Source organism: Prionailurus viverrinus, chromosome D3 (genome assembly GCF_022837055.1).
Source record: "Prionailurus viverrinus isolate Anna chromosome D3, UM_Priviv_1.0, whole genome shotgun sequence".
Classification (NCBI taxonomy): Eukaryota; Metazoa; Chordata; class Mammalia; order Carnivora; family Felidae; genus Prionailurus; species Prionailurus viverrinus.
In genome coordinates, this window is record NC_062572.1 from 17,925,204 (window position 1) to 18,059,646 (window position 134,443).

Consider the following 134,443-nt stretch of genomic DNA (forward strand, 5'->3'; position numbering starts at 1 on the left):
GTGGTGGCGGCCGAAGCTTCTCACCACAACTACTACCCCCCGGGGGGGTGCCCAGGGGGCTGTCCTGGGAGGGCCTGCCGGCAGCGAAGCGGCCGGAACCCTGGCTCCACCTGGTCGCGCGCTGTGGTCCGATCCCTCCGGGCCTCACTTTCCCCGTCTGTACAGTGGGCAGGCGGCGGGGAGGTGACCACAGGCCCTAAGGACTGGGGGAGATAACGTGGAGAAGGCAGCTGGCACAGAGCACCCGGGAAAGGGCGGGCTCCAGAGCAGCCACGTTTCGACCCCAGCAGAGCCCAGGACTAGCGGCGGCATCCTCCAAGCAGGCAAATGATTAAAAATGATTTCCTTACCTGATGTGTAAACTGGCTCACTGCCCCCCCCCCCGCCTCCCCCGCCGAGGAAATGATCAACTTTTTTACCCTGTTGAGTGAAATCTCAGCTCTGGCCACCCAGGAATCCAGGGCGCATGCGCGTGCAGACACGCATGCACGCGCGCGCGCGCGCGCGCGCGCACACACACACACACACACACACACACACACACACACACACACACACACAGCACCCAGCTGGATAGAGGGAAGGGCTCCCCTCCCCCGCAGAAACTTGGGGTCAGGGACAGAGGATAAGGAAAGAGGCCACACAGGCTATCACTGGCCGTTAAAGGCCGAGACCCCGACTCTCGGGTCCCCTTCACCCCACAGCCTGGCTCCCCCGGAAAGGTGCAGGCGGTGTGGGAAGCCGGTCGGGCCTCAATGCAAGGTGTGACCCTATCCGACGAGCCCCTGCCCTCTCTGGGCCTCAGTTTCCCCTCTGTAGAGTGGGAACCGTGGCCTGGACAGCTCTGAACTGATCACTGCCCGCCGGCCGTCCCCACCTCCTTTCTGGGAGAAGGTGAGCCTAGCTTCCTGAGGCCTCATTTTTTTCCGGGGCTCGGAAACTCAGCTCCCGGCCACTGGGAGCTGGCGTCAGGCCAACCCCTGTCATTTTACCCAAGAGGAAATTCGCCCCCGAGGCTGGGAATGGCCTGCCCAGGATCACACAACCAGTTGAGGCAGAGCCCTGAAGGGAAGCGGGTCCGAACACCCCAGAGGAGGCCGCTCACTGCCCAGCTATGTGTCCCGGAGTCGGGCATGTCACCTTGGTGAGCCTCGGTGTCCCCATCTGTATGATGGGGATAAGGGCCACCTCTCGGGTCTATTGTCCACGGCAGTGCCAGATGAGGAGTAGGTTATCAGTTAATTAGTGGGGGCCGCATGGTGGTGCAGGACCCCCAGCAGGACCCCCAGCTTGGAGCAGGGCCTCCTCCAGGGCCAATCTCACTGGGGCTCGGCCTTAATTGTGCCTGGGGCATACACGGGTGCTGCAAATCCCCCCCTAGGGCCTGGGTACCTGAGGCTGGGAGGCGAGTCACTGCCCCACCCCCACCCAGAGACTCGTGGCCAGAGGGGGAGGGGCAGCCCACAAAAACCTGGCTTCAATTAGTGGCTGTTGGGGGAGGGGTCTGGCGGAATCGCTAGCCGCCCCCGCCCCAGGCCCCGGGGCAGCCGAGGACAGGGGCTTGGGTCCCTTGGAAGGGAGGCCAGGACAGGGAAAGGGAGTCCTGAGGCTCAAAAGACACACGCACACGGAGCAGCAGGAGCAGCGCGGACACACAACATACGGACGCACAACGCAGACACACACACACACTACAACGCACAAGCACAGCAGCGGGGACACACATACGCCCAGACACCCCAGAAAGTTTGCACGCCCCCCCCCCCCCCGCCACCCCGGCGCGGATGCACACAGGGCGCACGACAGCCCCACGCCGGGCCGCCCGTCCGGCCCCGAGAGCGCATACCCAGCCCCCGGGCACGCGCTGGCTCCCCCACAGACGGGACAGGCCGGTCCGCACGAGCCCGCCGCTGACCCTGGGCCGCCCGCCCCCGCGCCCACTGGTGGGGAACACATCCCCCGCGGGGAGGCCACAACCGCACACACGCAGCCCCGCCGGCCCGGCAGCGCCCGCAGGACACCGCGACGGCGCACCCGCGTTCCGCCACGCCAGCCCGTCGCGCAGGTCCCGCGGGCGCGCGGCCTCCAACGCACCCTCCGAATGCACGCGGACTTAGAGACGCGCCCCGAAGTGCTCGCGCCGGCACTCCCGTCCCCGAACCCCCGGCCACCGCCAGGCTCCTGGACCGAGGGGACGCGGGGACTCACCCGTCCCTCCGCGCACGCAGGCCTGGGTGCTCCAGCCAGGTGGAGCGTCGGGGAGTGCCAGCTGCCGCCGCTGCTCCGGGCCCGGCGCCGCCCGCCCCCTGCCCCCGCCTCCTTCCTCCCGCCCCGCGGCCGCGGGGCCAGCTTGATTCCATTAGGCGGCTTTGGGGTGGGGACAGGGGAGGGGCGGGGCTGCGCTGGCCCCACACGGTCCCCCCTCGCTCACAGCTTGCACTCCCCCAGGCGCCCCTCCAGCTCTGGGGAGCCCCAGATGGGGCATTTCCTCCTTGACTCGGGGGTGTGGCGGGGGGGGGGGGGTTAGGTCCCCAGGACCAGCCCCCCGGGGCGGACAGACGGACACACAGGGCTGGCCTGCAGCGCTCCCCCAGAACAGCGAGCTGGGGGCCTGCCTCCCTTCCAAAGGGGACGAGGTCAGGGAGGTTCAGGGGCCCCTGGAAGCGAGGAGGAAAATTCCCCGTCCTGGTCCTCGATTCCAGCTGTGACTCAGGTTTTCCGAGGCTCGGGGTGCAGGGTGGGAGCAGAGTGTGTTTAAGGGAGAGCCCGAGCGGAGGCCTGATGGAGGGTCCAGGTCTGCAGCAGGGAGCCGAGTTGTGGCACCCAATGTCTGGCCCTGGTTGGGCTCTTCCCTTCTCCAGGCCTCAGTTTCCTTATTTGCCAGAGTGGGCGGGAAGCTTCCTGGGCTCCCTCTGGCTCCCACGTTCGAAGATCTGTGGCCTTCCAGTACCCCCAATTGAGGGGCGCCTGTGTGGCTCAGTCGGTTAAGCGTCTGACTTCGGCTCAGGTCACCATCTCACGGTCCGTGAGTTCGAGCCCCGCGTCGGGCTCTGTGCTGACAGCTGGGAACCTGGAGCCTGCTTCAGATTCTGCGTCTCCCTCGCTCTCTGCCCCTCCCTGCCTCATGCTCTGTCTCGCTTTCTCTCAAAAATAAACATTAAACACACACACAATACCCCAAATGGACTAGCTGGAGTGGGAATCGGGACCCCATTTCACAGGTGGGAAAAGTGAGGCAGGGTGTATTCAAGCGGCTCAACCAGGAAACTGAGGCAAGTCAATAGTCGACCCTGCAACTGGGATCTCTGGCTGACCTGAGGACCCCGGTGGGTCAGTGGCCCTTGATTCCATTCATTCACGTACCCATTCATTCATTCATTCATTCATTCACAAGTGCTTGCTGAACATGTGCCAGGCACATTGCCCATCAGGTCTCAGAGGGAAATCCCACACAACTCAGCCCTCTGTGAGAAAGAGGCGGGAAGTCATCCAGGAGGACAGCAGCCAGTCTGAACAAGAGACCCTGGAGAGGCATCCTGGCAGGAGGACCAGCATGGATAAAGGCACAGTGACTGGAAAGCCGCACCGTAATTAGATCAGGCTGGAGCGTGAGGCAGAGAAAAGGGAGGTGCAGGTAACGAGGGTCGAAGTCAGCAAGAGCCAGTTTAAAGCGTCACTCATCCAGGAGGCAGTAGGGAGCCACAGAAGGTATGGGACAGGGGGAGTGCATGAGTTAACAATTCCTGTCCACCCTTTAGGAACCAGGACTCTAGATTACTATCACCTCTTCTGATGGTCCCCGCAATCCCTACTCACCTCCAAAACGGGGGAGAGCAGTTGTTTGTTTGGAAAAAACCCCAGAGAAGATCCCATTCTCTCTTGGGGTCACCCCCAAACCTTGCGTCCCAAGGAAACGGATGACTGCCCGCCAGTGGACGCTCGTAGATGCACGTGCCCCCAGGCGCAAGTGGCCGCCCATAGACGTGATGCAGCAGGGGCACCCACCTTCAAGACGACCAGGGGGCATCCCAGGGCCCGCTACCTCGGGGAGGAACCCCTGCCGACAAAGCCTGAGGGCTGCAGGGAACCTGACCCCGAGACATCAAGAGGCAGGGGTGCAACCAGCCCAAACAGGACCTGACTCCAGTTCGGATGGCCCGGATGCCCCCACCTAAGTCAGGGTCCTGTTCTGTGCTCCTGCTCTGGTACCAGAATGGCAGAGCCCAGACCCACAGGCAGATGGACCTGGGTTCAAATTCTACCTCCGCCTCTGTTTCGTCATCTGGAAACTGAGGACAGAGAATGTCTGCTGCTCACAAGGCTTCTGGGAAAAGTCAGAGGAGCTGGAGGGCAGGAACAAGCATTGCTTAGATGCCAAGTGTATGAGTTTCCTACAGCCGCCATAGCAAATGACCACAAACTTTAGTGGCTTAAACAGCACACATCTGTTATTCACGGTACTGGCAGCCAGAAGTCAGAAATGGGTCTCACCGGGTGAAAAGCACGGTGTCGGCGGGGCTCCGTTCATCCCGGAGGATTCGGGGGAGGGATCTAGAAGCCGCCTGAGTCCCCCTGCTTATGGGCTCTTTCTCCGTCTTCACGGCCAGCTGCCATGGGCTAGGTTCTCACACTACATCCCCCTGGCTCTCTTCCAAACCTCTCTCCCAATTTCAAGGACGCTTGGGATGACATTGGGCTCACCCAGATAGCCCAGGATGACCTCCCCACCTCCTGTCCTTAACCTAATCCCATCCGCAAAGCCCTTTGCCATGCCGGGTGACACATTCCCATCTGTAGGTTCCAGGGCTCAGGATGTGGACATCTCTGGGGGAGGGGCTTCATTCTGCCTCCCACACTGAGAGCGAATGTTATTACTTGCTTCCTGCAAAGTTGAGTCAGCCACCCTCCAAGTACCGGGCGTCCCTCCCCTCCATGGAGCCCACCGCTGTGCTTCAAGCCCAGCAGGCTCCGTAAGTGCCTGGGGGAGAGGTGGATGGATAAGCACATCCCATTTGACAGATGTGGAAACTGAGGTTCACAGCAGCATGACTTAGCTCCAACAGCGTGTGGAGATCAGAGCCCTTGTTTCTTCACCAGCCCCTGTGTCTCACCAACTCTGGGGGGCTGGGCAAATCGCTGCCCCTCTCTGGGCTGCAGCTAAATGGGCTTGGGCCAGATCTCTGCCATGAGCCTGCCAACACTGAGGTCCCGACGCTCTCACACTCCGCCCTTCGTTCGTTCTACAAATATCTCTTGACGTTTACTTTACACCCAGCCGGTGTCAGGCTCTGGCAGACAGTGATGAGCAAACACGGGCACAGAGCTCACAGCGTAGAAGGGAGACCTGAAATAAACACGTAAACAAACAAATGAGTATCTAACTGCAAACCGGGCTAAGAGCTGGGCTGGGGCAGTTCTGGCATTGTAGGGGGCTAGTCTGGTCCCAGAGCTCCTGAGGCCCTCCATGAGGAGCTAATAGCAGAGTTGCTCATGGAGATGAGGAGGAGGTATTTAGGAAGGCAAGGAGGCAGGAGGATCCCCAGCAGCAAGAACAGCACGTGCAAAGGCCCCGAGGTAGTTGGAAACCAGCACCTTCAGAGCAGTTCCGGAAGGTTATTATCCTTTAAGAATAGATGAGCCACGGGGCACCTGGGTGGCTTAGTCCATTAAAGCGTCTGACTTTAGCTCAGCTCATGATCTCACAGCTTATGAGTTCAAGCCCCGCATCGGGCTCTCTGCTGTCAGCACAGAGCCCGCTTCAGATCCTCGGTCCGTTCTCTCTCTGGCCCTCCCCCACTGGTTCCTTCTGTCTCTCTCTCTCTCCCTCTCTTTCAAAATAAATAATTAAACTTCAACCAAACAGAGTAGATGAGCCAGGTCCGTTTTGTGCACTTCCATAACGCCAGCATCTAGGACAGCGCCTGGCACACAGTAGGCGCTCCGTAAATGCTTGTCGCTGTGCGAATGAGCATTCTGACCGCCACTCCTGCACTCCCAGGTTTTGACAACCTCGTGCTCCGAGACTTTGCCCCAGCCAGTCTTCGTCTACCGCAAGGTCTCACATTCTTCACTCTCCAGCCCCAGGGCCTGTTGCGGGCCCGGCCCAGTTGACCCCCAGGGCCCGCACCGCCATGGCTCCGAGGTGAGCGGGCAGGCCTGGGGCACGGAGCAGGCCAGGCCACTCGCTTGCAACCTATAATCCCGGCCTTGAAGCAATTCCGAGACCCCGCCCGGTGCCCCTCGTACAATTATCAGCTGTGCGCCCGCCCCGCTGAACAGCCGTGGCCGAGGAGGCGGAGAAGGGGAGGGGACCCCCCCCCACACCCCGCGGCTCGGCCAAGGTCCTCCCCGGTTGAGCCTGGGGCAGCCCGGCCCACTGCAGTCCCCAGCTCTGGCCTCTGGTGGGTTCGGTGCCGCCTCTAATTACACGGCCCTCGGGCCACTGGGACCTGCCCTCCTGGCAAAAATATCCCAAGCCTTTTATGTGGCTGGAGAGGCCTGGGCTGCGGCCCCATCACAGCGTAGTCCTGGCCTTCAGAGGGACACCCATGGAGTGGCCTCCTGGTCGGGGGCGGGGGGGTGCTCCAAGGAGGCAGAATGGGCAGGCCAGAGCTCTAGGTGTGCTGTGAAACCCCCCTGGGCCTCAGTTTCCCCACCTATAAACTCGAGAGTTTCACTTGCTCCCCAGCTGTGTACCGAGCACCTACCTGTCAACAGGATCTGTGCTGTCGATGAGCCAGAAATGGCCAGCTTTCCGCCACCGTCCCTGCTCCCCTGCACATCATCGCTCAGTCATCGCCACCTCCAGGAAGCCCTCCCTGACCCCATCTGGAGAGGGATGTCAGCAGCCTCCTCCGTGCTCCCAGTGGGCTCCCCGTTCAGAGGGCTCGAGCACGCCGGGCTCTCGTGGTCTCTCGACATATGACTCTAGACTGTCAGCTTCTCGGGTCCAGAATCAGAGCCTGTCTGTTAAGGCATCCCCACTCTACCAGCTCCTGGACACGGCAGGGGCTCCCTAAATGCCGTCCACCGGCTGAATGACTTTAGCCCCATTTGTGCATGTCACAGATGTGGAAACGGAGGCCCAGGGAGGGGCTGTACAATGATGTTATTTTGCTATGCAGCAGCTCCTGTCCGGGAACAAGGCAGACCAGGGCCCGGCCTCAGGGAGCTCCTAGTAGGGGACACGGATGAGAAACAAGTCAAGTGGCAAATCGGGAAGATAATCCAACACTGCAAAATGCTGTCAAGGAGATAAAAAGGATAAAAGATAGCTTAGAAGTAAGCGGGGGCGGGGGGCAGGTGCCTGGGCAGTTATTTTAGCAACCGTGATCAGGGACAGCCTGTCTGAAGATGTTTCTGAACTGAGGACTGCAGGATAAGAGACACTAGGCACTCGAGGAGCAGGAGGAAGAGCTCCCGGACCAAGGGAACAGCAGGTGCAAAGGCCCTGAGGTAGGAAAGGGCTCGGCATGAGGCCTCTTCCAGGAAAACAAGACAGTGCGTTGATCCGCTAAGACCCTGGGGTAGTTAAAAGCTTGGACATTAGGGGACCTGCGTTAGCTCCTGGCTCTGCTCCTCACACACTGCGTGGCCCCGAGCCTCGGTTTCCCTTCCTGCATCAGGAGGGGTCAGCGGAGGCTCCTCCAAGCTCTGTCGCTCAGTGATCCTAAGTAAATTTTCCACGCGTTTGCACTCACTTGTCATCGCCACGCTCACCCACGATGGACGGGAGAGCAAAACAGCACAGCCACTTTGGAAAACGGTCTGGCAGCATCCACAAAGTTAGCCGTCCACTTCCCGGATGGTCCAGCAACCTCCTTCGTAGGTATCTACCCAAGAGGAATAAAAACACACATCCACACAGAGACAAAAATATCCATGACCGCGTTAATCTACAAGGGCAGAAAACACTGGAAGCAACCCCAATGTCCACCAACAGAAAAACGGGTGAACAGACTGGTACCTCGATGCAGGAGAGCGCTTCTCAGCAGCGAAAGGAAGAGGCGGGGGGCATACGGCGTGGCTAAGTCCCATCAACACGCCCAGCGAAAGAACTGAACCCGGGAGAACACACACTGGGTGATGCCATTTACACGAAGTTCTAGAACAAATGCAAAACTAAGTAAGCTACGGGAACAGAAGTCAGAGGAGCAGTTACCTTGGCAGGGGGTGGTGGTGGTGTTGGCCGGAAAGAGGCACAAAGGAACCTTCCAGGGCCGGAAGCGTATGCTATCTAGACCCGGGTGGCGGTTACACGGGCGCGTGCGTAGGGAAGAATCAAGATGCACCCTTGAGATTCGTGTGTTTTACGTAGGTTATGAATCGATGAAAAGTTTTCTGGAAAAAAAAAGGAACTCTGCATCGCCCTCTTTTTTTGGAGGGGGGCACAGGAGCCTGTAGGATCTCTGGCTTCCCGTGGCTCTGGTGGCCTGGCCAGCTGCGCGCTGCCTTGTAAACATTTACATTCCCCGCGGCCTGGCCGGTGCAAGGAGCCCTTCGCTAGCCCCGCACGGAAGCCATCTGGGAGGGCAGGAATGTAAACACCGCAGACCTGGCCTCACCCTCCCCATCTGGCCCTGCCCACTGGGTGCCCTCGGGCACGTCGTGCCCCCGCGGTCTCCACTGCCCCCGCCCCACCCGCTACCCCATCGTGGGACGGAATCAGATGGTGCTTCTGAATTCCTTTGCAGCCCTATTGGGAAGGGGGTGGGGTGCCTGACTTTGAGCAGAGGGCTGCTGGCCGAGAGCGAGAAGTGGGGAGCTTATATTCTAGTGGAACAAGGAAGATGGTTAAAGTGACAACTTAGTGATATATAAGTCAGGAAAAGGTCAGGGAAAAAGGGACATTCCAGCGAAGCCCTGAAGGCTGTGAGAGAGTGAGTGAGAGAGATGATCAGAGGAAGAGCATTCCAGGCAGCGAGAAGAGCAGGTGCAAAGGTCCTGCGGTAGGCGGAGCCTGGCATTTTCAAGGAGAGGAAAAGAAGTATCTGGCGTGGTTGGAACAGAGTGAGTGAGGGGACAGTGGGAGGTTAGAGGGCACCGGGGCCAGACGGTGCAGGGCCTCTGTGGGCGTTGGCAGGGATCTGGGCTTTTACTGTAGGTGAAGAAGGCCAATCATGGGTCCCTGTGTGGGCAAACCCTCCACCACATCTCTCCTTGTGTCAAGGCTTTCTCCTCTTTTCCCACCCCCAACACACACACACACACACACACTCTTTCTCTCCAGGACTCTGACCAATAGATGGCTCTGGGTCCCATCTCTGGGGAGAAGGGGCTCTGTATGAGGCCCTCACAAAAGCCACACAGATTCCCAGCCTCCCCGTGGTTCCTTCCACCCTGACCACCAGCTCCTGACTCAGCTGGGACAGAAACTTGGCTGGTGGGGGTTCCAGCTGCCTGCTGGGCCCAGGGGCATCCTCGCAGAGAGGTCCTTCCATGACATCCAGACCCACCCACCACATGGAAAAGGGCCACATGGGGGGTGACAACAGAGAAGTCAAACCCACCCAGGAGGAGCCAAGACTACCTGCCCTTCGGGGACCTCTGGGTTCTGTTCCTTTGGAGCTGGGGGCCCCTGGGCTAGGTTACTCCACCGCCCTGGGCCTCGATTTCCTCATCTGTAAAATGGGAGTGATAATAACCCCCACACCCCTGGGTTATTGTGAGAAATCAATGAACCTTGGCACCTGGCATTAAATAAATATGCTAATAATAATAATAATAATAATATCAGCAACCAAACGACACCTGGGACTGAGGATGCTTGTCTCACCATCTGGACAGCAGCGAACACAGAAGCCTGGCATACAGCAGGCACTCCATAATGCTACCGGATGGAAAGGGGCAGAGCAATTAGGCCCGGTGGCCGTCACCCGCCAGCAGGTCAGTCGGCAGGGGGCGCCCCCATCCTTGAAGGGGGTGTGCCTGCGGGCCTGGGGCTCCCCTCCACACCCCTGCATCCGCCACGCAGCCAGGGCTCCTGAGTGTGGCCAGCGGGCCGCTCTCCCCCGGGGTTAATTCAGACCTCCTGGAGCAGGGACACACGCGGGCGCGGGCCGGGGGGGGGGGGGGGGGGGGAGGGGGGGGGATGGGCCCCGACAGCTGGAAACATCTGGTTTGAATTGTCGGTTGGAAGCACCGGCCAGGCAGCCAAGGAATTTGTGAGCTAATTTTAGGCCAAAAGACAGAGAGCTCAGCAGGGCGGGGGTTTGCTCCCCAAACCGCAGGGGCGGAGCTTTGAGGTTCGGGCCAGGGAGGCCTCCGCGGTGCCGCTCAGGTGGTCCGTGTCTGCCCGGAAGCCAGAGACCATCTCTCCCCAGATGGGCAGTAACCAGGCGCCTCCGGTGTGCCAGCCACGTGCACGGTCGTGGCCTCTCCCGTGGCCTTAGGATCAGCAAGGACTCCTCTCCCCATTTCGCAGGCGTGGAAGCTGAGGCTCCCAGAGGTTAGCGGGTTGTGCACCATCCTGCAACTGGTAAGCAGGGGAGCCGGGATTCGAACCAGGTCTGCCGGACTCCAAGCCTTACACCTAAGGTTCCCTTGGTCTCCGCCCGCCCCGTGTGACGGCTTTTGTTAATTCCGTCACTGCTCTGCCTCCCTCCCACGCCCGTGCACAGCTTCCCTTGCTCGTTAGTTCATTCAGTAAATGTTCCCTGAACCTCTACTGTGCGCCAGGCACAGTGAGGAGGGGAGAGGGAACATGAGGAACAGGGGCCCCGCCCTTGCACAACAAAATGCATTATCTCCACCTCGCTCGAGATGGTAATCAGTGCTGGACCCGAAAAGGGGGTTGTGGGAAAGGAGACCCAAGGGCAGGGCTGCAGAGAAGACCTCTCAGAAGAGGGGACAGCAAGCTGAAGCCAAAAGGGTGAGACAAGGCCAGCGGGGCAGACATCTGGGAAGACAACATCAGATACAGGAAACAGCAAGTGCAAAGGGCCTGAGGCAGGAGCACATAAAGAAGAAAGAGCAAGAAGGCTCATGGGGCCAGAAGAAGGCAGTAAGAGGGAGAATATTGCCCTGCGTGTTCATTTGCACCCAGTGATTTGCTGAGGCACCGCTGAAACTCTGTAGGAAATCACTTGAAGCCTGTCCCTCCTGGGGGCCCAGAGCCTGGACAGTAGGGTCTCTGGAAAGAATGAACCCAAGGGAGTGGGGAGCAGCTTGGAACCAACGCCGAGACTGGAGGGGAGTGTGGTTCCCTGTGCCCATGACTCCCCTGGCAGGGTTCGTGTGCCTCGGAAGGGGGACTGTGTCAGTGCCACTTTGGCGCTCTGGTCTGTCATGAGGCCCAGAGAGGGCATTCTCGTTTTGCCGACCTCGGGCATGGGCATGCGGCTCTCCAGCCTCCCGCGGCAGCTGTGGCTACAACCTTCCGGCCACCAGCCTCCCCCGGCACGCAGAAGCCCATCTGGGTCCCTGAGAACCTCTGGGAAGGGGAGCTCTGTGGGTCTCTCACTGCCGAGTGAGGATAGCAGGGCTTCTTCACCTCGGCACCCTTGATCTCTTGGACCAGACACTTCCCCCCCATTGGGGGGGGGGGGAGGCTGCCTTGTGCACTGCAGGGTGGTTAGCAGCCACCCCGACTACCTACTGGATGCCAGGGGTACAACCAAAAATATTCGCAGAAGTGGCAATGTCCCCTGGAGGGCAATGTCACCCCCAGGTGAAGACCACAGGCTCACAGCCTTCCTGTGAGCACAGCAGGAAGTCTAGGACGACGGTTTACTCACCAGCCAGGGAGGTTGGGGACCCCCGATGCCCTGGCACTTATGGTTTTATTCTGTTTGTTGAGAAACACGAGGAAGACAGAAGTCGAAAGAAGCAAATGAAGCTTACTTAACGCCCGCTGGGCGGTGAACCGCTCAACAGCATGGTGTACTGCCTTCCAGTCTCCTTCCCACATCCAATGATCCCAGCAGCTGTGATTTATCGGGCACGCGCTTACGCTCTTCCGGCCTCGTCTCCTTCACCCCTCCCCCAACACCCCCGCGGGGCGACACTGTGATCATCCCATTTCACAGGGGAGGAAACTGAGGCTCAGAGTCCACATAACATTCCAGGACAGGCATTGTTCCGTGTTGTCCTTCCAAAACGCTTTCATGCCTACTCCCAGCTGTTGGAATATTCCACGGACACCGCCCAGTCACCTGCTTGGTGCCGGGACCGTTCTAGAGGCAGAGTCGCAGTCCCTGCCCCCCAAGCCTGCGGCATCCCGTGGCCTGGGACCGCGTGTGCAGGGAGCACAGGAGCAGAGGCTGAGGCTGAAGCCCCGCCGTTAGGGCCACCCAGAGGGGCACGCAGCACACCTGTCCTCGAGGCCAACCACCTTAGGACCCTGAATGCACACACCGCCTCGCATGCTGCGGTTTCAACTTTTGTGAAGTGTCTCTGGGCACAGCGGGGCTCCCTATGGGGGCGGGGATCCTATGAGGGCGGGGCTACCTATGGGGGAGGGGCTACCTATGGGGAGGGGCTCCTATGAGGGCGGGGCTGCCTATGGGGCGGGGCTACCTATGGGGGCGGGGCTACCTATGGGGAAATGCAAGAGCCACAGGCTGTTTGTCATGACGTTTTCTGCCCCGGGGGATGGAAACGTGCCCCCTCTGTGGGGACCGAGAACACCGGCCGTTACTAAGAGGAGCCCTGTTGGGCGAGGACCACACTCTCTTATTCCCCCCCATGGCTTCAGGTCCCACCTCCAGGAGGACCTTCTCGCAGCCCTGCCTCCAGGCTTTCGCTGGCTCCCAAGCCGCCATCCCACGCTGCCTGGTGGGTGCCCTCGCTGCCCACCATATCCTCCCTGTCGGCTCCTCCCAGTTCTGCTGCCTGCCCCGTGGTGGTGTTGTCCCTCCAGCAGGAGCTAGTGTAGATACTCCCATCCTACAGAAGGGAAAATTGGGACCCGAGAGGGTGCTGGCAGGCCCAAGGTCTTACAGAGTTGAGTCTGGGGTGGTTGAATTAGGGAATACCTCTGCCCTACAGTACTCTCTGGCATCACCCCCGGCACTACGTGGGCACCAAGCATGGGCAGAGCCCAACAGCCGCCTCCCAGCACCTCCCGCCCTCCACGGTGGGCTGGCGTGGGCACAGAACAGCCTCCGGGGAGGACTCTGCTCTGTGTGGCGGAGGGACAGTCAGGCCGAGGGTGTGGCTTTGAGCCCTGGGGATTTGGGGGAATATCCAGCCCTTCCTCAAGAAGCCAGCCTTTGGTGGCTGGTGTCCCCCTGCCCCCCAGCAAGTCCCAGATCTGTGTGGCCTCAGGCAAGTCATTCAACCTCTCTGAACCTCAGTGTGTCCACCTGTAAAATGGAGTTACAAAGAGGACCCGTCTCACAAGGCGAGGATGAAATGAGAAAACACAGGCGACCAATTTAGCACAGAGTAAACTCCTGACTGGCACACAGGGGTGAGCTTTTAGTGCCATTGTTAAGGTTAACAGATGCACAAAACCCTGCCTCGAGCGGCTCACCCGAGTGGAAGGAACAGGTGAGTGAACAGTGGAATGGCATGACGGTGGCATGAGCGACACACGGACACCCATTTACAGATGGAAAGGTCGAGGCCCAGAGTGGAGGAGAACACACTGGAGTTATCTGTTGGTCAGCCAGGCTCGGGGCAAAGAACCAGAAAGAGGAGGAACGAGCCAACAGGGAGACCAGAGGCATGGCTGGAGCTGCTCGGAGCTCAGAAAGGGCTCGGGGCCTGGGGGAGCTGACCTCAGAGAGAGGTAGTGGAAGGGAAGAGGTAGGTCAATGCCCAGCAAGTGACAAGACTGGACACGTTTTTTGTACTTGGGTAGTAGGGAGTCATGGATGGTGTCTGGGCACAGGAGCAGCCACTGAAGGAAAGAAGGGTTGCATCTACGCAGGACATGGGTGGGACAGCCCCAGGAGCTGTGGCCTCCTCCCGCCTCCCGGGGCCAGATTTCCAAGCCCTCGACCCTCACGCACGCTCCTTCACCCGAGCGGACCCGCAGGCGTGCCCAGCCGGACTCACGAACGCACCTGCCCGCTCGTTCGTTGGCTTGCACTCGAGACGCACTTTCCACACTGTGAAATGCACCAGTCAGGCGAGAGCAGCTGGGGGGAGGGGGGGGGCTTCGGGAAGTGACAATCTCGTGTGACCACCACGCAGTCCAAGATCTGGCATGTTCCCATCATCCCGGAAGGCTCCTTCCAGCCCCTCCTTCCAGCTCCTTCCAGCCTCCTCCTCCCCGGGCAAGGGTAACCACTGATCTGATTGCCACCGCCATAGCTCAGTTTGGCCTGTTCTCGCCCTGCCTGTTGTTGAAGCCGCGAGATAGACAAACAGCCCTTTGTGTCTGGCCCCTTTAGCCCCGCGTGTGTTTGAGATTCATCCACGTTGTGCGTCGATCAACCGTCTGCGCCCTTTTAGTCTGAGTGGTGTCCTATCATCCACATATCCATTCACCAGAAGGTGGATCTTTGGATTGTTTCCAGCCTTGGGGCTATTAATAATAAAGCTGCGAATAGTGTTATCTACAGGTCTTTGTAGGCACATGTGGCTTCATTCTCTTGCAGAAATACCTAGGAAAGGGCTTGCAAAGTTGCCTGGAAGCGCCACCTGGTGCAAATATGCCAAATGGTGAATATGTGTCCAACGTTGTAAGAAACCGCCACACTGCTGTGCAAAGCGGCTGTGCCCTGGTGCATCTGCGGGAGCGACGCGGGAGCGTTCTGGCTTCTCTGCGTCCTCGCCAGCACTTGGTATTGTCGGTCTTCAGTTTTAGTCCTTCCGGTGGCACAAAGTGACATCTCGGGCGGCTTTCATTTGCATTTCCCTGATGGTCAGTGACGTTGAGCCTGTTTTCCAGGAGCCTTCTGGACACCTCCGCCTGGAGGTTGACCAGACCCTGCAGACGCGATGTGGCGGAAGCCCAACCCACCGCCCGACCTGCTTCTTCCGTGGATGATACCCAAGTAGCAAACGAGATTTCACTTCCTTCCCTCTCCTCCTCCTCCTGCCAATCCATCACCGACTCCTCCCCTTCCTCCTTCCCAGTTATCCCTCGATTCCTCACCTTCTCCGGCCCAGGCCCCCCCCCCCCCCATCCTCGCACAGCCTCGCCCTCCTCCCTGAAGCCATTCTGCCTCCTTCCCACCACCCCGGCCTCGTCCATTCTCCCAATGTCCCCACCCTGTTCTCTATGCTGTCCTCAGTGGCTGGACACATTCTCCTCCCTGCACCCACCCTCCACAACTCTGCACCTTTCCAGCCTCATACCATTTCCTGACTCCTTTCCACCCCACCCCCAAAGTCTGGCTACATCGCACATGCCCAGCAACCCCACGCCCACCCCCATCCCCACCTTTGGGCTCCAGGCCCAGCCACAATCTTATCGTTTTCTGGGCGACCATTTGACAGATCTCTTACTCCCTCCAGGCCATGAGCCCCAGTGGGCATCCCATGTCTTAACCACATGGCATCCCCGGGGACATAGCACAGAGTGGACATACCCTGACATTCGAGTTATGTGGCTCAGCAGAGCGGCACATGGGGAGGGATATGGAGGGCAAGCTTGACGAGCCTCTGCCCAGATCAGCTTCCAGAAGAACCACCGCAAGGCTGACCCCCCGCCCCCATTTCCTGACTTCCTGTCTACCCTCCTTCCTTCCCCACCGCCAGAGCTGAAGTCAGTACAGTCTGATTTCTTAGCAGAGCAACCTGCCGGAGCAAGTGATCCAGCTTTCTGAGCCTTAGTTTCCCCAGCAATAAAATGGGATAATAATTGTACCCACATCATGGGGTGGTTGTGAGGTCTGGTAGGTCATGCAGGTGACGTGTTTGCACGGGGTTGCACGTGCACTGACTGCCCAGTCGATGTCCCCGGCCACCTCTCTTTGTCTTAGACCCCAGCATGGCTGTGTCCTGCTGTCTGCGAGGTGGGAGCTGGCTTCGGGCTTGTCACCCTCCCAAGTACCAGCGCCTTCCCTCGGCAGCCAGGAGCCACAAGGGTGACTGATGGGGACTTCCAGGCACCAGGACAGGTCAGCAGGGGTGAGAGCTCGGGGCATGGCATTCCCCCAGAACCCCACCGCGACCTCAAGAATAACATGGCACTGTGGTAGGAACGTGGCTTTCGGATTCAGGCTTGAGTTCCGGTCCCAGATCCTATGGGTGACCTGAGACAGGTGACTTCGCCTGTCTGAGCCTCAGTTTCCTCTTCTGTAAATGAGAATACGAGTTCCTCCTTCCCAGGCTGTTTGAGGGGACTCATGGAAACACTGCAGATGTTCTGTGCTCAGAATATATTTGCCGAATAGATGGTTGGGGTGATTCAGGTGGTGATGTTCAAGGCCAAGGGGAGGTCCGGGCAGGAGGAGGACACAGTGGGACGTAGGAGCCAGCCTATAGCAGTCTCCGAGGGCCAACTGTTAGAGTTTCAGAATTTTGTAAGCCAGTTGTTTAATAAGTTAAATTATAAAAAACCAAGGTCCGGGGCGCCTGGGTGGCTCAGTCGGCTAAGTGTCCGACTCTTGATTTTGGCTCCGCTCACGGTCTCACAGTGTGTGAGTTCTAGCCGCGCATCGGGCTCTGTGCTGACGGCACGAGCCTGCTTGGGCTTCTCCGTCTCCCTCTCTCTCTGCCCCTTCCCGTTCTCCCTCAAAAATAAATAAACACAAAACACAACAAAAACCCAAGGTCCTCCAGTACTCAAACCTCACCACTTCCTAAGTATTTTACTACATTCTACTCTTCTATGTTCTTGAGATTATTTGCATTTATTGTACCATTTACTATATACATAGTTGGTTGCTCCAAATCAGCCAAGGGGGTATTTACACCAAGGAATTGGCAAGCATCGCAAATCATGGCTGGGATACAAATCCACCCAAGGGGCTGGAGGTGAAACACTCACCAGCACCCTCCCGGGTTCGCAGCGCTCCTGGCCCAGCAATCCCTGCTTCTCCTTTGTCCTCTGGGAAGCTCCTGGCTTTCAAGAGCTCCAAGAGCCAGTGGCGGGTGCCGCCTGGTGGCTGCTTCAAGCACCTGTCATCCCCAGACTTCAATTCCGCGCCTTGGAGAGAGCCAGACAGCCGCCAAGGGGAGCCCTCTGGGGTCACAGTGTCCTCCAGTGGGGGCGGGGGGACGTGGAGACCTGCTCCCTACCCAGGAGGACAGGGTGACAAGACCCCAGAGGGACGCTTGCCCCCCAAGTCCTTCAGCCTCTGTGTCCCCAGCTCCACGATATCAAGTCCCCCACATGATTTTTCTCATCGCTCCCAAAGGGCAAGTAAACCCACGCTTCCCCTAACGCACAATTCTGCCTTTTCCAGGGTGAGCTGCCCCAGCCCAGGGTGGGCACCCTTCCCCCACCAAAGTGCCCGGAACACCTTGGGTGTCACACTTGTTCTAGAGCGTCAGGGGGCGGGGCAGACAGCCCTCTACTTCTCACTAACTCTGCCCCCACTGCCCCTGGCCCACCACCTTCCCACCTGTCTGTCCCTGGTCTCTCCCACCCCCTTTCCAGCTTCAGCCAATACCCCCCAGACTCCACCCTGTCTTTGAACTCTCTCTCACCCTGAAGGGTCCGGCACTCCCAAAGAAGCCGCCGGAGGTATTTTTCTAGAAGAGAAAAAGTCCAAAACGAGTTGTAGTCCTCCCCCAGAAGGTAGAACAGGAGCTCAAAGCAGGAGTCCCTTCTGATCTAAAAGCATCAAGAGACAGAAGAACCCAGGTCTGAATCCTGGCTCAGCCACTGGTTTGGGGGGTTTTTTGTTTGTTTTTGTTTTGTTTTTGAGAGAGAGAGAGCGCACAAGCAGAGGAGGGGCAGAGAGAGAGGGGGACACAGAATCGGAAGCAGGCTCCGGGCTCCGAGCTGTCAGCACAGAGCCCGACGCGGGGCTCGAACTCACGAACTGTGAGATCACGACCAGATCCGAAGTCCGACGTTTAACCGACTGAGCTCCCCCAGGCGCCCCCGGGCTCAGCTACTGTTGAAGCCACTGTGGAAGCCTTGGCTTTCTGATCCGACCCTCGGGGTCAGCGGGGGTCCGAATGTGGTAACGCACGCACACGGTGAGTGTTGCTTAAATCGGGCAGCCAACTTCTTGATTTGCTGGGGCTGAGCAGTTTCCCCCAACATAAGGCTCCCGGTGCTACATTCACCAAAGTCCCACGCAAACCGGGCCAGCTGCTCACCCGATGCTCAGATCAGGGGTCAGCACACACAGAGCCAAATCCAGCCTGCCACTTTGTTTGTAAATAAAATTTTATTAGAACGCAGCCAACCCTATTCATTTGTGACACATCGTCAACGACCACACACAATCTACGAGGACCAAGGACGGAACTGACGAGTTGCAACGGGGACCGCGCGGTCTGCAAAACGTCACATATTTTTGGTCTGGCCATTTAGGAAAAAAGTTTGCTGGCCCCAAATTTTGTTCGAAAACCTTGGAGGCCGCAGCTGTGCTCAGCCCTGTGAGGAGCCGGTGTTAAATGGGAGACAGGCCACCCCCCCCCTCCCCGGGAGACGTCAGGGTGAGTTTCTGGGGAGGATGGCACTGACGTTGAGAGGACGCGTTTGTCTGAGAGTTGGGGCGGGAACCAAATTCTGTATGCCAGAACTGGGTCATGGGGGGGAGTTGAATAAAGTGGATTCGGGGACCAGTTTCCCCATCCCCCCAACGGCCTAAAACCTTCCCGGCTGCCCAAGGATGTACCAAGATGCCCCCAGTGTCCAAGAGACAATACTGAAAACTTAAGGCACAGACCGGGGGGTTGGGGGGGTTTCTGGAGCGGGCCGGGGCCGGGGTGAACAGCAAGGGACCAAAGCCCCAGCAGGAGACACCTTGACGCCCTGAAACAGCCACTGTTAGTTCATCGAATATTTATTGAGCACCTGCGCTGTCCCGGGCCGCGGGCTGGGGAGTGGGATATTTCAGTGAACAATGACCCACACAGCCCCAAAGAAAGGTATGGCCCTGGGCTCTCCAAGCCCGCCCCAGCCCTCCCGGGCCAGGATCTCACCCTGGACTCCCTGGGGAGATGCCCAGGAAAACCCAAGCTGCCCCAAGTCGGAGAGGGGCAGGGAATGGCCTTCAGAATCCAGCACTCCTGCCCCCAAAATGCCCCCTTTCCTATGTGGTGACCATGGCAACCAGAAGAAAATGGGCGTGAGGGCGGGGGCTTCACCGGGTGCTTGGGGATGAGGCTCCAGCCGTGGAAGGCCTCAGAGGGAGCCCAGACAGGTGGGAGACAGGGAGGTGGAGGGATCTCCCCGGCCCCCCCCCCCCCCCCCCGGGAGGCAGGAGGGAGGATGCGGTGGCTTGCCCACAGTCCTGCTTTGGCTGCAAGAGTTCAGCTGCTCTCCTTCCTGTGGGGCACCTGGGGGCTCTGTCCTAGAGATCCCCATCCCTAAGGGCCCCAAGGAAGCCCGGACCCGTGGAACAGAGCCGGGGTGCTCAGTGGTGGCCCAGCGGGCCTTGGAGGGAGCAGGGAGGCGAGGGTCCTGTTCAGATGGATGAGCGGGTGAGGGGTGGGGGTTAAGGGAGGAAACTCTGCAAGGTGAGATCATCCCCATCTCGGCCCTCCCTCGGCCCCGCCTTTAGGCCCTGGCTCTTGGCATTGGGCAGGTCCCCGTTGGCCGTGGCCGAGGGTGCTTCGCCCCCCTCAGGCAGCAGGGACGAGATGCAGACCATCTCAGTGGGGGAATAATTGCGCACAGGGTACATGTGATTCTTGCGAGAGAGGCGGACAGCCAGCACCACTGTGCACACGAGGAAGATAGTGGCCACCAGGGCCAGGACGAGGATGGCCAGCAGGCACTGCTTCACAGGGATGCGGTCCAGAGCCTCTGTGGGGCTGGGGGCCACGGAGCTCTGGGGGGCAAGATTCTGATTATTTTTCCATTGTTTGATAAAGCCATCAGATGAATTGCCTACTGCCACGGTGGTGCTGTTGTAAGGATCAGAGGGCACAAGCAGGGCCATGGTTAGGCTCCTTGTGGTCGCAGGACCTGTGGATGGGACCTTTGTGGTGGCAGGATCTGTGGACAGGGCCTCTGTGGCAGTGGGCTCCGTGGATGTGGACAGGGCATCCGTGGCTTCTGGTCCCGTGGACGGGGCCTCTGTGGCCACAGTTTGTGTGGTCTGTGCCTCTGTGGCTGCCGGCCCCGTGGACGGGGCCTCTGTGGCCACAGGTTGTGTGGTCAGTGCCTCTGTGGCTGCCGGCCCCGTGGACAGGGCCTCTGTGGCCGCAGGTTGTGTGGTCAGGGCCTCTGTGGCTGCCGGCCCTGTGGACGGGGCCTCTGTGGCCACAGGTTGTGTGGTCAGGGCCTCTGTGGCTGCCGGCCCCGTGGACGGGGCCTCTGTGGCCGCAGGTTGTGTGGTCTGTGCCTCTGTGGCTGCCGGCTCCGTGGACAGGGCCTCAATGGTGGCGAGCTCTGTGGATGGAGCCCCCTCTGTGGATGAAGCCTCTGTGATGGGAAGTAACACAGTGACCTGTTCTTTGCTCAGAGGGCCCAGCGTGACGGGAACCCCCTGCGTGGCCACTTCCATGCTCAGATCCCCCATGGCCATCCCTCTTGCGTCCAGGCCAACGGAGTCCCCTCTGGCTGTCATCAGAGTGGCTTGTTCAGGAGTTCCGGAATCCTTCTGCCCCAATGTTGCCGTCTTAGCCAGAAATGTCCAGGTCAGGGACACAGGCCCAGGGCTATTTGTAAAAAGCGTCTCTGGAGGGTCCGTGCCAATGTAGTCATACATGTCCTGTTCTGGGTCCTCCTCCACTTGTTTCTGGCCCTGCACAAGCAGGGGGTCCGGGGCCTCAATGGTTCCATTCTCCCGTGTCTCCCGCAGCTGCAGGCTGCTGTCAGAGCCCAGCAAAATCAGAAGCAGGAGGACTTGCAGAGGCATGGCACCTGGAGGCAGACACAGACAGAGAGACATCAGGACAGGCTCACCCCTGGGCCTGCCGAGCACCCTCTACTGCAACCCCGGACAGCCTCAGCTAGGAGGGTGTCTGACCTGGGGCAGGCACCTAGCGTCCTCGTAACCCGGCATTTACCTGGTACGCGGTAGCCCCCCGGCAAACAGCGGCCATCGTTATTTATCAACATTAACTCCTTTTTTTAGGTTTACTAATTTTGAGAGGGAGAGAGGAAGCGCGAGAGGGGGAGGGGCAGAGAGAGAGAGGAGGGAGCGAGAATCCCAGGCAGGCTCCTCCGCAAGGTCAGCATGGAGCCCGACGTGGGGCTCGAACTCACAAACCATGAGATCACGCCCTGAGGCAAAGTCCAACACGTAACTGACTTAACTCCCTGCCTTTCTGATTAAAACTTTAAAATTGTGGGCAAGACCGCCCACCGGGGTGTTGAAAGGAAATATTAGAGCTTCCAGTTATATAGTTATGTCATCCACTTTGTAATTTCTATTTCTGTGCATAATTCATAGATCAATGCATCCGTATTGTCCACTGATGGGGTTTGTGAGCAGAAGAGTTTGGAGACCACAGGTGTGCAGGATAAAGCTGCTTGTTTGGACCCTTGAGGCCTTTTTTTTTTTTTTTTTTTTTTTTTTTTTGAGGAGACGGTTCCTGATACGTCTCTCTGTGTCCCTCTGTTCCATTCTCCTTTGTCTTGGCTCCCACCCTACATAGCCCAGTCCTGTTCTTCAGATTCTCAGCTTTTTCCCCCTCCTTTCTCAGTGTCTCAGCTTGGTCTGGTTCCCTTCTGTCCTCACGTCCACATTTTGGGAGGACAGTACCTACCTCATGGCTTATAGTGAGGACGAAACAGGCCCTACAAAGCCCTTAGCACTCGGTTCCCATGACAAGCTCCCGAAAAGAGCGGCTACTTTGCCTCCATCAGTAAGCCGATCCTGTAAGTCCTCAAGGGCCCAGAGCCATCAACTGTACTATCTGGGGCCAGGAGAAAACACATCTTTTCGGAACAGTCCTGCCCTCAGGCAGCTGATAGTCATTTCACTTACCTGGGGGTCCATTCTGCTGTGACCCTTCAGCCCCCTGACCAGTGGCCAAAAAGGGCAGTGCCTCTGCTTTTGACCGTCTCATTGGTCTTTCTTCCCAGCATTGTGAACACCCATATATATAAAGTTTAAGCTTGTTTATTTCTGAGCGAGAGAGAGAGAGAGAGACAGAATATCCCAAGCAGGCTCCATGCTGTCAGCACAGAGCCTAACCCAGGGCTCGATCTCAGGAACCGTGAGATCATGACCTGAGCTGAAATCAAGAGTCGGATGCTCAACCAACTGAGCCACCCAGGGGCCCCTGAACTTGCTTTCTTGATTGCTCTCTCTCCCCTTATGCTTCCCCTGGCATGGGCTGTTGTTTATGGGATTCGGAGTCATGCACTTGGGAATCCTGTGGCTAGTGACAGCTGTGTCCTGGGCCAGGATTCAGGTATTCCTGGTTTCCTTGGATACAATACCTTCAGCAGTGTGCAATCCCAAGCACTGTGTCTGGGGCAGAGCCTGGGTCAGTTCCAGTACTTTTCCTTGTCCTTCACATAATTTAGAGCAAAGACCAGTTGCTCATCATTCCTTGAGTGACTATAACGTACTCCTAGGCCCCTCAGCTCCCAGGCTCCACTTGACCTCCTCCACTTGTTAGTTAGAATCATGTTGGTTTCCAAAATGGCAGCCTGGGGGCACCTGGGCGGCTCAATCGGTTAAGCCGATTGAGCTTGGGAGTCTCTCTCTCCCTCTCTGCCTCTCTTCTACTCACGCTCTCTCTCTGTCTCTCAAAATAAATAAACTTAAAGAAAAAAAAAAGTCCTTAAGGTGCCTGGGTGGCTCAGATGATTAAAAAGTCTGACCCCTGACTTCGGCTCAGGTCATGATCTCATGGTTTGTGGGATGGAGCTTCACATCGGGCTCTGTGCTGACGGCACAGAGCCTGCTTAGGATTCTCTCTCTCTCTCTCTCTCTGCCCCTTCCCAGAGCACGCATGGGCTCTCTCTCTGTCTCTCAAAATAAATAAACGTTAAAAAAAAAAGTACTGACATTTAAAAAAATAAATTAAAAAAATCGTGTCTTAAAATAATTTCTTAAACCAGGGCGCCTGGGTGGCTCGGTCGGTTAAGCGTCTGACTTCAGCTCAGGTCATGATCTCACAGTTCGTGGGTTCGAGCCCCATGTGGGGCTCTGTGCTGTCAGCGTAGAGCCCACTCTAGGTCCTCTGTCTCCTTCTCTCTTTCTCTGCCCGTCCCCCGCTCTCGCTCTATCCCAAAACTAAATGCTAAAAAAAGTTCAAAAATAAAATAATTTCTCAAACCAAACTTCATGATATTTGCACCAGACACATCAGGCCCTCAAGCTGAGGGCAAAGTACAAGCTAGGGCACGCGCACGCACGCACACACGCGCGTGTGCACCTGTACACACACGACACACACCCCAGCCCCAGGTGGGATATTCCTCAGGTACTGCTTCCTGCCCAAGGTCAAAGGAAAGGACAGAAGACAAACGGCTAGCTGATACAGGTCACAGTCATGCAGGACATGAGTCTCCGTCAGTTGACAAATATCTGAGTAAATTACAAGAAAAAGGTAATCTTAGGGGCCCCTGGGCGGCTCAGTCGCTTGAACATCCACCTTCAGGTCAGGTCACGATCTCACAGCTTGTGAGTTCGAGCCCCGCATCGGGCTCTGTGCTGACAGCTCGAAGCCTGGAGCCTGCTTCGGACTCTGTGTTTCCCTCTCTCTCTGCCCCTCCGCTGCTCACACTCTGTCTCTCTCTCAAAAATAAAGGAAGAGTAAATAAATTTTAAAAAGAGAGAAACTTCATCTTGACTTTACCTCCCCCCACTCCATAGCATAAACCAGTAACCCTTCACAACCCCGGTGCAGCTCTTCCTGCCCACGGGTCCCGTCCCCATGCTTTAAGAAAATCACTTTTTTTTTTGCACCAAAGACGTCTTCAAGAATTCTTTCTTGGCCGTCAGCTCCGAACCCCACCATCACTCCAAAACCTCATCACTCACAATTATCTTCATTTTACCGTGGAGAGATGAAGCTCTACCTCAGAGAGGTAAAGCAACTTGCCCAAAGGCACACAGCTGCCAGAGATCAGACTGGAACCCAGTGAAGATCCGGGAAGGCTTTGTGGAGAAAGCTGACCTAGCTGAGGGGGCAGAAGGACCAAAGGCTTGGAAGAGACCTTAGCTTGTTGTATCTATGGCCGGGGTTGGGGACCCAGCTGAGGGAAGGAGGGCAGACTAAGAATAAGGAGACCTTGAAGGCCATCTCACCCAGAAAGGTCAGCCCCATATGTCCCGAGGGCTATGCAGGGCACAGCATCGAGAGAACAGGCTATGGCGGGGGGGGGGGGGGGGGGGGGGGGGAGGAGAGAAAAAGATGTTCCGGTCTCAGTTCTGTCCCATAGAAGCTGTAGGACCTTGAATTGCTGAGCCTCAGTTTTCTCATCTGCAAAATGGGGATAAGAAACCACATCTATCTCATCGAGCTGTTAAAGGAATACAACAAGAGAATGGATGAGGGGCCATAAGGCAAGATGAGGGCCACGCACAAGCTAGCACACACCCCCCTCCCTAGGCGGGATGTGTGCGATAGTCCTCAGGCACCCCTGGCTGCCCAAGAACAAAGGAAAGGACAGATAACAAATGGTTAGCTGATAGAGATCACAGTCTTGCAGGACCTGAGTCTCTCTCTCTCCGTTTACAAATGTCTTGGTAAATCACAAGAAAAAGGCAATCTATCAATAGCCTAATCTCCAGAAACCTCTAGACTCAGTTTCCTGGAGCCCCAACATCACCCTCCCCTCCACAACGATGTGGGGAACAAAGGTAAGAAAGAAATGGCGGGTAAGATTAAGTGTATTTATAACCTGCAGCCCACTGACGAATACTCGAGGCAAAACAGAACAGAACCGTTTCTCCAGGAACCCCCTGCCGTCCTATTGTTAATGCCTCACTAGAGGGAAAACCACCTTAGCTTGACAACCGCAAGGCCTCAGGTATCTTAGGAGCCCTCTTTAGCACATCAAAGTCCTTCTGGAGGCTTCCCTTTGGTCTTCACCTCCCCCAACTCCAGAGCTTACAGCCCCAGGGCAGCTCTTTCTGCCCCCGGGTCCTAGCCCCGAGCCTTAACAAAATCACCTTTTTGCACCAAAGATGTCTTCAAGAAACCCTTCTTGGCTGTCAGTTCCAGATTCCCATCATTCCAAAACCCCATCAAGTAGGTGCTTACTAAACGGATCCCCCCCCCCCTACACACACACACACACACACACACACACACATTCTTTGTCTCCCTCTTCAGGAGGCAGTTTCTTTGCACAAGGGTGGAGCTCCTGCTTGGGGGTACAGGACAGGGCCTGATCTTGGCCCTGCTTTCCTGGGGCGGGGCGGGGGAGGGGGACTTTAGGAAGAAGCCACCAGCTTGGATAGTGTTTCAAAATTACGAAGACTTGTACCCTTCACCCCCCACTCGGGCAGCTCTCGGTTCCTGGAAGGCAGAGCTCTCAGCCACTTCCTGGAAGCAGAGAGGCTAGGAACAAAAAAAAAAAAAAAAAAAAAAAAAGGCCCCACCCGCTGTTCCTGAGTGGAGGGTGGAGGAGGGCGTGGAGGGGGCTCTCGCCCTCCCCTGCCCTCTCCCTGCGCCCATCCCCACCTCCCCTGCATGCAGAGGCAACTTGGGGTGGAGGAGAGACCGCTCAGCAGCCGTGTCACCTGAGCCTCGTTCCACCCTCTCTGAGCCTCAGTGTCCTAATCTGTAAAACGGGCGACCTTGCTTCAAAGAATGGTCCTGAGAATCTAATAGCATGCTGCAGGGAAGGTCCCTGAAGCTGGCATCCAGCAGGGAGTGTTTTACTGGGAGAGCCTCTTGGGGGCTGTGCACAGAGGGGCAGAGGAAACAGAAATCTCAGAGTCAGGGAAGGTACGGATACGGCGGCCTCCCCACCTCCGCCATGGGCAGTGAGGGAGGCTTCGGGTCCAGCGTGAGAGCAGAGGCCTCCCTGTGTGTTGAGATGAGACAGAGCACACCGGGAAAGCTCCCATCTCCCAGCCCAGGTCTAATTAGGGCCAACATCCTCGTCCAGGATTCCTGATGTTAGTGCTGAAGATCATCCCCTTATCCCTCATCCTGTGGCCTCAGTCCCAGGCAAGCGGGGGTGGCCGGTCACCCCAGCCTGCCGCCTGCTATCCCACAGACCTCAAGGGACAGGGACCATGGACATCACAGCCGTGAGCCAGGCTGTGGCTGGGCAGGCGTCAGCCCATTCGACAGCGAAAAAAAAATCCCGGTTCCTGGGGGTCTTGTGACTCCGAGGGGGCCGTGCAGGTAGCGAGGAGAGGAGCGCTGTGTCTGGCTCCCAAGCCAGTGCTCCCAAGAAAGTGCTTTACTTCAAGTTAAATGCATGGTGATATAAGGACAATGGTTTTCCAGAAGGCCCCACTGCGGCTGGACCACTTCATCACCCTACTCACCTCCACCCTGGCACTGGCCTTTGCGAATCCCATTACACAGATTAGGACAGCAAGGCTCAGGAGAGTGAAGTCCGTTCCTCAGAGCGGTGAAGCCCCCACCTTCCACCTTTCTCCCCCCGGAGGCAGGAAAACGGTCACTCGCCACAGGAGGGGGGCTCTGAGAGAGGGGCAGACTTGTCACACCCTTGTCACACTCTTCCTGCTTGCCTAACAGAGTAGGTCAGATACGGCCCGTTTCCTGTCTTTCACCCTAAAACCAGGGTGCTCTGCCCGAGCCCCACCCAGGCTGTGGAGGGGCAGGCTGCTGGCGGGGGGCCCACACCCTGCTCCAGGCGTGGGGAAGACGCCAGGGAGCCGTGAGAAGCTTGGGACTTTGCATTCAGAATCTTGGATCCCGGGAATCCCAGCACTCAAGAGTTTGGGACCTCAAGATGTGAAAGACTGAGCATCTCAGGGTGTGGGTGAAACAGCCACCAAGAGAAGGGAAGGCTCCAGATCAACAAGTAGGTCAAACCGAGGCCCAGGTGCCCTCCCCCTCAGACCTCAGGGCATTTCTCAGGGCTGGCGGACAGGATAGGCCCCGGCCCAGCTCAGGATCAGATCCGATCAGGATCTGATCCAGTCAAACCAGATCCAGTCCCGGCTCTGGCACTTACAAGCTGCGTGACCTTGGGCAACCGGACTCACCTCTCTGAGCCACAGGCTCCTCATCTGGAATACGAAGACAAGGACAGCACGGAGTGGGGTGGTTGTGGGTTGAAGTGAGCTGGCTCAGGCTGAGGGTTTAGCACACATTAAGTGCTCAACAATGGCCAGCTGTTGTCCTTGTCATTCTGCATTTAGGGCCACCTCCCGGAAATATCCCCAAAGGCATAGTTTTGACATACCTACCTCTGATCTTGGCGGAGAGGGCTGGGACGGGGAGCCCTAGAAAACTGTCTCCACAGCAAGCCCTGGCCCATGCCTGGTTTGCAAAGCACATGTGTCAAGTGTAGACAAGGTTCCAGGCACTGGTTTGAGAGCTATTCGTGAATTACTAGCTCACTCAGGCCCTACAACCTCCTCTATTCATCCCATGTGAGGGATTAATAATCCCATCTATTCTCCAGAGTCGAGCAAATGGCACCTTCTCCAAGAAGCCATCCTGGATTGCTCAGGCATAGTCATTCCCATTGTTTAAACCATTTAAAATGTTTGCTTACTTGAGGCTCCTGGGTGGCTCAGTCGGTTAAGCATCTGACTCTTGATTTCAGCTCATGATCTCATGGTCGCGAGATCAAGAGCCCCACGTCGGGCTCCACACTGGGCTTGGAGCCTGTTTAACATTCTTTCACTCTCTCCCTCTGCCCCTCCCCTACTCATCGTGCTCTCTCTCTCTTTCTCTCTCTCTCTCTAAAAAATAAATAGGGGCACCTGGGTGGCTCAGTCAATTAAGTCTCCGACTTCGGCTCAGGTCATGATCTCGCTGTTTGTGGGTTCGAGCCCCGCGTCGGGCTCTGTGCTGGCAGCTCGGAGCCTGGAGCCTGCTTCGGATTCTGTGTCTCCCAAGCTCTCTGCTCCTCCCCCGCTCATGCTCTCTCTCTCTCTCTCTCAAAAATAAATAAACATTAAGAAAAATTAAAAATAAAACAGTAAAAAATAAATAAAATGTTTACTGTCTAAAACTCCATTCCCACTGGCCCATAAACTCCAAGGGGACAGGAGAGATGTCGCCGTTCACACCACATGCGCAGGGCTCAGCAGGCACTGTGACACCTGCCCATAGGCACGGGCACCCACCGTGACTGCCCCACTGCCTCCGCCAGATCACAAGCTCTTGCAGGGCAGTCTCCGCTGGGTCCCCAGCACCGACAGGCCTGGCCTCCTGGGGGTCATTAAACGCCCGCTGCAGGGGTGGTGCGTGAATGGGACAGAGGCCACCAGCAGGCAGGTGCACAGGACATGTGCCCTCGGGCTTCCCGCATGGTGCCTGCACTTCCCCACCTTTTCTCAGCATCTCCCCGGCCCCCAGCAAGGAGCCCTTTCAGACTTTCTTCCCCTTAAGTTTTTTTTTCCTTAAGTGCATCCGAACTCGCAACCCTGAGATCAAGACCTGAGCTGAGATCAGGAGTCAGATGCCCAACCGACTGGGCCCCCCAGGCGCCCCCCCCCCCCTGCATTTTAATACCACAGATACACCTGTTTACTGTTCCGTAGCCTTTGCAGGAACACGAGCCACAGTGACGGTGAAGACTTTGGGGTTTTGCCCACCTACCAAAAAACCTAACTTTCCCCTCTCGGACCCTGAATTGGCTAGCCTGGTCCAGAGGAGGTAAGCTGTTTTGCACACGTGAATTCAAAGAGACCTACCCCTGGTTTTAGTTTAACAACCGATGGCTGGCTGAAGACCTGTGTTGACAGCCAGGTGGACAAGCAAGCACACAGACACGCTCCAGCCATGCTGTCTCCTTCTCGCCTGAGTCTCGTGCCCCGCCCCACCCCCACCATCTTCTTGCTCAAGGTCAGCAAAGGAGACTGAGAAGCCAGGGCCGGGGTCGCCGGGGGCTCCGCGAGGGTCCTGCAGCCAGACGGGGCCGCGGTACGTCCAAGCCCGGCCACCTCCCAGCCAGGCCACCGTGGGCAGCCGCTTGTCCCCTCTGAGGATTTCCCATCTGCACAAAGGGGGCGCAGCATGCTTGGACGATTCCCCAGGCCCTCCGAAGCCCCTGCTCCAGCCTGGCCGAGCTTCCCCAGAGGCGCTCAGCCCAACAGCCCGGTCCCTTCCGCTATCCGGGTTTCAATCTCCCTTGGCTGCTGGCCTAGCCTGGTGAGGAAGGCATAGACCATTTTGGGTGTGGCCAGGCAAGCCCCAAAGGAAGTCACCAACGCGTCTGGGCCTAGGGGGGTCACCTCCTGAGCCCCTTGCCCAGTGAGAGGCCTGCTCTCGGGGGACTCGAAGTCAGAGATGGGAGAGGAGGAAAACGAGAGGGTCCAGGAGGGAAGGAAGAGAACTCCCGGCGCCTGGAGCCCTAGATCATTGTCTATGGTGTGTGTGTGTGTGTGTGTGTGTGTGTGTGTGTGTCGGGGGCCATAGCTTTAGGTACTACCCCCCCACCACTCTCCTTTATGCCCCTAAAGCACCCCAAATACAAATACCTAAGAGTATTCAAATTCTGATGATTACTTTCTCTTTTGCTAGCAATATTAGTGTCCTAATTCTAATATTTTCATACTTTTTCGTATTTCTTTTTTCGTATTTTTTCAACAATTTTTTGAACGTCATAACAAGTGAAAGTGGAAAGAACGCAGTTTTGGAGGGGCGCCTGGATGGCTCGGTTGGTTAAGTCCCCGACTCTTGATTTCGGCTCAGGTCATGATCTCATGGTTCGTGAGTCTGAACCCTGCGTGGGGCCCCGCGTTGACAATGCGGAGCCTGCTTGGGATTCTCAATCTCTGCCCCTCCCCTGATTGCACTCTCTCTCAAATAAATAAATAAACATAAATAATAAATAAATAAATAAATAAATAAATAAATAAAGTGAGGGAAAAACAAAAAAAGAATGCAGCTTTGGAGACAGTATTTTTATGGATCCAGAGCCTCAGAAGCTTCCAGACAGGCCCTGCACCTGCTCTCCCTTTCTGGAATCACCCAGCCCTAACCCCAGCTCTGCTCTGAGCAAATCCCTTCACCTCCCCATGCCTTGTATGAAAGGAGGGGAAGCATGATTTTTAGAGCAATGCTCCTGACTTTTCGGACTTTTTCTATAAGAAACCTCACCCTCTCTGAGCCAGTAGCTGCTGGCAGTCCCGATGGGAAGGTTAGGATAGAAGTTGAGGATCTGGAAGAGACTGTGGAATAAGGCCACGACCTCGATCCTGAGCCCCTCTCCCCTCACCCCGAGCCCAGGCTCTGGTTCGGAGCTCAGGTCCTGCCCCGGGACTGCCCTCGGCTGTCAGGCAGGCCAGGCCTGCCGGTCCCACAGCTCCCCCCAGCCACTCCCTATGGTTTTGTGAGCTGGCACTTACCCTGCTCAGCAGAGCATGGGACAGCTGCCTCGTGAGCCGGGGAGAAGCCGCTTCTCTGCCTCAGTGACAGGGACCGAGCCCACACTGCCAGGGCACTGCTGTGGCACCCGGGGCTGTGGTCCCAGACCCTGCCAACCTTCAACGGCCTGTGTGAAAGAAGGAAGCGAGAATGTGGTTACTCAGACAGGGCCACGTGACGGCCCACACCCCCTTGTTTGTGACAGTTTTGGTGACAATGTTGATTGAGACTGGGTGGGTGGTGACGGACTAGGACCTGCCGAGCCCGGGAGCACTCTGGGGTTCTGGTAGGTATGAAAACATCAAGAAGCTTCTAGAAGATTTCTGGGGAGGGCTGGTTGAGGAGACCCCGGCGCGACCCCACCGTGATGGAGAGTAGCGGTGGGGCGACCCTGCCCTGGAGGGAAGGCAGTGACCAGACGCAATTAAGGATGGTTCTAGACTCCTGTCCAAGAAGGGAGCCGGGGTGGGAGAAACCACAGAACGCACACCTTCCTGAGGTTTGCAAATACGATGCAGTCATTCCTTCCAGAGTCATCTCTAGATGCACAGGTGGTCCTTTTAGCTCCAATCGGTAACTTCTCTGAGGAGCTAGATGGCAAAGTCCATCAGGGCAAGACATGCTTATTTTATTTCTCCATCCGGACTCGCTCATTTGGCCACGTCTGGCACACCAAGGCTGCATGCTCGGAGGTCCAAAAGCAAGCAGTTCTGGGCTCTGGCTCCAGAAGCTCTTCGTCTGGTGGGGAAGCCAGCAGGTGAACCAGTAAACAGACCGTTACACACAGTATTGTCACCCTGCGGTGAGCGAGGGAGGGGCCCCTAAACCACCCTGGCCAAGGGAGGGGCTGTCAGGGGAGTCTTCCAAGAAGTGGTGCAGGGATGAGAAGTAGGGGTGGGCTGGGTGGGCATCCCAGGCAGAGAGCACAGCATGGCCAATGGCCAGGAGACCTAAGAGAGCACAGAACTCTCAAGGGAGTGAAAGCATCATCTCCCGGGGTCTGGCCTGTGGCTTTGTATAGGTGGGATGCAGGACGTATGCGGACAGGGGTTCTTACCCTACCTTACACACAGGCAGTTTTAAAATGGAAACCGGGGGCGCCTGGGGGGCTCAGCGAGTTGGGCGTCCAACTTCGGCTCAGGTCATGATCTCACGGTTTGTGGGTTCGAGCCCCGCGTCAGGCTCAGGGCTGACGGCTCGGAGCCTGGAGCCTGCTTCGCATTCTGTGTCTTCCTCTCTCTCTCTCTCTCTCTCTTTCTCAAAAATAAATAAACATTTAAAAAAAATTTTTTTAATGGAAACTGGAAACCCAGTGGGTATTCACCACTGGGGCCTCCATCCTGGAAGGGACCAAAAACTCCCCCGGTCTGCAGAGACAGGGAAACTGAGGCCCCAAAAGGGGAGGTAAGAATGTTAGAACTTCCCACCCTTCCCCAGCAGGTTTGGAAGTAGCCAGCCCTCAGGAACAGGGACTGAGAAGCTCGAAACAGACCCACGTCGGGGCTGGAGGCCACTCTCAGGTTATAGGAGTTCCAGATCAATGTTTTAGCCCGCGTTCACAAGCATGTCAGAGACAGGACAGCCCCTCCTCTGGGAACAGCCTTGGGTCCCCACCCCTCAGACCAGCTCATCCTGAACCAGAATCCGTTACCAGATCCACAGTTCTGACACCAGCAGTGAGGTCCTGAAGACGCAGAGGACAAGGGGAGGGCGGTCTCCCTTCCTGGTCTGCCGGAGACCGACCGGGTTCTGGGGATGCAGAACTTTCAGGCTTAAAACTGGGTATGTCCCTGGCCCCTTCCAGGCCAGGGGGCCAGGAGAGCAGGCCGTTTGCTAAACTCTGAATGGGCTATCAGAGGCTGTTACCCCCACCCGCGGCACTGGGGTGGAAGGACTGGCCGAGGGGGCAGGGTCGGTGGGGGGGGGGGCGCAGATGCAGACCCCCACACCCCCCAGATGTATCCCTTCCTCCCCCTCCCGGATGCAGCCACACGCTGCTTCTCTGGAGGGTCGGGCACAGCCTGGGGAAAAAGGAAACTACCTGGTGCTTTATGCCATCTGTGAGCTTTGCAAACCATCTGGGAGCAGGGCCCTACAGGGGTCAACTCGCAAGGCTAGGGAGCGGGGCGGATAACTGGCCTCGTGTGACCTTGGGCAAGTCGCTTCTCTCGAGCCTCGGCTGCCTCACCTGCAAAGCCGAGCAGTACAAACGCTTACCATGGTCCTTGGCCTCTGCCACAGGCCAGACGCTGCGCATCGTATCGGCTCACGTACTGCCCAGAGCCGTCTTTGGAGGTGGGGAAACTGAGGCTCAAAGCGAGGCCGTGCCTCGCTCCAGGTCACACAGCGTTGGCGGCAGACCCAGGTCCGGGCAGCCGGAAGAAAGCCCAGCCCTCTGTCTCGGCGCCTGGCCTGTGATCGTGCTGGCTGGAGCGCTCTGTGTAAAAAGGGAATAAAAGGGGGGCCGGCAAACTCTTTCAAGGGAAGACTCGCCCAGCTGAGCGGACCTCGCAGAGGAACAGACATTGCTAAGAGCGCTCCGGCTCGCGCGGTCTGTGCGGAGCCCATAAAGCCACAACTCATGGCACCTAACACCTGTGAGATCCAAGCATTCACAGTGAGCGGGTTTCCACTCCTGCAAGTGGGGCCCCGAAAAACACTCCCCCAAAATGCCTTCCAAGACGGGAGCAATTATACTTAAGGTGAGAGAAACGGTGGGAAGAAGCAGACCAGTCCCAAACTCACGGAAGCCTGCCCCCTGATGAAGCGTGAGGCAGGTGTTAAAGTCACGCCGTGCAAAGCGCTCACGCCTCGTTAGTGGAAAAGCAGGGGTGAAGGTGTATAAAGACCAGAGGGTGGGTGCTCAGCGGAGGCACTGAAAGAAATGCAGGGCTCATCTCTGACTGGCCCAGCGATGGGTGGCTCTCCTCTTGCCCATAAACCTTCCTTCCCTATATTTTTAAACAGAAAAATATACATAACAATCTACATGTTGACCTTGATATCAAGAAACAGATTTTAAGCAAGGCAAGGACTTCATAGACACCCTAGATTTCAGAATGACTAGACAGTTGCTGCCTTGGTCTGTCTCCACCCTTCTGGGGTATTCTGGGGACGGCCCTTCCCACGCCCCAGCCCTGTGTTTCTCGACGCTTCCACCCGTGGTTTCCTAAGGCCCCTTGGCTGCAGCAATGGGCCAGTCAAGTCACTTCCTCTTATGCTCCTCAGCCTGACTCTGAAGGATTCTCCAGAAGGGGTTAGAAACCCACTCAGACATCATAGAGGGCAACTCCTTTCCCTAGAACAGGAGCAAGGGGCTTTTTCTGTAAAGGGCCAGAGGCGAAATCTTTTCAGCTTTGTGGATCTGTCTCAAATATTCAACTCTGTGGTGGTAAACATGGAAAGAGCCGGTCCGTATGTGATGAATGGGCGTGGCTGTGCGCCAGTAAAATTTTCTTTGCCAAATGAGGTGGAGAGCCAAATTTGTCCCACCGGCTGATCCCTGACCTAGAGAAATGAAGAGACACTGGCTATGGGGAGAACCAAACTGGAATAAGAAGTGACCCACCAGGTCCCCACGGATGGACAGAATGAAACACGGGTCCCCCTCAAGACTAGGCTGCTGGCTTTCTCGGCGCAGGGCACATTTATTGAGCCCTGACGAGTGCCAGGCACTGGAATGAGCCGCACCTAAGACAGATGCTATCCTTGCCTTCTGGGGGCCTCCAGATTCGTGGCCAGGCCAAAAGCCACAATCCAGGGTCACTGAATATAGCCAGGTGGAGAGCACAGGTCTGAGAATGAGAATTGGGTCCTTTAAGCTTGCTGCGTGGCTTTAGGCAATTCGCTTGAGCTCTCTGAAAAACGGTCTCATCTGGAAAATGGAGGCGTGAATGCTTAGTGCAAAACAATGCAAGGAATCCGTGAAAGTCCAAGAGCATGTTTATTTTTTTTTTTAATTTTTTTAATGTTTATTTATTTTTGAGACAGAGAGACAGAGCATGAATGGGGGAGGGGCAGAGAGAGAGGGAGACACAGAATGGGAAGCAGGCTCCAGGCTCTGAGCCATCAGCCCAGAGCCCGACACGGGGCTCGAACTCACGGACCGCGAGATCGTGACCTGAGCTGAAGTCGAACGCTTAATCGACTGAGCCACCCAGGCGCCCCTCAAGAGCATGTTTATTGGGCTGCAGATGTAGGCAGAGCCCAATCGCCTCATCTCTGACTCCCTGAGTCTCTCCATCTTAAAACTTCAGAGCGGCTACAGGTCTCAGGCCCCCAGTCCTCAATGGAAAATCCTTGCTCCAAGTGCAAGAACAACTCTCTGCCTGTGCAGGATTCAATGGCTCCCCATTGCTTTTAGAATAAAGACTTAAATCCCTGACATAGTAGACAATGCCTTGGCCCCCCTCTTCCTCTCCAGTTCATCTCATCCACATGACGCCTTGTTCCAGCACCTTCTTCTAGTTCCTCTCATGTTTCCTCCTGACACAGGACCTTTGCATGTACAGTTCCTTCTGCCTGGAGCATTCCTTACTGCTCATCACCTGAGTAACTCCTACTCACAATTCAGACCCGGTTCATGTGCCATTTCCTCAGAAAAAGCCTTTCCTGACCGCCGGCCCCACTCTGATCTCACAACACTGTGCCCCTCCCCAACGCACATGTGGTGACTTGATACATCTCTCTGTCTCTGGAAAGCTCCAGAAGAAACCCAGGCCTCTTTTGGCCACTGTCGCACCTCCTGGGCCAAGCACAGTGCCCGTTGTGTAAGCATAACAATGGCTAACATTTATCAGGTGCTTCTTCATGCCAGGCACTGTCCTAGGCGCTTGACATATTTGTCACAATGACGCAAATTGACAGTTTAATTTGTCCCAATTGCCTCACGAGGTAGGTCGTATTAGCATTCCCATGTTTGGATGGGGGGGGGGGAAAAAACCCAAAGCCCAGAGAGGTTAAGTAACTTGCCTGAGGCCAAACAGCTAGGAAGCGAAGCAGGAGAGCCAGGGTTTAAATGCAGGCTCTCTGACTACTGAGCCTGCGTTCAATCACAGTGGAATAAATATACAAATTATCACAGCCCCTCCTGGCAGACGCTGCCTGTTGTGATTGGTCCCCCCCCCCCCCCCCCCCCCCGCTTTACAACACCATGTGATCTGCTGGGGTGTGAAGGAGCTGCAGGTCAGCAAAGCCAGCAGGTGTGAGGTTCCTCTCGATACAGACCCAGACCCCGTGGTGGGACTAGCCTGGGGACCAAGGGCCATTTGTGGGGCGGGGGGGTGGGGGGTGTGGAAATGTGCTGCAGGGGGTTAACTTAACCCGTTACCGCTGGAGCAACCCCATCTTAAAGCTCACTGGGTCCCGACTTGGACAACAACAGACTGGATATCCAAGCAGCCTACAGCCTCCTTATTACTTGGACGCCCCCTGAGCGGCTGTCCATGCACAAAGGGCAATTTTGCCTACATTAGCCGCTGCGTGAAACTGCTCGTAGCCGCCACGTGATGGTGTTTCCCATCAGCTTCGCGGTGGCCTATCCGGGTTGCACTTTGCTCCTCTCTTCTCTCTGGGCGGGGAGTGGAGCAGGGAGGGGACTGTGCACACTAGTGACAAGTTCACGGCGACGACGGTTAAGTTCGAGAGACACAGAGGGTGGTGCAGGTGACCAAAGCCAGCAACGCTTAGCTTCGACCTGGTATTTACCAGGTGTAGGCTGGTCAACTATGCACTCAGCTAGCGAGGAAAATGAGGAAAAAAATAAAAATAAACACTCGTGGAATCCTGAAATTTCATGGATGGGCACGGACTGTACCTGACAGGTATAGCCGAGATCCAAAAAGCCATTTGGAATTTGCTGGGAACTCACCATGGGCACCCTCCGTCCCCCAAAGATGCCCATTTCCCTGAAAATGGGGAAAACTGCGGGCAAGGTGGGGCCGCAGCTCTCCTAGAATCATGCCTGCCTTCTCAAGTGGCCATTCTGCCTCCTAGGAAGCTGAGGCTCAGGGAGGGGGCCCGGGCGGATTTGAGCCCAGGTTGGCCAGACCAGACCACAAAGCCTGCAGCTTCCTACTGAAGCATCCAGCTGGCTGTGCAGCCTGACCTCTCTGGGCAACACCGGGAAATTACCCGTCATGGGATCCTTTGTTCAAATGAGAGCAAAGATCTCAGAGAGAACAGAGCTGCTCTAAGGAAAGGCGGGGGCGGGGGCGGGGGGGGGAGGGGCCACCCTCAACTACCTGCCCGCCCCGCCCGCCCCCCCCCCCCCACTTCCCCAACACACACATCCTCTTTGATTGAAGGGAGGGCTCACAGCTGTGATTTGCCGATTCGGACCATCTAAAAGGGAAATGGCCACTTGGGGGGCCCACCGCAGCTGGGATGCAATTCCCCTTCTCAAAGGGCGGTGGACCCTTGGGGAGCCCTGGATTCTGGCTGTCACTCTGGGCAGCTCCGGGATGAAAGGCTGCAGAGTGAAGCTGTTCCTCCAGAGAGAAGAAGAACAGGCGTTCCCCAGGGTTCAGTGGGTCAGCTTTGGTGCCAGAGGGTGGTCAGCGCAGGGGCTGTTCCCAGACCCGGAAGGCCAGAGGGTAATCAAGCCTAGAAATGTGCTCCAAACTCAGGGATTTTTTCCAACAGTAGTCGCTGAAGGGATCAATGCCTCCAGCACCCACCCCAAGCACGGGGCAGGGAGGTACAGTTATGGAGAACTCCGGACTCAGACCTCACGGGGCTCTGATGATGGAGAAATACCGCCACGAGGAAGGAGTCTTGGGTGCAAACTCCTCCCTAACTGGCTTCAATGGCAATAGGGTTCCTGGGATAGCTGGTGGCACTTAAGGTTAGAAATGTAGCTGGATCTTATGCGTGGATTTAGGGAACTCAAGGGACCCAGAAGCCCCTTGTCCATCACCACACACCTGCTCTGCCTGCTTGCTCCCTCACATCCCCAAATCCCAGGCCTCTGTGAAGGGAAACGTGGATTTGGCACCGCTGGAGGTGGCTCCAAAGGCGGTGGGGGGGGGGGGGAGGGGTTTTGGCCCAGCCAGGGGTCAGCGGTGCTCAGGGGAGGGTCATATCCTGGAAGCAAAGTGCGGACAATCCAGTAGATGCCCCCACCCCAGATCGTGTCCCTAGTTTCATTCATTTATTGAGCAAATATTTCTTAATACAATATGCCAGATTCCAGGGATAACAGTGAACGAAAGGTGTTCCTGTCCTGGGGGAGTTTACATTCGTTTCAGGGGAGACGATCTGATCTGATCCGATCTGATCCGATCTGATCCGATCCGAGTCTCCACCAAAGGTGCTAGGTCTTCATGGAAATAAGGTGTTATGGGGAGGGGGGCAGGGGAGGGAGAGCAGTGGTGAGCCTTGCAGACACTGGGGTGGGGGGAGGATGGGTGGTCTGGAGAGAGCAGTATGTGGGAAGCTCAAAGGCAGGGGGTCTCCTGAAAACCAGGGAACATCATCAGAGGAGGTCAGGGAGGCGATGGGGCCAGCCAAATGTGGGGATCTCAGCTTTTGTCCCGAGAGAAGCCATGGAGGGTTTTGACTCCATAAATACGGGGATCAGCAAGCTTTTTCTTAGTGGGGCGGATGGTAAACATTTTAGGGTTTGCAGCCAGTCTCTGGTTGCAACTAAATTCCGAGGGTGTAAGGCAAAAGCAGCCGTTAGATGTGGCTTAAACAAATGGGCGCGTCTGTGTTCCCATGAACTTTACGGACATTACAACGTGAGTTTCATATGCCTTTTACTTGCCACTATTCTTTTTTAAAGTCCCCCCCCCCCCATCATTTAAAAATGTAAAGACTATTTTTCCCTTGTGGGCTATCACAGAAACTTTCAGAGGCTTGGATTTGGTCTGTGGACCTTACTTTGTCCTCATCTGCCTAATACCTTAAAAGGTTATTCTGGCCACTTTGTGGAAGACAGACTTATTAAAGCAGGGAACAGGAAGCTTGGTTTAGAAGCTCTGACAGTTTATGTTCATTTTACTGGGCCAATGGGGGTACCTAGATTATTTGGTCAAATATTCTGGGTGTATCTGTAAGGGGTTTCCAGATATTAACATGTGAATCTCCAGATTGAGGAAAGCAGACTGCCCTCCACCGTGTGGGTGGGCATCACCCAATCAGGCGAAGGCCTGGATAGACCAGACAAGGAGAGTAAGGGAGATCCCCTTGTCCGACTACCTTTGAGCAATGATTTTTTGTTGCCTTTGGACTCAAATGGAAATATCAGGCCTCCTGGGTCTCCAGTTTGCTGACAGGAGACCTTGGGACTCGTCAGCCTTCAAAATGTGAGCCAGTTCCTTATAATGAACATTTTTCTTTCTGTATATGTACACATCCTATTGGTTCTCTTTCGAGAACCCTAACGCAGAAGCTTGGTCCACATCAGGGATGACAGGGCCATGGACTAGCGGGTTAACAGTGGCAGTGTGAGAAGCAGCTGGAATATGGACGTATTCTAAAGCTACAGCCAACACGAGTAGCTGGCAGAACGTGTATGGGATACGAGAGGAGACAGGAATCAGGTGGGGTGGGAGGCAGGGGGCAAGTCAAGGGAGCTCTCATAGACGACGCTGAAGAGCACGACTTCACCCTAGAGACAAGGGGAACCACTTGTGTCCCCCTCAGAGATCTTGACAGATTCTGTTTTAGAAAACATCACTCTGGAAACAAAAAAGGGAACAGGTGGGTGGTGTTAGAGGAACCAGTTACGAGGCTGTTCCTACAATGATCTGGTCTCTCTACAACTGGAAGTTTCTGGCAGGTGCACAGATGCCTACATGGGATTCTCCACCTTGCCATTTTCTACGGCACTTGAATCCACTGCCCCTTGTGGAAAGCGGCCAGGGTGCCAAGAACTCACTTTACTGTCTTGGGGGACGCGTGTAGTTGAGCGTGGCCAGAAGAAGCCCAGCAGTTTCTTAACCGTGAGGTGCCTTTTCTATCTTCTGTGACCCAAGTATCATCTCGGCGAGGAAATGAACCTGCAACAACTTCCTGTTATTTATGGGGCAACTTCCCAGTTCTCAGACCTATCTCCGCACAGCCCAAAAGCTTGGATTTTGTTGCTGAAATACTGATGGTTGAGGTCTTGACCCTCAGGGCACCGAGCTGTGGTGCGAACACCGAACAGCTGGACCACTTGGTCATTTGCTCAACTACAATTTCCTCTGGACCTTTACACCCTCACTGGAAAAGTATTCGCCCAGTGAATGTCAAGACAAACAGAACCACGTCTAGTTGGCGGCGGGGGCGGGGGAGGGGGGCGCGGTTTGTAAGTAATGAGAAGACAGCAGGTCTGTGAGGAAGGCGGGGCCTGCTGCCCGGGACCAGAGGGGCCCCCAGGGGAAGTGAGGCTCAGCAAGTCTGGAAACCCACCCTCTCAGCTTCTGCAGCCCCTCAGGCCCCCCCCCCCCGGCGTCCTGTGCGGGGTCCCCTTGCCACTGTGATCTATCGGCATCACCTGAACCAGCCGGCAGCTCACAGCACAGGCACCACGTGAGCCTCTGCAACACCGATGACTGCTGGACCCTCAACCCGGAGCCTTCCCGACACCGGCAGCCCGCCCGCTGGGCTTCTGTCTGAGTCATTTCTCTCCAGCGCTGCTGCAGACCCCCACGTCATCCTTTCCAAAAATATTCAGTCTTTGAGACCCGTGTGAGGAAGCCTCTCCATTTAAAACAAAGAACGAGGCACCCAGTGGTTTTGGTAACAGAAGAGATCTTCCTTCCCAAGCTCCCGAGTCGAGCAAGCTGCAGTGGATTCGAACTTTCCAGTCACCCGAGCTGTGTTCCTCATCCAACACTACGCCCCCACCCCCCACGTACTAGCCCTGGCTCTTAAAATCAGTTGTCTTACCTGGCTGCGTTTCCACACAATAAAGGAAAACTACACTGAATTGCAAAGATTTCAGCAGCTTGTCTAAACTCACCTTCCTCCACATTTCCACCGACCTAACCAACTTAGCGGCCACCTGACCCTCGAGGACCACTGGATCTGGAGCAGTCTGTCCCTTCGTCTCTGTCCCACCTTTTCCAGAAACTTGCAATTGGGGGAACAAAGCTCACTGTGCCTAGTGACTCCTAGCACTGTCTGTCCTTCCACCCCTGGTTCTGATAAACCACTTGCTGACAGACTCAATTCCTAGGGGCCAGGAAGGAATGCTACGGGCGCATCAGCACAGATCACCCCCTTCGCAAACAGAGACAGCGGCTGGATCTGAGATCAAGCATATTACACGAAATATATTAGATACATTAGATGGAAATATACTTCATATCTTACTGGTTGAAAATATATTTCCCAGGTCCCATGACCTTCATTTTTTTGTTGACATATTGAAGTCTTATGTAATTCCACTTTAACAGAGCCAACGTTATCTTTTCCTTTGTGATTTAAAACGTTTCCCCCCAGACAGAAGTCTGGGTGGAAAAGGGCTTATTTTTTCTCCTAAACTTGAAAATAAAGTTTCCTTCCGTTTAACTACTGACTCTATCAGGAATATACACTGGTATCGTCGGGTGGCTCTGAGGAGTCCCTGCCTCCAGAACTGGTTATGGCACGCCATCATTTCCTGCCTCACCCCCCGCCCCTGTTGATTTAGGATGTTTAGGATCCCTGTTTCCGCGGATTACAAATTCATCACTCATACATTAAAAAAATTTTTTTTAAGTTTATTTTGAGAGAGAGAGAGAGCTTGCGTGTAAGTGGGGGAAGGGCAGACAGCAAGGGAGAGAGAGAATCCCAAGAAGGCTCTGCGCGGTCAGCACAGAGCTGACAGGGTGGGGGTGGGGCTCGATCTCACGAATCATGAGATCACGACCTGAGCCGAAGTCAAGAGCCGGACACTTAACTGACTGAGCCACCCCGGCAGCCCACACATTAATTTTAATAACTTGTTTTTTATGTCTTAATGTTTATTTTTGACACAAGAGACAGAGTGCGAGCAGGGGAGGGGCAGAGAGAGGAGGAGACACAATCCAAAGCTGGTTCCAGGCTCTGAGCTGTCAGCGCAGAGCCCGACGTGGGGCTCGAAACCACGAACCGTGAGATCATGACCTGAGCCGAAGCCGGACGCTTCACCGACTGAGCCAGCCAGGCACCCCTTGAATGTTTTTTTTTAATGTTTATTTTTGAGAGGGAGAGACCGAGCATGAGTTGGGGAGGGGCAGAGAGTTGGGGGTGGGGGGGGAGACACAGAATCCGGAACAGGCTCCAGGCTCTGACCCATCAGCACAGAGCCCGACGTGGGGCTCAAACTCACAAACAGCAAGATCATGACCTGAGCTGAAGTCGGACACTTAACCAATTGGCCACCCAGGCACCCCTACTTTTAATGACTTCTGTCTGGGCGTAAAGACATTTGTGTGAGAGAGAAAATTCAGGAAAATCTAATTAAGTCAAAACTACCCACCGCTGGTACCTCCACATAGAAACAAGAAAACTTGGGTTTATTCTACATGTAAATACACACTGTATATGCGTACGGCCTCAAGAGGGCTTGTGGAGAGCAATCGGTCCTGGGTGGTTAAAGTTAACTAACCCTGCTAGACTAATCTTCCCTCTTCTCGTTCCTGAAGAGTTCTTCTACCAGTTTCCTTGGGGCACAATTCCCAGAGGTGAAGACCCTGGGCCAAAAGGTAAGGGCATTCAAGACTCCAGACGGACCTTGTCACACCGCCCTCCGGAAAGGTTGCACCAATGTGCAAATACCCCCTTCGGTCTTGCAGGAAAATGTGCGTGTCCGTGGCCACGACTCACGGTCGAGTCCAGTGACGGCTTCGGGACGTTCTAATGTGCTAGCAGAAGAGAAGGGCCACTTAGAGTTAACAGATTCTTAAGAGCCAAGAAAAAGCTTTTCTGGACACACAACGCCGAGACCAGCAAGGGAAGTAGCCTTTCAAAAAACGGAAGTTCTCCCTTGATGGGGCCTGGCTGGACGTCTGGGGCGGACATGGTAACCTTTAGGTCTCTGACCAAGAGGCAAGGCAGCCAAAAGGAGAGAACGTCAGTCGTAAACACCTCCCAGCACGCGTCTGCCCCCTGACCGTGGGCACCAAGGGGCCCAGACAGCATCTGTCGTCGCTGCTTCCTGCAGCCACACGAGCTGACCACGAACCTGGCTGCTGTTCTCACCGACTGCAGCAACTTTAGGAGAATGTATTGGGGGCGGGGGGACATCTTCACGCCAATTATTCATCATGTTTACAAACCTCTGGAAAACCCAAACGGTGGGCAACTCTTTGCTAAAATCACTGAAATGTCCTGAGACGATATCCTGGTGTAAAAGGGAAGCTGCCAAAGGCCACGAGATTCAAAGGACCCTGAAAACCTCCCACTGGAATAAAAGTCACAGCTAAGCTGAGAGGACCGTACTCCGCCGAAGAGCACGCTTCCAAAAGCGCCGCCAGGGAAACAAGAGAAAGCGGCAGCCACTCGGCGAGGGCTCTTCGTGTGGCCGGTCCCAGGCAGCTCCCTTCCAAACCACGCGGAAGCCTGCGCCCCTCCTTCAAAGCAGGAAAAGGCATGCCTTGAGATTAGGAGATGTGCCCCAGATACCCCCCTCCGGTAAAGGCCGAAGGCAGGATTCAAACACGCAGGCCTGTGGGGGTCTGGCAGGCAGCACGCTCTCCGCTCTACCCCACTCGACGTCCCCACTTTGCCGGGGCTGAGTGGCTCACCCACACTTCCCCTGTACTCACCCTCAGAGAGGAGACGGTCGCCCGGCCAGTTCCACGGAGTCAGAGGAGCTGTGCGCTGCCCCAAAGACAGCCGAAGGTGCGAAATAAACACGGACACCGTTTTGTAATCAATGACTTTTTTATCTTTGAAAATGGAAGCAAGTGTTTTGACAGAATACTATGGCCGCTCTATAAGAGCCGATCTAGGAGCAATTCACTGGTTTTCCTCTGGGATAGCACGGCTTTGAAAAGAAGAAGGAAAAAAATAAAAAAAGACAAAACAGGAAAAATAATCCACAAAGCTTCAGGCGCCGACTCTGAGCCTGGCTGGGCATTCGTTCATTAAATAAGTCATAAGCTAAAACCACTAAAATCAGGGTAATTTCTCCTTGCCCACTGTCTTCTCTTTGAACCACGTTCCCTATGGTGTTCCACCACTATCAACAATTTTGTTTACTTAATTTGTCAGAACCTTAAAACACTTCTCAATTTAAAAAATGAAGGTCCTCAGCAGATTACGTCGATAAAGAAACATGTACAGGTTTGAATAGAAGTCACTGTAATTATTGTTTTCTTTACATCTCATTATCCACTCCAATATTAAACACACACACGTACACACACAAAACCACACCAAACATTCAGATGCCCTGAAACTGTGGAGACAGTGATCCCAATTCTGGGTAAAAACACGGTACCTTTCCTACGCAGACATTAGCCCCAGCTCGACTGCGCGTTCCAACCCAGTGTCGCCACACTCCGCCTCCATCCTGGGTCCCTGTTACCGATGCTCCCAGCCAGTTCGTCCCCACACCGGCGGGAGCATGCGCAAGAGCCCCCGGGCGGTCCCAATGGCACTCCACGTTTCATGTTCGACCACAGACACTCAGTCTTTCCCAGAGATTCTTTAAATCTTGTTCCTCAAAGCATGCAAAATGAGAACACGGAAATGGACAAGTTCTAGCTAACCTAGGAATGGAACAGGTATTCAGAGCTCAGTCGCTGGCCCCTGAATCCGGGGGAACCTCTGTGCTTTGACACAGCCTCTGTGTGAGCTGGAGGGGCAGAGCAGGCTGGTTTGTGTGGAGGGTGCAAAGGGACAAGTTCGTACACATTAAAGCTACAGCAGAGGCCCGTGCTCCTGGTCTTGCTTCATTCTAGACTGTTCTCAGTCTCAATAGTCAATAGCACCCTCTGCCCTTCATCTCAGCTGACTGTGGAGAGGGCCGAGGCAGGAAAAACAGAAGGACTGTCTGGGGGAGCCCTGAGAGAGGTGGCTGCATCTGTGACACAGAGGGGAGGGCAGGGGCTCTGGGGTGCAGAGAGAGCCATTTCTGCCTCCAGCACAGCACAGGGTCGGCATGCGATGTGCTGGGAGAACAGAGGGTCCCGTGGGGGCACACTCCCCCCTGCAGGTTCGCTCGGCCTACAGTCCCCCACTGCACTCAGGAGCAAGACAGGCTGCTGAAATGGGCAAGAAGGAACACTCCACAGTGGCTTCTGTGGCCTCCTGTCCCGGGCACCCTTGTCAAGTATTGACCGAAACCTGAACTATGACGTTTAAAGTGATCAATGCAACAGATTCTACGTGTATAACAAAACTGCGGAAACACACGCTAGTTTAGGTTAGATTATAATCATCTGAAGCACAGGATAACCAAGAAGTGAAATTCCATTCTGGTACAACCACCCAGTTTCTAGAAAAGAGAAAGGAAAGAAAAGAGACGATACAATAGGAGCTTTTTTGATCAGAAGACTCCGTGAAAGGAGAGGGGTGGTGACGTGACCCCACGTGATTTTTCAAGTCTTCCTTCTGTACAGTCATGAGGATGACCGGGTTTTGTGCTGCAAACGAGCCAGCACCATGAGGCTACTGCTCTGATTGTTCTCGGATGAACGTGTATACAAAATAATATCTTATCTTCATTTAGTTTATAAACATACACAGTGCTGTCCCTTTCAAATTAAGGAGGAAAAAAAAAAAAAACCACACACAAATACTGCAAAGTAGCAAAATACAAGGGCGGCGGGGGGGGCGGGGAGCTAGTTTTGGTTTTGGCAACGTTAAAAAAAAAAAATATAAAAAGCAATGTGGCATTGGTCCCTGTTTATAAAAAAAAAAAAAAAAGAAAAAAGGTACTTGGGCACAACACTGAATCAGAATTGGTCGGTTTTCTAAAATTCAGAATATCTGGGATTTTAAAAGTAGCACTTTTGTCTTTTAAAAGTTCGACAAGTCACGTAACACTTAAAACATCAAAAAGGCTTTCTGATAAAAAGCTCAGCTTTTAAATCACATTTTGTTTCTGCAAATTTGGGAGACGAATTGAGTTCTGACTGGAACGCGGCCCATGGCTGGTTGACACGGGCCGCTGACACGGAAGGTCCCCAAATGGCAGTGCCTCCCTTCCGCCCTCCCTGGGACCACGCCCACAACCGGCTACCACGAAGAGTTCCTGCTCCCATTTTGGGGGTGAGGGGTGGACCTTCAGGCGGCGATCTTCGCCATCTGCTGTTCTAACTTGGAAATGCGCTCGTCTTGATTGCAGATTGTATCTTTTATAGATTTGATCTCTTTTAAAATCTCATCCAGCTTGGCTTCATTTTGCTAAGAAAACCAAAAAGGGGGGAGAGGGTAAGAGGCTGACTAGAATGCACTCAACGAAGTTCACCACAGTTGAGAATGTATAGGTTGCGCAGTCTCGTTTTCCACTTTGGATGTGGCCAGGCACCGCCACCAAGTTGGGCCATAGGAGAGCCCCGGCTGCTGGCCAGCCCACCTGCCGCCCCACAGCAGAGCCACAGTCCTGCAGCGCTGCTCCTCATGCCCGTGCACTTACCCGGACTCAGTCTCAGGACAGAAACTGTGGGAAGGGACCGGTCCCTTCACGGCTGCGCCACAGCCTGGCCACCCGGTGCAATACCATCAGGAGTAATGTCTACGTGACCTTCTGGAGGCTGCCGAGCCCCTGCCATCACCCGGGGAGGGCCCTTCTTAGGAGCTAAAGCCCTTGCCCTGCTTGCTAACTCTTCTAAAGAGGCCTCAGCCTCTCCCACGTGCAATGGATCCTGTTGGAAACCCTGCAGTCCACGGCATCTGACGTGGCTTCCCTAGTTATGGCCAAAGTGCCAGCTCCTCCGGGCACTTGGCCTCTTCGTTCCACTTACCTTCTCACCGACAGTTCACCGACCTCCCTCTGGCCCCCGGGATCCTGCTCCACGCCCACCAAGTCCCCTTGCCGCCTCCTCCCTGGCTAGACCCTGCCCTCCTAGCAGCAGCATCCCCAGTGGCCGTGCGGGCCCCCAATGTCAGGCTTCGGCTCCCACCGCTCCACTCAGATGGTTCTTGCCAAGAGGTCCAAGATCATCTTCGCTAAGTTGCACTCGTCACCACACGCCTGTGTCTCTGGAACACTCAGCAACATCTGGACCCTCGCACCACTCTCTTCCCCTCCCAGGACCCCCTCTTCTCGGCATCTGTGGCCCCACACTCTCTCGCTTCATTTCCACCCCAATCAAAGATGGACGTGAACGGTCTGGGGAGACACACTTAAGAAAACACCCAAGCAGCTCCTGTGCACTCTCTTAAAAATGGTCGTAGACTGACACCTCTCGTGGTCATTACAAAAAAACGAAAACAAAAACCCCAAAAACAGCTAATGGAGCCAAACTCAAAAATGTTATGTGGCCAAGGAGGTTCTTAGAAATAGTCATGTTTTCATTCACTGAAAGAAAGCCCTGAGCCAGCCAAGCGCACCGCACCCCTCAACCTCAGGGGGTCCTTACCACACTGGCTGTGTCCGGGGTTTTCTTGGGGATGTTGATCAGGTCACACTTCTTATTTGCAGTGGGCTTGCTATCCAGAATGTTCTTCTTGACCACTTTGAGATCCCGGTTTTTGCCAGGAATGTATCCATGCTTTAAGGAGATGAGGACGGGATCTGCATTCTTCCCCTCAAACCACTCCTCTGCCTCCAGCGCCGCTTCGGGCCCTGCTGTGTCAGGATACAGGTCATCCTGGAAAAGGTCCGACTACAAGAGACAGTTTGGGAAAACCCTCAGTTAAAGAAGAAGAAAGACCTGACATGTGAAAGTCTTTGAAACACAAATTTGCCTAAGAAACTGGGCACTTACTTTCCTTGGAACAGTCATGATAATGGGCTCACACTTTCTCTCATGAAGTTTGAAGAATCTTCAAGGGGGAAATAAAGGCAAAGTTGTATTAAGTGAAATAAGAGGCCAAGTCACAGGCTTCACAACAATTACTCTCCTGTATGGGATACGACATGCTCTGCCTATCACTGCGGCTGATCCACCCTGGGGAGCAGGTACAATCTGTGTTCCCATTTTCCAGATGAGAAAACAGAAGCCAAGAGGAGCTATGCTAGGAAATGGTGGACTAGAAACAGGAACCGGGAGTTGAGGTCTATGCTGCTGGGACAGTCAAACCCCCATCTTCAGGGCTGAGCAGCCGTGGTGGAAATGCCACCACCGCCGATGATTCACTTCTGGAACAGTGACCAAGTCAACAGACAGGAGAGAACAAACACCTGACATGAGATTAGCATCCACGATTTGGATGCCAGGTCTTCTGCCAACCAGAAGTGGCTGAACATTTGTTGGCATAAATAGGATTTTTAAAAAGGAAAAGAAGATAGGCGCCTGGGTGGCTCAGTTGGTTGAGCGTATGACTTTGGCTCAGGTCATGATCTCGCAGTTCGTAAGTTCAAGCCCCGCGTCAGGCTCTGTGCTGACAGCTTGGAGCCTGGAGCCTGCTTCGGATTCTGTGTCTCCCTGTCTCTATCCCTCCCCCACTCATGTTCTGTCTCTCTCTGTCTCTCAAAGATGAATAAACGTTAAAAATAAAATTAAAAAAAAAAAAAAAAGGAAAAGAAGATAATCCTAGGATTACAATTTTGGCATCTATGCGAACCGCATCATATTTGACACTCAAGAAAAATTTGAAATTATCCAAAATGTGGAAAGACCAGGAACATAAAGCACGAAACCTCTGCAGTCAGCAGAGTGGTAAAAAACAAAAACAAAAACAAAAACAAAAACAAAAACAAAAACAAAAACAAAAACCAACCAAACTGGCCTGGGTTTGACGTCCAGCTCAAGTACTCAATGTATTAATGAATGCTCAGTAAACATTTAATAAGTAGGAGGTATCCTGAATGATTATGCTTACAGGTTTTTGACTTTTAGATGACAGTAAAATAAATGCTTTCCCAAGTACCAGAAGCACTCTCAAGTTTGGATTCAATCTATTTTGAACCACATTTTGATGAGTTTGGTTTAAACTATAATTTTGAATTATCTTTCTTTCACTACTCCAGCTATAGAGAATTAAGTATATTTAAAAATGAAACTTACAGTAATTAACTTAAAAGATGTGCTCATTATTTAACTGTATGACCAAAACAACAGAGGGAGGCAGATGTCCACAGAAATGTAGTGTTGTACAAATGTGCGGTACGGTCACCGGCCCAATAGCGTGGCGCTAGTCATCCTGTTGCTCAAAACGGTCAGTTATTCATGGGGCACCCGGGTGGCTCCGTCGGTTGAGCGCCCGACTCGGTTTCGGCTCGGGTCATGATCTCACAGTTTGTGGGTTCGAGCCCTGCGTCAGGTTCTGTGCTGACAGCACGGAGCCTGCTCGGGATTCTGTCTCCCTCTCTCTCTGCCCCTCCCCTGCTCCCGTGCGTTGGCTTTCTATCTCCCCCTACCCCTCTCTATCCAAAATAAATAAATAAAGCTTAAGAAAAAAGTTAAAAAAATTTTTTTTTTCAACGTTTATTTATTTTGGGGACAGAGAGAGACAGAGCATGAACGGGGGAGGGGCAGAGAGAGAGGGAGACACAGAATCGGAAACAGGCTCCAGCCCCCGAGCCATCAGCCCAGAGCCTGACGCGGGGCTCGAACTCCCGGACCGCGAGATCGTGACCTGGCTGAAGTCGGACGCTTAAACGACTGCGCCACCCAGGCGCCCCAAGAAAAAAGTTTTTAAATGGCCAGTCATTCGTTGAGTCTCACAGAGTATCTCCTGTTGACTAGGAGGAGAAAAAAGCCTACCCTTTGGGAAGACCACTGGCATTACGCAATACAAAATTTTTAAAAAATCCCTAGTAGTATAGACAGGCAGGAATTCTATAACATAGTTGCATTTCCTAAATCAAGCTAACCCAACACCCAGCTACTGGTCTCTGCCTTCTCTAATCTAGGGTCCGTGAGGTCCACGATCCAGTTTGGAACATGTTTGTCCCCACGGCGGGCAGGAAAACCATCTATTCGGTCCATCTCAGGGGCAGGCTCACCCCCGCTTGCCTCCCAGCGGACACTGGCCACAGCCTCGGCCTGAAGACGAGAGATGGAGGCTTTGCTAGGTCAGTACGTGTGCAGTGCGCCTTGGCTGAGCCACGTCACTGGTGCTTCGGGCCACACAGTCTGAAGCACGGTTCCATGACACGATTTTGCAAGTTCTTTCCTGCTCTAAAACTCTGTGTTCCTCAGTGTGGACAGGAAATGAGAAACCAATTCCGCAGTGCAACGGAGGGGAGACAAGACTGCGGCCCTAGGGCATTACCGGCAGCTGTTATCGCTCTGGTGTAACACGCGGGGCACAAACAACCTGCGTATCTTCCGGTACCGGCTCTTTACCTGGCGATCTCACATTTGTTAACGTCAAGTCCCCTCTTGGGCATGTAGCCCATCCCTCTCTGAGGCTCCTTGCTGCTGAATGTGTTGAGGTAGTGGACATACGGGGATTCATCTGTGATCTCAAAATAGCGGATACTGCTGTCACCCTACAAGAAATCAGAGAAAACTTCGCATTGAACGTTATCTGAAGCAGCTGGATGAGGCGGTGTCTCTCTCCCCTGTCAACCCAGCACTGACTGGGACTTGGCCTCAGTGGCCAACCTTCGCTTCCTCTCCAGAGGGAGAGGATCTGATGGTTGCCCTTCCTGGCAAAGCCCTCACTCATCAAATGCTAGCATGTCTTTTAAATGGTCTCCTCCGCCTCCTACTGGAGGCTCTCCACTGAGCCCGGACGCCAAGTCAGAGTCAGGGAAAAAATGTTAAGGCCTCCGGCCCAGCAACTGCATTGCATTTCAACTTCAAAAGACAGACAAAGTCTAGGAGGACCACGGAGAGGGCAAAGACTGGCACAGAACGGTGTCCTTTGCAGACCTGAGGGCGCCAACCCCGGACAATCAAGCAATAATAAAAAGTAAGATTTGTAGAAGAATGAAATATTAAGAGCAAAGAGTTTTTAGTCATCCTTAATTAATAATTAACTCACAATTCATAATTCTTCATTCATAATGAAGAAACTCACTAAAACATGAGTATTCCTTAACTTCAGAAGACAGCGCTGTCTTGTTGCAATGTACCAAATTCTAGGATAATTTTTCTTAGAAAGGTCAGATAGTTTTGGAGGTCGGAAGCGTACGCGAGTGTCTCTAAGCAGAACTAGCTGTCCCACAGTTATGCCACCTTGAGCGGCAAAGGCAATGCTGCCTGCTGGAGGGGAAATGTGTGTGTATATGCGATCGTGCCCTTCCAAGTGTCTCAGTTCTCATGATTTCCACTTGTTTCGATAACGTAAATATCTAAAGTGATGGTAAACAAGCTAAACACAGACTGTTTCCTGTGGACTAAAAATAACTTTCCACCTAGTGTTGCTAACATCTGGGTAATCGCTCCCGTTACTGGTTTTGATGCAGTCTATGGCAGCTGTGAACATCTGAAAATGACTCTCAAGGAAACAGACAAGATCCCAGGTTCGAAGCAGCTGATGGTAGGACAACGTGAAGCAGAGCTCAGTCAACTATGAGAACCGAAACATGTCTGGCTTTACTCAGCAAGGGGCTATCTACACGGGTTTGGGGGAAATACAGCAACAGCTTCAATTTTATTAATTCATTTATTTCAGCTACAGAAAGTCTAAGAAAAATTGAATCTACAAAAGACTAAGGAACATTAAGGTTACTGCCCACTAAAAATAAAAATAAAAAAAATAATAATAAAGCTAGCAAACACTGTAGTTAGGTGGAGATAAGGCAGGAGGTATGCTTTTTGATTTCAGTGTGGGGTCTTCCTATAAGAACTGTCACCTCCTGACACTTTAGTCAGGCCACATACTTTCAAGCCCAGGGCCCTAATGCTGAACTCCAGGAACAAGAACCCCCTGGAGAGTCTCTGAGGCCTTTAAAAGCTCCTATCCAAAAAGCGCTATTCTCTTTACAGGTCCATGGCACGTGGTAATAAACACCTAATGCCACTCTAGGGCTACCCAATGGATTTCAGCATCAGATGCGGCACACTGGCTACTTGCTCCTGATACCATTAGAGAGGATCTAAAATCCTCAACCACACAGCACCAGAGGTGAAGAGACACCGGGGTGTCCTCTTTCTCTCACTAGAGTGCCCAAGCGAAGACATTCCTGCCAGTGTTCACCCCAACACCCGAGCCCCATCCCTGCTGTCCTCAGGGATGCGTACTCAGGAGTCCTAAACATGGTGTGCTATCACCACACAAATGACAGGCTCAAAGGGTCTAGGCTCAAGACCTAACACACACCAAAACACACATCCGTCCTTATTTTAGTTTAAGACACATACACAAATCATCTAAATTAGACTATTAATATGATACAATGCATTGCCCGGCAACTAAATCTCTGAAGGATAAACTTCTCCTCTTCCAAGATTAAACTGAATATAAAGCATTAAAATGACTGTTTACCTTTCCACATAAGTAAATGACACTGGTGTCAGGGTCATAGAAGGGCAGCAACACCCCATTGCTAGTGTCCATTTCATGAAGAGCGATTGGTTCCTGCATATTTTTCTGGGAAGAAAATACAAATATCTGTATCTATCTATATACTTGTATATTCACCCATATTTTTACAAGATGAATCATTATTTTATTAAGTGAGCCATTTCCTAGAATAATGCAAGTCTGAACGATGCACATATATAATATTCATACGTGTAAATACCAAAGGGATACTAAGTGGTATCCAACCCACTGAAAATTGTGCCCATTTGACAACCTAATCAACGCACACATCTGTGATTCCATGACAAAGAGGAGACAGTTCTCTTTTGTGACTATTTTCTGTTTTAAAAGAAATTTTTCTGGGGCACATGGGTGGCTCAGTAGGTTGAGCGTCCAACTTCGGCTCAGGTCATGATCTCGTGGTTTGTGGGTTCAAGCCCCGCATCAGGCTCTGTGCTGACAGCTCAGAGCTTGGAGGCCTGCTTCGGATTCTGTCTGTCTGTCTGTCTGTCTGTCTGTCTGTCTCTCTCTCTCTCTCTGCCCCTCCCCCACTCACACTTTCTCTCAAAAATAAACATGAAAAATGTTTTAACATTTTTTTTCTAACATAAATACGTGCTCTTTAGTTAAAGTTACAGAAACACTAATAATCATCCCATATTCCACAATCCCACAATCCCACAATCCAGTGGGTGGCAGAAACAATTGCCATTTTGGTCTGCTTCCTTACACACACACACACACACGCGCGCGCGCGCGCGCACTGAGATTGTACCGTATATACAGTTTATTTTTCACTTATGCTATTAATGTTTTCCTAAGCATGACTGTTCTGATTTCAACATTTGGTCATATTCTTTATAAAATAAAGCTCAGAACTTGGTTCCCAAGTCCAAAACACCGTTTCTTCGTGCATTCTTTGTAAAAAATACAGCCAACACAGACTACTTTGGAGTGTCAAGAATGCATTTTAGTAATACGTTTAGCAATAAGTCTCTAGTGAGGATGAGCATGTCACATCCAATTTAAGACAGACAAGAGTTCAGAAAACTACACTAAGAATCCTATAATCTACTTACCCCCCTCCAAAGACCTGCTCAGAAAGAGAAAGCTCAGTGTAATAAGCCAGTGGGAAGGCTGGGAAGGGGCATACCGGATTCCAGAGAGCCAGCTGCCGCTCACTCATGCGGCTGAAACCAGTGGTGAAGACATTCCCGTCAGCCAGAAAGATGGCTCTCATGGGTCTTGCTCCTTCGTGCGCTTTCTCCTTCTCCTGGGAGGCAAAGAGCAAGAGGCACATTATATTCAAACTGCGAGAAAGAAAGGCGGAGTGGGGGCTTATACGCGGAATCCAACCCATGCCACCATGCCATTCATCCTGATTGCCAGGTGTGTGTGTGTGTGTGTGTGTGTGTGTGTGTGTGTGAGAGAGAGAGAGAGAGAGAGAGAGCGAGAGAGAGCGAGAGCGAGAGAGAGAGAGAGCGAATTAACCACTGCTCCTCCCAAAATGAGGAAACAAAGAGATGTAAGTTGTAAAAGTTGTAAAACTATGTAAGTTGGCCAAGGTCCCTCAGCTAGTGAGCAAGCAGACTGCCAGTTGACTCAAAAGCCTCACTCTTTCCACCATGCCCTGCTGCCAACCCAAGTCCACGCTGCAAAAATAAAACACATGAAAGGACTCTACCAGATGTCTGTTTCTCCAGGGGATAACCTGAAGATTGGGTATACCCTATGGTTTCCACCAATTTCGCAGGACACAGCGAAGTCTAGTTCAGTGAACCCCTTCCTTTATTCATTTGTTCCTTGAGAGTGCACTAGTAGTGAGCCCTGAAAGGTTCTAGTGGAGAAAGCACTTTGCACAGGGCCAGGCAAGTCCCCAGTGCTTGACAAGTACGAGCTGTGGCTGTCACCCAACTTAAGAAGTAATACTGCCAAAGGACCAGCACATCCCAGAGAAGGGGAGACGCACGACATTCTGGGGTCCAGCACCTACAGCTTCAACCCCAGCTCAAGTCCCAAAGTCTTCTGTCATGACAGGTGACTTGTTGAGGCCTAGTCTGGGTGGAAGAAACTAAGACACCGAGCTGATAAGATACCCGTGGCATCTCTGTAACGTGGTCTGACAATGGTTGCAGGAAGGGGCGGGGATCAATGAAGCAATCAATACTCAGTGCTAAGCCAGAAACGCAGTGAACTATCTGGGTTAGCTGATCTAGACTGGTAAATTCTTAAGGATTCTAGTGAACCGATAAAAACTTTGTTTCTTTGTGGAAAATGGTCACCAAGGGAGAGGTACGGCTTGTGTAAATTGTGGGATACACAACTCTGAAGTGTGACGGGGAGGAAGAAGCCTGTACAAGCCTGTGCGGATTCACGGTCCGGCATCTGCAGTTAGGCTCCACGGAGCGGGCGCGAGGCCTCTGCCGCCTGCCTTAACAAGCAAAGCTCGCCCTCGCCCAAGTGCGACAAACACGGGCGGCTCTGCCCTTCGCATACTCACAGCAACAATCTCTTGCTTCCTAGGATCGATCACTCTCACTTTCTTGTCTTTGGAAGCTGTGCAGATCAGACTGCCATTCCGGTTCCAGCTTACATTGTAAATCATGTCCGAGTGCATATCGTCCAGGTTTATGAGGGCTTCCCCCGTCCCCACATTCCAGATGATGATGGCATTGTCACAGCCTGAAAGCAAACAAAACCATGCTCCTCAGAGATGAGAAACACCCATACAGCAGCGCGCTTGTGAAAACTAGGAATACAGCAGGGAGACACAGACACAGGAAGATGTTGATCGCGGGGAGGCCCTACTTTATTTTACTTTTATTTTTTTTTTTCCAACGTTTATTTATTTTTGGGACAGAGAGAGACAGAGCATGAACGGGGGAGGGTCAGAGAGAGAGGGAGACACAGAATCTGAAACAGGCTCCAGGCTCTGAGCCATCAGCCCAGAGCCTGACGCGGGGCTCGAACTCCCGGACCGCGAGATCGTGACCTGGCTGAAGTCGGACGCTTAACCGACTGCACCACCCAGGTGCCCCAATGTTTATTTTTGAGAGAGAGAGAGAGAGAGAGAGAGAGAGAGAGAGAGAGAGACAGCCAGAGAGTGGTGGGGAGTGGGGGCAGAGAGAGAAGGAGACACAGAATCTGAAGGAGGCTCCAGGCTCTGAGCTGTCAGCACAGAGCCCGATGCGGGGCCTGAACTCACAGACCTCGAGATCATGACCTGAGCCAAAGTCAGACGCTCAACCGACTGAGCTGCCCAGGCACCCCGGGAGGCCCTACTTTATTGGCCGCTGATTAAAAATTAAAGTGACAAAGAAAAAACACATGTATATAAAAGAAATGTATTAAAGGAAAAACATGGTTTGCTCCATTTGGTTTCATATGAAACACACAAAAAGTAACAACCAAACAAAGAACTCTAAGAAAACAGAATCCTATGTTTTTTAAGAGCTAATGGGCTGATGGACCCCGAGTGATTGTGTGTTTCCTTTTCTAGTAAAAGCAACATCAGAATGAATATGACTTATTTCTTTTCCGGAGGAAATAAAAATGAAAATTTTAAATGACCGTCTAGAGTACTCAACAAAAATGTGACACAGCACGTTATTCAAATCAACGATGCTGTAAAACATGGCCTCACGTTGAAGGATGACCTAACCATGTGCTCACAACATATCTTTATCTTTAAAGGGGGAGAAAAATAGGTCAAGGCTGGGCTGATCTGAGAAGCCCAGACTATAATCAAGTAGGCATGTGGATTTGGAAGCTGATCCCCAAAGAGGCCACAATGCTGGCTCAGCCACACCCCTCTGTTCATCGATTCCACATTCCTTCAAGCATCTGCCCCAAGGACCCTGTAATAAGTGGCACCATTTGTTGCTTCCAGGACATTAGTTCAAGGATGAAGTAAATAAGGGATGGATATCCTGAAGATAAATTCTTGCCAATAAGCCAATTTTACAAGCACTTCAGAAAAATTAGCCACTGATATCCAGGCACCCAAGCTGTCTAAGGGCCAGAAGTAGAAGGCTGGAAACAAACTTGTACAACAGTAAAGCTGGAGCTAAACCCTAGGGTGAGACTTGACTCTCCTCTGTCTTGCACACCACAGGCAAACAGGTAACTTCAGCCACCACGGGTAGATCACGTAGTCTTAAAATATGCACAACACAGCAATTAGCCATTCTCTTCTGCTTGTAAAAGGCAGAATGGGGAGTCTGCTGACAGTACCCTATATTTGACCTCAATGAGAAGGGCAGCAGGAAATTTTCCATGATTGACTTCCATCTTTACAACTGTTTTTTCTCCTTACTGGACTGAGTTGAATATGAGGAGAGTTCCCAGGTATAGTCACTTGCGACTTAAAAAAGGAGAGAATTCTAAGTAGCATCCGTTTTGAAAAGGAGTCCTTGGTTTCAACAGGTACAGGTGGTATTAAGTTTTTAAATTTATTACATTATAAACACCCTTTATTCCCAGTTAAAAACTCAACTGCCCCCTTCCTTTGTACTGGTGAGGGGAAAGATTTTAAAAATTCTACCATTCCACATTAGTATTTCTTTTTTTGTAAGTCAATTTTATGAAAGTATGATTTATATACAATCCAACGCCCCCATTTTTAGTATACATGTGCTAAATTTTGACAAGTGTATATATTCATATGTGTGGCCACCATCACAATCAAAATACAGAACTTTTCCGTCATCCCATGACGCTCCCTTGTGACCTTTGTATGGCTTCTATAAAAGACAAAATCTCAAACTGGAGACAAAGAAGAGATTCCTGCAGGGTAAAACGTGGAAACCACTCAAGTGGCAAACCAAGAACGCTAGATCTTGGTTCGGGGGTTCACTGTAGTGCTGTCCGGCAGCGTAAAAACACAAGCCAAAACCTCCACGTCCAGAAATAGGGGACTGATTACATAAATGAAGATGTCTAGACAATGGACTATCACCGAGGTCGTTAAAAATATGATAGGAAAGGGGGAGCCTGGGTAGCTCAGTCAGCTGAGCGCTGGACTCTGGATTTTGGTTCGAGTCAGGATCTCACGGTTCGTGAGATCAAGCCCCACGTCCACTTCTGCGCCTGCTAGGGATTCTCTCTCTCTCTCTCTCTCCCTTTTCTGTCCCTCCCCCACTGATACTTGCCCTTTCTCAAAATAAATCAATAAACATTTAAAAAAATATATCAGAGGAAGAACATTCAATGGCACATGGAGAGGACTACAGTGTACCACTAAGTGCAAAAAGCAAGTCACAAGTAAAGTGTCTGAACCTATCTTGGTGGGAGACATCACTCAGGTATGTGCAAAAAAGTACCCTGTGGAGCGAAACATGGACATGGTAATGATGTTCCCTCTGGGCGGGTGGCACGAGTACAACTGATTTTTACTTTCTCCTTTCGTTTCTGTATATTTTCTATAACATACACGTACTACTTGTAGAAGGAGAAAAACGAAAGTATCTTTTTAAAGGAAGGAGGATATTTGCCTCACAGGACCACCCCAAAGTTGGCGACAACATCAGAGCTGGCACCCAGGGCTCCCACCAGGGATCCTCCTGCTCTATCAAGAATAACTAAAACTGTGGTCCATGAAGGGCCCCAGCAGGAGCCGTGCATCTGCTGGATTTATAGGTAAGCACGTATCTGTTCATTTCTCTAAGCAAGAAGTCTTGAGTCAGACCGCCAATGCAGCCTTCACACACACACATGCACACGCACGCCCACACCCACACACACGCACGCGCACAGGTGTGCAGGCAGGCTAGAGAACTGCTGCATCTCAGCACCTCAGCATGGATTCCTAATGAGCTGCTTCAAAGCTGTGGAGCACACATCAAAACGCACTGGCTACTGCCCCCTCCCCCACTGCTCGGCTCCCACCTGCGCTAAGAAGGACGTTGCGGGCAGTCGGATGCCAGGCCACGATGCCAACTCTCTTCGAGTGGCCCTCTAAAATCACCACAGGTTCGGTCAGGGAAAGGGTGAGTCCATTTTCTGGGATCTGCCACACCTGTTGGGAAAGGAAGCGAGAGGATCCACGTGAGGTAGGACCTTTCACGATCACCCTCCCTTGACCATCCGGTCTGCAGACGTGCTCTGCATAAACAGAACACACACTGGTCTTTGGACGAAAGGCGGAATACTGCATGTCGACTCTATGCCGCTGTTTGTAAAATGGAGTGCGATATTAAAGATCAGAACATCCACCAGGCCTCCAAAATGCTGCGTCCCCACTTTTATTTAACAGTAGTTGACATTTTATTCTAAATTCTCTGTTAAATTCAAAACTCTCTGACTAGAAGCATATAGAAATACTTAAAAGAAAGAGGGAGAACGACCAAGGCCTCCATGAGAGGCAGCACTGGGGTGATGAGCCCTCGTGGAGCCCACGGGTTTTGAGGGGAGAGACGCCACCCACCAGAGCTCTTGGGATGGTGCAGCGTTTAAAACATCATGATTTCTCTAGTTTTACGTTTGGAAAATAAAAATACACGTAATAGTTCTGTAACATCTACTACAGAAAAACCTTACAAAGAAACAAAAGATAAATTTGGCCTCATGGAAATTTAAAGCTTTGTGTTTCGAAGGACATGGAAAGAAAAGCTATAAAGAACTCTTACAAATCAACAATAAAAGTAAAACAACCCTATTTTTAAAATGGGCAAAGAATCTGGACATTTCTTCAAGAAAGATATACAACTAGTTTTAAGGCACATGAAAACACGCTCAGTATTATTTAGTCATTAGGGAAATGCAAATCTAAACCACAATAAAGCATCAGTTCACGCCCACGGGCGGCTATGATCAAAAGTCAGATACCGAGTGCCGACGAGGATGTGGGACAGTCAGGGCCCCCACACACTGCTGGTGGGGATATAAAATGGTGCAGCCGCTTTGGAAACGAGTCTGACAGCTCTCAAGTGATTAAACACCAGAGTTTATACGGCTTAGCAACATCACTCCTAAGGTAACCCAAGAGCAATGAAAATATATGTCTACACAAAAACTCGTATGTGAATGTTCACAGCAACATTACTCATAAAGGCCACAATGTGGAAACAGCCCAAATGCCCGGCAACTGAGAAATGGATAAACAAAATATGATAGATCTATATACAATGGAGTACTACTTGTCCACAAAAAGGAATTAAGTACTGATTCATGCTACAATATGGATGAAGCTCAAAAATATTACGCGAAGTCAAAAAAAACTAGGTCCACATATCGTAGGATTCTGCGTATATGAAATGTCCGGGACAGAAAAATACACAGAGACAGAAAGTTGATTAGTGGCTGCTTAGCGCCGGGGACTTCGGGACAGTGATAGCGAATGGGTACACGGTTTCCTTCTGGGGTGATGAAAAATGTTCGCGAACGGTCTCTGGGGATGGTTGTACGTATCTGTGAATAAATCGAGACCACTGAATTGTACACTTTAGATGGGTGAACTGTGTGTGAGCTGTAGCTCAACGAAGCAGTTTAAAAAATGCTTCTGACTGGTGAAGACACACAGGATATTCACCATATCTTAAATGGGGATGTGCCTGCATGGTAGAGGGGGTCAGGGATGGGAAGAACATCAGACGGAAGGGATAATAAGACACTACGACAGAGGAAGACATGAGTTTTAAAAGACTAAGAGAAACCCTCTATGAAGGAAGAACCGAGTAACAACTAAGCCGAACAGCACCAAGAATCCTGTAGAAAACCAGACATTAAGTAATACTTAAGTTTGTGAAAAGGTTCAAGTTTAAAGTAATTATCTTTTCACATACAGAGAGTAAAACACATTAAATATGTTAATATATTTTAAATTGCTTGTATATTTAAAATATATTAAAATATTAAAATGTATTAAATAAGTATTAATGTATTCAAATAAGTAAACTGACCACCAAAAAAGATTTTAAGGAACCAGTTCACGAAAAATTTAGAACCTGCCAGTGAAAAATCATGCTCAACAGTGGAACAAGTGAGAAACAGAATTTTCCTTTGTTGGGGATTTTTAAGGAGGAGACAAACAATGTCTGTTTTCAACTGCTTAGTGGAAGGCAAAGATCTGGATTAGATGCGTGTTTAAGGTTCAGCTCAGTTCTGCTGTCCGGCAAAAAATTAGAAGAAAAAGTTTGCCATCCTGAAGAATGGGAAAAAGGCATGAATTAAGTGATCGTTCATTCTTACGGCTAAATTCTGCCCAGGCTAACTACAACCCCTTACGCCAATCACGGCAAAATAAACCTGGCCTTTTGAGGGCCTGAGTTGAGGATGTCACCTAATTTCCCCTGAACCCTCACCATTCAGCAAATTGTCAACAGTGCAGTTGTGAACGAGCACAGAAAGCAGAAGGAAAACCTACCTTGCCCCTCTTCTCCACCAAACAGACCTGAGCCATGGCCCCCTCCCCCGGAGAATGTGGGTATCTGCTGAACACCCCCAGCACTATAGGTTGCTTTCATCCCATACACATTACTTTATAATCAAAGCTTTATGATTGGTAAAACAGCTCCAAATTGAACTTAGCTATCTGAATGCAGAGCAGGTCTTGTGTTTTGTTGTTGTCATTTTTTAACATAAGGAACAGAAAACAACTGATTTGATCAAAGCATGAAGTCAGAGAAACAATTACGAAATGGGACTTTAGTGACTCAACAGGAAATGCATTCTCCAAGATGAATTCCGACCCGGGCTTAGAACTGGAAGAGTGGCAATACCACCTGCCGTCTCCAGATGGCACCACAACCACGGGCTGCTGGTTTTCTTGCAAGGTCTGCGACACCTCTGTATCCCGCTCTGACCACAATTAAATAGTGTGTTCTCTAAATCCCGAACGGGGCATGGAGTGACGGAAGGCTTTGTTTAGAGCCAGCATTTCCAATCTTAAACACGAAGGTGGAAGCGGGGCCCACGATGGGACTTTACCTTCTCCTGTCTCTAGCTTCTCCCTCGTTCAGGTTTTCCTTGGATGGCAAGGAAATTTTAATGATGGGGCAAAACACTTATATAATTTGTAAAATGAAGAAACTATTCCTTTTTTAATTTCACCTTTAGAAGATTCAATGGTTCCTAACCCACTTTACCACCTTGGTCGCTCATTCACACAACACAGCTCTTGAGTAGCCACGATAAGGCAGGCTCATTACCAGGCAAGGGGGAAAAAGGGTGATCACGCACGGGCCCGGCTCTCAAAGGGTGTACAGTCTAACAGAAAGCAGAGACTTCTAGGAGACCAAAAATCAAACATAACTGGTGTGATGTGGGGGCTTGGAGCATGGGCTCCAGAGCCAATTAGACCCTGGTCCAAACCCTGCCTGGGCCACTTACACTGATGGTCCTGGGCAAACTTTCTAGGGCTGCTGTGAGGATGAAATGAGTTCATAAGCCACGGAACAGTGCCTGGCATACCACCTGTGCCCCCCAAATGCAGAGATAGAACAATGCAATGCTTAAGAACGTGGGTCCCAGAACTAGAACAGATTGTTCAATTCCTGATTCTGCCCGGTATCACCTGCATAACCTTGGAGACCTGCACCTACACTTGCTGGGCCTTAAGTTTTCCTCACCTCTAAAATGGGAATAACAATGAATCTGCTTTCATCAGGGCTGTCTGGAGGACAAATGTGGTGATATGAAACTAAAGTGTTTAGAGCGATGCCTGTCGTGAGGCAGGCTCTTCGCGAGTGTCAGCCGCTGCTGGCACTTATCTTGTGCACCAGGAAACCACACGGTGTATGGAAGCAACGCTACGCTGCCGTAAGCCATGTGCTGAGCGAAAATGCAGGTGTCGTGAGGTTGCTTCCTTGCTCTCCCCGGCTGGTATGTTCAGGAAGGCCCTCTGAGGGAATGACCTCTCGTAGCGACCAGGACTTAGAGGAAAGAAGGGAGGGGTAACACAGGCATGAGGATTTACAGCGGGAGGAGACAGTGGCTGGAAAAGTCTATGCAACTAAAATGAGGAGACGACGGAACCCTTGCCTCCGCTGGTAAGTAAAGGTGGTGGCGTCGCGCACTGCGGGCTGCGGGCGAGAGCTGGAGACCCGTGAGCTTTTCTCCATCAGGCAAGCACGCCCCCCTGGCTGGTGCCCACTAGCCCTACTCACAGGCTGTCCTTACATGGCTCTCTGCCCTTTTTCGGGTTGTCCGCAGCTTCCAAGCAGTGGCCTTCCAGTCCGGACTGAAGGGGTCTCACCACCGGCAGGGCAGGGACAATAAAGCAGAAGGCCCGCTCGGTACATGTTTAGTGTTCTCGTGTGTAATGTGGGACGCGGGCTGGTGCGGAGAAAGGACGCCGGCCCGGCTCCTGTCACAGCTGGGACGCTAACTGGCTGTGTTAGCATTAAGAAGGGGTTTCACTTCTGGAAGTTCCAATTTCCTTGCTTGATACGGGGCCAGGATCCGCTTACAGGCGTTACTGGAAGCATCAAACGAGCTAAACCACCTTGCATACCCAAAGCATTCCCCTAATGTGAAACAGCGCAAAAAGGGTGACCTTCGACAGACCAGTTACTGCCTGGACTGGTGTTTCCTAAGCTTTAAAATGGGACATACTCTTGCCTTACTGTGCTGTTATAATGATTAAATATAATCATTGCACATAAGGGCTTATGAAACAGGGCTTGACCAAAAAAATGCTTATTGTATGTTCGTGGTTATTTTTCTTGCTGTTACTATGACCCCTGCATATATTTTCAGGGTGTGAACATCAGGATTTCCTTCAAGAACCTTGTCTTCAAATTAATTCAGCACTTTCTAATTTACATCCAAGGTATTATGTGCGAAAGCTCTAATACGTGCCTAGGCCAATTAGCACAAATGAGAACAGCTCTGATCTCTATGCAGGTCTATTAGCATCTGTTACCGTGGCTAAAGCTAGTACTCCAAAACCAATCAGCTTTTTCAAAAACACGTCAGTGAGCAGAGAGGAAAACAGGAGTCAACCACCCTCTCTCTGCTGTGCCCAGACTGAGCATTTCAGCACGGCAGGGACAAGCTATCTCTTTCCTCCACTTGATTTTTTTGCTTTGTTTTGTTTTTCAAATAATACTGTGTATTCCTGAGATTTTCTATTTGGACTGGACATTGCTATGGCAATGTTTCGTTCTGGGGGGAAAAAAACCATAATCAGTCCCAAGGGCTTCCACATGAAAAAGTGAATCAATCAGTAAAAACCCATTGTGGTTCTGGAAAAAACAAAAACAAAAACAAAAACAAAAAAACAACTTTTAAGTGCACGTTCAGGAACTAATGTATCACTGGAATCCTTTTCAACATGTGGAATTCTGAAAATGGAAAAAGGACAGCTCAAGAGAAGAGCTCCAATAAGAAAAAAGTGATGAATGGGGTGCCTGGCTGACTCAATCAGTGGAGCGTACGACTCGATCTCAGGGCTGTGGGCTCAAGCCCCACGCTGAGTGTCGAGATTATTTAAAATCTTAAAAAAAAAAAAAGAAAAAGAAAAAAGTGATGAAAATGAAACGTGGGTTTCTCTCAAGGAGTAATTTTAAAGTGCAATTTGTTTGATGGTTTTGTTAAATCTCCAACAGTGCAAAATGTAAACGTTACGGGAAGCGTTTCCAGACACCTCTTCCCTATTTCAATCCCCCATTCTGAACTTGCTACTGGTCTAGGCACTAGGGCTACAGCCATAAAAAGGGCTGTCCCCCCAAAAGGCTATATTTTTAAATGCGAAGGAAACCAATTCCAAAGAGAAAATGAAGAAAAGAGACGAGAGGAGACGGGAGGAGGCTCGCAGATTCTACAGCAGTGGCAGGACCCCCGACAGAGGCTGCCTATCCAATACCCACGGGGCAGCATGTAAGGAGTCAGGATGTGCCTCAGTGAACCATGACGTTAAGAACAACATTAGTTTTGGCAAAATCAAGAACTGAGAGCTGGGCTCTGATCTGCCCAGGTTACAATACCCACTAGCAAATGGCCCAGATGCCATCTGCCGAATGACCAAGGGGGTCAGAAATCTTGAGGAATTCACTCTCATCACCAACTACAATATCGCTTCCATTTTTATTTCAAGGCAAAAACTGTATTAGGAAAATTTATAACAGAAGCAACAACGTATAAAACAGGGAGTTTATCTTTGCTGATTTCCACCCAAGTGTAAAACTGATTTGGGAGAAGGGAAAAATGTCCACTTAAACTTCATTCGGGATGGGCTAGACACAAATAAGACAAATACTCCGCAAATCTTTCCCTCTCCCTGACTCCGGAAAAAACAATTATGCAACCCACTGTGTGAATCAGCCATTTTTTGCATTTGTGTTTGATTACTACCCTGCAGATAAGCAACAGCACTGAATCGAGATCATTCACTAAACTTAACTTGGCTGCTCTTTGTGCTATGGAAAGCAGTAATATTTTCTTAGAGCTAAACTCTTCCCAAGTAAAATACTTAGCAGCCACAATCTTTAAAACTCTCCGTGAGAACACACTGTTGGAGAAAAGAACTCACAGTATGAAAAGTCTGGAAAACCTAGGAGCACAGTCTAATTTCTGGGAGGAGGATTTGTAGAATTCCTTTTTGCCGGTATAAAACACAGCTTCAAGAAGTAGTACAAGAAAGGTAAACTATGCCAACGTAATTCGCTTTTGGGGCTGCTTAAAGAAGCCATCTGTAAAACATGAAGGAATGTGCCATCAGCCTGGCATTCCTCTTCCTAAACCTGCGATCAAAGGGACATCACCGTCCTTGAATCAATGCTTTTGCCACATTAACAAATCAGTGCCTAACTGCTCAGTGGAATTAGACTATTAATACAAAAAGCGGGGGGCGGGGGGGGGAGGTGTAAATATTTCTTAACGTTTATTTTTTGAGAGAGAGACAGAGTGTGATCAGGGGAGGGGCAGAGAGAAAGGGAGACACAGAATCCGAAACAGGCTCCAGGCTCTGAGCTGTCAGCACAGAGTCCGATGCGGGGCCCAAATGCACAAACTGTGACATCATGACCTGAGCTGAAGTCAGATGCTTAACCGACTGAGCCACCCAGAAGCCCCAATACAAAAAGCAGTTTTAAAAATTAACCTAATTCTTTTATAGTTCACTTGACAAAGTGGTTCTATTGTACTTTTTTTTTTTTACTGAATATTTACTAAAGATATTCTCATTGCTATGAATCTGCTATAGCTACACTGTAAAAAATAGTAACTCACTATGTATTCATAGCTTGCTCGTTGGTGTTGTTACTGTTGTTGTCATTTTACGTGTAAGGCAACTGAGGCTGAGAGCATTTAAGTGGCCTATACACATGCTCCCAATTCTCCATCTTGAGCTTTTCTCAGTATTCTTCCCCTGCTATAACGAGGCTTTGTTACACTATCTACTATTTGTAGCTCTGGGTTACCACCAACAGCCTAGGCTTGGGAAACTAAAGAAAGCTTTTCTGTTTAAAAAAAAAAAAAAAAAATGGCGTTGGAGCACTTGGCTGGCTCAATCAGTAAGTACGCGATTCTTGATTTCAGGTTGTTGAGTCCTAGCTCCATGTTGGGCACAGAGATTGCTTAAAATATAAAGTAAACATAAAATGTTAAAATGGTTTTGTTTGAAACCGTCTGATCTATCATACAGTGTTCTTTTACCTTTAGGAGAGCACAGTGGAAAATGAGGTATTAAGAGGTGGGGTAGGAGACAATCAACTATTTCTTCAAAATTTCATTTCAACTGCTAAGCTACAAAAGCTTCTTGTAATTGCCCCGATAATAAAAACAAATTATTTGGGGGACCTTAAACGATTAAAATATCAGTGCCATTCTTAAGAGCTTAAAAAAATAAACTAGGGGGAGGATTTACCTCAAAGCATGACTCAATTTACAAAATGTTTAGTCTGGCAATACCAATAAAAGGGCAACAAAGAAAATTCTGGAAGGATGGTGGTGTTAGCGGCAAGCACAGTTTTGGGATCTTCCCAAATCTCTCCATAAAAACACAGAGCAAGCAGATAACAAAACAAAAACCCAGAACTAGGTGATAATCCCCAAATGCAAGTGGGAGGAGGAAACCACCAATAACCACGTGACCTGTGTATTATCTATCGGTCTGTGTGGAAAAGTCATGGGGCAGCAATGGGGTGCTTCACAGACCTGACACCAGTAGGCCCCTATGACACTAGCAATGGAAACTGGGAAGGTTTTTGTCCTCTCCAGTAGCAGGTGAGGACGGGGACCTGAGTACAAAGGTCTGAAGGGGCTGGAGCAATCTAGACTTCAGTCCAGACCTCGTACTCCACAGGTCAACCAGAAAGGGCTCCTTTCTGAGACAGGCCCCACAGTGAGAAATTCCAAGGAATGGAAACAAATCTGAGAAAGACAGAAGTCAGAGGGGCAAAGGAATGACAAAAACAAAGAAAGGCAGGCTAGGAAATCTAAGAAAGCAAGCCACCATGATTCTGAACGCCCCCTGGAAAGGACAGACGGGGGGAGCTCTGTGAAGTTAGGTTGGCTATGTGCACTAAGCCACCTCTGAATGACTCTAAATGCACATGAAAATAAGAAGGGGCGCCTGGGTGGCTCAGTCGGTTAAGCGGCCGACTTTGGCTCAGGTCATGATCTTGCAGTTCGTGGGTTTGAGCCCTGCATCAGGCTCTGTGCTGATAGCTCAGAGCCTGGAGCCTGCTTGGGATTCTGTCTCCCTCTCTCTCTGCCCCTCCCCTCCTCACATTTTCTCTCTCTCTCTCTCTCTCTCTCTCTCAAAAATAAACATAAGAGGGGCGCCTGGGTGGCGCAGTCGGTTAAGCGTCCGACTTCAGCCAGGTCACGATCTCGCGGTCTGTGAGTTCAAGCCCCGCGTCAGGCTCTGGGCTGATGGTTCAGAGCCTGGAGCCTGTTTCCGATTGTGTGTCTCCCTCTCTCTCTGCCCTTCCCCCATTCATGCTCTGTCTCTCTCTGTCCCAAAAATAAATAAACGTTGAAAAAAAAATTTTTTTTTTAAAAATAAACATAAGAAATTTAAAAGGAAAAAAAAGCCAAGGCCCCCCAAATTACAATAAGAAACAAAGAGAATAAGGCATAGAATAGCATTCCTATAAACAATAAAGGAATGCTAAGAAAGGAGGCACCAGGGTGGCTCAGTCGGTTGAGCGGCCAACTTTGGCTCAGGTCATCATCTCACAGTTTGTGATTTTGAGCCTGGCTGGGATCTATGCTGACAACTCAGAGCCTGGAGCCTGCTTCAACGTTTATTTATTTTTGGGACAGAGAGAGACAGAGCATGAACGGGGCAGGGGCAGAGAGAGAGGGAGACACAGAATCGGAAACAGGCTCCAGGCTCTGAGCTGTCAGCACAGAGCCCGACGCGGGGCTCGAACTCACGGACCGCGAGATCGTGACCTGGCTGAAGTGGGACGCTTAACCGACTGCGCCACCCAGGCGCCCCTGGAGCCTGCTTCAAATTCTGTGTCTCCCTCTCTCTCTGCCCCTCCCCTGCGCATGTTCTGCCTCTCAAAAAAAAATAAACACTAAAAATTAAAAAAAAAAAATTAAAGAAAGAATGCTAAGAAGGTATGCTCAAAAGGAGGTAAAAACCATCACATACTATTTCAAAACAAAATAAAATCCAGGACACATAAATCAGAACTTGAAAAACTGAAAAGTAAGGTAGCAAAATTTTTTCAAAATTAGAAATAAGGTTGGGAGAAAAACTAAACAATACTGGAGACAGGTAAAGAAGACAAAGCATATGGATTAACAGGAGTCCCTGAAGAAGAAAACCAAGGCAGGAAAACAGAACAAATACAAAGACTGTAACTGAAAAAAACATTCCTGGGAGGGGGAAAAAGACCTGAAACCTTATACTGAAAGAACGTACCATAGGGCGCCTGGGTGGCTCACAGTTAGTTGAGCATCCAACTCTTGATTTTGGCTCAGGTCATAATCCCAGGATCATGGGATTGGGCCTCAAGTCAGGCTCCACACTGGGTGTGAAGTCTGCTTGGGATTTTCTTCTCTCTCTCTCTCCTCCCCTCTCACCACCCTACCTCCCCCCGCCCCCAGCTCGTGGGCACATGCTCCAGCTCTCTCTTCAAAAAACAAAGCCAAACCAAACCCAAAAACATACCACAAACCATGGAATGCCAACTCAGAATAACCAACAATATTCTAGCAAGATTACTATTATATTAAAAAAGGTTTGGGGCGTCTGGGTGGCGCAGTCGGTTAAGCGTCCGACTTCAGCCAGGTCACGATCTCGCGGTCCGTGAGTTCGAGCCCCGCGTCGGGCTCTGGGCTGATGGCTCAGAGCCTGCAGCCTGTTTCCGATTCTGTGTCTCCCTCTCTCTCTGCCCCTGCCCCGTTCATGCTCTGTCTCTCTCTGTCCCAAAAATAAATAAACGTTGAAAAAAAAAAAAAGGTTTTTTTTTAATGTTTATTTATTTTTGAGAGAGAGCAGAGCATCAGCAGGGGAGGGGCAGAGGGAGGAGACACAGAATCCGAAGCAGGCTTCAGGCTCTGAGCTGTCAGCACAGAGTCCAACACAGGGCTCGAACCCACGAACCGTGAGATTATGACCTGAGCTGAAATCGCATGCTTGCTTAACTGACTGAGCCAGCCAGCCCCATAGATTACTATGTTCTAAGAAAAAAAATCTTATGAACATCTAGGCAAAAAGAATATATGGTTTACAAGGGAGAAAGAATTAGATTATCTGATTTCTTTTGACAACAACACTTCATGACAAAAAAAAAAAATGGAATAATATATTTACATACTTGAGTAAGAACTGTGAACCAAAGATTTTATATCCAGAAAAACTCACCTTCAAATTTGTAAAGATCACAGACCAGCCATTATCTATGTAGAAGAACTTAGAAAATATTGTTCCCATGAGCCTTTTCTTTTGATTCCATTCTTGAGAATTTCTCCTCAGTGTGGGGCCTGTCCAGAGGTGAGCACTCTCTGGTTGGGTTCTAGTGTACTGAGGTCTAGAATCTACCTGGGAAGGAGCTTCAGATGGTCTAAGTGACTAGAAAGAGGTCGACATAAGGACCTATGGAGAGCACTAAATACGGATGCTTACAGAACTAAGGAGAGGCTGTTAAATATAATGGCTATGTGATCTTGGAATTACAGAGCACCTCATTTTATTTTTATTTATTTATTTTTATTTTAGAGACAGCAAGAGTGGAGTTTGTGCAAGCTGGGAGAGAAGGAGAGGGCGAGGGAGAGGGAGGGGGAGAATCTTAAGCAGGTTCCATGCTCAGCAGAGTCTCTTGTGGGGCTCAGTCCCACAACCATGAGATCATGGCCTGAGCCAAAGGACACTCAACCAACTAAGCCACCCAAGCACCCCCAGAGTACATCAGTACATCATTTTTTTAAAAACAAATTTAATGTTTATTTATTTTTGAGAGACAGAGTGTGAGCAGGGGAGGGGCAGAGAGAGAGGGAGACACAGAACCCGAAGCAGGCTCCAGGCTCTGAGCTGTCAGCACAGAGCCTGATGCGGGGCTCGAACCCGCGAACCGTGAGATGATGACCTGGGCCAAAGCTGGACGTTTAACCGACTGAGCCGCCCAGGCGCCCCCATCAGTACATCATTTTTAAAGAGGGAGAACAGAAATAGCACAGATTAAAAAGTTGTAGCTTTCCAGGGCTCCTGCTTGGGATTCTCTCTCTCCCTCTCTGCCCCTCCTCTACTTGGAGGATTTTCTCTCCTTCTCTCTCTCAAAATAAACAAACATAAAAAAAAAAAGTTGTGGAAACTATTTTCAGTAATCATAAACTGATTTATGGTGGTCACAACAGTATTTTTGCTTTGAATCTGTTGTATGTAATAGTAATAAAGCATGAGACATGGGACAGATCAGGGCAGTCTAATTCACCCCTGAGCCCTTCAGACCCCGGATTCTCAGTATGCAAGAAGGTAGAGATGCAATAGTGAAGGTTAGATTAAAACTATACAGTCCAGAATTTTAACAGGGAATATTAAAGTGAGGTCACATGGTATCTTATCTTTAAATATATATGTATATTCTAGCCCCATTTACTGCCAAGTCTTTAAAAAGTGATCACCATGGTAACAATGACCATTCCTAGCACCCAGACTGTGATCTAGAAATTCTATTTTCCATTAAAAGAAACCAGAGCAGGGCACCTGGGTGGTTCATTAGGTTAAGCGTCCGACTTCGGCTCAGGTCATGATCTCCCGGTTCGTGGCTTCGAGCCCCGCGTCGGGCTCTGGGCTTACAGCTCGGAGCCTGGAGCCTACTTCGAATCTGTGTCTCCCTCTCTCTCTCTGCTCCTCCCCCGCTCATGCTATGTCTGTCTGTCTGTCTGTCTCTCTCTCTCTCTCAAAAATAAACATTAAAAATTAAAAAAAAAGAAAAAAGAAAAGAAAAAAAGAAAGAAACCAGAGCTTCGGAGAGAAATGACTGATATGAAGTGTAGGTGAAGAGATGTCCAAGATGAGCACGGAGTGCCTTACCATACCAAATACCAGGGAAGCTATCAAAAACAACCAGGGTATGTCAAAGGACTCAGGAACCTTGAACAAGTTCCTATTAACAAAGAGTGGATGACCTGGGCTTTGAGGTAAGAATTCTAATGAATCAAAACCCACGAAAGATGTTCCAATCCATGAATTCAAAATGACACGAAAGGGGGAAAAACCCTAACTGGTCGTCTTCTGAGGAAGAGAGAGAACCAATTCATTATCTTGAAAACTGAGTAAACAAAAGGAGAGATTCAAGCATCTGTCCTACTTTCCTATATGAACAGTACTACTGGCCAAATAGTAGATAAGAGGGGGCATCCCCTTACAATTTTTACCTGCTAAAAATTGAAAACAAAGTAACACAATTTAATATCACCATTTTGCGACCCCTAAGGATCTGCTGGATCTGGGTGCTGAACATCAACGGCTGCACGAATCATCCTGGTATCACGGGCCTCTTGATCAAAGAACGTAACACTAGCTATCATCTAGCCAAGGGGATCGAGCCTGAACGTGATCACACTTCAGGATCCAGCTGCCAATTTATAGGGAATTTAGAGGACAGAGGAATATGTTGAAATGCACCATGCATGTGCAATCATCAGAAACTAAGTTGAAAGATGCAGGTCAAAGGTCGGGCTTCTTCATCAGATTCATTGTCAAGGACAAGAAAACGATGGAAGAGGAGCCAAGAGGTTACAAAAGATGTACCAAGTTCTTTAAAGTGGCAAGACTGAGCTATAGCGTCTAGAAATACACGTTCGGGTGATTAAAACCATGGAGAATGATGAGGGGGAGCAGCGGATACTTTTGGAGGGAGGGAGGTGGGGGGGGGGGGTGTTTATGACAGGGAAGGGGCACAGGGACAGTCTGAGAAGGCTGGCAAAGTTCTATTTCCTGACCTGGGCAGTGGTTACACGGGATTCACTTAACTGAACTCCCTTACCTGTTTATTTAGCGTGTTTTATAATAAAAAGTGTTTTTGTTTTGTTTTTGTTTTATTTTTCAGATGAATCAAACTTGCTTCTTCAAGAGAAGTTAATACTCTCAGTTTAAGATTTGGGCATCAAGGGTCTAAACAATGTTCCTTTCCTTTAGTAAAATGTGTCCGCAGCCATGAAAATGATCAATTTAGCAAGGCACACTAAGCAGAACAGTTCCTTTTAACATATTTCCTTAATATGATTTGGCTGCCAAAATTAGGACATCACAGGAGGAGCTCTCCTCAGCCAAAAGTCCATGAGGAAAAATGAGTAAATGTTTAAATGACACAGTTCAGGCATTAATTTGTTTATGTCAAGTAATTTTAATTAATAAAAAAGCCTTCCAAACACGGTTTCTAAGTCTGGCTCGGTCCACAGAAAATGAAGAGGGAAAGAAGAGTGGTCTCCAAGCTCTGCACCTGACATGCATGAGAGCGCCTGTAACTGACGCAGGCACGGCCTTCACTTAGCTCAGCTCTTAATGCATTACTCCCCATCTGTGCCTATGTTAACCTTTCAACATATTTGGGGCTAGGATTAAAAACTGATCCAAACCCACAATTACATTTCAAGGCTAAGAAGAACATAATCAAGAACAAGACGCTTGACATTAAAAAGCATCCCAAAGCCTGGTTTCACACATAATCTGCTTTTGGAATCTAAATGGGGGAATGTAAAGAACTTACTTTAAAATTCTTTCATATTGTTTGTCTACCTGAATAAGAAGGAATTTCTTAACCAGGGTCAAACTAGACAGAACACACCTTCTGACGTTAGCTTGAAAATAAGCACTTTACTTATTGCAAAACTTTTCAATTTCCCAATATATGCGATATATCCCATTTTATATGTATAACCTTTGGCATCTTATTTCACTATAAAGTTTCCATTCATGTTAGTAGTTTCTTTCCTTTTGGGGGAGGGAGAGGAGGTATGTGGTCCAATGGCATTCACAGAATTACTGGAAGGTCATTTTACTGTCCTCAAAATCTTCCCATGGAGCAGACGTGACAACCGCCAACAAGCACGTCCACATGCACGCTCATACAAAAGAAGAAGAAAAACAATACAGTACAACCTCTTTGATAGAAGGGCTTATAAAAGGCTTGGCTACAGTTGTCCTTTCATCTCACTAAATCATGGTATAATCCAATGGACAATCAAAACTGCTATGACTTTCTGCTTTTCAAGCCTCTGCACACACATGCTTTTTGAAAGTCGTAGGTAGGTCTCACTGGCCTGTGTGCATGCCACCCCCTGGGAGCTTACCATAACCGTGCAGTCCTCTGAACCGCTGGCAATGACCTGATCGTTGTGTGGGCACCAGTCTATGTCGAGCACCGGTCCCGTGTGGCCACATACTGTAGGGTAGGATTTGTCAATTCGACCAGTCTGAAAGAAGAGAGAAACAAACGTACTGTGTAACACCAACACCACAGAGTTTGTAGGTTTGCTCAGAATCATTTTTCCTTTATTACCTCCACCCCAAACTCTCAACTATCTATATATCACGGTCAATGTCAACTAGTAAGAACTGTCAAGTTTTATGTCCAGAAATAGCTACTGCCAAGGACATGCCACCAAATTACAAGGATCCAAATTTCTAGAACCACAAAGATTTTTATTTAATCAACTGCATTACCAGACATAGTGAACGAGAATGCTAAATCTTTTCACCAAAATACAATTTGTAAATTATAGGTGTGTTTTTACTGTTAAAAAAACAAAACAAAACAAAACAAAAACTTGGTGTTACTCAAAATGTTAAATACAACTCTTAGTAAAATTAGCTAATACCCTTGAATATACAAATCACTAGTTCTGGAAATGAATGGCACTGTGAGCACACAAAGTTAGGGTAATAAAAAGAAAATCCTTAGCAAAAGATTGAGCTTTTGCTTAGGGGCTCAATCTGTATAAGACTGTCTCAGTCTCTTTACTGTCTTTGATCAACAGAAGAGTCAGCCAGACCAACTCATTAACACTAGCTTAGATCTCACCCATTATCTAGTCCACGTCTTATTGAGAATACAATATTCAGGGGCGCCTGGGTGGCGCAGTTGGTTAAGCGTCCGACTTCAGCCAGGTCACGATCTCGCGGTCCGTGAGTTCAAGCCCCGCGTCAGGCTCTGAGCTGATGGCTCGGAGCCTGGAGCCTGTTTCCGATTCTGTGTCTCCCTCTCTCTCTCTGCCCCTCCCCCGTTCATGCTCTGTCTCTCTCTGTCCCAAAAATAAATAAAAAACATTGAGAATACAATATTCAGGGGCGCCTGGGTGGTTCAGTTGGTTAAGTGTCCAACTCTTGATTTCGGCTCGGGTCATGATCTCATGGTTGGTGCAATCAAGCCCCACATCAGGCTCCATGCACAGCGTGGAGTCTGCCTGGGATTCTCTCTCTGCCCCTCCCTCACTCGTGGATGCTCTCTCTCTCTCAACGTAAACAAACATTAAAAAAACATTTTTCAATACTGATCATAAGTAACCATCACGATATACTCACGTGACACATCTGAATCTAACAAGTCAACCTGGCTTATCAAGCCAATTTTGTGTTGACCAAGACAAATGCTATTGTAACAGGTACACAAAAGCTATTTCCTTTTTTAAACATGTTGGTGCAATCCATGCCGAGGTCCTGTATGCTCTAAAAGCGGGCGTACAACAAGGAATCATGGCCAAGCAAAACTGAACCTATTTTGTTGTTGTGTTATTCTCCTGTTAAGTCAGTACAACACTGGGGCAAGGCTTCCCAGAAAATTTTCAAGATCAAGGAATTCTGTGATTTCTCCACTGTGACTCAACTGTGGAAATGTCCCGAGAAGCAATTACGCTAAACACAAAGACCACAGTACTGAGAGTCAGACAGATATGGGTTCAAATCCAGGCTCTACTGTTCAAACAGTGGGTGGCCTTAGGCAAGTCACGTAATCTGAGCTTCAGCCCATCATCTGTGAAAGGAGTGACAATAATACTCATCTCCCAGGATTACCGTAGGATTAAATGAAATAAAGTTTTTAGGTAAATCATAACTTGGTATTACAACCATCTGTATATGGTATGTAAAAAATTTAATTTCAGATATACCTCAGAGATATGGCAGGCTCTGGTACATATCAGTGCCATTAAAGTGAGTCAAATGAAGTTTTCAATTTTACTGTGTACACAAAAGTTGTATTTATACCATACGGTAGTCTATTAACTGTGCGACAGCATGATGTCTAAAAAAACACAACGCATAAACCTTAATTAGGAAGTACTTTATTGCTGAAGAATGCTAGCCATCATGTGAGCTTTCACTGAGTCATGATCACTGATCACATATAAACCATAAATGTAACAGCAACGAAAAAGTCTGAAATATTCCAAGAATGAACAAAATGTAATAGAGGCACAAAGTGAGCAAATGCTGTTGGGAAAACGGCATCGACAGACTTCCTCGATGGGGGATCGCCACAAACCTGGTTTGGGAAAAAAGAGTATCTGTGAAGTGCAATAAATGAGGTTAGCCTGTATGGTGCCTGGAATATAGTAAATACTCAATATAAAACTACTTTTATTACTAGCTCTTCTAGTTTAATACATTAATTTACTCTATCATTAAGAAGGACAAACACGTGTCACTTATGAACTCTCATGGGGCCCAGACGCTGTGCTGAGTATTAGAGACAGAGAAGTAAACACGGCAGCCCTGTCCTGGCGGGACGTAGAGGCCGTGTCAACCACCAAATTCGGTGCAGCAGAAGACATGCGCCACAGGACAAGCACAGGTGGCAGGAACACAGAAGAAGGGCATTCCGCCAGGCCTGTGGGGATCACAGTCTTCGGGGAGGTTTTCTTTCTTCTCTTTTAAGCTTATTTATTTTTAGAGAGAAGGACAGTTCAAGAGTGTGGGGGGAGGGGCAGAGAGACAGAGAGGGAGAGAGAATCTCAAGCAGGCTACACGCTGTCGGCACAGAGCCTGACGCAGTGCGTGATCTCACGCACCATGAGCCAGATGCTTAACCGACTGAGCCACCCAGGCACAGAAAGGTTCTCTGCCGAGAAAAGAAGAATTCTAAACTGAGGTGTGAAGATGGCCCTGTCCACAGACCTAAAGCCTAGGTTTTTTCACATGCTCGTTTTCTCTTGTAAATCGAATTAAACCCAGTTTGGACCTGTGGAATTGCATCGCCAGAAAAGGAATCCTACAAGAAAGTGCCAACGAACACAGAACCTGGGTGGCATAAGGAGGGCCACACGGGTCATTTACAGGCAGCAAAGCACAGACGGCTGAGAAGCAGACTGCCTGGGCTGGCGTCACGACTCTGTCAGGTTCCAGCTCTGATGCCCTGGCCAAAATGGCTTCACCTCTCCACCTCATCTCCTCATCTGTAAACTGAGAATGTCGTGATTCCTTCTATACGAGCTGATGTGAAGACAAATTGAAGACAATCCAGGTAAAGTACTTTCCCAGCACCTGCAGGGCTCAATAAACGTCACCCCAAATTCAACAACTGCTGGAATCCACTCTGTCGTATCCCTGATCCCATCTCTCCTTAAAGAAGCAACTGCTGCTGAGGCCTCCAGCCAGGTTGTTTTCCCTATTGTCCGTACTGCATCCTCACAAAAACCGTGTGAGTGACCCAGCCCGGAAGCTACTACTCCTATTCTCTTTCTCATGAGGTGGCGGTGGACTCGCAGGTGTTCATTTTACAGTAATACTGTGATATACGTAATATGTAGTTGTAGTATCAACATCTTGAACCCACCAGCTAAAAGACAGCATGTCTCAGATTTGATTACAACAAGCTACAAGACATATTTTAAAAGTAATAAAGGAACTAAGTTAAAAAATAAAGAGGTAGGGGTGCCTGGGTGGCTCAGAGTGTCCAACTCTTGATTTCGGCTCAGGACATGATTCCCAGGGTTGTGGGACCGAGCCCCAAGTCAGGCTCTGCACTGCCCATGGAGCCTGCTTGGGATTCTCTCCTCCCCCCCATCCGCCCCTCTCCCCCGCTCATGCTCTCTCTCTAAAACAAACAAAAAACAAGAAAACTAAAAAGTAATTAAAGCAGGGGAAGGCCGTAAAAATATATGCCAAATAGCTGAGTGAGGACAGACTTTAAGGTAGAATGCACTATTAAAGATTAATGTCACTGTATAATATTGAAACAATTCACTGGGATGCTAAAGGCACTAGGAAGTCTAATTCCTCTAACTGCACAAATTCAAAATATTTATAGCAAAAGCTGAGAGAACTATGAAGAGAAAATGACAAAGCCATAATCTTAAGAGATTTTAACAAAGACTCACTCTCAAGCAAACAGACAAAAATTAGTATGAATATAGAAGACTTTAACAAAAGTCACAGGCTTTGGGGCTCCTGGGTGGCTCAGTCGGGTGAGCCTCTAACTTTAGCTCAGGTCACGATCTCACGGTTCATGGGTTAGAGCCCTGCGTTGGGCTCTGTGCTGACAGCTCGGAACCTGGAGCCTGCTTTGGATTCTGTGTCTGTCTCTCTCTCTCAAAACCAAATAAACACTGGGGGAAAAAAAGTAACAAGATTTATCTAATGGATATATCTAGCCTTGGAGCCAATATTTAAAAATGAACATTTTTTTTCAAGCACACATTAAACATTACCTTTTCTAAATGACCAATTAGGATACCACAAAGCAAATCTCACAAAATACCAAGAAATCAATACCTCATAGTGCATGTTCAGAGTACAATGCAATTCAATTAAAAATTAATAGAAAAAATATGAACCAAAAAATCCCTAAGGCATCTGAAAATTTTTTTAATTTACTAAATAATTCACATAGAAAGTCATAATGACCAATAGAAATGTTAAAACTGATCAATAAATACATGACGTTTCATAACTTGTGGGAGAGGGCTAAAACAGATCTTAACGGTAAATCAATTAGCTTTAAATGCACATATACAGAAAGTCTGAAAATTAAGGAGCTGATAATAAGCACATGAAAAGGTTGCCGTATTTTATAGAGCACACCCAAAGAATGTAAAATTATGAAAAGAAATTAACAAGAAAGAAAATAAATAATAAGCCACATCAACACAATAGAATAGATTAAGAACGAAGAGAAAGCACAAATACCAGGAATTTAACAAGGGACATAACTTACAAATATGGTGTAAATTCACATAATATGAAAATACTAGGAATAACATAATAAATTTTAAAACACCAAATGAAAGAGGCAATCTCCTAGAAAAAAAACATATCAAAAAATTGTCAATAAATAAAAAACCTGAATAGACCAATAGCCATAAAAGACCAGTAACAAAAGTCCACATACTACCTACCTCCCCATGAATCTAATCACGTAATACCAAAGGCCACTAGGCCCACGTGGTTTTACAGGAGAGCTTTACCAAACACTCAAGGAAGAGATCGGCTCAGACAAAACTTCCCAGAGAACAGAAAAGAGGAGTACCGCTCAACCCCTCACTTAAGGACTGTACCACCCTGATAACAAAGGACAGTATGACAAAGAGAAACTGAAGCCTACATGACAAACACTGTTGCAAACTCTCCTCAAGAACAACAAAAAAACATAAGCAGAGTGCAGACAACTTGCAGACAGAGACAATACATATGCAACATCCATATCCAACAAAGTCAACAAACAACCTAACAGAATGATGGCAAACGACAGGAGCACAGGAGCACTGAATTCACGAAGAAGTAAACTTGAAAAGCCCATACAGATGTATGAAAAGATACTTGGTCTCACTCAGTGAACTAGAAATTAAGATGCTATGGTAACATCTTATACCTATTAAAACTGGCAACAATTTAGAAGCCTAATTACAAGTGTTGGCAAGGATGTCAGGAAAGAGGAATTCCAAACAACCGTTCACCGAAGGCTCCTGCTCTGATTCTTTTTGAGAGCAATCTGGAAACAGGTAGAGGTGAAGCTGCCCACCCCTGAGCAATACCATTTGAGGTGGTCTGTGGGAAAGAAAGGTTCCCGTATTTGCACAGAAAGGATTTTAACCGCAGCATCACTGGGAATGGTGAAAAAAGCAGAAGCAATTTAACTGTCCTTGGTATGGAAATAAATACCACTTACACAAAAGTTTAACACACACAAAAATCAGTCTATGTACAGATACATACACATGTAGCAAAAGTACACAAATAGAATACATACCAACTTTGAGGAAATGATTACCTCTGGTGAAGGAGAAGAGGAAAAAAGGGGAATGGTATTTTAGTTACATCTGTTATGCTTTATTGTTTTTTAAAAAATGGGAGGTAGGAAACAAACATGGTAAAATATTAACATCTGTTTAATCTTGTGGGTGAGTACATGAGTGTCCTAGTATTTTGTTTCCTATCTTAAAAAATAATTTAAAAAAGAAAAAAACTTTACTCCCAAGGGAAAAAAGTTTTTGTATCTGAATTGTTTTATCTTTGCATTCTTAGGCTCTGCCCAGCAAACCACATCTGGCATCTTTGATGGCAAAGTACACTTACTAAACTCTGAACTTCCAAGGACATCAAATAATTTTTTCTAATACAAGTTGTTCTTAATTATACTGTGAAACTTACTAAATGACTTTTTTTTTAGGTTAAAATTACACAATCGTGGCTTAAAGATACCGTTCAGTCAAGTCAGACATTTGAGAATAGTAAGTAGTAAGCCTCTCTTCCACTCTCAGCTCAGTGCTGACAAGTCCAGAGCATCAAAGTATTAAAGAGCCGAATGTTTTCACAGGAACTTGAATCCCAGTGAAAGGGCAACTGCTACCAACTGCCCTCCTTCCCATCAAAGCCAAATAAGAAGAAAACTTGCGAACCCTTTCAGAATGCTTATGTTACATGGTAGGAACCGTACGAAGACCTTTCTATCTTCATTCTCACCAAGCTGCTTCATGATATAGCATCTTTACTGTCCTCATTTTCTAAATAAAGAAATGGAGTGAAGCAGCACAGACCTAAAGCATCAGTGACGATCCATCCGTACTAGATTTCCATAGGGCAGGAAAATTCCCACTAGGCCATGGGTTGTGAAAAAGGCACAACAGTAATGTTAAAACTACTGGCAGCTGGTCATCAGAAATAGAGCTCATAAAAATGATATCCTGCCACCAGCTGTTTCCTCTGGTTGTAAACATCATCACAAAGCCTTACAACAAATAAAAACAGGGAAAGTGGCATCATATTGCAGCAGAACAAAAAGGCCATCGACTACATGTCTGATAAAGGAACAAAAAAGGAAGAAAGTGTGAGAAGAACTGGCATCTTAATGGCACACTTGGGGCACCTGGATGGCTCAGTTGGTGCAGTGTCCAACTCTTGATTTCGGCTCAGGTCATGATCTCAGGGGCTCAGCTTGAGCCCCACTTTGACTACTTGCTGGGCATGGAGCCTGCGCTCTCTTTCTAAAAAGAAAAAAAATTTTTGAAAAAATTTTGAAAAAAATAAATGTGCCCTAATCGTTTTACATACAGGATGTATGTAAATCAACCAAGGGTCAGCGATCACGATTTCAAGGGCTTACACTTGAGTATCTTCTTACCCATAATAAAATCAATTAAGAGAAAAGCACAACATATTTTACCCTATGAGTATATGTTATTAAAAGGGCAGAGCTGGGCACTTATAGACTGCTGAGAGCTCGGTACAAGGAAACTGAAAGAAACCATACAACAGTGGCCGTATACGGTAAAGATGTGGACGCACCGTTCTGAGAAACATTTTGCACTAGCATTTAATGAGAATGTATTTCTCATTCCTACCCATGACGCGTCCTCATTCGTCATCCGGTCAACGAACCGAGGCATCCATGTCTAATTGCTGGCGTGTGGGGGGCCATTCAAAAGAGACACCCACTGTAAGTCAGGCTGGCAACATGGCTCACCTGAGCTTCTAAGCAGCAAATGTAAATAAATGCAGAGGCTGGAAAGAAGAGTTACAAGAATTTAATGCCAGCCCCCCCCCCTTTTTTTTTTTTAACTAAATGGTGGTTTATTTTAAGAACTACCTATCAATTTTCCAAGGCTCCTATAGAGAGTAATTTCATTTACTAACAAATCAGGTCACTGTCTCATTAAGGATGTGTCACACCTCAGCTGCATCATCTAGAATATTCCCACTTTTCTAGCATGGAATTGAAAGTTTAGCTGAGAACAGTCTGTCACTCTTTAGACTCCCTGCTTTAAATAATGTGTACAAATTCATTGATTACTTACTAGTCCCAGCCACTTGCCATGAGAGAACTCTATGTACACCTCTCTAGCTAAAACTCCAAGTGGTGGGAATTGCCAGCAAGTCAACTCAAGGGGCAAAAAATGACCCAGGTTACCAAAGGCTCTGGCCCCGAGCCTCGTTCACACACTTGGGGAATACTAGTGGACTAGGTCAGGGCACCGAGTTATGCACTATCATTATCTGAAAGATCCTTTGGCCTGCCCGGGGCCCAGCAACATGAGCCCCAGGGAAAATTCAACCTCCAAAGTGCATGTACAGCTGGCACAAGGCAGAGGTGTGACAGCACAATTTCCATGTGGCTGGCCCAAGCTGAGGCTGATGGCTTTGACATGTTCCAGCCACCAATCCGCATCGTGGCAGAAAACCACCTAGACACCAGCATTATCATTTACTCTGGGTTTGGGGAAAGTTCTCAAAAATTTCAAAGCAGCCACAAAACTCAAAAGAGCTCCTGGAAAACTGATGCTTCAACTAAACCCAAAGTTAGGCAACACTTTCCTCCAACAGGCACGTTTGGAGAGGGGAAAGTGATATCAAAATTTAAGCACCAGTAAATGTATTCTCTAACTGCTCTAAGAAGGAACACTTGTAATTTTAAATAACTTTGCAAACACATTCCTCCTGAGGTATACAAAATGCAGTGTAACTCTTATGACATGATAGTCCCGGTTGTTCAAGACATTTCCCATCCATTTCAATGGGAAACCGTAACTGTCCCACCTACATCTACCAGTGCACCTTACTTCTCACACCTCATGTCAAAAAGGAACCCCTACTGGGGCACTTGGGTGCCTCGGGTCAGTTATGAATCCAACGATTTCAGCTCAGGTTATGATCTCACAGTTTGTGGGACTGAGCCGTGCATGTTGGGCTCTGCACTGACAGCACGGAGCCTGCTTGGGGTTTCTCTCTCTCGCTCTGCCCCTCTCTCTCAAAAGAAATACATAAAAACTTTAAAACATACACACACAAAGGAATCCATACTTAAGAAGTGAACTCATCCTACATGCTGAGGGCAGTACTGGGCAACCAAAACGCTCTAAATATCTACGGATAAATATGTACAGTAGTCCTCTTGCATATTTGTTCCTATAAAGGAGCTCCACTCTGGGATGTGTCTTTTTTTTTTTTTTTTTTTTTTAATTTTTTTTTTTTTTCTCAACATTTTTATTTATTTTTGGGACAGAGAGAGACAGAGCATGAACGGGGGAGGGGCAGAGAGAGAGGGAGACACAGAATCGGAAACAGGCTCCAGGCTCCGAGCCATCAGCCCAGAGCCTGACGCGGGGCTCGAACTCACGGACCGCAAGATCGTGACCTGGCTGAAGTCGGAGGCTTAACCGACTGCGCCACCCAGGCGCCCCAGGGATGTGTCTTTAAAGGAGCTAATGGTGGCTCAGTCCGTGAAGTGTATGACTTTGGCTCAGGTCATGATCTCACAGTTCATGAGTTTGAGCCCCACGTAGGGCTCCATGCTGACAGCGCAGAGACTGCTTCAGATCTTCTGTCTCTCTCTGTCCGTCCCTTCCCCGCTCTCTCTCTAGTTCATAAATAATAAATAAATAAATAAATAAATAAATAAATAAATAAATAAAAGAAGCTAATGGTATATCTCAGATGAACCAGCAGACATTTTCACCCTCCCAAACTCCAAAGTCAACAGTAGGAAGCTGCCAACATGACCTCTGCATTCTATAAAAGATCATTCAGAATGACTGTTTCTTGATGTAACAACGACCCCTCACATGATAACCATTTTCAATCCACACATTAGCTTGCTCGCTCTGGGAGCATCTAATGGATGGCTCTTTCAAAATGTTACCATTCGGTACAGCTACCCAGCACTTTGCCCAGCAGGCTCATTCTCATGATAACACAGGTTTCCAAAAAGTTAATAAACTCCCACGGTGTTAAAAAGTGACACGTTGGGGCGCCTGGGTGGCTCAGTCGGTTAGGCGACTGACTTGGGCTCAGGTCATGATCTCGCGGTCTGTGAGTTCGAGCCCCGCGTCGGGCTCTGTGCTGACAGCTTAGAGCCTGGAGCCTGTTTCAGATTCTGTCTCTCCCTCTCTCTCTCTGACCCTCCCCTGGTTCATGCTCTGTCTCTATCTCAAAAATAAATAAACGTTAAAAAAATTAAAAAAAAGTGACACGTTAATTTTATCAGTCAAATCAAGCATTCCCCCATAAGACGCTCCTTCTGCATACGACGTCTTTCCAGCTGACGTCCTGGCATTCAGCGACGCGGACACCCACACTGTTCCAGGGTGCTGGCTTCTGAGAACAGTCCACACCATCCCTCTTGGCTGGTCCGGCACGGCAGCTTCCCAGCGCCTTTCCAGCTTCGGACCTACGGTCATCTTATCCAGCCGCTTCATGACCCATCATTATAATCTGTGCTTATTATCCAGACGGGCTATTCTACCCTTGGATGTAAGGGTCTAACACAACCCCTACCCTATCCTGAATCAAGGAACAAGAGACAAAGATTTTGCAAACTGTCTGTCCCTACTTTATCTTCACATAAGTTTTTATTTTAGGAAAAAATGTTAATCAAAATCACTTTATATGCCCAAAGTTCAATAACTTTGTCATTCCGTCCATACATTTGAGGATCTTTTTTGTAAGGCACTGACAATAACTCCTTGCTGGCCTTGGAGGGACACACTGAGAACTCCCCAACTCCATAAGGAGGACGGGAAGTCAAGCAAATGCTCAGAAGCTAAGGAAAAGTTTTCCGTCAGGCAGAAGGGCTCCACACACACCGTGTGGAGTTCAAAGGAGTCCAAAAAGGATGTCTATTAAAGTGGGCTTTCTGGTTTTTCAACTACCTTTCTCTGGTATCAGTATTCTTTACGTAGATACACGCTCTGCTGAAATCTCTTCAGGCCCTGCTGCTTCACACGAAGATAGCTGGGGAGAGGCACAGGTGATGAGACAGGGACTTCCACGGCAGACTGGAAAGCCTGAGGCACACGATATCTGACTTGTGGACAAGCTGGTCACCAAGAGGGATAGCTCCTGACCCAGGAGTAGTACATTCGGAGGAGGTTTTACTTTAAGAGAACCAAAAACACCAACCTTGAGGGTAAGCGGAGGTGCCCTGGAATAAAACACACAGATTGGGTTACCCAGTCCTGGAAAGTAAGCCAGACACTCGAGCTGCCAGGGAGAGGCAGGGCGCTTCTGCAGAGGCCTCACCTGCCTGTGAGCGAAAAACAACAGTCTTCACGGGTACGAGAGAAAATGCCAAACAGATGATTTTGGTTATCACGGGCCCTCTTTAAAACCTGGGTCTAATACTGCATAGACCATTTTAAAAGTCCTCATTAAGAATCTGAGGGAAGTTACTGTAAAACTATTGATTTCATTATCAGAAAGCAAAAACAGTGGAAGTGAACGTCTCCTTACTCAACTGCACCCAAATATGTAATCGGGAATAGACGCTGTATTTCCTAACAAAAAATCTGTAAAGTGAAAACTTCATCACTACAGACACGTAATTCCAAACACTTCTGGTCTGAGAACAAACAAAAAACTAGGAACCCCAGATGAGGTGGAATCTAGTCAAAATAAAATTCAGCTTGAAAGCAGAAGCTGAAAAGCAAAATAACTATTGATATAACTGCAAATCGAGGAAATTAAACCATTCAGTATCAAACCAGAAAGCAGAGTAACCGCTTGCTTGTACTAAGCAAATGACACTGGAGGGGTCTCCCCCAGGACCCTCTGAGGGGTCTCCCCCAGGACCCTCTGTGAATGACGAGGCGTTCCAGAGCTACCACCCCTTTCGATCCCAGCTCTGCACGGGTTTACATACAAGCTTCAGAATAAAAATCCACCCTCCCTGAATAAAGTAGGGATGAAAACCAGAAAAATAGTGTAAGTTGTTTTTGGGGTTTTTTTTTTAAGGTAAATGCCTTGGGTTCCATGGCAGAGGCAGTTCACACCTTGTAGCAGTTATAAACACGCAGGACAGGAGGACAGACCCAGTTCAGCAGACTGTATCATTTACTCATGACTTACAAAGCTCAGCCAGAAAAGAAACCCAAGTCACCGTTCCTCTAAGAGAGCCAACACGTGCTCCATCACTCACCCCTCCCAGCTCAGCCTCCCCTGGACTCAACTCAGGTCCCACCCCTAACGAGCACAGATATTCAACTCGGCAGCAGGAAATTTGCTGCACATGGTTATAAGGAGGCTTCTGGACAAATCAGGACTGCAGATGTTTGTCCACTAAACCCTGGGTCTATTTCAGAGTAATCTGAGTTCAGAAACCTTTTCTTTGCCGCTTCCCCAGACTTAGGTTATAACGTTTGGACACCGAGGGCTTCTGCAGGCAGCACTGGCCCGTGTGCTCAGCTCAGATTCACGCTCCAAAAAACCAGCAAAGAGTTAAATGTTCTTTACACTTGACTCAGTGGCTTCCCTTCACCACACACTCCCAGATCCCACCATTCTGTGAGCCACCAAGCAGCCAATCAAAGCAAAGGAAGGAAATTATCCTGGCCGGCTGACAGCCCCAGAGCTCTGATGGCCATATATGGTAAAAACCACTGTCAGAGCCCTGTCAGGCCTGCGGGCCGGCTGCTGTGGACAGATCAGTGAACTGCAGCGGCAGGAGAAGCCGGCCAAGGAAACGTACAAAGGACGGGCTGCCTGCTCATCTCCAGGGGAGGAGGATGGGGAGGGGACGGGAGGGGGGAAGCTGTCATCTGCCAGGGCACACTCTGAGTCACAGCCACTCACTGTAATCAAAAATAGCCCCGGGGTACATTGTGAGGTTCCTTCTGCCAGGATTCTGTGCTCCGTTGTTAACTGGGGGTGAGCAGTGTATCCTCCCGCCATGAGCCCCTATAGCAAGACTGTGGCAAACAGTCACTGGGAGAAAATGAAAGGGCCCTTCTGTGGCACTTCATGTGGTAATGAGGCCGTACAGTGCTCGTGTGGCTGGCGGCTCGTGACATAATTTGGAAGTCATTGTTCTGCACCTGGTGCCCTTCCCCTGCATCCTCCTCCCCCCACCCCTGCCTCCCAGCCTTTCAAGGCCCATACAATCGACAGTTTTAAGGTGCTCAGGGCATCAGACAGCGTCTATTTCAGGAGGCGTGAATGGGCATCCCACGACACATCAGGATACTAGCACTGAATAAAATTATTCACTGCCCGTGACACTAAAGCTACCATGTGCCAAATGTCCACATCTGTACAAAGGGCTACTGGCGTCGCTACCCTTGTCCAAAACGGATCACTGTTATTTGTGGGAATGGAAATTGCCTGTCAGCCGTGTACAGTAAGGGGGAGACGCAGCCAATGCAAATCCAGCAGGTGCTGGCAGTGACTGGGGGTCATGGAGAAAAGCACCATCAGGAGACTGGCGTCCCTTTGGAACTAGCCCGTGAAAGAAGGCACTTATCAGCACGGTGCCTGGCGCTTAAAGGACACCCTCAGTAATGTGAAGTGCTGCGAGATCTCCTCGCTGTGGCCGTGTCCTCGAGGCACGGTACAGACCCAGTATTTTCCAAACCCTAAGACAATTCTCTGAACTGACAGAACCGAAGCCCTGACGAGCAAGCGTTTTGTTATTAAGCCTTCTAACCCCAGAGAAAGAATGCAAAGGATTAAGTATCAATTAGACCACAGTTTCTATATCAAAACAAAAACAAAAACAAAAAAATCTTTCGCACTCAGTGGGGGAAAATGTTCATCAAAAATATACACGATACACATGTACCAATCAAATAAAGACTCAGAGACCCAGGTTCTAATCCACGAAAGACCCCACAGCTCTGGGCAATCACTCAATCTGAGTTTTGATTTCTGCAACTGCAGAACACAGGGATGAAAGCCACCCTAACCAGTGCAAAAACTAAGACACCGTGTATGAAGGGGACCCTCCAAGCACATTCTGATGTCACACCCGAGTCTCATTTTTATGAATATGACATGATGTCACTGCCTTCTCCTGAGGAAGAAACAGGAACGATGCTGTGTTGATCCAGTTATGACAATCCTAAAATGGAGAATGGTGCTGCTTATTTTCTGGTTCTTGTCCATATGATGATTAAGGAAAACACCAATTTTGCACTATTTACACTGGAAGTGACAAAGAGAATGAAAGAATTGGTGTTTCTGCCAAAAAGCTACCTGTCACCTCCTCTTAATCCCTCTGATGGAACATCCCATTTCACCAGTTTCACCAAACACCCACCTCCACTCCCCAAGATCCAGGAATCTGAGGGAGAATGTGGCTCCCACCTCATTCTCTGTCCTTCTGGGAACAGAGCACCTCTTCAAACTCATCAGTTTAGCGAATTGGCTGGGCTCCTCTTCTGTTTCATCCCTGGCTCCTACACACAGGAGAAACCTGAATTCCAGTAGAACCTTTTCTGTGATGTCTTCCTTGATTTAGGAGCCTCAGCTGGAACTCATCTCTCATCACTGTGTCAGACAACTTTACGTGCACACAAAGCTCCCCACTGGAGAGATCAAGGTCAACCATTACCAAAGCTTTTTAAGAGCAAGAGCCCAGCAAAGGTCCTGGCGTTGAGCAGGTACTCAAATGTCTAAGGACTGAGTATGAATAGGTGGACGAATAAATATGATTTTTTTAAGGTACTGCTTTAAAGAGACTCTTAAAAACTGAAAACAAACTGAGGGTTGATGGGGCTGGGAGGGAGGGGAGGGTGGGTGATGGGTATTGAGGAGGGCACCTGTTGGGATGAGCACTGGGTGTTGTATGGAAACCAATTTGACAATAAATTTCATATGTAAAAAAAAATAAAATAAACATTTTAAAAAAATAAATAAAAAGAGCCTTTAAAAAAGCAAAAAAAAAAAAAGGTACTGCTTTAGACTTCACTCAAGCTTAAAGAACAATGAACTCTTCATATATGTTCTGATAATATTACTGGTAATACTTTTAGAAATAACCTTTACCTGTAATAAGTTCATTGTAAAATATTTTGAAAAAATACAGGTAATTATAAAGTAAAAAGTAAAAATCACCTTCAGTCCCACCATTAATGTTAACATTCCTGACTCTTCCCCAAAACCAATAACATAATTTGAAGTTACACACAGGACAGTGACTATGACGTTCCAACACATTTTTTAGGTTATATGATAATATCGTGGAACACAGGATAACCAAATTTGCCATATAATTTTCTCTTGACACTGTACAGAATCCCTCAATTATTCATTTAAGATTTATTTAAGAATGTTATATACCTGAATCTATCTATGTATCTACATAAATATGTGGAAAGAGTGCCTAAAACTACCAAAAGGCCTTTTAGGTCGCTACTAGTAACTCATTTATTCACACATTGTGTGACCTAACATTATGAGTCAAGTGCTCCGCTATAGTTGAAGAATACATGTATTAGTTATCAACCACTGCTTAGTAAGTTACCCTGAAACCTAGCTATTTAAAACAGTCAACATTTATTCTCTCATAGTTTGAGGGTTAGGAGGCCCAAAGCACCTTATCTGAGTGGTTCTGGTTCAGAGTTCTCATGAGTCAGTATGTCAGTCAGGGCTGCACGATCCACTTCCAAGACCACTCACTCACATGGTTGGTCAGCTGGTGTGGACTACGGGTAGGAGGTCCCATGACCCCTCCAGAGAACTGTTTAAGTGTCCTCGAAACATGGTGCTTCCCAAAGGGACAAAGTGGAAGCCAGTAAGTTTTCATGACCTAGTCTCAGAAGTCACATGCCATCAATTCTACCATATCCCAGTGGTTACACGTTCAGCCCTATTTACTGCGTGTGTGTGTGTGGGGGGGGGGTGGAGTTGGTGGGGGGCCACAGGACACCACGAATACGAGGGCAGAATGACTGGAGGACATCCTGTAGGTCCACCACAATGGATTAAGGCCAGATTCTGGAGAACCTCTACCAAGGGCTACTGTACAAACAGCCATCCAGTTTGCATCCTCCATCCACGTGACTGTCAAAGAGATCAAGAGGCTGTAATTATAATCATCCTCCCCTTATCTGTGAGGTGGCTAAGAAAATAATTCTAGTACAATGTGACAGTGCAGGCTGTGGTACTAGTGGCACAGACAAGCAGCTAAGGGAACCCAGAGGAGACCTTCCCCTGACTCTGAGTCAGAGAGAACACTTGAGTTGCATACTAGACAGTGAGAAGAGGTACTTAGGATACTGACCGAAATGAATCAAGATTTCTTCCTCAATCGTTATGAAAGAAAAACACTCTAAAGCAACCCTTGTCAACCCAGGCTCTGTGAGAAAATTAAGTCCTGATGCTCTAAGGCAACACGTGTATGTGACGAATTAATTTCTCTCGTATGCATCTAGAAGGCATAGCATGTCCCATCCTTGAGAGAACCAAGAAAATATTTACTGAAATTATTTTCTGTTGGACTGAATTCTTTCACACAACCCTAGTTGATAAAGACTACAAAAGGAGTTGAAAAGATAGCTCAGAGACATAAAGCAATGTCGCAAATATCCCCACACACAGTTCCTACAACAAATGGGAGAAACATCACTGTGTGTAAGAAGGTACCGCACAGCTATTCCAGAGAACCAGGAGAGGAGACAGTGACCCAAAAGGTTAACAGAGGCCTGGCCCCACACCCAGCCCACCATGGCCCAGAGCTCAACTTCCTCAGAGGCAATTACCAGAAGGATGAAATTAGCCACCACCCCAAAAACCCCAAGTCGGAAGGGTCCAGGGAGGAAGGGAGAAAGCAATTAGGGGAGATAGGAGCCCTCCAATTTGCATCCTCCACTTAAGTGAACGTTAAGAGATCAAGAGCATATTAGTCTAACAGCTCCCCCCCCACCCTTGTTTTAAGTCAGGATTTAGATTCACTGTGATCTGAAGTTTCAGTGTGTAGGTGCACGCACACACAAGTACCGTCCCACAAACACCGGTGTTTTGAGCCACCACAGCTCACGACAGGGATGGGAATGCCCCATCCCGCATCACCAGTGCGGCTGCCCCACAACAGCAGAGGCTTGTTCATGCCCACGTGATACAGCACACGGGGAGCTGAAACCTGTATGCTCTTGATACAAGGCAGCTTGTGTAACCGAGCGGGGGGGGGGGGGGGGGGGTGCATCCCTACGGTCAAAACCACAAAGCCAACTTCTGTTCTGCAAGACTGCTATTATTCATCCTCTGAAAGACCAAATCCTAAGAAAATGTATTAAGCCACACCTTGCAAGTCATGACAGCACGGCATGCCACAGCTTGAGAGGAACATTACAAAAGAGATCCTGAACCATGCGTGCTAATCAAAATCACTCCACCTCAGGGCTGAGTACTTTCTGTAGTCCTCTAGCAGTGACCTCCTACGATCCCACTCTCCCTAATACAACCTTCTTAACAAAAACGTCAGAAACCATACACTTAAAATAAATCTACATTCATTCTTAAGTTTGCCTCTTGCTATACATGTGTTTTACTGTCTTTGTCTCCGCTACTCTTTCCATTTTAAGTCCCGCAAGACAGAGATCAGGATTTTCCCAGAATCTAACCACAAGCCTCACGAAGTAGCAATAATAAGCCCTATTTACTGCTGACACTAACCGGCTTTGAAGAGAAATTCATGGAAGGCCGTGTTTTTTAACAGGAGCCTTCCTGAAAGAGTCACAATACATCTGAAGATCGATACGTGCATATTCAATATTAACATGCACAGAAAGCCCCAAAGCATCACCAAAACCAACCTGCCTGTCTATAGTCAGAAAGAAGGGGAGGGATGGACATTACTAGAAGTCTCTGAGATGGTCATTAAAAACCATGCCCGTCTCCTACAGTTCACGTTTAGAGTGATTCCAGACTATCAGCACGCACTGGAGCCCAGCACACACCCAGAGCATCGCTGCCTGCAATCTTGATTTCGGGTATCATTTCGTATTATATGTGAGAATTTGGTTTTTCTTTGCTTTAAACAAAAGCAGCACCTCGTTATAAAACTATCTCAAAGTTGTCAAGACACTGAAACTGCAGGAAGGACAGTGACATATCCGTGTCCCAGTATAAGTCTGCGGTAGAGCCGGGACTGAACCACCCGGCTCCCCAGTTCCCAGACCCGCGCTCTCCCTCTATGCCACAGCGACTCTAAGGGCTAAATACAGACACTTTAGGGCACAAAAATCCCACATGGTACATGTGAACCCATCGATTACAAAAGTCAGTAACTCCCAAGTACTGACCTCATTTCCAATGGCCAGGCTGTCACCTCCTCCAAAACAAATTAATCTTTGAGGAGCAGAGCCACCCAGACCGTATATTTGTCTGGGAAAAAGACCCTTGAGGCTCCTCCAAAAACTAACACTTCTTCCAAACACGGTAACTTATTCTATCTTAATTCCTACAAAACTGGTTAAGGAACAAAATACCAATGCAAGTGAAAACCAAATCCTAAGATCTAGTTAGCTTAGGAACCACAGGCAGGTCTCCCTTAAGTGGTATTAATGAAGCTCAAAGTTTCCCATGGTTTGTACAAGTAAAGGTGGATTCACAGAGCCTTTTGTGGGTGAACTTGAAGAGAACTGTCTCAACTCAGACAAAGATTAGCCATTCAAAAGCTATTTCGGGCTTCTCAATTAGCTTCTTCCATTTCTTTGAAGGAAAAAAACCAACCCAAACGTATCCCTCAGTCTATAAAAGGGGGAATAAAAACGCAAACTCCCAAACAGATGGCGGTGGTCTGGTACTGCTGGATCTCGGCTGACAAGCTGAGGTGTCCTCTCATCTGGCCACTGTCAAACCCGCCACACGCGACTGACCGTAAATTCAAACTCCCACTCTAGAATCGGGTAAGCAGTTATAATACTGTAATGTATTATTTGCCACAAAACAGCCATTTTCTCCACAGAAAGAAAAGTATTCAAGTAGAAAATTAAATTTCAACTTAATGAAAAGATTCTCCTTTAAAATATAATCACCAGCTCTGCCAATAAGGAAGGTACATTTGGAAAACACTTAACAAATTTGTTTCCAAAACGCATCCCTCTCCTATTTCTGTAGTGAGATGGTCCCATTGTGGACTATCGCATCAATCGGGCCACTGAAGTAAAAATCAGGTGTTAAAATGAGTCAGTTATGAGCATCTGAGAGAAAATAAAGTACAGGAGAATTGGAAATTTTCCCAGTGAGAGTTTTCCCAATGAAAAAACACCAAAATGTAATGGGAAATGATACTTTGACAGCAATTCACTTTAACCACTTTCAGAATCACACGGTCCATTATGAGATGTACCCCTAATATGCATGGCTGAGAGTCAGGGGGACCCAATGTTCTCAGCAGAGTGGAAACAGCTGTAACGTGACCCAACACCTGCGTCCTCACCAGTACTGAGCCCTTATCACTGGAGCTCAGGACTCATCAAACTTATTTTCCTCCTAGAAGCCAACTACAAAATGACGCTTTGCAAGCGCTCTCTCTCTCTCTCTCTCTCTCTCTCTCTCTCTCTCTCAGCACCCCCTCCCTCCTTATCTGCAATGCTGTGATTTCCTGTTAAAGTAGTACTGAGTTTCATCTATAATATTCAAGAACAGTCAGAAATTCCCAAATATCCTACCTCCTCCCCATATGGGAGAAGGCTCTCTGGAAGGAGAAAGTCAGGAGACCGGGAAGTGGGGTAAGGTTGAAGGTCACACGTAACAGCTTTCAGTAAAGACCCTTTATTTCTACCACTTATTTGCACTGCTTAGATTCTATGCTACAACTCAGTCTTGTCCAGACTTGAAACCTGCAATGTTTGGGGACATTTTCTTAAGCTCTCATTCCACTTATCATTCAAAACACCAAAAAGTCTCGAAACTGATCACTCACTACACCAGAGGAGGAGGAAGATTAACTTACAAATTTCTGCTCCTCTTAAAAACTGCACTTTTGAGAAAAACTCCCGTGAGAAGAGGATTATTAACAAAATCATAAGATGCCCGTGCCTGCCCATGCTCACAGCATCATTATAATCTCTTATCCACAGCAGCCACACCCAGAACAGAGTTCACCATTCTGTTTAATGATTCTCTGTTAGAAAAAACTGATGGGATCAGTAAAGTGTGTGGAACTGAGTGTCAATTACATCGGAGCCTAATGGTCTCCGCAAGCACACAAGTCTTAGTGAACTCTCAATCCCCAAAGTCAATCTATGACAGAATAAATCGAGATTACCAGAGGTTGTCTCAGAGAATGGAAAGTCAGATTACTTACCTTGTGCAGAGGGAGCACAAGGAACGCCCCGCCCCCACTCGCTTCTATGATTATGGCAACAAATCGGGGATTGACAGCGCAAAAGGAACTATCCCAGGTCACTCGAGAAACCCGGATGTCATCGTAACACTGGTCATTTTTCACCGCTTGTCCAAATACATGCCGAAACTTGCTCTGTCGTACCACTCGCCTCATTGTGTCTGTAGAAGAGCAAAAATTATGTTAAAATCATGCACCTACCTGCAAGTTTTATTTTTACAAACGAGAAACTCAGAGAAAAAAAACAAGTGAACGAAAGAAAGGAAGAAAGAAATCAGAATGATACGGCATTTTGTCTGCTCTCCTAAAAAGTAGCCAAATGGCAAATACGAATTTCCTTCAGCAGCACATACCCAGAGAAAACTGCAAAATGCGTCAGGGAAAGAACTACAAAGAAATGAAAAATCCCTAATTCAAGATCCAGAAACAGCTCATCAGTTTTAATTTCAGGACAAAGGTCAAGGCAAAGAACGAAGGAAAATTAGCCTTTCAGGGTTGGGTGGGAATTGAAAGATAATTCACTCCAACCCTCCCCATTTATAGAAAAGGAAACTCCAGAGTGAAGTTACGTGGTGAATTTGAAGCTAAAGAAAAACCTCCAAAAGTTATGACGCTGTGGCTTTTTCCTCAGTCTGCCAAGGTAATTTTTCAGATTTTGAGCATTTTCCCCAGACATCAGCACTCCGCCGAGAGCCGTGCCTGCTTACGAGTGTTTCCACAAGACCAGCTATGTGTGGTGGCAAATTCAAGAGACGTAAGCAACCATCCTGGTCTTCAAGAGCCTTCCAATGTAGGAATAATAATCAGAGCAACTTACAACAGAACTCCTGGTGCCAAGTGCCAACAGGACTGTGACTAACACAGCAGACGGGTCAAAAGCCAGGTCTTAGAAAAGAGAAGCAAAGATTTAAATATAAAGTAGTGTAATGAAAGTGCTATTTAGGATGGCAGTAGCATATCAGACGAGGAGAAGCTACAGGCAGTAAACCAGGCCTGAGAAAGATCTGAGACGATCATGGCAGTAGGAGTCAGAGGAAAAGAATAATTCAGGGAGGGGAAACGAAACCAGGTTGGGTTTGCACGTCATTTCACCACAGCCATTTCACCACAGCCATTTCCCAAGTAACTGGGCGACCTGGGAAAGGGGAAGTGACACTGAGCTGGTGTTTCTGGGCTTCCTCAAGGGTCGCTTCGGACTCCAAATTCCATCAGGTGTCCCAGAGACATGTGCACTGAAAGCTGCTTTTATCACCAGGCCTCACCTGATCAAAGTTTCCTAGACTGCACCCAATATAATTTTCCTGTCTTGCTAATGCAAGACATTCTGTTCCTATTGGCTAGGATAGAAGGAGCCCGGAGAAAACATAAGAGGAAATGGAACATGGTCAAACCTGACAAGTCAGCTGAAAACCAGTACTCCTGACTGCTATGCACAGAGGAAGGTTAACACCTGTCCACTCGTGCCAAATGGGACACATGGTGGGCTGTTGCTAATTCCTTCCCTCTGACGACTCCCTTCCTCATGGCTCTGGGCCCACTGCTAAATGCAGAGGGAGATCATTTATATTTGCCAGAGACTCCTTCTACCCTTCCAAGGCATGTGCAAAAGTGGACTCTTTCCAAGCCTAGGGCATGTGGCTGGGCTGAGGCAACAAACGCTTGGCAGGCAGCTGAGCACCCGTGTTCCTCAGCCCAGCTGTTGCCAGACCTTTCCAGCTGACGACCAGGACCATATATTTAGAGTATTTGGTAGAGGAGATGGCAACTTATTCGCTTCCACTTGGCCAGAGTCTGTCATTTGTGAAACAGTATGAGTAGTTCTCAAGCATGAATAGATAAGACAGCTTCTATGAGGTGGTGAAAACCACAAGAAAATCACATCCATACAAAAGTCAAGGTACAGCCAGCTGGTCTCAGGATCCACTTCCCTATACAACCATCTGTATAAGTTACCAAAAGCTGGAATCTTCCCCACTATCTTCCAGCAAGTGTTTCGAAAGTAAGTTTACAGAAAAGAAAGGACTGTACCGTTACCATATGTCAAAGAGGTATCGTTCATATACATATAAAGTTTTTACAAATTCAGAACATGAAAACCCCAACAGAAAAATTTACAAAGGACATGAAGAGGTAATTTACAAAAGAAATACAAATTGCATTTATCTCCACTCCTTCCTGAAATCCTAATAAAATGCTGTAAAGGAATAAAAGTAGGTGTAAACACCAAAGGCAAGAAAAAGGACACTGGAAAGCCTACAAAAAAGCAAACGTGGAGGCACCTGGCTGGCTCATTCGGTGGAGCGTGCGACTCTTGATCTCAGGGTTGTGAAAATTCGAGCCCCGTGGTGGGTATAGAGATTACTTAAAAAAAATAAATCTTAGGGCGCCTGGGGGGCTCAGTCGGTTAAGCGTCCGACTTTGGCTCAGGTCATGATCTTGTGATCTGTGAGTTCGAGCCCCGCGTCGGGCTCTGTGCTGACAGCTCAGAGCCTGGAGCCTGCTTCATATTCTGTCTCCTTCTCTCTCTGCCCCTCCCCCGCTTGTGCTCTCTTTCTGCCAGAAAAATAAATAAACGTTAAAAATTATTTTTTTAAAGTTCATTTATTTATTTTGAGAGAGAGAGCATGTGTATGGGGGGAGGAGCAGAGAGAGAGAGGGAGAGAGAGAATCCCAAGCAGGCTCTACAATGTCAGCACAGAGCCTGACACAGCGCTCAGTCCCATGAACCATGAGACCATGACCTGAGCTGAAATCAGCAGTCAGACACTTAACCCACTGAACCACCTAGGAGCCCCTTAAAAAAAAAAAAAAATAAAAAAACTTAAAAAAAAAATGTGACAGTGAAATCTAGGAAGACAGAAAGCTATCATGCATGTGTAATGGACTTAAGCATGAATGTTCTCTACTCAGCTGAGCGCCTCAGCGGGAGAATCTCACCAAAACGATGCCCACCAAGGCCCACTGTGAAAACGCAGAGCACTCAGAAGAAAACTTGTATGCCTCTAAAGATAGGGATGTGGGATACGGCTGCGGAAAAAGTTGACTGAAAGTCTAAAATTAAGAGCAGCTGGACACCCTCCTCCAGCGCTGCACTACCAGGGGACTGCCCCACACCAGCCTCGGCAGAAGCCAGGCTGCGGGCCCTGGACACGACAACGCCCAGCACAGGTGTGAGCACAGGTGTGAGCGGTACGACCGACAACCTGGTTCTGTGGAGTGGAGCCTCCAGCCCTTGTTCCGGGGACTCCCAGGCCCAGACGCCACCCACTCTGCTCTGCAGGAGACCAAATCTAACCTCCCTCCGTGAGTGCCACCACTCAACCAGCCCCGCCACCCACACAAGGCATCAGGTCAGCTTTTTGTGCCTCGTTTGAAATGTGAATGGACGTCTGAGGCCTTCCTCAAGGCCTTTAACTTAGACCCGTTTTTCGTCTTTACTCAAATAGGCTAGATACCATCTAATCTCACTAACAATATGAATATTATATAAGCACGTAAAGTGCTTTGGATGTCCTCGTTGGAAAATATTATGCGACTCTGCTGGGTGACTGACATACTAAAATACCCTTAAAAGTCATTTCTGTATTACACGTAGTGACAACTTATTTTCATCCTAACCACGTGAAGTCAGAACGGAGCAGAGCGCTGGCTACATAGCAGAGCAGTGAGAAAAGACCGCGCTTCACGGCACAGTGCTGACTGAGCCCCGCACGTTCAAGTGGAACTTGAAGGGTAGTGTGCACCCATTCAGATCCAAGGTCGGATCTGATCTGGGCTCAGCTGTCCACATGTGGCACAGCTGCTTTTGCTGCACACAACAGAGGAAAGCAATTACGACGGCAGGCCCCAGAGTCAGACAGCCTTGTGAGTGAGAAGCACAGCTGTACCATTTACTTTCTGGCCCAGGTTCAGTAGGGCAAGTCACTGAATCTCCTTAGGTGTCAGATTCTCTATGTGAAAATGGGTATGAGATACATAAAACTGAAGTTATTACTAAATGAGCACCTGGTGTTGGGATTGTAGCAGAAGATTAACACGTTAAAGCACCTCGTGTGGTTAGAGACACCTAACTAATTACGCAATAAATGTCAGCTATTGTTATCATCCTAGAACTTGACATAAAGTAATTTGGATTAAGATCCCAGTTTTCCCACTTCCTAGCAAATTACTTAATTTGCCTTTCTGAGCTTCAGCTTCCTCTTCTATACAACGAAGGAACTGGTACTTGTAAGAGTTCAAAACAACATCTGACAAACCCAGGTCCAGATAGATGATTTCACCGCCAAAGCCTATCAAACATCTAAAGAATTAACACCAATTCTTCACAAATTTTTCCAAATAACAGAAGAGGAGGAAACACTTCCAAACTAATTTTAAGAGGCCGGTATTACTCTAATACCAAAATCAAAGACATCACAAGAAAACTACACCAATATGTCTTATGAATAGACACAAAAATCCTCACCAAAATACTAGCAGACCAAATCTAGCAACCTATAAAAAGGATTATACACCATGACCAAGTGGGACTTGTCCCAGGAGTGCAAAGTCAGGTCAACATTTGAAAATCAATTAGGGTAACATATATCAATCGAGTAAAAACAAAACTTGTACAATCATCTCACACAGATAAAGTACTTGACAAAATCCAACACTTTCATGATAAAAACACTCAAGAAACTAGGCATACAAGGAAACTTCCTCAAACTGATTAAAACAAAACAGAAACCCCACAGCTACCACAATCCTCAATGATGAAAGAGGCTTTCTCTCTTGATCTCCAAGATCGAAAAGCAGATAAGGATGTCTGCTCTTGCCATTTTTATTCAGCAATGTGCTGCAGGTTCTAGCCCGGGCAATTAGACAAGAAAAAGAAAGAAAAGGCATTCAAACTGAAAAGGAAGAAGTCAAACTATCTCTGAACATAGATGACATGATCTTACAACCCTAAGAAATCCACTAAAAAACTATGAGAATTAATAAGTTCAGCAAGGTTGCAGGATAAGAGATCAATACACAAAAATCAATTGTATTTCTATATAACTCTTTTTTTTTTTTAACGTTTATTTATTTTTGAGACAGAGAGAGACAGAGCATGAACAGGGGAGGGTCAGAGGGAGACACAGAATCTGAAACAGGCTCCAGGCTCTGAGCTTGTCAGCACAGAGCCCGACGCGGGGCTCGAACTCACGGACGGCGAGATCATGACTTGAGCCGAAGTTGGCCGCTTAACCGACTGAGCCACCCAGGCGCCCCTATATAACTCTTGATAAACCATCTGAAAATGAAATTAAGAACACAATTCCATTAACAGTAGTATTAAAAGAATACAAAACTTGGGAATAAACCCAACCAAGAAGGTGAAAGAAAGACTTGTACACTGAAAACTATAAGAAGACACTGCTGAAAGAAATTAAAGAAGACCACAATTAAATGGAAAGATATCCAGTGTTGATGGATCAGAAGGCTTAACATTAAGACAGCAATATTCCGGGGCACCTGGCTGGCTCAACTGGTAGAGCATGTGACACTGGATCTCAGGGTCGTTATTTCAAGCCCCACAGTGGGTATGGAGCGTCCTTAAAAAAAAAAAAAAAAAAAAAAAAAGACAGCAATACTCCCCAAGCTGATCTACAAGTTTACAGCAATCCCTTTCAGAATCTTAGCTGACTTCATAGAAATTAATAAACAGATTCCAAAATTCATATGGAACTGCAAAGGAAATCCCCCAAAAACAAAACCACCTTGAAAAAGAAGAATGAAATTAGGGAGATCGATACTTTTTTATTGCAAAACTTACTACAAAGCAATGAAAATCAAGACAAGGATGAACATACAGATCAATGGAACAAAATTCAAAGTCTAGAAATACATTCATACATCTTTGGTCAAATGATTTTCAACGAGTGCCAAAACCATTCAATGGGGGAACAATTGCCTTTTTAACAAAAGGTGCTGGGACCACTGGATAGCCACATACAAAAGAAGCCTGACCCTAACCCACACTATATGAAATAACTAACTCAAAATGGGTAAAGATATAACCCATAAGAGAATTAAAACTATGAAACTCTTAGAAAGAAACATAGAAGTAAACCTTCATGACTTTGGATCTGACAAGGGATTCTTAGACATGACACCACCAAAAGTACAAGCAACAAAATAAAAAGTAGATAGGGGCGCCTGGGTGGCTCAGTCAGTTGAGTCTCCGACTTCGGCTCAGGTCACAATCTCACGGTCCGTGAGTTCGAGCCCCGCGTCGGGCTCTGGACTGATGGCTCAGAGCCTGGAGCCTGCTTCCGATTCTGTGTCTCCCTCTCTCTCTGCCCCTCCCCCGTTCATGCTCTGTCTCTCTCTGTCTCAAGGATAAATAAACGTTAAAAAAAAAAAAAAGTAAAAAAAAAAAGTAGATAAACTGGATCTTATCAAAATTAAAAACCTTTGGCTTCAAAAGATACCATCAAGGGGCGCCTGGGTGGCGCAGTCGGTTAAGCGTCCGATTTCAGCCAGGTCACGATCTCGCGGTCCGTGAGTTCGAGCCCCGCGTCGGGCTCTGGGCTGATGGCTCAGAGCCTGGAGCCTGTTTCCGATTCTGTGTCTCCCTCTCTCTCTGCCCCTCCCCCGTTCATGCTCTGTCTCTCTCTGTTCCAAAAATAAATAAACGTTGGGGAAAAAAAAAAAAAAAAGATACCATCAAGAAAGGAAAGAGACAACCCATCAGAATGGGAGATTTTTGCAAATCGTGTATCTGATAAGGCCTCTGTATCTAGAATATATAAAGAATTCCTACAATTCAGGAAGACACATAATCCAATTTAAAAGGGGGCAAATAACTTGAATAGATATTTTTCCAAAGAAGGTGCACAAATGTCCAATAAGCACATGAAAAGATGCTGGACATCATTAGTCACTGGGGAAACGTAAATCAAAACCACAAAGAAATACCACTTCATGCCCACTAAGATGGCTAGAATCAAAAAGTCAGAGAATAACTTGACAAGGATGAAGTGTTGATGTTGACAAGGATGCAGAGAAGTCAGAACACTCATACACTGCTAGCAGGAATATAAGATGGTGCTGTTGTTCTGGAAAGCAGTCTGGCAGTTCTTGAAATGATTAAACAGTGACCATATGACCCAGAAATCCACTCCTAGAAATACACCCCAAAGAATTAAAAAGAAGTATTCAAACAAATATTTGTACATGAATGTTCTTAGCAGCTTATTTCACAACAGCCAAAGGGTGGAAACCACCCACTGGTTGCATATCCATCAGACGAATGGGAAAACAAAATGTGATATACTCATACAATGAAATATTATTTGGCAATAAAAAGGAATGAAGTAGTAATACATGCTACAACTTGGATGAACCTTGAAAATATTATGCTGAGTATAAAAGGCCAATCATAAAAGTCTACATATTATGATTCCATTCACATGAAAGTCCAGAATAGGCAAATTTACAGCTATAGAAAGTAAATCGGTGGTTGCTGGGGAATGGGGGGGGGGGGGGGGGGGAACGCGGCTGACAACAGGAGAATAAAAGGTTACAGTTAACAAGTATAGGGTTTCATTCTGAGGCGATGAAAATGTTCTAAAATTGACTGTGGTGATAGTTGCACATATTTGTAAATATGTTTACTAAAAACCATTGAGCTGTATGCTCTAAATGGGTGAACTGTATGGTATGTGAATTACAGGTGACCCCTGAACAACATGGGTTCAAACTGCACAGGTCCACTTGCAGATGTTTTTCAATAAACACTGTACCGGACCGTAAATGTATTTTCTCTTCCTTAAACTTTTCTTTTTTTTTTTTTTTTTTTTAATTTTTTTTTTTTCAATGTTTATTTATTTTTGGGACAGAGAGACAGAGCATGAACGGGGGAGGGGCAGAGAGAGAGGGAGACACAGAATCGGAAACAGGCTCCAGGCTCTGAGCCTCGAACTCACGGACCGCGAGATCATGACCTGGCTGAAGTCGGACGCTTAACCGACTGCGCCACCCAGGCGCCCCTTCCTTAAACTTTTCTTAACACTTTCTTTTCTCTAGCTTACTCTATTATAAGAATACAGTATATAATACATGTAATACAAAATATGTGCTAATCCACTGTATATGTTATCGGTACAGCTCTCAGTCAACAGTAGGCTGTTAGTAGTAAAGTTTTGGGGGAGTCAAAAGTCATGTACAGATTTTTAAGTTTATTTATTTGGGGGGGGGGGGAGAGAAGATATGAGTGGGGGAGGGGTAGAGGGAAAGGGAAAGAGAGAATCCCAAGCAGGCTCACAGAGCCCGATGCGGGGCTCGATCTCACGAACTGTGAGATCATGACCTGAGCTGAAATCAAGAGTCGGACGCTTAACAGACTGAGCCACCTGGATGCCCCAAAAGTTACTGTGAGTTTTGACTGCACAGGGGGTCAGTTTCCCTAACCTCCATGTTGTTCAAGGGCCAACAGTATATTTCAACAAACCGGTTTTTTAAAATGTCTGCAAAGTACCTAGTACAGAATCTGAAGCATAGTAAGCACTATCCAATGAATGTCAGCAATTATTATTTAAGAGCTCCCTAATAGGTTTCTCTACCTGAAGAGAAAAGATCCAAATCAATTCCCTACTGATTATGGGCCAAGAGTATAATTTTCACATAAGAGAACTAGCATCAGTTATCAAGGACCCTTCACAAAATTTATGTTCTCCTACCTCAGCATGGTATTTACTACACTTCAATTTTCCCCTTAAAGGAAAAAATATGATCTATCTCAAACAGAAAAACCCTCCTCTCAAGAGAAGCTGCTTGCATTATGAAATGGCATTAGTGTTTGACTGTTCTTGTTTTTTTAACGTGCTCAGCCATAAATTTCCAAATTGAAATGTATCATCCAATCTTAGTTCTTTTATTAAATAATCTTGTCCCAAATTATAGAACTGAAGTGTCCCCCAATACTAAGATACTTTATAAAGAAATCTAATGCTCAATTATAGTAAAAAGAGTAAATGAAAAATCCTAAACTAATACAACAGACACAAAGTCCAAAGAAATACTAGGTATAATTTTAAATGTCTTGTCAGAGTTGGCCCCTGGAGAAGTCACCTGTTCATTAGGTCTCTCAAGTACAAATTCTTAAAAATGCGTAGGGCTCTTTCTTTGCAATTGTAGGACTGTCACAGCAGTGGAGAAGATGTAGCAATAAGTCATTCATTAAGCAAATCAAAGAATTGTTCACAAATTTCAAAATAAATTGACTTTAGATGTGAGAAAAAGCAACGTGGTTTTTAATTTCCACCAAGTGTAAAATTACAAACCTTATCTAAGGCTTTATAATATGAAAGTTTATCATTCTACCCATATTTCTAATAAGACTGGGACTATCCTAAGATGGTTTTCATTATAAAAAAAAAAAAACTGAGGTCCTTGAAAGATAATGTGAGAACAGGTTGAGAGCATAGGCTCAACTATGAAATGTCCTCTCTGGGGTTTAGCTGAAACTCTACTTTAGAAACATGGGCAGTCATCTCCTCTGCCCAAATCCCCAGGTAATACTGAACGCCAGAAAAAAGGATTAAGAGTTAGGTCTTGACTGTCCAGAGACTATCATAATACATTTTTTTTTTAATTTTTTTTTTTCAACGTTTTTTATTTATTTTTGGGACAGAGAGAGACAGAGCATGAACGGGGGAGGGGCAGAGAGAGAGGGAGACACAGAATCGGAAACAGGCTCCAGGCTCTGAGCCATCAGCCCAGAGCCTGACGCGGGGCTCCAACTCACGGACCGCAAGATCATGACCTGGCTGAAGTCGGACGCTTAACCGACTGCGCCACCCAGGCGCCCCAATAAATTTATTTTTTTAAAGTTCTTTACCTTTTCTGTGGTCACCATGCTGTAAATTACAGCCCCAAGACTTATGTATCTGAACATTCAAAGTCTGTACCTTTTGATCGCCTTCACACATTTCATCCACCTCACTCCCCCCACTTCTGGCAATCACTGTTCTGTTTCTATGAGTTCTGCTTTGGCTTTTTTAAAAAACGTAAGTGATATCATGCAGTACTTGTCTTTGTCTGACTTATTTCACTTAGCATAATGCCCTCTAGATCCATCCATGTTGCCCCAGATGGTATAATTTCCTTCTTTTTTATGGCTGAATAATATTCTAACATATGTATTCTATATACATACATACACATTTATATCTATACGTATGCAATACATACACACGTACCACATTTTCTTTATCGATTCATCTGTTGATTGCACACTTAGATTGTTTCCAAATCTTGGCTATTGTAAATAATGCTACAGTGAACGTGGGAGTGCATATATACCTTTTCAAGATAAAGATTTCATTTCCTTTGGATAAATACCCAGGAGTGGAATTGCCAGGCCATAAGGTAATTCTACTTTTAATTTTTTGAGGAACCTCCATAATGGATGCACAGATTTACATTCCATTTTCTTTCCATAATGGCTGCACAAATTTATATTTCCACAAAGATTTCTAAACAGTAGATAATATACTTCTGTTTTCGCTTCAAATAAAAATCTAAAAGCTGACTACTGACATTCACAATGCCTAACAGTTCACCTACGGAAACAAAAAAACAATTAAAATTTTCTTCACATGTTGGGTGATCATCTTAACCAAGAACAAGCTGTTAAAAATAAGGTCTATCTCTATGGGTTAAGGATTTATTTTATTTTTTAAAGATTTTATTTTTACGTAATCTCTATACCCAATGTGGGGTGTGAACTCACAATTCCAAGATCAAGAGTCACGTGCTCTACCAAATGAGCCAGCCAGGCACCCCAGATAAGTTGTCAGAGGAAAGTTTGCTAAAAATCACTCTCAGAATAAAACTTCCATCTTACGGTCAGTTGATAATCCCCAACCTCGAGGAGAGTGTAAGAAGTCTTATGGTGCTGCCAGGTTATACACAGAAAATTTATCTCATAGGTCATACAAGAAATGTGTTGGATGTGAGGAGGAAAAAATGTAGACAAGACAGGGTGTTTATACTGTAATGGTACCAAATAAAATACACTCAAAACACCTGAGTAAATGTTACTACATTTTCTCTATTCTCTGTCTACTTCCATCAATCTCATAAAAAAATGACCACAATTTTGACATTTTCCTGTTTATTGAGAAGTTATCTGTTTAAAGATTCCAGCAGATGTATTTCTACGGTTCATATAAAAGGAAACACATCCTGCTAGGAACACATACAGGAAAACCCCTACTAATAGCAAAATCCTGCCCAGCACATTTGCTGAGACTGTTCCAGAGCATCAATTACTCAAGGGCTCACAAAATGTTCCCTAGCCAGCAGCAACCACAGGAAGACTCCACAATGTCCCAACAGGGAAAGAACATGTTCCCTCTGAGTTGTTGCTTTTATGGCAGGCACTTTTTAATGTGGGAGAAATAGGATGCATTATTTAATAGAAAATGCCAAGTGAGACAGCGGATGAGGAAATAAATGTCTGAAAACCAGCTATTTAAATGGCAATACCAACAGTTAAAATTGCTTTTAAGAAGCTGGAAATGGAACATGTAAGCCTACGTAAAATACACATTTAAAGAGAGCAGACACCCAAAGCAAATATGGGAGGTGCTCTGATTAAATACAAAAATTCAACATTCATCAATTCTGGATATGAGATGGCTCAGCTCTTTTGAATTTTCTTAAACAAAATCTACCAGTGACATTCGAATTCATCCAACAAATAATTCTCATTGCATCCAGTCCCTTAATTAACAGATTCATATGTGACACGCTCCAAGAAAAAAATATATGTAATTTGCCTCCTTTAATAGAAGCTGTTTTAACAAGGAAGAAATTCTAAGACCACATGCAACGTTTCTTACAAAGCACAACAGACCTCACACACAGCAGCTATGGCTAAAAGAGATCTGGACTCCACTAATGACAATGAGGTGCTGGAAAAGAATGGTTTTTTTCTAGAAAAACTGCTGACCATTTATGACAACTGACTGCAAGCATGGAACAGCCTTGACGTTGGTTCAATCTGTCATGACATGGAGAACAGTAAGAGCAAAGCAGGAAAATTCATCCTCATTACAGCCTCCCAAATAGTTCTATCCCATCATCGTTATCCATCCAGGTCATAGGCAAAATGCCAAGTAATCAGGCATCAATTATAAAGGCACTTTGTTTTGATTCAATAACCCATTATCATTTTAGTTTTTAAATGTTTCCAGGAACAACAACAACCAAAACAAACAAACAAACAAATAAATAAAAAACACCCCACAAGTAAGATCCACCAAGAAGCATCCAGGCTCAGTCCTCACAGAAGCCCGGAGTGGAAAAGGCTCCAAAGCTCATCAATTCCAGGCCCTTCATTTTCAGTGCGGAAACATTATGTGACTTGTCCAAAGATAAAAGACTTCTGGAGAGACACAATGACCTTGCACCACAAAGTACAGGGCAGTTCAACTTTCCGTCCCCTGAACTTTCATACTTTTTCAATGATAAACTCCCCCTCATACATACAATTTGGCTTTCCCACGTCGGCCTGTAATGCCACTCAGCGCTCTCACTGGGGTGTTGCCTCAGCAGTTCAGGGTTCCACTAGGCCTGTTTGTGCAATTTTTAAATATGAAATTACATTTTGCTCACATTTTATAAAATATAGAAACTGGCTGTAAACATCCAAATACAGAGAAACCAAAGAGAGCATTAAGTATGCCAAAGGAGGCAAATCTTTACTTCTGACTGAAAACCCTTAGGCTTAATGCCAGAGGACTATGTACTCAATTGTCCGAGAGAACAGCATGAAAGGACATGCATAAAAAGCCAGAAATCTACATATCAAAGACAATTTCTGAAAGGTGAGGAATAATGAATCGGTTTATATTTTTTAAAGCTTTCTAAGAAAACAATTCTTACTTTTACATTTTGCAATTTTGTACCAATTTAAGAACTTGTTATAGAGAAAAGCTGAGGACAACGGATGGTGACTTAAAGGCTCACTGATGATCTGGACTAGAACGGGAAACTATGAAAACGACTGCTAAAAATGAAGCCGGACAAGATATGAAATGCGCTACAGAACATAAATCAAATCACCACAATACACATTTCAAATATCTTATGATTTTATGTCAACTACACCTCCTAAAGCCAAAATTTAATAAAAGCAATGAAATCAGCATATGGGGGCTCCTGGGTGGCTCAGTCGGTTGGGCGTCCGACTTCGGCTCAGGCCATGATCTCACAGCTCATGAGTTCAAGCCCCGCGTGGGGCTCTGTGCTGACAGCTCAGAGCCTGGAGCCTGCTTCGGATTCTGTGTCTCCCTCTCTCTCTGCTCCTCCCCTACTCACACTCTGTGTCTCTCTCAAAAGTAAATAAACATTAAAAAGTAAAAATAAAAAAAAAGAAAGAAATCAGCATATGAACAGCAAAATAGCAACATATAAAGATCCTAAATGCAAAAAATATGAAAATCTTCAAATTCTCTCACATTTGTATTAAAGAGACCCTTTATCAACTAAAAGATGCCCTAACAGGGCCTGTAACTCGCTTAAAATATAACAATAATGACATACATGACAGAAATTTTACAGTTACTAAAACATGAGATTGTGAGGTTTTAGAGGTCATCTCTCACTCTTCAATGACAGAAATATATTTTTTTATTGCACTATCAGAATAAGAGCAGATTTTTCCTACAATAATATGCAAGCATGACATGTTTACTATCCCTCACATTCTTCCAATTTGCTGCTTATCGCCAAATCTTCAGAAACACAACCACCTCTACCCATCCCCGGAGCTTTGAAAAAGAATTGTGTAAGAAATCTCCATCACAGAGGCTCTACCTGCCCAGAGAACACTGTGGACCCGACTCGGGGGCTGCACCCCAAGAGACTAGTCTCAGAAGCTCAACTCTGCCTCTTCTCATCAAAGAGCCAAATTAATCCCAAGAGTCCTCGTATCAACTACAGAACTTTTACAGACGTGACTGACCCAGCAATCCCACTTAAAAATTAATGATGAATGTGTTTCCAAATACTCTTTCTATACCAATGACCTACTTCTCTTATTAACAACTGCTAAAAAGCACACTGTGTATGACTGTTAAACTCACTAAGTCTGTTTCCACCACTTAGTCAGATGGTGTTACTCTTGGAATGAAATGTTAATAATTCTTTGCCAATATACTTGTACCAGGAAATGAAATTACCGGACTCCCAGATCTTTTGAGGGTTTTTTAAAGGCATTTTTATGAAGACCCTCAAAAGGCCAGAGGTCACAGGAGAAACTACCAATGTCAAAAACAAAGTAATCACCTCCCACTGAAGAATTTCAGTCTTCCCTTTTTAATGCCCTATACCCTGGGCTGTGACTACACATACACACCTGATGAATGTTTCAAGGGAACAGTGAGGTAGAGTAGGAAAATGTGGCTTAGATGCAAGATGAGAGTTTATCCTGACACAGTCACTTAGCCACTAAATCATTTCTGGTCCTACGGTTGCTGGTTTCTTCATCTATAAAATGGACAAGTAAAATAAGTTATTATTCTATGGTCCTATTTTAACCTGAAGCCTACAAGTCAATACGAAACACTTGTTTCACTGGGATCCAGTCCACACGCCCCCAATAAAAGGCACACAATTCACTGAGAACTCAATTAGTTTTTACAACTCACAGGGGTATACGTACAACGCGTACCCTCAACTGTGAATGCTGAGCAGGTCTCTAGTCCTAGTCATTCATCATTCATTTATTCCACAAATATTTATTGAGCTTTGGTCATGTGCTTGGCATCATGACAGACATGCCAGACGCGGTGGTGAGCAAGGAAGGAGGCCTGGCCCGAGCTCTCATGCAGCTCACAATCTGCTGGAGGAGGACACATCATAATCAAAAATTCCCACTGACATTAATGTGCTGCTATGGCAAATGCTGGGATGCAGTGCACACAGAAGGACAGAAGGAGTCAACAACCAGGGCAAAGAACCACCTCTTGCTAGTAACTCCAAAGAGCCTTTCTTTACAAGTAGTGTATTTGAAAAGAGAAAAAAAAAAAAAAATAGAGAAAAAATTTCAATCACTTATTGTACCTTTTCACACTGATAACTGGATTCATGGGTTTAAAATTAAGGTACTCCATCCACAGACGTGCCCAGAGCTTGAAGGTAAACATACTGAGCACACAATTTCAAAATTAAACTAACAACTAACACTCTTTAAATCTAAATCTCCCTGTCTTCAGAATGTTCAGACATCCCATAGAAATAGGAAAGTATACCTCTTAAAATCTTACTACACCTCAGGGCAAAACATTTTGTCTGATCCTTTTTGGTAAAAAAAATACAAACTACTGGGGTACCTGGGTGGCTCAGTTGGTTAAGCGTCTGACTTTTGATTTCAGCTCCGGTCATGATCTTGTGGTTTGTGGGTTCGAGCCCCACCTCAGTCTCGGTGCTGACAGTGAGGAGCCTGCTTGGGATTCTCTTGTCTCCTTCTCTCTCTGCCCTTCCCCTGCCCCCTCTGTCAAAATAAATAAACTTTAAAAAATTACAAATTACTTCCTTATCAGCACACCTCTCTTCAAAAGGAGCAGGGGCAAAGACTCCCACAGAATATCAGTATCTACAACACAATACAAGAAACTAAAGACTGAAAATCCACTGGGGAAAATATAGTTACTACAAATAACTACTTTGCCACCACCCACTACCTTCCGAAGGTCTCCATTCTTCAGGAAAAAACATCATACATCCCATTTCACCAACAAAATGAAAAAACCTCCAGGGAAGTGAGAAAAACAAATAAGGCCCTCTTTGGGGAAGAAATAGTTCAGCTAAGTATTTTGGGAGTGAATATTCCATAGCTTTTAGTAGCCTTGGTTAACAAAACTAACACAACCCCTCCCCACCAAAATCTACCTTCCTTCCAAACTGTATGAAGACTTGAAAAGAAAATCACAGTCCATTTTTTATGTTAAATTAGACTATAACTAAAAGACAAATTTTATATGCCTTAAAAGAAAGTACGAAGAATCCTCTTTAAAGCACTGTGATTAGGAAACTAGCAGAAAGATCAAAGGGCTTCCCATCCCTAATACTCTCTTAAAAGACTGCATTTATAGCAAACAGACAAGCAGAAAAACTACATTTATAATTTAGTAACCTATAAAAACTGCCAGAAATACACACATATACCACACACAAAAACAATTACAAAACAATTCTTTTTTTTTCCTCTATGACCACTGTGGGGCTTGAACTCATGACCACGAGAACAAGAGTCCCAGGTTCTACTGACTGAGCCAGCCAGGGGTCCCTACGAAACAATTCTTATGATCTCTTATCACAATTACAATGTTTTTTGTGATCGCTCATCACTAATATGATATAAACCAAAACCTATAGTTTTTGAAATTTTAATACTGCACCAATGAACCCCCAAATGATTCAACAGTTGGAATGGTATACAATTTGCCCGATTTTAGTTTGGCCATTTCTTGTCAATTTCTCAAGTCAAATGAATCCAAATGTATTAAAACCTTGGAGCTCCAGGAGTCACTGAAATGAGCTTAGATGCATCAGGTGATTTCTCTGGGGCTGGCCTGGAGGCCCCTCAGGGGCCACCGTGGGCACTCGACAGTCAGTCAACGTGTTGAAGGTTAAGAAACTTAAGAAAAGAACGACAGGAAAGACAAACTCGGTTTTTTCCATGGCTACCTTAACTTTAAATCTTCATCTTGATACAAATAATGGTTCTTCTCATATGTATTTTGACAAAAACTCACAAAATGAAAGCATACTTCCACTCTGATGTTACTTCAATTGTTTCTAAAGTCAAAGTTGCTAACCAAACTACAAAACAAAGACCTAAAAACCCCATGCTACCAATATTTTCAACTTATTCAAGAACTAGGGTAAATTTGCAATGGTGTACCCATAGGTAATGTAACTCTTCTTTTTCATCAGAATTCATGCTTTAAATAAATAACTCCAAAATGTGCTTTACAAATTAAACACGTTTCAATAATTAAATGTGTACATATACACCACGTACTGCTTACAGTATTTATAATAAAAATTATAGGGTTAGATTATAAGATAATTTAATAAACAAATGTTTACAATCAGCAATCCTTCTACACCATAGAAAACATCCCCATCAGGACGCCTGGGTGGTTTGGTGGGTTGAATGTCTGACTTTGGCTCAGGTCATGATCTTGGGTTCGTGAGTTGGGGCTCCACGTCAGGCATGCTGCTGTCAGCGCAGAGCTCACTTCAGATCCTCTTTCCCCCTCTCTCCTTGTCCCTCCTCCACTTGTGCTCACTCTCTCTCTCTCAAAAATAAACATTAAATAAAGCAAAAGAAAACGTCTCCTTCATTACTTTCATCTTCTAGTAAAATGGGAAGGAAGACTGAAAATCTCGATCACAAGTGTATCACATAAAACTGAAACTCAATTATTCAACTAACATTTATTGAGCACCTACTGTGTCTCAGGCAACATCCTGGGAAATGGAGGCACAGAAAATGTAAGACGTTCTCTGCCTTCAAGGAACATGGAATATGGTGGTATTAGTGTTCACTTTCACAAACTGAAAATTAATAATTCCACACGGATATTTATTTTTACTTATTTATTTTTTTAATGTTTTTACTTATTTTTTGAGACACAGAAAGACAGAGCACAAGCAGGGGAGGGGCAGAGAGAGAGAGGGAGACACAGAATCCGAAGCAGGCTCCAGGCTCTGAGCTGTCAGCACAGAGCCTGACATGGGGCTCGAACTCACGGACTGTGAGATCATGACCTGAGCTGAAGTCGGACGCCTAACCAACTGAGCCATCCAGGTGCCCCCAGATATTTATTTTTAAATTTATATCCATTTAACCCAAAATATAATTCACAGTAGTATAGAAATCATTAACATTAGTGACACCCACAAATTATATTTTCATCTACCTTTGTAACTCCCCATCTAAACTCTATTTACATTTTACCTAAATGTGCTGTATAAAAGTATACTCTATTATGACTTCCCACAATCCAGGCCATCTTCTCTATCTACCTTACACTATTCCTCCTCTCTTACACCTGTTCCAAATCAGCCAAGTGCTATTTTGCACACCCTCGGGCAGGACCTCAACCCTGTGTCCCATAGATACTGACCCTCCAATATCTTGCCCTCTCAACTCCCGAGGAGCTCAGTCCCCACACAGAATTCGGTATTATGAATTATACACTCAAGGGGTGCCTGGCTGGCTCTGTCAGTAAAGCATGCAACTCCTGGTCTCGGGCTTGTGAGTTTGAGCTGCACATTAAGCATAGAGACTACTTTTAAAAAGTTTACAAGGAAATGGAAATATAGAGAGATCAATGCCTAGCTCTAGCCAGTATAAGCCAATCCAGTTTACAGCCATTACCCTGCCCTGATCCCCTTTTCAAAGGTCAAAGCAACCAAGACAGTGCTAAAACCTAAGACCCTTTCAAGAGTGGTTCCAAATGGAAAAAACAAAAAAAAAGGGATCACGAGTATTTCGGGAAGGGGGGGGGCACGAAAAGCCAAAAAAACACAAAACTTACCAGATTAACTGTTTTAGAGGTAACAGGAAGAACCTTTCAAAAGCGGGCAGGGCTTCTTCCTGATTGCAGGTACCGGGGCCAGCCTCTACATGGGCCATGCCTGATCCCACATGCATCAGTTCAACTTTCCCCTCCAAACCTTGTTACGCTGACTGAATGCCACAATTTCAGAGAGATGATTTATCACAAGGAATCTCCTTTTTAAAAATATTAATACTGTACCCCGGAAAGGGTTGAGGGATGTGAGAAAAATAATATAATGAAAGCCCTTCGTCACCCTGGCACTGATCAACAGTGGTAGCCTAGTTGTAACTGTGGCCACCCAGGAACACATTAGTGAAAATGCATTTGAATCATTTGCTTTACTACTGCTTAAAGGAGATCAGCTTAAACAGGGGAGAAGTTTCAAATTAAGAAAGATGGATGAAGCACACAGAGGACTGCTGGGGCAAGAGGCACTAGATGTCAACACAGGCTGGTGGGGGAAGAACATGGCTCCTTCCTTCTTTTTCACATGACTCCCAGCTCCCACGATCTAGGATTCCACTATCACCATTAAGAGTTTAAAACCCTGGGGCGCCTGGGTGGCTCAGTCAGTTAAAGCATCTGACTCTTGGGGCGCCTGGGTGGCGCAGTCGGTTAAGCGTCCGACTTCAGCCAGGTCACGATCTCGCGGTCTGTGAGTTCGAGCCCCGCGTCGGGCTCTGGGCTGATGGCTCAGAGCCTGGAACCTGTTTCCAATTCTGTGTCTCCCTCTCTCTCTGCCCCTCCTCCGTTCATGCTCTGTCTCTCTCTGTCCCAAAAATAAATAAACGTTGAAAAAAAAAAAAAAAAAAGCATCTGACTCTTGATTTTGGCTCAGGTCATGATCTCATGGTTTGTGAGTCTGAGCCCCACATCGGGCTCTGCGTTGACAGTGTGGAGCCTGCCTGGGATTCTCTTTCTCTCCCTCTCTTTCTGTCTCTCTCTATCTAATAATTAAACTTTAAAAAAAAAAAAAAGAGTTGAAAACCCTGTGCTATGAATTAAACAGAATTCTTCAGTCTAGGCTGGAAACTTACCCACCACTTATAATACTGACTCCATACCAAAAATGCCATGCCATCTGAGTTCCAAATAACTGAGTTCAACTTTGGAACACAACCCAGTTCTGGGTTGAGGGCTGAATGTATACAGCGCCTACAAAACAGAAACTGCAGCTGGGCTCTCCATGGTTTTAGAAAACCGCGCGGTTCACAACTATCCTTTGCAGGTAATATGCATTATTTGTTCGGTTCACAACTATCCTTTGCAGGTAATATGCATTATTTGTTCCACTTGACAATGTAATTCAGCCCAGCGCATGCAAGATATCTCTGCACTGCATAAGAACAAACCGAAAGCCTCAAGGTATTAAAAACAAAAACAAAAACAAAAACCCTTCCAACTTACCTTTTCCTATAGTAGCACTGTAAGCAGTGGCTCAAATAAGGAAGTCTAAGGTTACTCTATTTCTAAAACAGACAACAAGCATCTTATTAAATACCACCCCAAAGAGCTACGGCCAGCACTTGTTGGCTGAGGCTGCACTCTGGCTTGCCAAGAAAAACTAGGATGACAACGTTAAGCTAAAGACACCACTAACCGCAAAATTAATTCGCCATCTAGCTTGTAAAGTGATGAGTCTCCCAATAAACCCTTCTGCTTAAGGGAGATGATAACTCAAGTTTACATGTGTGTCTCAGTCACCACTCAGGCAGCATTTGAGTTTTTATATTAATAAGTCAGCCTCAATTCTTTAAGTTCCTAAGAATGGAAGGAATTAGAATCTTTAACCAGAAAAGAATGCTTGACCATAATGAAAAGGAATTTAAGTATCTTTCATGTGCAGTAAGCAAACAATAGTGATTAAACATTTGTGCTAAGGAGGGGGTGCTTGTGAATTATTTTCAAGAACCCCTAAAATATCCAGAGTGGAAAATACCCTCTCAAAGGCTTCACTCCCCCTACGCTACTTTCCCACGTGTGTTTATGGCCTTTCATGAAACTGAAAAATGACAGCTTTGTTCATTCAGGATAAAGACCTCAGCAGTTGTCAGAATATGGGGACACACATCTGATTCCACAATGGGGCAAAAAAGGCTCTTGCACCAAACTGCCAGGTGCCCAGATTCCCAGAATGTCTCGGTTCTGTGGAGACAGAATGACCGCACTGTGAAGCTGTGGTCAACCGCTAATCCCAAAGAGTTTTCACGCTGCCTGTTACAATCTGTGTAGTTCCAGCACCGGGTGCGTGTTGCCCCTCTCAAAATTAGCATCTTCATCTACACGTGGCCTAGTAGTGCCGATTATTCTGGCAAGACACAAAGCAAAGGCATCTCTGCAATGTTAATTGGCCTTTGAAACTTCTGCGATACTTACAACTACTGCTTACTAATGGTCAGATTAGAAGACTGAAGAAGTAAAAAGGGATTTTTTACACTAAAACTAGGAAAATCAAATCTAACAAAGGCTTATCCAAGAGATTCAGTGTATTCTTTTTTTTTTTTTAATTTTTTTTTTCAACGTTTATTTATTTTTGGGACAGAGAGAGACAGAGCATGAACGGGGGAGGGGCAGAGAGAGAGGGAGACACAGAATAGGAAACAGGCTCCAGGCTCCGAGCCATCAGCCCAGAGCCCGACGCGGGGCTCGAACTCACAGACGGCGAGATCGTGACCTGGCTGAAGTCGGACGCTTAACCGACTGCGCCACCCAGGCGCCCCTAGATTCAGTGTATTCTTAAGTTCCCCGAAAACGCATCTTAAAAAACCTGAAAAATCTGGACCAAGCTTCATGTGCAATCTAAAGACATGAGAAAACACACAAACATTGGTACAAACACTGACAGCGGTGATAAACTGGAGAAGTACAACCTCTGTGAGTAGATCTGGCAAGAGACCGTGGTGGAAAGTCAAGAGGGAACTGGTGCATTCAGTCAAGGACTAAAAAGAGAAGGCACACCAGGTTCACAGCGTCTAAAAAAAAAATTTTTTTTTTCACACAACACTATAAATCAACACCACCAACTCTAAAAATGAATTCACACTACACATGGAAAGAGGTGGAAGACAGCTGGGGGAGGTGGGAAGGGACCGTTAAGTGCCTGATCATGGGCGTATCGCTCATGCTCCTGACCACAATCCCCTCATCTGTAAGATGTGGAATAGACCAGTAAGGTACTTTCCACTCTGGCTGTGATTCAGAGTCACCAGGGAGGACAAGCCCAGGCAGCTGTATTCATAAAGGTCTACAGCTGATCCTCGTGTGCAGTCCAGAATAAGGGCCTCTGGACTTGAGAAATAATCTCCCAAATGCCCCCAAAATGATATATTCTTAAAAAGGTGGTAAGATACTGGTCTATGTATGATCCATTTTTATCATTTTTAAAAAGTAAATGTAAGGCGATTTCATGACCCTAAAGGGGGAGGACATATATTTGTGAAAGTATTATCTTTAGCCATACAAAATATAAGCCTTCCTACCTCCCTTTGTATCACAGTTTCTCTCACCCTGGACCTTTGTATTGATCTGATTTAATTTCTCTTTACTGTGGCAAACAGGAGGAACTCTTTTCGTTATTAATGTGAGATTCAAATGACAGGCCCCATTTAGCATCCCATGAAACTACTGAGGCTCTTTTCCCACACAGAATGTTACAGTTTATCACAATGCTGCCATTCACATCATAACCAGATGACCATCTATCTCAAGCACCGCAGCACGGTCTCCTTCCAAACCTTAAAAAGATCAGTCTTTTCCAGGAACTAAACCACCTTCCTCAAAATTGACAGAGACTGAATACAAGGGAGGCCTGAGTAAGAGAAGCTTGTCTAATAGACATTTCCAATTCAGACAGAAGGCAAAAACAAAACAAATCAAAACCTGCCTTATCTTTAATATTACCTTCCTACCCTAAAATTAGACTTTTTTTCCCTCTTCAGTAATTCAACTTTGATTTGAAGTCTAAAATGCTGAGGTGGGAGTAGGAATTCATACATGAATAGCTTAGTATCAGAAATGAAATGTATTAAACTTACTCTACTTGATTCTCCCCAGTTCCATTCATTAACAGACATGAAGAGTGAAGACGGAGGGAACACAAACTTATTCACTGTCTACTTGATGACCCAACAAGGCACCATTAGCATCTCCACACCAGAGAAGAGGAAACAGGCCCAGGGAGGGGAGGTGATTGGCAGTCACAGCTATTCAGAAGTGGAGCCAAGGGTGAAACCCAGCTCGGTCCAGCTCTAAAGGCCTGCACCTTTCAATTCCTCAGTTTCTTTGTATACAAAACTCTGTGGCAGCTCAACTATATAAGGGAGAGCCGAGAGCCCAGTGAGACGAAGAAATTTTTCTTTTCTTTACTCCCTTACCATAAGCCAACCACTTTAATAGAACACGCACACAAAAGAAACGTTCCCCAAAAAGCCGACTGGTTTCTCCTAATTTTTTTTTAATGTTTATTTATTTTTGGGGGGGGGGGGGTGGGCAGAGAGAGAGGGAGACAGAGGATGCAAAGCAGGCTCTGTGCTGACAGCAGAGAGCCCGACGCGGGGCTCGAACTCACAAACCCTGAGATCGTGACCTGAGCCAAAGTCGGATGCTTAACCGACTGAGCCACCCAGGCGCCCCTGGTTTCTCCTAATTCTTAAGATGCTAAGTGGAGTATTTTCAATGAAAGTATTAAAAATGAACATAAGAACACAAAATATAACTAAAGACTACTACCTGAGTCAGATGCTCTGAGAGAAGAGAGCAGGGGAAAAAAGAATGAAAAGCAAGAAAGCGTGTGCCCTGAAAACCCAGTTTATACCCGTTATCAGGTATACACAGAGGTAGTTCCAGTACTGACCGACTCCACACCAGCAGGGCTGGCCTCCATTTGGCGTGGTAAGTCCTACCAAACTAAAAATGTTCCCTGGCCATCTTATCCTACTGAGAAGGCTGTGCACCAGTCACCGCTGGTCATCAAGGGGAGAGAACCTGCGAGGATGTTCTGCCCTTGGACAAATGCTTCAAACGCTTGGTTTTACGTCTGAGCCATTTTTTGGCAACAGCTGGACTTGGGTGCCAGAAAGGCAGAGGGGAATCACCCCGCGTTACTTCAGCCCAGGCCACAAAGACGTGTATAATAATCCGAGACGTGCGCTGACCTCACGATCTTTCCAATTAACTTCAATCACCCTTCATTCAGCAAACAACCCAACAGGCACTCGAGACCAAGCGGTGAGCAAGGGAACCCGCTCTGCCTTGCACATGAACTTCTCTCTCACGTCCTGCCTTCTATGGAAGGCGCCTCTCAGACAGGAAGCTCGAGTTCAGGTCCAGCTCCTTGTAGCAGCAGACAGTAGTGATGGATGGAGGATGCACGAAGACAAGGACAATGTCTGCCTGCAGGGATGAGGAAGGAGGCTCCCAAAGGACAACTGGGACTCAGCAGATGGAAGGAATGGGAGGTGCACAGTAATGAGCTCATCGCGAGAAGATCCGAAGGCTGGGATGTTTGGGGAAGTGGCAGCAACGATGAAAACATAGGGAGGAGAGTGATGAGAGACGAGGCAGGCTGAAATCGGAGACACCTTGATCCACAGCCCCACGAAGAAGCCTGAACTTTAACCACAGACGAGGAGGTAGGAAGCCACTGGAGGATTTCCGCAGGGGAATGACATGTTCCTGATGAACCCTTTCTGATCTAGAACTAATTTAATCTTTCCCTGACTCTTTCACATTTGGCTTTTAATTTATACAACCAAGATACTGATGATGAAGTGATTTGGGGTCTAAACAATTTTTAACTCCATTATCAATTCTGACTCAATTATGCATAAATTGAATGTTACCAAAATGTTGTGCTTCAAAGGACACCATCAAGGAAAGTGAAAAGGCAACTCACAGAATTGGAGAAACATTTTGCTCATCATACATCTGATAAGGCACTATATAATCTAAAATATATAAATAACTCATAACAATAAAAACAGAACCCAATTTAAAAATAAGAAAAACACCTGAACAGAGATTTCTCCAAAGAAAATATACAATTGTCTGCTGATGACTTCAGGAGATGCAGGACATCCTTAGCCATCAGAAAATGCAAATCAAAACTACAATGAGATACTGCTTCACACCCACTAGGATGGCCAGAGTCAAAAAGTAAGAGAACAGCTAATGTGACAAGGATGTGGAGAAACTGAAACCTTTATACACTGCTGGTGGAATTGTAAAATGATGCAGCTGCTTTGGAAAACAGCGTCTGGCAGTTCCTCTCATAGTTCAACACAGAGTAACCAGTATGACCCAGCAATTCTCAAGAGAAATGAAAACATGTCCACACAGAAACTTGTACAGGAATGTTCATACGGCAGTATTATTCATAATGACCAAAAAGGGGAAAACACCCAAATGTCCATCAACGGATGAATGGATCAACAAAACACGGTATATCCATACAACAGAATATTATTCGACCGTTAAGAAAAGAATAAAGTACTGATACAGGCTACAACACAAATGTTGAGAACATTATGATTTAAAAAGACAGACACAAAAGACCAGTATCGAATGATTTATATGAAATTTACATGAAATGTCCAAAACAGGCAAATTCATAGTGACAGAAAGTAGACTAGAGTTGCGTAGGGGAGGGGAGGGATGAGAATGGGGGGGTTGGAAGACCACTAATAAATCTGGAGTTTCTTTCTGGACTGATGGATACGTTCTAAAATTGTGGGTGAATATAATAAAAACCACTGAACTGTACACTTTAGACAGGTGAATTGTACAGTATGTGAATTCTACCTCAAAAAGCAGTTATAAAGCAAAAAAGATCCTCCTATGCACTATTAAAATACAAACAAGCTCTCAAAAAGGAGTATAGAATCTTGCTCACTCATTTTAAAGGATCCAAACTAGGGCAAAGAAAACCCAGAGAGATTCTATTACTTAAGATTCTTGGTACTAGGTCATACTGAAATATTCATGACGATTTCCATGTTTTAATACAGAAAAGGCATCTTAAGTTGAAAAAGACAGAGAAGTGTCAGAAAAGTTTTTTTAAACTCAGAAACAGGATAACATAGGGAAGTCACCAAATAAAAAACGAACATGTATTTGTACCCTGAATATGCAAGAGGCACCGCAATTTATTATTGTTTCACCTCTGAAAAAGTCAAAGGTAAAACAGCCCAGGTAACAATATCTGTTTCTAAAGTACCAGTTTGTGACAAATCAAAGCATTAAGAAACAATCTGCCATTATAAAGAACTGAATCTCCACATTCCCAGTCACATAACTGAGAACTTATCATTTATCCTTTTGAACATTCCATTTCACAGGCACTGGAGTGACTCTCCTCCTCTTGGTTGAAGTGGATCCCAAAAGTGACAGGTGCATTAAGCGTAAAATGTAAATCAAAAAAAGTAAAGTGTTTAAAAACTACTCTTTGTCACCCTGAACCTAATTCTAAACCATATATAAATTAATAGACATAAATGCTGATTAGCACAATCTGCAAAGTAACATTCAATACTATGTGCAGTGCTAGCTCACCGGTATGTGTCTATTAAAATTCATCAGGCTTGGGGCGCCTGGGTGGCTCCGTCGGTTAAGTGTCCGACTTCAGCTCAGGTCATGATCTCACGGTCCGTGAGTTCTAGCCCCGCGTTGGACTCTATGCTGACAGCTCAGAGCCTGGAGCCTGCTTCAGATTCTGTGTCTCCCTCTCTCTCTGACCCTTCCCCGTTCATGCTCTGTCTCTCTCTGTCTCAAAAATAAACGTTAAAAAAAAAAAAAGTTTAAAAAATTTAAAAAAATTAAAAAGAAATTCATCAGGCTTTAATGTACCTTCCACAAATAAGAAAAAACAAATACGGAAAAGGCACCTTCTGGATTTGTCAAAAAGGTGTGTACCCGACTTTTATACCAATCTTTGTTCAATCCTCAGTACACAAGACTATCACCTATCACAAAACACTGAACATCAGGCCTAATTTACAACACAATTCCCAGTTTTATTTCATTCCCAGCCTCCACATATTTAGGCAACCTCTCAGACCCCAGGGTTACTACTAGTAGACTTCACACCCAACCACCGTGTCTCTGAAATGTACCTCCACTCTGAAAAGAAAATTAGTTTCCTAAAGTTAGTTTTCTGAAATACACAGAATCAAGTCCAAAACAGATTTTTCCCATTTCTTCAGTTTTACAGAGAATGCAGAAAGTGAAGATATATAAACAGATATCTATTTGCCTTCACAAATGAACAGACGGTACAAAGCAACTGCTTATACTTAATCATGTTTTTGTCTATTCTAGCAGGCCCTGGTGTCAGGAGAGAGTTCTGCCAGATAAGGACAATGAAATGCATTATTATATGGAGTGACTAAGAGCCCTACAAGTACTGTTTTAGAACGTAATCCCAGGCAGGAAGGCTGCGGTAAGAGGGCCTAATATTTTGTGATAACTATTACCGAAACTAAAGACATTCACCACCCAGTACCAGTTTAAAACCTCGCACTATATTCAATTGTTTAAATGTCTTACAGGAAAGAAAGGCCTTTGTATCTTCCTATCCTGGGGGAGACGAACAACTTGCAATTTGCTTCTCACACTGAATCCCACGTTTCCAACATGTAGAGGAAGTACTTTGCACACCACAAAACAAGGGCAGCCTACATTAAGGCCAAATATAGGATGTGATTCTAAACCATGATGCCGTAAAGCCTACGTTTCCTTTTCCAGCGATCAAAAAAAACAAAAAAAACCAAAAAACAAAAAAACAAAACCCTTTGAACGCTCCCAAAAAAGGACCGCAGGGCCAGCGCCTCCCTCCAAGAGGAAGCCCCTTTCTTCTCGGCGCTCCCTTGCAGCCTGCCACTTCCCCCAACACATTCAAATCATTTGGGAGACGGAGAGCTGGTGTGTACGCGCCCGTGCGGACAGGCGGGAGAGCTGGGTTCCTGCATTTCCACCCTCAACATCTGACCTCATCCCCAGTCATTTAGGCGCAGCGGAGCCCCACCTGCACCTCGCTCCTTTTGACTGCGTCCCTCGCCAGCTGCTCCGCTATTGGGGGAGCACATCTCGGAATCACCCAGTTCACTCAGACGCTCCTGGCCCCCGACCCTGCAAGCAGCGTGCCAGCTCCGTTCTTCCTCGAGACCAACACCCCCCACCCCCCGCCAGTCCCAGCCCTCCCAGCCCGCCGCTCCCACCGCCCGGCTCGTCCGCTTCCCAAGCCGCCCCCCACCCACGTTACTCCAGGTCCAGCCGTGCCCCGCCCTTCCCGACCCCGGAGCTAGAGCTTCAGGGCCCGGCGCTGGGCTCGCACCCACCGCCAGTAGTCCTCGGGCCAGACCGCCGCCCTCTACCCCTCCCACACAGGGCCCCAGCTTGCCCCGGCCCCACGTGAGCCCGGCCCCTGCCAACCCCCCACCCACTGGCTCCCCAGGGCGGCTCAAACCCCGCCCCCAGGCCCGGGGGCCCCCCGGCTGGGCGCCCTGGCCCCGAGCAGCCCCTCCCCACCCCAGGCCCCACCCAGCCAGGCGAGTCCCCAGCCCCTCAAATCCTTCCTCGGGCAGCCCCGTCCCCACTCAGCCCGCGGCTCCTCACCCGGCCGGGAAGGCTCTGGAGCCCTGAAAGCCTCCCCTGGGCAGCCGCCTCCCAAAGGGATCCCAGTTCTCTCTCCCCAGGCCAAGGGGTTCGGTCCCGAACCTCGGCCAGCAGCCCCGGCTGCAACCCGAGACACACCGGCCGGGGGAGCCCCGGCCCAAGGATTCGCGCCCCGCGCGCCCACCACAGCCCACTCCCCTCCACCGGGCCCTGCTCCACGCCCCGCCGGCTCCTGTCAGCCGGCGCCGGCACATGCTGAGAGGGCCGGTCGGCCCGCCGGCTCGCTCCCGAGCGGCCCCGCCCGGCGCGCGCTGCTCACCAGGGCCGAAGTGCCTGAGGCGCCGCCGCCGCCGCCGAAGTCCCCGCTGCAAAGCCCGGCGTAGCCTCCAACCGCTGCCGCCTCCCGCCTGGCACTGAGCGCCTCGCGGGGGAGGGGCGCGGGCAGCCACCGCCGCCACCGCCGCCGCACGCAGGCCCCGCCCCCGCGCCGCGCCGCGCCCAACCAGAGGGTCGTCAGGCTGCCGAGCGCCACGCCCACTTCCGGGAGGGGAAGCCCACTTCCCACCCCTCGTTCCACGCCCCACTCTCCTTAGCGCCCCCTCTGGTCGCGCCGAGGGATGCGGGTGGGCTGCGGGGGAAGGTGGTGCCGAAGCACACGCACCGCCCACTAGTCAACTAGCCGGAGGGCCACGCCCACTGCTCCTCAAAACGGGGAGCCGCATTCTTAGAGCTCCGCCCACTGACCCGCTTGGCTCTGCGGGGCCACATCTTCCAGCTCCTCAAAGGTTCCCAGAGCCTCTCCAAACCGGAACATCAGCTCCTCTGAGCCCCGCCCACTGCCCTAACCAAACCCTTAGCCGGCCTCCGGGCTCCCTAAGCCCGCCTACCCTCTCGTAGCCGCCGAACTGGCCCAGCGGCCCCACGAAACCGCGCCCCGCTTCTAGAAAGCCCCACCCACGGGCCAGCCACCCTAGTCTCAGCATCCCACGGGCCCCGCCCACTGCCTATCTAAACCCGTAAACCTCTAAGCCCCGCCCCGAATTCTCGAACTCGCGCCTCCGGCTTCCGAAGTTCTGTCCTTGCTGCCATCGTCCCCTCCCACTTCCACTTCTGGGGACTGCCAGCGCTCAGGCCCGCCCTGCACTTTCCATTGTCGCATTCCTAGCACAGGGTGGCTGTCCCTGGACTGGGCCACACCACTACTCAAGGAGGTCCCATCTTGACCCCATTTTGCAGATGAAGAAATAAAAGATACAAGGTCCTTCCCTTCTTTTTCCTGGCCAAAGCCCCTCACCGGTTTGCTTAATAACTGGGCCAGCCAGGCCAAAGGGCAGTGGATTCGAGTTTCATCTTGGCTGCTGTTCAGACGATGTGTCCTAGGTCAGTTCCCTTCGCCTCTTCAGGCCAAAATTTCCTGATCTTTCGCGTGAAGCTGTCCTGTTAATAGAGTCCCATTCTGAAATACCAAGCTCTGAAATACCAAGATTTGGGGAAACTGGACCCGAGGAACTGAATCAACAAAGCAAGGCATCTTTGCAATTCGCAGGGAGGGATTTTTCATTTTAGGCATTGGCCTCAGAAATGTGTGTTATGTAAATCATGGTCCACCTTGAACCAAAAGAGCTCGAACAGCAACTTACTTACCCTCTCTAGGCCTCAGTTTCTTTAGCAGTAAAGTAGGGACTGTAGAAGTCACTCCCTGGAAGGATTCCTTGAGCTTAGTAATACATTAGGTAGGGCGCCTAACTTGTGATGAGCCCTCCACAAATGGTACCTGTTGCTGCTACTGCTGTGCCTCAACAAAGTGGAGGGGTGAGTTTCATTTTGCCTTCCAGCAGCCACTAACAGGAGGGACTGAGCATCCCTTCCGCAGCAAGACTTGGCCACTTACTTCGTCTAAATGAGAGATGATGATAGCAGAGCACCTAGCGCAATGCCAGGCATTTGGTGATGCACAAAAACGCTTGGCTATTATTAGGATTCCTATTTTTAATGAAGCAAGGGCATTGATAGCAGCAGAGCTCTGAGTGGCTTGGGGAAAATGAAGGTTGATGCAGTGCTCTGAGAAGGAACCAGGAAACAAGCTGGCTTACTCTTTGGGAACAGATTATCGCCAACATTTTCCATCGCTTCTATGTGCCAGGGACTATCTGAGTGCTTTGAACACAAAATCCCCTGAAATCCACCCCCCCCCCCAACAATCCTATGGCTACAAGAAACAATTCTTAATCCTCATCAATAGAGGTGAAGAAAATAAGAAGTGGGGCACCTGGATGGGTCAGTCATTTGAGCAACCGACTCTTGATTTCAGCTCAGGTCATGATGTCACGGTTCCTGAGTTCGAACCCCACGTCGTCGGGCTCTGTGCTGACAGTGCAGAGCCTGCTTGGAATTCTCTCTCTCTGCCCCCTCCTTGACCCCCCCTAAAATAAACTAATAGACTTTAAAAAAACTTAAATGAATTGCCCAGATCACACAGCTTGAGCCAGGCAGAGTTAGTGATAGAACGCACATCCCCCTAAAGGCAGAATTTGCACCCTTTGCCAGTTAGCCCTTACACTCAACTGCCTCTATGGCTGCATGAAGGAACAGAGAAAACAGGGACTTTAGATCCTGGCAGACTTGGCCTTACGTTCAAACTCCTCTACTCACCAGCTGTGTGACCTTGGGCAAGTCATTTTCCTTCTCTGAGTCTTACTCTCTTTATTCAGTGGGGCGCATCCAAATGCTTACTTCAGGGAGGGGATTTGAAGATTTCAGGAGTTCAGATTCAATGCATTAAAGTATGGCAAAGCATCCAGTACAGTTGCCTGTCATACAGCAGTTGTTTAAAACTTGTTGATTCACTTATCCCGGGTCTTTGATTAAATTAGAAGTAAAATCTCCCACGACACCAATTCCCCCCAGATGATAACACCATAGAACAACCATGGAATACAATGAGAAAGAAAGATCTCCAGACCTTCCCCTTCTAGGTGACTGTTTCAGTTCCTGGTTTTATCGCTGGGTTGGGAGAGGTGATTCTTGCACAAGAAACAAGGCCAGAAGCAAGGTCACTTTACCACCCCACCCCGCACCTGCCCTGAATGTGGTCAGGTGAGAGTTCCTACTCCCAGAAACAGCAGGAAAATTGCATAACCCTTTCCTGGGAGAAAACTGCCCCATCCCTATTCTAGAAGCCATAGCAGTCCCTTTGTGAGCCTGAAGGAAATCTTGGCTCTGCCCAAGCCGGCCCTTACATGAAGGGACCCGGATCCGGGTGAGATGCTGGATTTTATTTTATTTTTTAATGTTTATTTATGTACTTTGAGAGTGGGGGAGGGGCAGAGGGAGAGAGAGAAAAGCAGAGAGAGAATCTCAAGGAAGCTCTGTGCCCAACACCGGCCTCAATCCCACCAACTGTGAGATCGTGACCTGAGCTGGAATCAAGAGTCAGTTGCTTAACTGACTGAGCCACCCAGGTGCCCAAGATGCTGGATTTTAGAGTCTTCTCCAGTTCTCAAAGCCAGTGATCTTTATTTTTTTTTTAATTTTTTTTTTTTAACGTTTATTTATTTTTGAGACAGAGAGAGAAAGAGCATGAACAGGGGAGGGGCAGAGAGAGAGGGAGACACAGAATCTGAAACAGGCTCCAGGCTCTGAGCTGTCTGCACAGAGCCCGACGCGGGGCTTGAACTCACGGACTGTGAGATCGTGACCTGAGCCAAAGTCGGACGCTTAACCGACCAAGCCACCCAGGTGCCCCGCCAGTGATCTTTAAAGTGACCTGAGACACGTGCTAGATGAAAGGGAACTTAATGATCAGGAAAAATAAGAGTGATTCCAAATCCCACATGACACAGGGGCTAGCTCATGTATGAAGAAGAAAGGATTGTAAAACCTACATTTGGAGGCTCCTTAGCACATGGTTTTTCTGGTTTCTCTTTGTACCCAATGGGGACATTCGTCTTGGGTTGCCAGGGCAACCTGGAAGCTGAGTGAATTAGCCCTGTGGAAGCATTAACAAATAATAATAATATTAAATAAATGAGACTGAAAACCCCTGGAGTAATCTCAGCAGGCAAAACCCCTAATTGAGTGACAGAAGAGGACAAAGCTCAGAGAATATTAAAATTCACACCACATTGATAAATCTTGATCCTCACCGCTTTGAGTGCTTCTTTCTGCAAATGAGGAGTTGGAAATGATTGAGCAGCCACAGAAGGATTGCCTTTTTTTTTAATTAAACATTTTTTAAATGTTTATTTATTTATTTTGAGAGAGAAAGAGCGTGAGTGGGGGAGGGGGAGAGAGAGAGGGAGAGAGAGAATCCCAAGCAGGCTCGGAACTGTCAGCCCAAGGCAGGGCTCCGTCCTAGAAACCGTGAGATCATGACCTGAGCCAAAACTAAGAATCAGATGCTGAACCACCCAGGTGCCCTTTAATTAAATTTTTCATTTTGAGATCATTGTAGATTCACATGCAGGTGTAAGAAACAATACAAAGAGATCATATGAACCCTTTATCTTGGTTCCCCCAATGGTAACATTTTGCAAAATGATAGTACAATATAACAACCCAGATGTTGACATTGATACAGTCAAGATACAGAACATTTCCAAAACCACAAAATCTCCTTGCCTGTTCAGAGCCACACCCACTTCCCTCCTACCCAGCCCCCCTTAACTCCTGGCAACCACTCATCTGTTCTCAATTTCTCGAATTCTGCCATTTCAAGAATGACAAACAAAATGATATAGAATGCAACTTTTTGGGATTGGCTTTTTTTTTTTAATGTTTGCTTTTTTATTTTTTAGAGAGAGAGCATGAGTGGGACTCAAACTCATGAACTGTGAGATCGTGACCTGAGCCAAAGTCAGACACTCAGTCGACTGAGCCACCCAGGCGCCCCATGGGATTGGCTTTTTTTTCACTCAGTTTAAATTTCTGGAGATGTACCCAGGTTGTTGCATGTGTGAATAGTTTGTTCTTTATTATTGCTGAATGGTATTCCATGGCATGGATGTACTACAGTTTAACTATTCAGCCCTTGAAGAGTTGTTTCCAGTCTGGAGTGGTTTATTATATATATATTTTAAAAGCTGCTATAAACATTATAAACATTCACGTACAGATTTATGTGTGAACATACATTTTTATTTTTCTGTTAACAAATAATTTCCCCATAGTACAATGGTTAGGTCATATGGTAATTGTATGTTTAGTATTTTAAGAAGCTGCCAAACTATTCACCAGTGTAAGCGTACCATTTACATCCCTATCAACCAGTAAGTCATAAGTGATCCAGTTTCTCTGCATCTTCACCAGCATTTTGGTGTTGTCATTATTATTTTTTAGCCATTCTGATAGGTAAATAGTGATATCTTATTGTGGTTTTAATTTGCATTTCTCTGATGGCTAATCATGTTGAAATCTTTTCCTATGGTTATTTGCCATCTCTTCATGTCTTCTGCCCATTTTTTTTTATTGAACCATTTGTCGTTTTGATTTTTGAGTTTGAGAGTTCTTTATATATTCTACGTACTAGTCCTCTGTCGGCTATGTGGTTTCCAAAAGTATCTCCCGTTATGTAGTGGTTTTTTATCCTCTTAATGTAGTCTCTCACAAAGAGAATGTTTTTAATTTTATTCAATTTGTCGGTTTTCCTTTTTAAAAAAATAGTTATTTATTTATTTTGAGAGAGACAGAGAGAATGTGAGCAGGGGAGAGGCAGAGGAAGAGGGAGAGAGAGAATCTGAAGCAAGCTCCTTGCTCAGCTTGGAGCCCAAGGTGGGGCTCGATCTAACAACCATGAGATCATGACCTGAGTTGAAATCAAGAGTCAGATGCTTAACCGACTGAGCCACCAGGCACATCAATTTTTCTTTTTTAGATTATGCTCTTGGTATTAAATCTAAGAAGTCTGTGATCCATATTGCACTATTGTTTAAGTTTATCTTTTTTTTTTTTTTTTTTTTTTTTTTTTTAGTAATCTCTATATCCAACGTGGGGTTGGAACTCACAGCCCCAAGATCAAGAATCACATGCTCTTTCAACTGAGTCAACCAGGAGTCCCTTTGTTGAATTAATTTTTGTATAAAGTTTGAGACTTAGGTTGAGGTTAATTTGGGGGTGTGTGTGTTAATGTTTATTTACTGAGAGAGAGAGAGAGAGAGAGGTAGAGCACACAGGGGAGAGGCAAAGAGACAGGGAGAGAAAGAATCCCAAGCAGCCTCTGCACTGTCAGTGCAGAGCCCAATGTGGGGCTTGATCTCGAGACTGCAAGATCATGACCTGAGCTGAAATCAAGAGTCTGATGCTTAACCTGCTTAACCAACGGAACCACCCAGGGCCCTGAGGTCAATTTTTTTTTTTTTTTGCCAACAATTGTACAATTGCTCTAGTATCATTTTTTGGAATTGCTATCTTTCCTCCATTGACTTTTAATTTTTGCACCTTTGTCAGATATCCATTGGGCATATTTATGTGGGTCTATTTATGGGTTCTCTATTTCTTGCATTGATATATTTATCTATCTTCTGCCATTAACACACAGTCATGATTACTGAAGTTATATAATAAATCATGAAATTGGGTATACTGTTTCTGCCCACTTTATTCCCTTAAGAAATGTTTTAGTTATTCTAACTTCATTGCCTTTCCACATAAATTTTAGAATAATTTTGTTTATATCTGCAAAAACGTCTTCCTGAAGTTTTATAGGAATTGTGTTAAACCTGTATATCAGTTTGGGGAGAAGTGACAGTAGCTTTATTGTGCTGTTTTCTAATCCATAACATCATATGTCTGCTTATTTGATTTCTTTCATTGTGTTGTCTGCTTCAGTATATAAGCCCTATTCATGTTTTGTGAGATTCACACCTAAGTAATTTTTTTTAATTGTAAATAGCATTGTATTTTTAAATTTCAGTGTCTGTGAGTTCCTCGGAAGTATATTGAAATATAATTAATTTGTATGTTTAACTTGCATCCTGCAACCTTCTCTTTTTAATTTTTAAAAATTTATTTTTCTGGGGCGCCTGGGTGGCGCAGTCGGTTAAGCGTCCGACTTCAGCCAGGTCACGATCTCGCGGTCCGTGAGTTCGAGCCCCGCGTCAGGCTCTGGGCTGATGGCTCGGAGCCTGGAGCCTGTTTCCGATTCTGTGTCTCCCTCTCTCTCTGCCCCTCCCCCGTTCATGCTCTGTCTCTCTCTGTCTCAAAAATAAATAAACATTAAAAAAAATTAAAAAAAAAAGAAACATCTACCACATATTGTGAGTCTCCTGTGTGTTGAGCATCAAAACATACACGTTGCCTTTTAATCTGCACGACAACCCAGCAAGGTACATTGATTGGACCATTTCTACAGATCATGGGTAGGAAAAAAAAAAGCTCACGGGGCACTGTGAGCGTTGGCTCAGTCAGTTGGGCATCCGACTTCGGCTCAGGTCATGATCTCGTGGTTTGTGAGTTCGAGCACGGCATCGGGCTCTGACAGCTCAGGGCCTGGCGCCTGCTTCGGATTCTGTGTCTCCTTCTCTCTCTGCCCCTCCCCTGTTCTCCCTCTGTCTCTCTGTGTCTCTCAAAAATGAATAAACGTTCAAAGAAAAAAAGAAAGAAAGAAAGAGAAAGAAAGAAAGAAAGAAAGAAAGAAAGAAAGAAAGAAAGAAACGCTCAGAGTGGAGAAGACATGTGATGTACACACTTGGGATTCAAATACAGGTCTGTCTTATTTGTGATGTGGGCTTATCTGAAGCATGGTGGGATGTTTCACTACTGAGAATAATACACTCTACAGTAGTTAAACACATGCCATTGTTCTAGGTCCAGTAGTAATCGTGTCACATGTGTATCTCCTTTCATCCTCAAAACATTGCAAATAGATTCTGTTGTTATCTTTTCCTTTTAGAAGAGGAAACTGAGGCCCAGAGAGGTATAGAAACCCGTCCAGGGTCACACAGGTAGACGGAATAGTTGGGACTTGAACCGAGTATCAACAACAACATCTATGGACTTTCTACTCCATTTTCGGTCTCTCTGAATGACCTCAAGCACAAAGACGATTATTTCCACTCCTTAGAATGTTCTCAACAGTGTCTGGGGTGCTAAATAAATATTCACTGAACATATTAATGATTAAATGAATGGAACCCTCAGGGTCTCTCCAAGCACCCAGGCAGCTTCCCTGGGTCTGTGCAGCGAGTGGGAGATCTTTGGAGGACGTGAGCCAAGCAAGTGGAAGCTTGGCTTCCTCACCATAACCCTCATGCTGGTTGCATGGCCTCTGATGACATATTCTTCCGTGAGCCAGATGTTTTCGCTTACACTCCTTAAAAAGTTTTTGAGAATCCAGAGAAAGAAAGGGGGCAGTTAACTTATAACAGGATTGGCTTTCTCTGCTGCCTGGCTTGGGCTATTAGATGGCTTAACTGGGCACAGACACAAGCCGGGAACATCTCTCCCTGAAGTGCACACGGCCACAAATCAAAAATCGATCTTCATGTGGGAACAGCGTGCGGAGGGCTGTTGCTCACATAGGGGGCTTTCCAAAGCTCTGCATCCCCAGAACTGATAGGAACTCCTATCAGGAAGCCACTTGAGATCATCAGACCAGTTAGTTGCAAGTCAGTGTAAGAGCTGACAATCTGGCAGAATGAAAAGGAAAGAAAGAATGACTCCTGACTCCATGAGGAGTCTTGAAAGTGGTCTGGTCTTCAGCCCAGTCTATGAATTATCCGCGGCTGTAACACAAATCACCCGAAATGTATTAGCTCAACACAACAAAATCATTTATCATCTCTTGCGGGTTGACAATTTGGGAGCCGCCTCACTGTGTGGCTCGGGGGAGGGCTCCTTAGAAGGTTGCAGGCAGATGAAAGTCGGGACTGCGGTCCGTGGAAGTCTTCACTGAGACCCCACCCCTGCTTCCAAGTTGGTTCGCCCACATGGCTAACAAGCTGATGCGGCCGTTGGCGGGAGGCCTCAGTTTCTCGTCAGGTGGGCATCTTCCCTGGCTGTTTGAGGGTCCTCATGACATGGCAGCCGGCTTCCCCAGACTGAGACATTCAAGAGCCCACGGCAGAGGCTGCAATGCCGTTTATGACTGAGCTTTGAAAGTCACACACTGTCAGTTATGCCTATGCAGGCCAGCCCTGATTCGATATGGAAGTCAGCTTCCTAAAGACGTGACTATGAGCAAGCGTGGATTGCTGGGGCCCCCGTTGGAGATAGGCTACCGTTTCTGAGAATCGGGTGTAAGGAAGGATGGCAGGTGCTACAAACGCATTAGGCATAAAGGTGTTCACCGCAACGTTGTTCAACGGGAAGAAATTGGAAACAACCTATGCGTCCTTCTTTTGAGAAGCCACACAATGGAGTCATGATGATCTGTGTGCATGTGCCGAGAGAAAGAACTGGGAAGACATCATCAAGACATCATCAGACTCTGAGCCCTGGTGATTTCTGTGGGTGGGCGTCGGATTGCGTAGGGTAGGTAGCAGATTGTGGGTCAGGGCGCCCAAATGTGGAACCGACGAGGGAAGGGAGCTGGCTCTTCACGTATAAATCCTTCCTGCTGGGCTGCTCTCTCCACGACGCTCCCAGAAAATTGACGCTGAGCATTTTGGTGACTGAGTGCCTGCATGGCTGAGATACGCCTTTCACCAGGCTGGTTTCAAACCGGAGGTTTAGCGGCTGCCTACAGGGTTTGATTCTGGGTAGTAAATGGTCCAGCTAGGTGTCAGGGACTGGTGCTCATCCACCTACACTGATTGGGACACTGAGAATCTTCTGGAGCAGCCAGGATAAGGAAGGGCCGCAGAGATATTACCATTTCCTGCTAATTAGAAACAGACGTTTGTCCCCTGCCCCCTTGCCCTCCACCAGCTCAGTGAGAAATGACCAGTCATTCTTCTTGACCCTCAATACATTAGCCATCCAGGGATTGCAAAGAAAATGAGACCATTTCTGGAAGAAATCTATGGCCCCATCTGTCCCTCTTTCCCTGAGGCTCCCAGGACTCAAGCTTTTAAAAGATGCAAATACAGTTTTTTCTTGTCGCCAGATTGCGGCGGCCCCCTGCAGCTGAAACCAAGTCCTTTCCCAGGGCCTGGGACAGTCACATCCCTCAGGGAGAAGACGCTGATGGGGTGAGAGAATTGGATGCTAACCCTTCCTCCGCCTCAGTCAAGCCAGAGGAGATGGAGAAAACCAGCAAGACTTCCTGTTATCATGTTAGCGCCATCGAAGCAGTTTGGCAGATGAGGCTTTGGCAGTGAGCAGACCCCTTTTTGATTTCCATCTCTGCCGAGGACATGCTGTGTGGCCTCGGGCAGGTCCCCCTGCCTCTCTGTGCCTCCATGTCCTCACCGCAAAAAGGAGAGCATTGTGGGGCCTACCTCTCATGGTTGCCGTGAGGTCGAACGAGATCCCATTTATTTATTTTTTTACATTTTTTATTTTTTTAACGTTTATTTATTTTTGAGACAGAGAGACACAGAGCATGAACGGGGGAGGGGCAGAGAGAGAGGGAGACACAGAATCGGAAACAGGCTCCAGGCTCTGAGCCGTCAGCCCAGAGCCCGACGCGGGGCTCGAACTCACGGACCGTGAGATCGTGACCTGAGCTGAAGTCGGACGCTCAACCGACTGAGCCACCCAGGTGCCCCACGAGATCCCATTTAAACGCTTAGCAAGGTATACGGCACACGAGAAAAACATAGTAAATGGCTGTCAGGATCACACTACCGCAGACTCACAAGGTACCGCATTTGGGAATGGGATGACGGCAAGATACTTGGGCTGTAAATTTGGAAAGACCAGCAGGACCGTGACCAGCACCCCGTGCTCCTTTTCTCTGCCTAAATTACTTGCACTTGAGAACGGTGGGGGTTTTGTTTTCTTTTTTTTTAAATCAATTCATGGTTGGTTTTTGTTCGTTTGTTTGTTTTGTCTTTTTTTTTTTTTTTTAATCCCCAAAGGAGGAGAAGTGTGAAGAATGGAGCCTTGGAGTCAGAGCCGAGAGGAATGGGATGCCTGCAGGCGAGACCAGGTCCTGCTGGCCCGGATGGAGCTTTTGTGAGATTAGGAGAGGCTGAATTACTACCATTTCAATTCCTTGTCTCTCGAGCGGGGATAAACAAGACACAGCCAGGCCCACAGGGATGCTGAGGTGAGCTGGGTGATCTGGTGTAGACCACCAAGCCTGTCTCAAACCCTGCCTGTGGGACCTGATTGTATTCAGTGCACCTGCTCTTTGCCTTGGCCTTCAGCCACACCCCTCACCCCACTAGACACCGTGCACCCGGAGGCCCGCAGGCACGCAGGGCCCACAGCTGGGATGCTTGCACTGGAGGCCGGAGGACTCAGGAGGCGCCGGGCCACGCGTGGTCTCCTCCAGACTATGTATCGTGGGCCAGGTAGAAGGAGGAAGAGAGTGGTCCCTGGGGTCTCTGGGAGGGGACCGGGCAGGCGGGCAGGGGAGCATCCTGTGGGCGGGGCTGTAGAAGGCAGCGCCGCCCATAGTCCCCAACCTAGCCCAGAGAGACCCCCTCCCTGCCTCCTGGGGCTGCAGAAACCATTCGGACACCCTGTTGCCACCCCTGGGAGGCTTCTGGACCCACAGGGGTGGGGACATGAGTGACAGGGGCCCTTCCTTCTTGCACTTTGGGAGCTTCTAATAACACCCCAAGCCCAGAGGCTGCTGACCTCGTGTTTCCCCTTCACCTCCCTCTGAGAAAACAAGGACCTCAGCAAAGGGGCTGTTTCTACTGCTCTCTTCCAACCCCTCCCACCCACTCTCTCAGCCTTAGGGAGACCCCTGCCTTGTCTACCCAGAAGCCAGGCCCTGCTGATTGTTTTGGGGCTGAGCAGGGAGAATGGCTAAGGCTACAGCTGGACCCAGCAAGATACATGCTCTGTGACCTTGGACAAGTCACTGGCCCTCTCTGGGCTTCAGTTTCCCCGTCTTTGGAGACAGGAGCTATCCTGTAAAAACTGTGGCCCCATCTGCGAGTGCCTTTATAGAGCGCTTACTGTATGCTCCACAGGTACACTTATAGAGCACTTACTGTATGCTTCACCCTTCACCTACTTCCCAACAATCCTTTGAGGGCACTAGTGTTACTGACAGTCCAATGTCCAGGAAGTGAGGCTCAGAGAGGTGGGGTGACATGTCCACAGGCACACAGCTAAGAGTAGTGGTGCTCGGCTTGAACCCTGCTCTCCTGTTTGACTAGCTTCGACCTCTTGGGGTGCAGGCCTAACTCTGGAGGGGCTTCCACTGCCACTCCAACCTTCCCTACCTCCTTTCCAGCCTCTGCAGGGAGAGGCTAGCCGGGAGGAGCTGCCATCCCACCTCCACTGGGCTCAGCACAAAGGCTGAGACAGGGCTTTGGCTCTGTCCCCATTTAGTCGGGAAGTGAAGTGGAAAAACACCCGAGAGCCGGCTCCGGGTGGGGAGGGCGTTCTGGGAACGGCTCTCTGGGCCCACAGCCAAACAGCCACAGAAATGAGATTCAGTTCCTTCAGCAATCTCAGCGCCTACCATGTGCCTGGTATGGAGCAAGGCCCTGGGGTAGAGTAGAAAAAGTGGGAGAACTCACCCCAAATCACGGAAGCCCATGTTTATGGGGGACTTACTATGTGGACGCTCATTTAATCCCAACCACACCAACCGATTGGTGCTGTTATTATCCCCAAGTGACAGATCTGGAAAACGAGGCCTGAGAAGGACAGTGAGTTGTCCGAGGCCAAACGGCCAGTTGGTATTGGAGCTCAGATCTGGAACCCTCACCGCCTGACTTTGAACCTGAATTATCTCTCTGCAGTGTTGTTTACTGAACACCTACCCTGTGCAGTGCAGTCAGTGTAGGTCATCTCCACCCCTCCCCAAAGACTGTAACCCTATTTTACAGAGAGGAAAACGGAGGCTCAGAGAGGTTAGGTAATTGGGCCAACGTCACACGGCCAGGAAGCAGCAGAGGAAAGATTCAACGAGATCTACCTGCCTCGCCCAAACCTCTAATGGCCCCGGAGGGGAAGAGATCAGCCCCATCATTCGTCATTTATTTATTTATTTATTTATCCATTCATCGAACAAATGGTTATTGAGTGCCTATTATGTCAGGCCCAGGGTGAGCCACAATAAACCTGACTCAGCACCCAACCTAAGGGGCTCACAGTCTTGTACAGGCCAGTGGGGTACTCCGACTAAATACTTCTCTCTTCCAGATGTGGGTGGGGGTAGGGAGTGGGGGGTGGGGAGTGGAGGGCCGGCTGCTGTTAGGGATGGCTTCCTGGAAGAGGTGGTTCTGGAAGTCTGTCTCCCTTCTGGCTGGGCTACCCGGGTAAATCATTCAACTTCTGAGTCTCTTCACCTGAACAATGGTGATGACAAAGCCACCTTGTCTG

The 134,443-nt window shown here is 48.2% G+C and overlaps 3 protein-coding genes across 4 annotated transcripts in view; all 3 read right to left on the reverse strand.

Moving 5' to 3' along the window:
• Positions 1–2,311, reverse strand: part of TMEM119 (transmembrane protein 119) — a 6,428-nt gene extending 4,117 nt beyond the window's left edge. Inside the window, exon 1 of the mRNA XM_047828869.1 lies at positions 2,209–2,311. The gene's annotated coding sequence lies outside the window, so the exon portion shown is untranslated. The remainder of the gene's footprint in view (positions 1–2,208) is intronic.
• A 15,909-nt stretch (positions 2,312–18,220) lies between these two features.
• On the reverse strand, positions 18,221–30,583 carry SELPLG (selectin P ligand). Its single transcript, XM_047828763.1, has 2 exons — positions 30,438–30,583; positions 18,221–20,887 (listed from the first exon to the last, which is right to left on the reverse strand). Exon 2 carries the CDS (start codon positions 20,880–20,882, stop codon positions 19,515–19,517), a length of 1,368 nt encoding a protein of 455 aa, XP_047684719.1. The 5' UTR covers positions 20,883–20,887; positions 30,438–30,583; the 3' UTR covers positions 18,221–19,514.
• Positions 30,584–43,274: 12,691 nt separating this feature from the next.
• CORO1C (coronin 1C) lies at positions 43,275–121,520 on the reverse strand. Of its 2 annotated transcripts, none has more exons than XM_047828013.1 (11): positions 121,374–121,520; positions 92,793–92,992; positions 72,634–72,756; positions 57,829–57,958; positions 54,443–54,624; positions 53,096–53,215; positions 51,904–52,008; positions 49,815–49,960; positions 47,289–47,346; positions 46,941–47,186; positions 43,275–45,762 (listed from the first exon to the last, which is right to left on the reverse strand). In XM_047828013.1, the coding sequence occupies exons 2-11, from the start codon at positions 92,985–92,987 to the stop codon at positions 45,643–45,645; spliced, it is 1,425 nt and encodes a 474-aa protein (XP_047683969.1). In that variant the 5' UTR covers positions 92,988–92,992; positions 121,374–121,520; the 3' UTR covers positions 43,275–45,642. The 2 variants fall into 2 exon arrangements, with proteins under 2 accessions (XP_047683969.1, XP_047683970.1); XM_047828014.1 differs by lacking the exon at positions 121,374–121,520 and adding an exon at positions 93,649–93,799.
• Between the last annotated feature and the right edge of the window lie 12,923 nt (positions 121,521–134,443).

Coding starts and splice junctions, on each gene's coding strand:
- SELPLG (XM_047828763.1), bottom strand. CDS start 20,882: ATGCCTCTGCAAGTCCTCCTGCTTCTGATTTTGCTGGGCTCTGACAGC.
- CORO1C (XM_047828013.1), bottom strand. CDS start 92,987: ATGAGGCGAGTGGTACGACAGAGCAAGTTTCGGCATGTATTTGGACAA. Junction 72,757..92,792: donor TTGTGCTCCCTCTGCACAAG/GTAAGTAATCTG, acceptor CTCTTCTTTCAG/ACTGGTCGAATTGACAAATC. Junction 45,763..46,940: donor CCCCGGACACAGCCAGTGTG/GTAAGGACCCCC, acceptor TGGTTTTCTTAG/CAAAATGAAGCCAAGCTGGA.